This window comes from Natrix helvetica (assembly GCF_964273705.1).
Source record: "Natrix helvetica genome assembly, chromosome: Z".
In the NCBI taxonomy this organism is placed as follows: Eukaryota; Metazoa; Chordata; class Lepidosauria; order Squamata; family Natricidae; genus Natrix; species Natrix helvetica.
The window spans coordinates 137071418-137215596 of NC_138554.1; the positions used below are offsets into that span (position 1 = coordinate 137071418).

Sequence of the window (144179 nt, forward strand, 5' to 3'; positions counted from 1 at the left end):
TCTCTTGTTCTGTTACTCCGTAAGGCAGCCATGTTAACTCAAGTCTACCTTGTCTAGAAGAGATTTTGCCATTTTGCACACAAACTTTTGGCTCAGAAAACATATCTATCAGCAGTAAAGAACTGGAGGAGTGATAGGATCCAGAAAAGTTGTCTTTAAAAAGACATCAAGTCAGTGTCTTTCTAGAGATTGGAGCCACCTATGTGATCATGGGCCAAGAATAGGCAACCACTCAGCACATCCAGGGCCAACTGTAAATTTCCAGCATTGCAGTAACATCTGTAGCAAAGCACAGTGACATCAACATGCCTCTAAGCTCACCATGATGATTTAGGCAAATGTCCTAATTATGTACAGTACATGTGTCACAATGTCTGATGCAAGTATGCATTCTGCAAAATTTACATGATGACATCATCAACATGTGCATCAACTTGTGGTCAGATGTTGCCCTTCATTAGCTACACTGGCAGAGTGGTTCCCAGATTTTAAAGCAACAAGCAAAAGGCCACATCTTCAGATTGCAATAAAGCAAATGCCAGAAACTACAATAATATGTTACAACCTTAGCAACTGGTAGGTGGACTTTAATTCCCAGAATTCCCCAGCTAGCATGCTAAGTCTATGTTGGTGAATTCTTGGTGTTAAAATCCATGCATGGTGATTAGGAAATTCTGAGTGTTGAAGTCCACCTATCTTAAAGTTGCCAAGATTATGAAACTTTGTTCCAGAGAATTCTTTATCTGCTTTGCAGCTAGGGAGACCGCAAGCTGGCATTCACCATGTAGAATCCTTTGTGTACTTGGTATACAGATGACTTGCTCTCTGGAAACAAATACTGTGGGGATAAGACCTCACCTAAAACCCCTTGGGATGTGTGTTCTGTTAAGATACAGCCTGTTGTGCCTTAAAATGGCTTCTACTGTACAGTGCAGTGGAGTTGCCATGGTAACGGCTTCACGATACTCCACAAGGGGGCTCCCTCTGGTAAGGGGGAAAATCCAATATTAGAAATTACGTTTGTTCAGGACATTTCCCCCCTATTAATAAATATCCAGGCAACGCCGTGTTATTGGCTAGTCTAGGATAAATCAGGAGCCAGGCAAGCATTGTTCTACCCAAGCATATTTCAGATTCTTTCTAGGACCACTAAGAAACAACGGCTTCAAGAACTAGTTCTGTTTTCTTGGCAAACTTTGAAATTGTTTTAACTTCCCACCCAGTCAACAGCACTGACATCTTGCTTTCCACATTGCTAGACTACACTTTCCCATCCACTGATCTTTGCACTATACATTATTGGGAGCCACCGGTTGAAAATGTTTCTTTTGCCCACTTAAGAAAAGAGGCTGCCCTTCTCAGGGCTCCGGTTGAGCAACAGGATTTTAATAAGCTCCTTAAATAAATTCAAAAGTTCTCTCCCAAATGAAGCCCCCCCCCCATTAATCCTCTCTTTAAAAATTAGAGTAACTTAAAGTAAGAATCACAGCCCCGCGATATTTCTGTAATTCAACACATAGTTAATATTGTTGATCACCAAAAGCTAAGAAGAGTCAGACCTGATTTAGTATTTGGATGGAAGACCACTCAGCAATCCCAAGGGCATGAATTAAACCAGTGGTCACCAACCAGTGGTCCATGAGAACATTTTGGTGGTCTGCAGAAAAATTATTTACATTTTTTACAATGCACTAAATACTGTTTATCTTTTTTTTAAAAAAAAAATCATATTAGTGGTTCGCGGGATTTAAAATTATGAATTTAGTGGTCCCTGAGATCAAAAAGATTGGTGACCCCTGAACTAGATTGTAAATAAATAAATGTGTGTGTGTGTGTGTGTGTGTGTGTGTGTGTGTATTCCAGAAAAAGATATCTGCCATATACATCCATACAACTGCCAAGAAATTTTCATCTCAAGTGGAAGAAATCTTTACTTTCATATCCTCCCAACACGACTTGTTATAAACCAAGATTATGCGCGGGCTTCGATAGTGAAGGTTGCAAAACCTGAAGCAGGGAACCTTTTTTTGCCTTGTTTTTCTAAATATTCCCACAAATAAGACCAGAAAACACAAAAACAACCGAAGCAATGAGATTGACAACAATCCTCAACTACCCCCTCTGTTCCCCCACCGCTCCACACACAAGGAAACTGAGATTTCCTGTCTCCGTTTCAGGCAGCGATTATATCTGAACAATCCTTCATGCAACGCAGCAATAATCACACAGCACCTATTTTGGGTACTGCACGAAGTCAAACAAACACCGCAGCCCACTTGCAGGAACATTCGGTGACCGAGTGTCCCTTTGGTAGTTCCTGACCAACAATAACCATCACAACAACAATGATTTCCTTCACAGGTGATGGGTACCCAAGTCCCAGGGATCTCCGTCTTGAAAGAAGGAAAACAATCAAAACAAGATTAAAATCTGACTTTAAGGTTATTAACTTAAAGGTGAATCTGAGACATGAAAACCAGCCACCGCCCTGGTTGGCAGAGTCTTACCCAGCCTTTGCCCATTCAAAGTAGCTACTTTCCGGCTCTCTTCCACGAGCAGAATTTCTTGGGATTTGCTTAGTTTGGGCTGTTTCCTGAAGCACTGCATTGTGCTCCAAGGGAGACCTGGATCCCGGTGTACATCAGGAATTCCCTCGAGGGCTTCCCAAGGAAATCACCAAGCCACCAAGTCCTTTTTGTGGGAGCGCTGGACGGAAAGAGCGCAACTGGCAACCAAAACGAGAACACGACTGTAGAGGAGTGTCAGAGGAGGGAGGGAGGTGAAAAGGCTAGAGGCACTGGTTGGGCAATTGAGAGATGGCTGAAGTTCAAAAGCAATTAAAACTGAATTAGCTCCCACGTGACACAACAAGGAAAAAGAAGTCGCAGGGTGGATTTTAAGTCTTTGTGACCTAGCTGGGTTTTTTGTTTTTTTTTCCCCCAGGGTTCAGCCAGGATGTTGACATTGATTGACTATATTTATTCCCCTTCGTTCCTGCAGGATAAAAAGAAGGATATTTACGGGATACTTTTTCTTAATACTGGTAGTAGTCCCCTAGCAATATAGCTTCCTTCCTTCTGATTTTCTCATGACAACCTTAGCAGGAAGGGTAGGACTAAGAAAAGTGAAAGAACAGAATGGAAAATTAATGAGGCTATATAGACAACCATAAAATGCAACATATAATCACAAGGGAGGAGGGATTTAATGGCAGTTGAGAACAAAAACATTAATATGAGGGTTAATTGGATGGTAGATTTCATGATCAACGGGGGATACGGATCTGTAATTCTTGCAATGTTTCTCAACTTTGGTCACTTTAAGATGGGTGGACTCAGGGGTGGTATTCAGCAGATTCTGACCAGTTCTGGAAAACCGGTAGCGGAAATTGTGAGTAGTTCGGAGAACCGGCAAGTACCACCTCTGGCTGGCCCCAGAGTAGGGTGGGAATGCAGATTTTGCAATATCCTTCTCCCAGGAGTGGGGAAGGAATAGGGATTTTGCAATATCCTTCCCCTGACATGTCCACCAAGGCACGCCCACAGAAGTGGTAGTAAAAAAAATTGAATTTCACCACTGGGTGACTTCAATTCCCAGAATTCCTTAGGCGTGCAACAGTGGACCTTAACTTCCAGAATTCCCAAGCCAGCATAAGTGGACTTCAATTCTCAGAATTCTCTAGGCAGCATCAGTAGATTTTAAGTTCTGGAATTCCCCAGCCAATATGAGTTAACCTCAAGTCCAAGAATTCCCTAGCCAGCATAAGTGGACTTCAATTCCCAGAATTCCCTAGCCAGCATGGGTGGATTTTAACTTCTGGAATTCCTCAGCCAATATGAGTTAACCTCATGTCCAAGAATTCCCTAGCCAGTATCAGTGGACTTCAACTCCCAGAATTCCTCAGCCAGCATGGGTGGACTTTTTAGCAGGCTGGAGATTCAGAGCAGGACTTCTGAGCAGTCTGGGAATTCTGGAAGTTGAAGTCCACCCATTTTAAAATGGCCAAGAGAAACACTGCTCTATATATGTCAACTAATACACTCTCTATCCCTCCTCTGTACCCCTAAATCAGTGATTGCAAATTTGAGGGCCTGGGGAGGTAGCATGTTTAATATTGGGAAATGCTAAGGTCTGAATGGGAGGTTAGGCTGGCCCTACCCACTCAAATGAGGTCAGGATTTTCCCAACAATGGGATGGACGACAAATTTCATGTCTGCATTGTTAACTCTGCAAAGCCAAAAACAGAATTTATCCCATTCGTGTGTGTTGCCCACAGGCCACAATTACAAGAAGCCACTCTACCGATTTTCCATAGACACTGAAATCCAATAACAGGGGACGCAAATGCCATAAATCTGGATTAAAGAGCCACGTTCCTCTCTGCCTTTAGAAAAGTGTGTGCAAAACAGAGAACGAAATTATTTCTTTGGAGAAACGGACCTGACTTGTTACCTTAGTTTTAATTCATCTCAATAACATAATTCAGGTAGTCCTCGATTTACAACAGTTCATTTAGTGACCGTTTGAAATTTCAACAACACTGAAAAAGTGACTTGTGACCGTTCACACTTACAACCCAGGGGTGAAATCAGAGGTGTAATCAACTTACTTTCACTACCGGTTCGCAAATGTGAGCATGCCCACTCGCTTTGCTCACACGCACCACTTCCGTGCATGCGCAGGACCTTCCGCGCATGCAAAGAACATCAGAAAGAGAACATGATGACGTCCGGCTGAGCCTCCTGCCGCCACTGTTACCAGTTCGCCCAAACCAATAGAACTGGCTGAATTGCACCACTGTTACAACCATTGCAGCACCCCGTGGTTATATGATCAAAACTCAGGTGCTTGACAACTGTTTCATATTTATGACGGTTTCAGTGTCTGGGGTCATGTGAACAACTTTTACCATCTTCTGCAAAGTCAATGGGGAAGCCAGATTCACTTAACAACCATGTTACTAACTTAGCAATTGCAGTGATTAACTTAACAAATGTGGCAAGAAAAAAAAATCATTAAATGGGGCAAAACTCACTTAACAAATACCTCACTTAGCAACAGAAATATTGGGCTCAATTGTTGTCATAAGTGAAGGACTGCCTGTATAGAGATGGTGCGATTTTATTACCTACGGAATCAAAAAAAAAAAAAAAAGAATCTCATGGGTGCTCTTTCTTTAAAAAGTTGCAAAGGTTGAGAAACATTGCTGTAGACTTTAAATCTATTATTGCAAATTTCATATTCCAAATTTTGCAGAACAGACTTTTTCCTCCAACTGGAAGGTTGGTGGTTGTACATGAACTAAGGGTAATCCTCAACTCACACCCATTCATTTAGTCACCATGACTACAACAGCACTAAAAAAAAGTGGTTTATGACTGTTTTTCAGCTTTACGACCGGTGCCATGGCCACGTGATCAAAATTCAGACTCTGGGTAAGTGGCTCATATTTATGACGGTTGTAAATGCGGGCATTTCCCAGGTGATGGTTTTGGACAATGGTTCCAAAAAAGTTCAAAGATATCTGCACAGACTTGTCTTGCATTGTTTCCAAGAATCAGAATCGATAAGAAGAACCATTGTACCAACAACAATTAAACAATTAGGAGATTATCAGCATTGCCATGTTGCAAGCTTGTATATCTGCAACTCATTCCTAAAGCACTGAAAATCTTCTCCAAAGTTTCTTTCCACAATTGGAATATAGACTAACAGGCTAACAGAGGGATGCAGTGGCTCAGTGGCTAAGATGCTGAGCTTGTCGATCAGAAAGGTTGGCAGTTTGGCAGCTCCAATCCCTAGTGCCCCGTAATGGAGTGAGCTCCCGTGACTTGTCCCAGCTTCTGCCAACCTAGCAGTTCGAAAGCACGTAAAAAATGCAAGTAGAAAAAATAGGAGCCACCTTTGGTGGGAAGGTAACAGTGCTCCGTGCGCCTTCGGTGTTTAGTCATGGTGGTCACATGACCACGGAGACGTCTTCGGACAGCACTGGCTCTTCAGCTTTGAAACGGAGATGAGCACCGCCCCCTAGAGTCGGGAATGACTAGCACATATGTACGAGGGGAACCTTTATCTAACAGGCTAACATGGAGGGTACTTGGTGCTTTCTGAACCTCATTGGGGTTTTTTTTTTTTACAGACGTTTCATCACCAAATTAAGCAACCTCATCAGTGAGATGTTGCTAATTTGGTGATGAACCATTTGCAAGAAAGCAACCAAGCTTGGAGAGCACCAAGGAGCACCACAGTGGAGCCATGAGCTACAAATATTCTCTCCTATCAAGACTCTTACGTTCAAACATTCTTTCTATTCATGCCATTGTACCACTATAATTCATCTAAGCAATATTTATCCCTTAGGAATGCCACACCCCTCATTCCTCATTCCCATTTTTACAAGATTGTAAACATACAAAGATGTTTGCGATGGTCGGAGGCACTGTGTATATTTTGAAAAAAGGGGGTTGGGAGGAGAAATTGGCTGTTTACATTCTTTCAATATTCACAAGCTGAAAACATGACCACCCCCAGTGAGTCCATTCTGCACAAAGAGGACCCCCAACTTGAAGTCATAAACATCACACTGTCTGGCTGATTGGGGGATTCTGGGAATTGAAGTCCACCCATCTTTAACAGAATAACAGACTTGGAAAGGACTTTGGAGGTCTTCTAGTCCAACCCCCTGCCCAAGCAGAACATCCTATACAATTTTTAGGTTACCCAGTCCTTCTTAAAAACCTCCAGTGATAAATCAACTACAACTTCAAGAGGCCAATTGTTCCCTTGATTAATTGTTCTGTCAGGAAATCTCTCCTTAGTTCTAAATTGCTTCTGTCCTTGATTAGTTTCCATCTGTTGCTTCTTGTCCTGCCTTCAAGTGCTTTAGGGAATAACTTGACTCCCCCTTCTTTGGGGCATCGCTTCAAAGATATACTGCTATATTTGCAATATCTTAAAGTTGCAGAGGTTGAGAAACATTGCTGTAGACTTTAAACCTATTCCAAGTTTCATATTCCAAATTTTCCCCAACTGGAAGTTTGGTGGCTGCCCGTGAACTAGAGGTAATCCTCAACTTACAAACATCCATTTAGTGACAAGGTTACAACACCATCCTCAACTTACAACCTTTCATTTAGTGACAAGGTTACAACAGCATTTAGTGATCAAGGTTACAACAGCACTGAAAAATGACCATTTTTCACCCTTATTACTGTGGCAGCATTGCCATAGTCATGTGATCACCAAGTCAATGTAGAAGATTCACTTAACTTTTTTAACTTAACCTATGCAGTGATTCACAAGAAAGGTTGAAAAATGGGTCAAATCTCACTTAGCAACCGTCCTGCTTAACAACAGAAATGTTGGGCTTATGTGTAGTTGTAAGTCAAGGACTACCTGGACAGCTGCTCAAAAATTCTAGGAATTCTGATTCTCCAGAAGACAGGATTAACTCATGGTTTACCCGTGATGCAGTCTTCCTTGGGATACTGTATTGGTAGATGATGTGATAGATTTTTCCTTCTTTCAGCATTCTCTCACATGATAATCCATGTTGAATGATTGTCATATGATGCAATGACGCAATTTTTAAAAAATGCTACCTAGTTAGTATCCTGTCATCTTCATTCATGGCTAGTCTACATCCTTGAGGAACTTGTCTTCAGATGAGTAACTTCTGGAAAATCAGTGAAATGATTCATCCCGCATTTTAGACAGAATCTATGGCAGTGTTTATCAAACGTGGTAACTTTAAAACGGGAGGACTTCAATTCCCAGAGTGGGAATTGAAGTCCTCCAATTTTAAAGTTACCAAGCCTAAGAAAAACTGATCTAGGATGTCTAATAAATCATTTCCTCTCTTTTTAAAACGCCAGAGGTCACGATTTACACCAAGCCTAAAGTTGGGTGAATGCATCCATGTTGTGATTTTTGGATCACCATGCTGTATTTACCTAGCTTTAGCCACTATGTTTGCAAGTACTATACTTACCATACTAAGTTACTTAGTATGTGGAAAGAATAACAGAATTGAAGGGATCTTGGAGGTCTTCTAGTCCAACCCGCTTCTCAAGCAGGAAACTCTATATACCATGTCAGATAAATGGCAATATCTTTTGAAAACTTCCAGTGTTGGAGTATTCGTAACTTCTGAAAAAAAGCCGTTCCACTTATTCATTGTTGTCACTCTCAGGAAATTTCTCCTTGGGTCTCTCCTGGATTAGTTTCCATCCTTTGCTTCTTGTCCTGCTAATCTAGTGAAGAGAAGGACCAGAGGAGACATGATAGAAGTCTTCCAATATTTCAGAGGCTGCCACAGAGGGGAGGGGGTCAAGCTATTTTCCAAAGCACCCAAAGGCCAGACAAGGAATAATGGATGGAAACTGAACAAGGGGAGATTCAAACTGGAAATAAGGAGGAACTTTCTGACAGTGAGAACAATCAACCATGGAACAGAAGTTGCCTTCAGAAATTGTGGGAGCTTTGTCACTGGAGGCTTTCAAGAAGAGACTGGACTGCCATCTGTCAGAAATGGTGATGGGTTTCCTGCTTTGGCGGGGGGTTGGACTAGATGACCTACAAGAGCCCTTCCAACTCTGTTAAATCTGACTCTGCCTTCAGGTGGTTTGGAGACTAGTTAGACTTCTTCTTCTTTATGGCAGTCCCTCAATATTGGAAGACTGCGATCATGTCACCTTTCATTAAACTAGACCTGCCCAATTCCGGCAACCATTCTTCATATGTTTTAGCCTTCAGTCCCCTAATCATCTTTACTGCTGCTATCATGTCATTAAAATATGAAAGGATTAATTAAGGCTGTATATAAACTGTAAGAGGTGAGACCCATTCATTTCTGGTAGCAAAAAATTCCGGCTAACAAACTGAAATAAAGCTCTCTCTCTATATATATATACATACGTACGTACGTACGTATGTATTGTGTCACAACCCCTAGTATGCCCAAATATGGGAGGGAACACACTGCTTCCCTTTTCTGTCTTTTGGCTCACTCCAGGAGACCATCCAGGTAGAAAACCATATTTTTAATGTTGCCTTCGATACATTTGTGTTGTGTTTGTGCTGATAAATAAATAAAGGGAGACATACATACATACACACACACACACACACACACACACACACACACACATATTCCAAATGAAGTGTTTTGGTTGGATATGACACAATCAAATGCTGTATTCCATATTTATTTATCTATTTATTTTGCTTTTTAAAGAGGTACTTCTGAAGACATGGCGATTGGATTAATTTTTCAAAAATACAGGTAGCCCTCGACTTATGACCACAGTTGAGCCCAAAATGTATGTTGTTAAGTGAGACACTTCTTTTGCCCCATGTTATGTACTTTCTTGCCACAGTTATTAAGTGAATCACTACAGGTGTTAAGTTTAAAAAAAAAGTGGCAAGGAAAGTCGTACAATGAGACAAAACACACTTAACAACTTTCTAACTTAGCAAAGTAAATTCTGGACTCAACTGTGGTCGTACGTCGAGGACTACCTGTAGCAATCACATGACCCTGGGAAGCAGCATCTATCATAATCACATGCCATTTATCAAGCACTTTCACTTCTGATCACATGAGGGGGTTGGAATGATGCAACAGTCATAAATGCAAGGCTGGTCGGAAGTCTTTTTTCTAGTGCCATTGTAATCAAGCGGTCACTAAACGAATGCTTGTAGGACTATAGGTAGTCCATATCATACGATCACAATTGAGCCCAGAATTTATGTTGCTAAGCGAAACATTAGCTAAGAGTTTTACCCCTATTTATAACTTTGCTTGCCACCGTTGTTAAGTGAATCATTGCAGGTATTAAGTAAGTAACATGGTTATTAAGTGGATCAGGCTTCCCCATTGACTTTGCTCATCAGAAGGTCGCAAAAGGGGATCATATGACCCTGGAACGCGGCGACCGTCATAAATATGAGCCAGTTGCAAAGCGTTTGAATTTTAATTACATACTGTATCTATGGGGATGCTACAGTTGTAATAGTTGTAAATGTGAAAAACAGCCATGTCCCTTTTTTCAGTGCCGTTGTAACTTCAAGCGGTCATTAAATGAACTGTTATAAGTTGAAGACGATATGTAATCATTCACAGACTAAATGTTTTGCAAAGGTGGGGTTTGTTTTTCATTTTAGATCCCTACAAATCCTTCCCAGTGACATTGTTTGCATTTGAGATTTTTTTTAAAAAAAATTACTAGCTGATAACCCGGCATAGCCCAGGTATGTATTTATCCCAATCCTGTATTGGAGGAAACCCCCTTGTGTAGTACTCTCGAAGCCGTCACCATGGCAACTCCACTGTGCTGTACAGTAGAATCCATTTTAAGGCACAACAGGCTGTATCTTAACAGAACTTGAATCCAAAATGCACACTACCTCTGTCAAAAGTACTGTGACTTGATACTATAGATAGAATTCAGTCCTTTTCATTTCAGTGGCCCAGGTTTTCAGAGTCATGCTGGAAACATACACACACACACGGACACGGACACATATCCCGAGGGGTATTAGGGGTATGTATAGTATTTCTTTCCAGAGAGTACTCAACTGCTTTGAAATCCATCATATTTAGTACACAATGCATTAATGGTGGAAAAAATTTGTCCTGGTAGTCATTGTTTGTTGGTACTCAATGCACAAGCTAGAACTTGTTAGTGTTGGCTCCTTATGACTCACTACCTTATTCCTTACTGGAAAAAAATGTTTGATTAACTGCAGCTCCTGGAACTAATTAACAATGAGTACTAAGGTACAAAGGGATGTGGTGGCTCAGTGGCTAAGATGCTAAGCTTGTCGATCAGAAAAGTCGGCGGTTCGAATCCCTAGTGCCACGTAACAGAGTGAGCTCCCGTTACTTGTCCTAGCTTCTACCAACCTAGCAGTTCGAAAGCAGGTAAAAAATGCAAGTAGAAAAATAGGGACCACCTTTGGTGGGAAGGGAACAGCATTCTGTGCGCCTTCGGCATTTAGTCACGCTGGCCACATGACCACAGAGATGTCTTCGGACAGCGCTGGCTCTTTGGCTTTGAAACGGAGATGAGCACCTCCCCCTAGAGTCAGGAACGACTAGCACATACAGTATGTGCAAGGGCAAGCATTACCTTTACTAAGGTACCACTGCACAAACTTTAGAGAATGCAGATTACCTGATGCTATAACTTTCAAACACATTTATCTGGGCAATAATATATTATACTATTGGAAGGATAAACCTACTGGCATATCAATACAGCTACTCCTTGAGGTAAGACCACAATTGTGCCCAAAATTGCTGCTGCTAAGTGAAACATTTGTTAAGTGAGTTTTGCCCCATTTTCGGATCTTTCTTGATACATTTGTTAAGTGAATCACTGCAGTTGTTAAGTGAGCTAACATTTGTTAAGTGAATCTGTCTTCCCCATTGACTTTGCTTGTCAGAAGGTTGCCATAGGGAAATCACATCACTCGAGGACATTGCAAATGTCATAAATATGAACCAGTTGCCAAGCATCCAAATTTTGATCACATGACCACAGGGATATTGCAACGGTCATAAGTTTGAAAAAATGACCATAAGTCACATTTTTCATTGCCGTTCAACTTTGAATGGTCACTAAACGGACTGTTGTTGCAAGTCAAGGAGTACTGGTACAGGTAGTCCTCCACTTACAACCACATTTGTTAAATGAGACATTTGTTAAGTGAATTTTGCCCATTTCACAACCTCTTTTACCACAGTTGTTAAGTGAATCACTGCAATTGATAAGTTAGTAACACGGTTGTTAAGTGAATCTGGCTTCCCCATTGTTCTTGCTTATCAAAAGGTCGCAAAAGGAGACCACATGACCTTGGGAAAAATGCAACCATCATAAATACATGCCAGTTGCCAGGCATCTGAACAGTGATCACATGATCATGGAGATACCAAGGTTGTAAGTGTGAAAAACGGTTATAAGTCCCTTTTTTTCAGTGCCATTGTAACTTTGAACCAGAGGTGGTATTCTACTGATTTGGAACGGTTCTCCCAAAATGGTAGTGGAAATCGCAGGTGGCCTCGCCCACACACCCCGACTCTACGGTGTCCCATTTAGGCCCTTTTTTCACCAAAATGCATGCATGGAAGGCTGTGTGCAATGCGTGGAGGTCACACTTCTGCTGCAATTTGGCAGTTCAAATCTCACCAAGCTCAAGGTTGACTCAGCCTTCCGTCCTTCCGAGGTTCGGTAAAATGAGGACGCAGATGGTTGTAGGTAAGAGGCCGACTCTGTAAACCGCTTAGAGAGGGCTGGAAAGCACTTGGAAGTGCTTAATCCTTCCTTCCTTCTGTGGTGGCACAGTGGTTGGAACACAATATTGCAGGCTAATTCTGCCCGCTGCCAGCAGTTCGATCCTGACCGGCTCAGGTCACTCAGCCTTCCATTCTTCCAAGGTGGGTAAAATGAGGACCCAGATTGTTGGGGGCAATAGGCCAACTGTAAACCGCTTAGAGAGGGCTGTAAAAGCACTGTGAAGCATTATTTAAGTCTAAGCGCTACTGCTTTTGCTATTTCTGCCCCATTTGTTAAGTGAATCCCTGAAGTTGTTAAATTAGTCACAGTTAACAACACAGATGTTAAGTGAATCTATCTTCCCCATTCGTCTTTCAGAAGGTTGCAAATGGGGATCACATGACCCCGGGACACTGCAACCGTCATAAATGTGAGTCAGTTGTCAAGCGTCCGAATCAGCGGTGGTATTCTGCCGATTCACACAGATTCGGGCGAACCGGTAGCGGAGGTGCCAGGCTCCGCCCACCCACCCTGACGGCATCACAGACCTTCTTTGCGTGCCCAAATGTGGGCGTGCACTCTCCCACTACTGAACTGATAGCGAAGAGGATTTCATGTAAATCACATGACCACGGGGATGCTGTAACAGTCATAAGTGTGAAAAATGGTCCTAAGGCACTTTTTTCAGTGTTGTTGCAACTTCAAATGGTCACTAAGAGAACTGTTGTAAGTCAAGGACTAGTTGTAAGTTCCCCCCCCCCCCCACTATTATCCAGTACAAGCGCCAACTCAGAATCAGCGGGAAGGCTGGCAATTTTATTATTCTGCCTCTATTGGCTTCTGCTAATTTTATCTGCAGTTTCCCACCATTGGTCTTATCTTCTGCAGAGTCATTGTTGTGAAAGAAACACTTCCTCCAAGTTTAAAAAAATAAATAAAATCACAATCTCCCAGAGGCAGAATTGATTTACATGCTTTTAGTAAAACAAAGAAGCAGGCTCCACCTTGTGGAACTGCCAAAGGGATAATTGGCAATGCCTTTAGTAAACCATATACAGGTAGTCCTCACCTTACGACCACAGTTGGGCCCAAAATTTATGTTGCTAAGTGAGAATTGTCTTAAGCACTTAAGCGCTTCACAGCCCCCTCTCCCTTTTTTTAATAAAGTTTTTTATTTTTTCATTTTCATAACATATAATCACATGTATACTATTACATAGCCAACTTAGTATTGTATTATTAAATGTTTACATCAATTCATCTTACCCTCAACTCCCCAAAAACCAATTATTGGCTCTTCTGCTCTCCATACACCATATTTGTACCTTATCCATCACTTTCTTCTCCTTCTCTCCTTCACAGCCCTCTCTAAGTGATTTATAGAGTCAGCCTATTGTTCCCCAATAATCTGGGTCCTCATTTTACCGACCTTGGAAAGATGGGACCTTGGAAAGATGGGAGGCTGAGTCAACCTTGAGCCTGGTGAGATTCGAACTGCCAAATTGCAGTCAGCCAGCAGTCAGCAGAAAGTAGCCTGCAGTACTGCACTCTGACCACTGCGCCACCATGGCTCCTAAGTGAGTTTCGTCCCGTTTTACGACTTTTCTTGCCACCTTTGTTAAGTGAATCATTGCAGTTCTTGAATTAGCAACACAGTTGTTGAGTGAGTCTGGTTTTGTCACTGATTGTGCTTGTCAGAAGGTCTCCAAAGGGGATGACATGACCCCGGGACACTGCAACCATCATAAATATGAATCAGTTATCCAAATGTAAATCTGGTGGCCACGGGGATGCTGCAATGGTCGTAGGTGTGAAAAATGGTCATAAGTCACTTTATTCAGTGCCGTTGTAACTTTGAACGGTCACTAACTGAACTGTTGAAAGTTGAGGACTACCTGTGAAGATACTCTTGACTTGGGACCACAACAGAGTGCAGAATTTCCACCACGTATCGTGATGGTCATATATCAAGGTACCCTTTTATTGACTCTATTTTTTGAGAGAGGGAGGAATGAAAAGGGGGAAAAAACTCAGCACTGTTCCTTAAATTATTTTTATTCCATTGGGGGGGGAAAATAAGTTTGATCCAGTGGTGGGTTCCAGATCTCGTTGTAACCGGTACACTGCAACAAGGCCCGGCATCCACATGAGTGACCGCAATACATGCGCAGCGCACGCATGTGTTACTTACTGCCTGCAATGCTCCAGTTGCTCGGCGGAGTGTCACACAGGCGCCGTATGCTCCTTGCGCGTGAGCAAAAGCCCCAATCAGCTCAAATAATGGTAAGGAGAGCGGGCGGGCGGACCCTCCAGAGCACTTTACTGTAACGGTACCTGGTGCTCTCAGCACGCACCAGTACATCCGTACCGGAGCCTACCGGTCGTATCGCACCACTGGTTTGATCCTTAAATTTTGCCTGATAGTAGACTACGGAAAGAAACATCTTCTCTTTCTTTTTTTCAATAATGGATCAAAATAGGGAACGAGCAAGTATCAATACCGAGTCCGTCATTTTCTTACAGGTTTTCCTTTGGACCCTGAATCAAGGAGGGTGAATAAATGTCTTCATATTTCCGAAAAGTAATTAATTGTTTTTACATGTACGGCAAGAATTTCTTTCTGTAAAATAAAAATTTGCAACTAGATGCAAGGAGAGCTACAGAGTTAACAGTGAATGAACATGAGTTCTATACAAGTTGTTCTCAACTTATGATCACCATTAAGCCCAAAGTTTCTGTGGTTAAGTGAGACATTCGCTAAATGAATTTTATGAACCTTTCTTGCCAAGGTTCTTAAGCGAAGCACTGCAATTGTTGAGTTAGTAACATGGTCGTTAAGTGAATCTGGATACCCCACTGACTTTGGTTGTCTGAAGGTTGCAAAGGGGGGGGGGGTCACATGACCCCGGGAAACTACAACCACCGTAAATACGAGTCAATCTGAATTTTGGCCACATGACCACGGGGATGCTGCAATGGTTGTAAGTGTGAAAAACAGTCATAATTAAGTTTTTCCAGTGCTGCTGCAACTTCGAACAATCAGTAAATGAAGTGTAGTAAGTCGAGGACTACCTGTTCAGTATAACAACTGGGGGTAAAAAAGTTAAAATAAGGGAAAAAAATTGAGGTTATCCTTGATTTAGGACTACAATTGCTAAACAGAAATTGATAAATGTGCTGTGCCCCATTTTACAACCTTTTTTTGCCATGGTTGTTAAGTGAAACACTACAGTGGTAGTGAATTTTAAATACATGCCAGTTACCTGAATGGGGGGGGTACGGTTGGGAGGGCGCTGCAACTTTTATCAGTGCAACTGTAAGTATGAACAGTCACTAAACAAATCGTGTTAAATTGAGGACTATCTACATCAGTCAAACTCAAGGCTCCGTGGGGTGCTTAGATCTGGCCCGTGGGGCCACCATGGAAACCACGAAGGACCGGCCCACACTGCTTCTGCCACACGGACCTCCCAGACTCCGTTTTCACTGGCAGAATGCTGCAGGAGGCCGTCGCAGCCAGAAACGGAACTCGGGAGCCAGTGGGGGTTGCAATCAGTACGCCCTGGTACGGGTGCACCAGTACCTGCCGAGAGCACCAGGTGGCGCTCCAGTGCAGTGCTCCGGAGAGCCCGCCCACCCACGCTCCTTTCAGGGGCTTCCACGCACGGATCCTGCATGATGTTCCACTGAGCAGCTGGAGCATTGCAGTGGCGCTGCAGAGCATTGTGGTATGTATGCATGTATGCGCTGTGCGCGTTGATGTGGTGAACGCCTGGCCCCGTTGCACCGTACCGGTTACAACAGGATCCAGAACCCACCACTATCGGAAGCCCATTTTCGCTGTCAGAGTGCTTGGCCCCCCCGACATGAGTGATGTCAAGCTGGCCACCCCCACCCCAGCCCCCCCAAGATCAAACACAACCCCGATGTGGCCCTCAATGAAATTGAGTTTGACACCCCTGTTATACATCATAGCCATATGGTTGCGGCACCATCTTAACATTTTCAATGCATATTAAAAGGGTTGCAGCTTCAAATCTCTCCTTGCCAGCACGTAAGGGATCTCCCCCGGACCCTTCCCCAGATGCCCTCTCCAGGTATCAGTCTAGAGGTGGATGAACCATTCCTGGGCATGTCAAGAGGAGAGTTCGTCAATGGCTCCAGTAGTCACCTGAGAGGGAGTTGGCTGAAGCACAGCTGCAGCGGGACAGCCCTGAGGCTTCAGGTGGGGAATGCAGGCAGCTGTATCCGGTCAATGAGGAGGAAGAGGAATTGCCTTCTGCACCTGATCCGAGAACATGTAGGGCAGAGAAAAGGCAGGAGCAGAGGAGTGATCAGCCCGATCACTCGCGAGGAGGCAGCCTGGCCCCTCTTGATGGGCTGTGCCAGAAGATGGCTGTGAAGCACAGCAGACAGATGGAGATGATGGGAAAAATGCAGAGGTGAAATGCCACCGGTTCGGACCGGTTCGCCCAAACCGATAGTAAAAAAAATACAAAAGATTTTAAAAAAACTTTCGACGATCGCATGTCACACAGCTGATCTTCAGAACTTTAAAAAAAACTTTTTAAGCATGTTTGTACTACAGGTTCTCTGGAATTGTGTGGGCGATGGGGTCCGTTTTTGCTCCCAGCAGGCTTCCCTGAAGTCTGCTAGGCCAAAAATGGGGGGGGGGTTTGCAGAGAAAGAGAGAGAGAGAGAAAGAGAGAGAGAAAGAGAGAGAAGAAAGAGAAAGACAGAAAAAGAAAGAAAGGGAGGGAAAAAGGAGAGGAAGGAAGGACTATAAACCTGGCACTAGACACAGCTTCATAGGATAATCCAGGGCTGGAAGGATCTGGAGGTCATCTAGTCCAACCCTGCTCCAGCAGGACATTGTTAAAGTGAGTATCTATCTTTGGATCCCCCAGTTATATGAATACATAGTCACATGACTCCCCACCAAGCCACGCCCACAGAACTGGTAGTAAAAAAAATTAGATTTTACCACTGGAAAAATGTGTTCATTACCTTGCTGGTTGTTATGATCTCTGCCTTGCTTTGGATTTGACCCCGTGCCTTGACTTTGGATCGTGCCTTCCTTGTGAATTCCTGGACTTTCCTTGCCTCGTGAAACTTCTTGTGTTGTGGATTTAATTTCGCCTAGTGGATTTGTCCTGTTTGGGAAACTTTGTTCTGATCTAAGCTTTTCAAAAGCACGAAGCCGACTCCTCGTCCCGATAAAACCCCTTTTATTTAGTTTTAAATGATTCCTCTCCAGCAAAGTCCCAGCCAACAGTCTTTCAAGATATTTCACAACTACAGACCTTTATCAGGCTTGGAGAGCTGCCAGGCCGATATCTTCTAAACGTCAAGCTGTAGCAGCAATTACTTGGCAAGAAGTCAGGAACAGATCTTCCCCCTAATGAATGGATCCGATTGTCTCCTGCAAACTCCCCTCCCCTTTCGCTCCTCTTTATTTCCTATGGGAGGGGGCCATTCACCGTCCACCTGTGCCTTTACTCCCGAGTTGACCCTTGTTCCTTAGCTGTTCCCTTCTCCTGGCAGCTCTGTGCATGCACACACTGGGAACAGGCTCCAGCTGTTCTTCTGCCCCACTGATCTCCGACTCCAAAGACAGCTGATAACTGTCAAATGGCTCTGGCCTCCTCTCTGCCTCAGACCTAGAGCCCTCATCAGAGCCTTCCCCAGACTCCATGACTGGCCCATGTTCCTCCCCAACCTTCTCACTGTCTGAATCTGCTGCCAGATCCGCTGGCAGCTAACGGGCCACAACAAACTTTCAAGTGCCCTATGGACTCCTTGGCCATGCTCCGTGGACAGTATCACCCTGCTTTTGGCTGGACTTAATTGCGACAGTTCTGGGTTTTTGGTGAAGGGAACTATTGCTAGGGAATATTAATAAACCCACTAAACCACCATTATGTGTGAGTGACTGGGAGAGCAGAGCACTGACTATGGAGAGGAAAGTGGGTTTGGAAAAACCGATGTTGGAGCAAAAACGATCTCACTCCTGGGAGCAACAGAAGAGCCACCAATTTAAGATAGTAGATAGGTCAGCTTATTTATTTCGAGACACAGGGTAAACATAGGCAAAGTGGACTATGCCCCCTGCATGTTTCACTGCACAAAATTTCAGTGGAGTTACATCTAGGTCTGCTTATTCCTTTGCCCCTCCATAATAAAACTGGGGTGGGGGTCGGAGACAAAGGAGAAGCATGTTTCCAAGATTTTCTGTTGAAGTGCAGATCTTGCTGCATTCAGAAGCGCTATCTAGCTGATTTGGTCAAATTCCTAAAAACAGTTAATTTTTTTTGGAGGGGGGCGTTCTGCTAAAGAGTGATGTGTTTTATAAGTAGACAAGATTTGGTGGAATTGGATAGGTATACGAAATAGATTAATATACGAAATAGATTCAATCAGAATAGAGCTAAAAGGGACCCTGGAGGCCTTCTAGTCCAACCCTCCATTCAAGCAGAAGACCCTATACAATTTGAGACAAGTCATTGTTTATTCTCTTCTTTAAAACACCCACAACTTCTGAAGACAAGCTGTTTTACTAGTTAATTGGTTAATTGTTCTCACTGTTAGGAAGTTTCTCCTTAATTACAGGTTGCCTCTTTCTTTAATTACTTTCCACCCATTGCTTCTTGTTCTACCCTCAGGTGCCTTGGCGAATAGCTTGACTCCCTCTTCTTTGGGGCAGCCCCTCAAATATCAGAGCACTGCTATCCTATCACCCCTAGTCCTTCTTTTCATTAAACTAGACATGCCCAGTTCCTGCAACCGTTCTTCATATGTTTTAGTCTCCAGTCCCCTAATCCTCTTTGTTGTTCTTCTCTGCACTCTTTCTAGAGTCTCCACATCTTTTCTACATCGTGGCGACCAAAACTGGATGCAGGATTCCAAGTGTGGCCTTACTAAGGCCTTATAACCGTAATGGCAAACCTATGGCATATGTGCCAGGGATGGCACGCAGAGCCCTCTCTGTGGGCATGCGCAATGTCGGCAGCTGCCCTTCTGTGTTCCGTCACCTGCATGTGTACTGGCCAGCCACTTTCTTCCATGTTCCAGTGCACACATGCACGAAGACCGGTGCACATGATGGAACCCGGAAGTGCAGCTGGTCGCCACACGCATGCACACTGGCCAGCTGCTCTGTTCCGGGTTTCAGTCTCTGGCACACACACGTGCTAATGGCACTCCGTGCCAAAAAGGTTAGCCACCACTGCTTTATAAAATGACACTAATATTTCATGTGACTTTGATTCTATGCCTCTGTTTATACAACCAAGACTTGTATTAGCTTTTTTGGCTGCTGCCACATCTTGCTGGCTTATATTTAAGTAAACATCCATTAGGACTCCATAAGTAGGTAGGTAGGTGGGTAGGTGGGTAGGTGGGTAGATAGATAGATAGATAGATAGATAGATAGATAGATAGATAGATAGATAGATAGATAGATAGATAGGCAGGCAGGCAGGCAGGCAGGCAGGCAGGCAGGCAGGCAGGCAGGCAGGCAGGCAGGCAGGCAGGCAGGCAGGCAGACAGACAGACAGACAGACAGATAGATGTAGGTAGGTAGGTAGGTAGGTAGATAGGTAGATATAGATGAGAGAGAATAGAGATAGATAGATGAGATAGATAGATAGATAGATAGATAGATAGATAGATAATAGATAGATAGATAGATAGATAGATAGATAGATAGATAGATAGATAGATAGATGGATGGATGATAGGTAAATGATAAATGATAGTAGATAGACATAGATGATGGGTGGATAGATGGATGGATGGGTGAAGATAAATTGATGATAGATTGATAGAAAGAGATTGATAAATTGATAAACAAAAATGAGAGAGATATGAAGACAGTTTGATGATAAATTAATAGATAAATGATAGATGATGGATGGACAGCTGGATGGACAGACAGACAAATGATAGGTAGGTAGGCAGGCAGGCAGGCAGGCAGGCAGGCAGGCAGGCAGGCAGGCAGGCAGGCAGGCAGGCAGGCAGGCAGGCAGGCTTTAAAGATAGACAGATAGCACAGGGATACAAAAGTGTTACAGTCTGGCTTTTTAGCAGCTGCATAAAGGATATTTTTCCAAGCAGAAATCTTACAAGAGAACTCTTCAACAACACTCATTGAGATGCAAGGGGCATATCTAGGAATACAAGAATTGGAAAGTGCAAGTTACAGCTATTTTACTTTTCAAACCAAATTAAAGGATTACAGGGCCCCAAAAAGAGAGTCATGTGACGTAACTAACTTAGCAACTGCCGTGACCGACTTTAACAACTATGGCAGTGTTTCTCGACCATGGTAACTTCAAGATGGGTGGACTTCAATTCCCAGAATTCCTCAGTCAGCTCTATTGGGAGTTGAAGTCCACCCATCTTAAAACTGCCACAGTTGACAGTGAACTGTGGCATGGAGTGTCATAAAACAGGAGCAAAACCGCTTGACCACTGTTTTGCTTGGCAACAGAACTTTTGGGCTCAATTATGGTTACCTTGAAGGCAACTATAAATATATCCTGTGTCCCAAGATAATGTTGCAGGATCCAATCTGGGCTGGTCAGTGGAATGAGAGATTTTGTCTTCTGAGCTTTTGGACTCATGCTGGAGGGAACTTTGCTTTTGCAGAGTATGTGCTGTTCTCTGTGGTATTTATAGTGCCTGTTGTATGTGGCTTTGCAATTAACATCTAAAAAACCCACATATAACAGACACTATAAATATCACAAGGGGCACGGTGGCTCAATGGCTAGGATGCTGAGCTTGTCGATCAGAAAGGTTGGCAGTTCAGCGGTTCGAATCCCTAGTGCCACGTAACAGAGTGAGCTCCCGCTACTTGTCCCAGCTTCTGCCAACCTAGCAGTTCGAAAGCAGGTAAAAAATGCAAGTAGAAAAACAGGAACCACCTTTGGTGGGAAGGTCACAGCGTTCTGTGCGCCTTCGGTGTTTAATCATGCCAGCCACATGACCACGGAGACGTCTTCGGACAGTGCTGGCTCTTCAGCTTTGAAAGGGAGATGAGCACCGCCCCCTAGAGCCAGGAACGACTAACACGTATGTGCGAGGGGAACCTTTACCTTTTCCTATAAATGACACTTAAATAAATAAGTTTATTGAAGATGGGCTCCAGCACAAATCTAAAAACTCAGAAGACAAAACCTCTGGTCCCGCGGACCAACCCAGACTGGACTCTCCAATCAAGGGCTGCTGATACTGTATATCCTGTGGGAGGTTTGTACATATATTAACCACCAGGAGGCAGTACATGATAAGAGTCGTTCGTTTTGGAAATGGTCAGCATACTTATCTGACATACTGGTAGGGAATTCTGGGAACTGAAGTGCACACAAATGTCTCAAAGAAGAGAAAACCAAGCTGTTCTCCAAGGCACCTGAGGGCAGGACAAGAAGCAATGGGTGGAAACTAATCAAGGAGAGAAGCAACTTAGAACTGTGGAGAAATTTCCTGATAGTGAGAACAGCTGATCAGTGGAACGACTTGCCTCCAGAAGTTGTGAATGCTCCAACACTGGAAGTCTTTAAGAAGATGTTGGATATCCATTTGTCTGAAGTAGTATAGGGTTACCTGCCTGAAGAGGGGTTGGACTAGAAGACCTCCGAGGTCCCTTCTCCAAGGTCCCTTCTGTTATTCTGTTAACCTATTGAGATCAACAAATGGCAATACAAGTAGTCTTTGACTTATGTCATCATCTTCTTTTAACAGCTCCATAATCCCTTGCGGGGTGGAGTATGGGCAACTGAATGGAGCTCGCATAGTGTTTTAATGGCCAGATGCCTTTCTTGTCGCCAATGCAGAGTTTTGTTCAGCAGATATATTCTCAGTGTGCCCAGAGAGAGAAATCCTCTGCCTAGGATTGAACTCACAGATAGTGAAGCGAGAGCTCCACCTCTAGGCCATCGCACCACTCTAGTCTTTGACTTATGTGACCATTCTGAATTCTGATGGACCTACCTGGGAGAGCTACTTATGACCCCCTTTCCTTGTCGTAGTCACATGACTGCATTTCAGCCAATCAACAACCAGGCCACATTTACAATCGCCTGCAGTGCCCCATAGTCATGTGACCATGCTTCATTGCAGCTTTGCTAAAAATCAACATTTACTTTCAATTGGTTCAGTTAATGATTGCAGGGTTCACTTAAAGGCCACAGATTTAATGAACATAGTGATTCACTTAACGACTGCCATAAAAATGATTGTAAAATCTAGGCCGGTCACATGGCTGATCCGTTTTATGACTGTCAAGGGTTATGATCGTGATGGGCAGGCTCCATTACAGTCTTAACTAGAGGTTGGCGCGATGAAGGATGGAAGCTGCTTCCTTATTTCTTGGTGCTTTTTTCCCCCCTGCAGTGCACCTTCTGAACTTTTTCTTCCCTTCAAGTTTGCTTTATAAGTTTTACTGTGCTTATTAAAAAAAAGTCAATAAGATTATAAAAAAGGAGGCCTATCACTTAAATCCACTTCCTGTTAAGTCCCTTGCTGTACAAAGATTTCTCTGGCCCTGATCGCCCAACTCTGGCCAGTAACATTACAGGTAATCCTCGACTTATGACCACAATTGAGCCCAACATTTCTGTTTTAAGTGAGACATTGGTTAAGTGAGTTTTGCTCCATTTTATGGCCTAAGTTAGTAACTCAATTAAAATCCGAGGTGGCACAATGGCTAGAGTGCAGTACTGCAGGCTACTTCGGCTAACTGCTAGCTGCAGTTCAGCAAATCAAATCCCACCAGGCTCAAGGTTGACTCAGCCTTCCGTCCTTCCGAGGCGGGTCAAATGAGGACCCAGATTGTTGGGGGCAAGAGGCCGACTCTGTAAACTGCTTAGAGAGGGCTGGAAAGCACTGGGAAGCGGTATATAAGTCTAAGTGTTAGCCCTTCCTTTTTTCCTTCTGTGGTGGCACAGTGGTTAGAACGCAATATTGCAGGCTAATTCTGCCCACTGTCAGCAGTTCAGTCCTCAGGTCACTCAGCCTTCAATCCTTCCGAGGTAGGTAAAATGAGGACCTGGATTGTTGGGGGCAAAAAGCTGACTCTGTGAACCGCTTAGAGAGGACTGGAAAGCACTGGGAAGCGGTATATAAGTCTAAGTGGTATTGCTATTGCCCTTCCTTCCCTCCTTCCGGTTGACTCAGCCTTCCATCCTTCCGAGGTGGGTAAAATGAGGACCCAGATTATTGGGGGCAAAAAGCTGACTCTGTAAACTGCTTAGGGAGGGCTGTAAAGCACTATGAAGCGGTATATAAGTCTAAGTGGTATTGCTATTAACTGAATCTGGGTTCCTCGTTGACTTTGCTTATCTGAAGGTCGCGAAAGGAGGTCACATGACTTTGGGGCACTGGGATCTCCTTTTGCACGGCAATGGTCACTGCAATGGTCGTAAGTATAAACCAGCTGCCAAGCATCATCTGAATTTTGGTCACATGATCAGAGGCTACAAGGGTCGTAACTGTGAAAAATGGTAATGTTGCTTTTTTCAGTGTCATTGTAACTTTGAACGATTACTAAATGAACTGTTGCAAGTCGAGGAGTACCTGAACTAGAAAACTAGAGATCACAGATCTTTTGATCTGGAGAAACATCCATCTTTAACACCCAGTTGTGCTTTTCGTTTCAAACAAAGCTAGTCGACCAATTGGTCCCATCTCCTCTCAAAAGTGCTATGCAAAAGTGAAAATGTGGGGCTGAACTGTAGCTCTGCTTTGCAACACAATGAAACTTTTTAAAAGGTTAAGTAAAGATAACATAAAGATAAAAAGTGACTGGTAAAACAGGGAAGGAAGGCAGGAAGGACTTAGTGGGGAAGGGAAGAGAAGGAGAGAGAAAAAGAAAAAAGGATGGATGGATGGAAGGAAGGAAGGGGAAGAGAGAGGAAAAAAGAAATGAGACAGAGAGAGAAAGAGAAAGAAAAAGGAGAGAAAGAAAAAAGAGAGAGAAAGAGGGAAGAAAAGAATTAAAAGAAATAAATTAAAGGAGAGAAAGTAAGAGTGAAAAAAGAAAGAAAAGAAAGAGAGAGAGAAAAAAAGAGAAAAAGAAAAAGAGAGAAAGAGAGAAGAAAAAGAGAGAAAGAAGAGAGAAAGAGAAGAAAAAATTAAAAGAAAGAGAAAGAAAAGAGAGAGTGAAAGAAAGAAAGAAAAAGAAAGAGTGAAAGAGAAAAAAGAAAGAAAAAGAGAGAAAAAGAAAAAGAAAGAAAAGAGAGAAAGAAAAGAAAGAGAAAAGGAAAGGGAAAAAAAAGAAAAAGTGAGGGGAAGAGAAAAAGAGAGAGAAAGAAGAAAAGAAAAGAAAGGTTTTCGGGGATCTAGAAAAACACAGCATCGAAATAGATCCCTTCCCATCCCATCTCTTTATGCCCAAAGCCTCCTTCATATTTGCCGGTATAAGAAGCTACCATGCTGACGATGGATCTTGCAGTCACTTCTCTCCTTCCCCCACCCACATCGAGACAGACGCCAGAATCTATTCTAGAGTTTGCATCAGCTTTGCCCGAAGAAGCAGCCACCGGAGGCATAGCACCATCCCCCCACCCCGTCCCCAAACCATGGCGAACCCCCTCGCCCCCCACCCGCCCCCTCACTCACCGTTGTAGGCCGAAGAAGATGATGAGCCGCTGACTTCCATGATCGGGCGGCGCGCAAGAAAAACCACAAAACCACAACGGCGTCCTAAAGGTGGAAGAAGCGTTGAGCTGTTCAGCTTTTCCCCGACTGCTACTGCTGCTAGTTGCTCTTTTCCTCACTCCCTGAAGAGGAAGGCTGTAACAGAACGGCTGCCTTGTCCGGCAACTCCGGAGTCATTTGCAGCTTTCTCTAAGCAGCGCCCCAGATCGAGAGAGAGAGAGAGAGAGAGAGAGAGAGAGAGGGAGGGAGAGAAAGCTTTGGATAGACAAGCAGCTGGGCGTGTTTTTTCGTCCTTGCGCCCTTGTGTATCTCCGTGTTGTGGTTCAGCCAAGCCCTCTCAAGCTGGCTTCGCAACCTCATCTCGAAAGAAGCCAGAGGGAGAAGCGGGGTGGGGGGGGTGGGGTTGGAAATCGCGGTCCCCACCCTGCTCTTTTGTAACTGCCCTAAACTCTTCACAAGTTGGCAAAAAGTATTTAAAGATTGCAGGGCGGGCCGCGGACAGGCGCGTGTCGAAGCGCAGCATTCCGCAGGAAAAACAAGATTGCAAGCGCAGCTCGCTTCTCCGCATCGGAGAGAAAACTTAAGATTTGGCCATCTAAGCCTTCTTTGGAAGCTCGTCTTTGCTTCCTCGTCCCCTGATTCCTTGGGCTGAAGGGATACGGTTAACATCATCATGCTTTTATAGTAGAGATTTCTATTCGGCGAACTTAATTCCGTACAGTCTATGGGTGAAATCTATGTCTTGACAATTGTAATTCCCTATGAATTTATTGATATTTGTTTCAGTGTTTAATTAACTTGGCAACTATGTGTGGGCCAACTCCCAGAATTCCCCAACCAGCACAAGGAATTCTGGGAGTCGAAGTCCACACTTCTTAAAGCTGCCAAGTTGAGAAACTTTTCTTTTTTGTTTCTTTTCTTTCTTTCTTTCTTTCTTCCTCTCTCTTTCCTTCTCTCTTCCCCCTCTCTTTCTTTTTCTCTTCCTTTCTTCCTTTTTCTTTCTTTTTTCTCCTTCCTTCTTTCATTCTTTCCTTCCTGAGTTATTTGTGGTATTTCTTTCAAATGTTTCTAATAAATAAATTCATTTTTTAAAAAAATGCCACTTTCTGAAGAAATGTCACTGGTTTTCCTTGCGGGAGAAAAGGGCTGCTGGTTCATTTGAACAAATGCATCTTGTTTGATTGAGTATATTTATGTGAGTCCGCTTAATAAGTTTACTTAGCTATGGGTTAGTTAACCCATATGTTCTTTTGACGTATCTACTCTCAGATTTTGACTCTGATCAACTTCTAGAGCTTTTAGAGAAGAATTGAGGTTAAAGTTTTTAAAATTTGAAATATGTCCTATTTGGGGGGGGGAATCATCATCCCCCCCCCTTTTGCTTTAAAACTTGGCTGGTGAAGCTGGCTTTTTCTGTCTCGCCCCAATTGAATTTCCAGCATGCCGTTGATAAAAATAGATGCCCACGGCCAGAAAACCAAACAAAATAGCCATCCTAATCAGAAAGAGACATGAAACTTTAAATGCATGCTCTAATTTGAGTTACGGCCCTTCAAAAGCTGGATAATTTTTATATAGGGCACAAAACCCATTTGTGGTCTTCAGCTTTGTAATTTTGAAACATAGAATTTAGACAGGCCTCCCAAGGTTAGAAAGTTAGAACACGGTGTGACTTTTTAGCTACTTCTCTTCTGCCAACTCTACGGAAAATGAGAACAGTCTAAAAAAAAAAAATCAAATTCTAGTGAGCAGCAAAGATAATTGGATTAATTACTGGCAAGTTCAAAATGTATTTTACTGTAACATATTTTACTGTTTATTGTAGTTTACTGGATTAGCTACAACTGACTGGATTTTTTTAGAAGATACTAGCTGATAACCCAATGTTGCCTGGGTATTTTTATATTATATATATTTGGATTTATATTTGGATTTATATTCAACTATTTATAGACATCAAAGCGTTTGTCTGACAGGGAAGCATTGAGAAGGGCCTTTCTTCCCCCTACTCCCACGCCCATCATCCCTGCCCTCCCCCTTCCCTCCTCCCATGTGCTCCCCTTTCCTGCCCTGTCTACGGTCCTGGCACTTTGCCCCAAATCCATTCGGTGCTTCCCCATTGCTGGAAAGCAAACCTAATGGCTGGCTTCTCAGAGGAAGCTGCAAAGAAACTGACATCACAAATAATTACCACTCTAGGACGCTGCACTCATTCTCCTGAACAGCCCAGGCATTCCAGAGTTATGCTGGAACACACACACAGACACACACGCCAGGGATATCTCCCCACCCCCGTATTTGTTTCTAGAGGGTAAGTCATCTGTGTACCAAGTTCAGTTGAAATTGCTTGCGCTCCAGAGTTATGCACGCACACATACATACATACATACGTACGTACATACGTACGTACATACATACATACCTGTGTGTGTTTGTGTGTGTGTATACGAAGAAGATAGAAGGAGATAGATAGAAGGAGATAGAAGGAGATAGATAGATGATAGATAGATGAAGAGGAGGAGGAGGAGGAAGAAGATGATGATGATTCAAGCAAACAATGGAACGATCAAATGGAATCGCAAAGAATCCCATATACCAGGAGTGTCAAACTCTCGTCCATGGGGCTGTCTTGGAAACAGCAAAGTGCCCCTGCGCGCAGCCACCTGGGCTCCATTTTCAATGGCAGAGGGCTAGGAAAACAAAACAAAACAAAAGGAGAAACATTTGAGCATGAAAGAAGGGACAGGAAAGGAGAAAGGGAAAGAGGAAAGACAAAGAAAAAGAAGGGAAGATGGGAAGAGCACAGAAGAAAAACGAAGGAAAGAGGGGAAGGAAGAAGAAAGGAGAATGAAAAGGGAAGGAAAAAGAAAAGGAAGGGAAGGAAGGAGATTATAATGAGAGTGAGGGAGGGTCTGAGGAAAGTCCTGCCTAAGCACTTGGCCGCTACTGGTACCCCCAACACAAGTGATGTGGAGCTGGCCACGCCCACCCCAGCCACAGTCACCTTGGCTCTCCGAGGTCAAACACAACTCTGATGTGGCCCTCAGTGAAATAGAGTTTGACACCCCGCCATACACAAAGCCAACCACTTCCTTCTAATATTGTTAGTGCAAAACTAAAGATCCATATATAATTCTAGTACAGCTAGTCCTCAATTTACAACAGTTCATTTAGTGACCGTTCAAATTTTTCATACCTATGACCGTTGCGCGCATCTCCATGACCACATGAATTACATTGAGATACTTGACAACCGGTTCATATTTATGACCGCTTCAGAGTCTTTGAAATGGGTATATTTGGCTTGGCTATGGTATCCTTGAGAAACAGAAAGGTTTTTAATTTTAATTTTTATTATTATTTTAAATTAAGGTTTTCCTCCTAGCTGCTCAACCTATATACTTAAGGAACCAATGTACCAAAAAACCACCTATATCCAAAGAGGCAAAAATATAAATTAAAAAATACAAAACATTTTTTTTAATCAATAACCCAAGACATTTCCAGATTATTTCCCATTTTAGTAATCCATAAAAAGAAAGTGGAGAATAATAATTATAAGTGGGTTAAGGATTAGGGAAGAAATTGGGGGAAGACTTACTTTGAATATGCACCAGTCCCAGTACCTGGAATATCCAAGTGGAAAATATAAATTCACAGAGATGAAAAGAGACATGGAGACATTTGGCAACTGGCAAGTATATATGACGGTTGCGTGTCCAGGGGTCATATGATCCCCTTTTGAGACCTTCTGCCAAATGAAATCAATGGGAACAGAGGATTTCACTTAACAACCGTGTTACTAGCTTAACATCTGCAGTGATTCCCTTAACATCTGTGCCAAGAAAGGCCCTAAAATGGGGCAAAGCTCACTTAACAAATGTCTCACTTAACAACAGAAACTTTAGGCTCAATTGTGGTCATAAGTTGAGGACTACCTGTACCTATTGGGGGAGGTGAAAATATATAATTGCTGCAAATGTGTTGCTGTTATATGCTCATGTAATTAAGCGCAGCTTTCAGAGACAAATATGTTATTATTTTCTTCATGAAATAAAGAAGCACGGGTAATGTTCGATCCTTGCAATCATAAGTGGAGAAGATATTTGCATGAAGTTGTCAATATCTGGTCAACAAAGCAGGAATGATTTTACTTTGTGGCTGAAATTCAGCCAATTGTGAGTTATTTTACAAGCTGTGATTCAGTAAATAACAGTTTAGTAGCATGATGGGACAACTCTGATTTTTTGTATAGCTGTGAGCTTTGGTTATTTCTATATTGTAATTTGCATAAAATGTGAAATCCACACATACACACACACACACAAACCAATTCTTTGCAGGGAGGAAAATAAATCTTGTTTCTAACTTTTGCTTCCTTGCTTCCTTTTCTCCAGTCTCTGTCTGTCTGTCTGTCTGTCTGTCTGTCTGTCTCTTTCTTCCAATCTCCCTCCCACTTTTCTCACTTTCACTGTTTTTTTTTCTTTCTTTCTTTCTTTCTTTCTTTCTTTCTTTCTCTCTCTCTCTCTCTCTTTTTCTCTTTCATTCTTTCCTTTTCTCTTTCCTTTCCTTCTTTCTTTCTTTCCTTCTCTCTTTCTCACTGTCCTTTCCCCCTCTCTCTCTTTCCTTCTCTCTTTCCTTCTCTTTCTTTCCTTCTCTCTTTCTTTCTCCCTCTTTCTTCCTCCCTCCCTCCCACTTTTCTCCCTCTCCCTCTCACTGTTTCTGTTTCTCTCCTTCCTTCCTTCCTTCCTTCCTTCCTTCCTTCCTTCCTTCCTTCCTTCCTTCCTTCCTTCCTTTCTCTCTCTTTTTCCTTTTCTTTCTCTCTTTCCTTCTCTGTCTCTCTGTCTTTCTCTGTCTCTCTGTCTCTTTCCTTCCTTCTCTCTCTCTTTCTCTCTCTCTCTCTCTGAAATGCTGCAAGTCCTGTTCTTAATGGGTGTCTAAAGTGCACCCAACTGGGGACATCTTCTGGGCCATCCTGATATCTCACATTCTTTTGACATGAACAAGAAAGTATTTAGTCAACTTCATGCACTGCCTTCAGAGCAAGAATGTGTCTGCACAGGCTTATGCACAGGTATGAAACTGAGCCCATGTTCTCCTCCCTGAATACTTCTCAAAGGCAAAGAGACTAATAACAATTAGGCTCATTTTTTTCTGCAGCCAAAAAAATCATCTGATGTTTAAATTAGCAGCAGGCCCAAATAAACAAAAAAAAGGAAGATCTTAAGGATCTTGACCTTTCCCAATAGAGACTGAATTCAGGACAAGGCGAATAAAATCATCCAGTGAGTGAGAACATAATTGCAAAGGGCAGGTGACATCATGGATACTATCCCTATAAGCACCAAAAAATTATTTAGTACAGGTAGTCGACTTATAACCATTCATTTAATGACCACTCAAAGTTACAACAGCACTGAAAAAAACCAGCTTATGACCATTTTTCAAACTTATGACCCTGGCAGCATCCCCTCGGTCATGTATCAAAATTCAGATACTTGGCAACTGATTTGTATTTATGACAGTCGCAGGTCATTTTTTTACAAACTTGACAAGTGACGTTAAGGGGGAGGTCAGATTTCCTTAATCTGATCAGTGATTTTTGTTCATTACACTATAAAAAAGATGTGGAGACTCTAGAAAGAGTGCAGAGAAGAGCAACAAAGATGATTAGGGGACTGGAGGCTAAAACATATGAAGAACGGTTGCAGGAACTGGGTATGTCTAGTTTAATAGAAAGAAGGACTAGGGGAGACATGATAGCAGTCTTCCAATATCACAGGGGCTGTCCCAAAGAAGAGGGAGTCAAGCTATTCTCCAAAGTTTAATAAATGTGGCAAGTAAAGTCATAAAACGGAGCAAAATGCACCTAACAAATTTCCCATTTAGCAACATACATTTTGGACTCAATTGCAGCCATAGGTGGAGGACTACCTGTGTGTCCTCATTGGTGACCACCAACTGTCACTTCGAGAATACAATGGCATCTTGGTACTTAACTGCTTTGAAACTCATCAGATTTCGTACTCAATGCATTTTGATGTGAAAATTTTGTCCCAGTTCTTACTCATTGTGTGTTTGTACTGTTGGCAGAAATGTCCATCTGGGTTCCAAGTGGGAATAAGACACTGGAAACATGGTGGCTGTTTGGAAAGATGGTTTAATGGTGGACAGGACCACATGGTTTGAGGTCCTGGGCGAAAGAAAAAAAGGCACATGGGTGGGAGAGAGAGAGATAGATTTATACCCTCTCTTGGACCCTGCCTTGGAGCTTCCTGTTCCTGTGTAAGAAATGTACTCTGATTGGTTGTCAGACTCCCATGGGGTCATGCAGGGGTAACTTTGTAGTGTCTTGAGTCCCAAGCTTGGTTGAATCTTGCTGGGTGATGTAATCTCCCCAGATGCCATGTGGTGAATTCTGTTGCTAGATGGGTTGCTATCGGTTCACACCGGTAGTGGAAACTGAGACTTGTTCGCCGAACTGGTAGGGATGGCAGGCTGGCCATGCTCCCGAACTGGTTCACCAGTGGCCCATGCCATTACCAGCATGTTTTACGCCCTTTTTAAATGTTCTGCACATGCACAGAATAATTTACAGGCAACTGTATACATGTGTGCAGCAAACCGGCAATAACACCCCAGTAATCCAACCCTGTGCTAGATGAATAGCGGGGCTAATCCTACCTTTGTTGGATCTTGAGTGATGGCATTTGCCTATGAATAGGCGTAGCTATCTCTTTACCTCTTAATTGCGGACATCTGCTGTGGGCTATTGAGGAGGGTGGGGGCTATTAAGAGTGAGTCTGCTTCCTGCCTTTAAAAGAAACATGTTTCTCCAATTCCAGGGAAATGTAATATTCTGCCTTTTTAATATTTCCTAGAATATTTCATTGTTCTAGGAGAGGGGTGGATTCTAACATCCTTCCAAACTCAATGCACAAGCTAGAACCTGTCAGTGTCGGCTGCCTTGTGACTCCCTACATTATTCCTTAAAGCAGTGGTTCTCAACCTGTGGGTCGGGACCCCTTTGGGGGTCGAATGACCCTTTCACAGGGGTCGCCTAAGACCATCGGAAAACAGAGACACCAATTTTATGGTTGGGGGTTACCACAACATGAGTATCAGTAGCTTTGAAAAGGAAAATTTTAGTTATTTTAAACGTACTTCTCTGAAGTAACAAACAGAGTGTCTTTTTGTGTATGGGGTTGGGCGCCGAGGGGTGAGTGGGGTTGGGGGGGGAGTGCGTTAACGAAGCTGGTGTGTAGGACCAGCAACTTGCTGACAATTTTTTTAATGCTTTGCTATTGGGCAAAAAGGTTGGCAATGTTTGCTTTGAGGCTTCTGACCGGATTTCTACAGCGTTATGAATGGCCAAGACACCCTAGAACAGTGGTTCTCAACCAGTGGGTCAGGACCCCTTTTGGGGTCAAACGACCCTTTCACAGGGGTCGCCTAAGACCATTGGAAAACACATATTTTCCAAAAAAATAAGGAAAACATAAAATAATCTTATGGTTGGGGGTCACCACAACATGAGGAACTGTATTAAAGGGTTCGCGGCATTGGGAACCACTGCCTTAAAGGAAAGTATTCAGCATTTTTGGTACTCATCCACCTCTTGAACCAATTAATGATGAAGCTGGAGGCACCATTGCATTAATAGAGGGATAGAATCAAGACCACGTGAAGGGTTAATACCACTTTATAAGGCCTTGGTAAGGCCACACTTGGAAAACGGCATCCAGTTTTGGTTGCACAATGTAAAAAAGCTGTGGAGACTCTAGAAAGAGTGCAGAGAAGAGCAACAAAGAGGATTAGGGGACTGAAGGATAAAATATACAAAGAACAGTTGCTGGAATTGGGTATGACTAGTTTAAGGAAAAGAAGAACTTGTGGTGACATGAATGCAGGATGGGTTGGAAAGAATTAGAGGTAGTTCTCTATATACCATAAAGGAGTCTGAGATAGTTAAGAGAACTGAGAACTTAATCAAATGGAGCTGCAAGGGATCTTGGAGGTCTTCTAGTCCAACCCCTTGCTCATGCAGGAATCCTGCTTTATGGTGCTTTAGAAAATAAGTTGACACCCCTCTTCTTTGTGGCAGCCTGTCAAATGCTGGAATGCTGCTATCGTGTCTCCTTTTTAATAAAAAGAAGGATGGGAGTGATATGATAGCAATGTTCCAATATCTTGGGAGCTGCCACAAAGAAGAAAGGGGCTCAAGCTATTGTCCAAAGCACCTGAGGGTGCTTTGAAGAAGCAAGAGATGGAAACTAATCCAGGAGGGAAGCAACTTAGAACTAAGGAGAAACTTCCTGACAGAACAATTAATCAGTGGAACAGCTTGCCTCCAGAGGTTGTTAATGCCCCAACACTGGAGGTTTTGAAGAACAGATTGGACAACCATTTGTTTGAAGTGGTATAGGGTTTCCTGCTTAAGCAGGGGGTTGGACTAGAAGACCTCCAAGGTCCCTTCCAAGTCTGTTATTCTATTCTATAAATGTTATTTCAGGAGCAGCTCCCATAAAACTCGGTTTGTGGCCAATGAGGTGGATGAATAATTTTATGTATACTATATAGTTACTAACCAAGTTGAAGAATTATGATAAGTCTAGGGACACTGATTTGGGTAGTCCTTGACTTACAACTTTCAGTGACCATTCAAAGTTACAATGGCCCTAAAAAAGTGATTTATGATCATTTTCCACACTTAGGACCAAGATCACATGATTTACATTAGGATTCTTGATAATTGGTTCATATTTATGACAGTTGCAGTGTCCGGGGGTTATTTGATCCTCTTTTGTGACTTTCTGACAAGCAAAATCAATAGGCATGTCAGACTCATTTAACAACCATGTTACTAGTTTAAGAACTGCAGTGATTCACTTAACAAATGCAGAAAGGAATTCCAGTAAAGAAATTTTAAATGTATTGTAGTAAGTTTGGACATTTATGCCTTTGCATCCATGTATCTTTAATTAACTTCCGTTAAAAACAAATGGAATAGATGGTTATTGAAACAGACATGGAATGTAGGCTGATTTTAATGGATATGATTAGCATTAACTATCCTTTAAAAAGCTGTTGTGCTTCTTAATCTAAAATTAATCCCTTAAATTGACAAATATGAGCAAATGATAATTTAACTGCATCTAATTATAATGAAATGTTATCTGTGTGTTTTTATTTTACCCATAAGAGATAGGGGGCGAACGTATGGGTTCACGGATTGCAGTCAAGTAAAAATGCAATTTGTTTGATTTTGCCTATGTGGTGCGTGAATCAAGTCCTTACATATTTTAAGGTTTATGGCTTTGTATTATTTATGAATCAAGCCTCTCTGGATTGATGGTGAAGCCATGATGGTGGAAACCAGTCATGGTTTGGCTCGACAAAAGCCCAGAAGGGGCATACTCTAGATCAGATACAACTCATTAGGATACAACAGCTTGTATAGTTTCATCCATTTTGATAACGAAATCTCTATCCTTCCTCCCTACCTCCTTCTTTTGTAGATATCATAGATATATAGGTCACATATCATAGATAACATATATCTATGATATATGAGCTATCACTTTGTTGTTTGCATGTCCATTGAGAGCATATGAACTGGAGACAAATTCCTTGAGTGTCCAATCACCGCCCCGAGTCCTGCCAAGGAAAGGGTGCGGTCTAGAAATAAAAGATTATTATTATTATTATTATTATTATTATTATTATTATTATTATTATTATTATTATTATTATTATTATTATTATCATCATCATACCAAAAGAATCCTATCCTATCCTATTCTATCCCTATCCCATTCCATTCCTACTCCTATCCTATCCCTATTCCTTTCCTGTCCTATCCCCATTCTATTCCTTTCCTATTCCTATTCCTACTCCTATTCCATATCCTATTCCTACTCCTATCCTATCCCTATTCTATTCCTATTCCTATTCCTTTCCTTTCCTTTCCTTTCCTATTCTATCGTATTCCTATTCCTATCCTATCCCTATTCCTATCCACCCACCCATCCGCAAAATAAAACCATTTATGCGCCTATATTTCCCACAAGGCCTAGCGCGCTGGCTATGATTTCTGGGAACGGTAGACAAAGGACAAGATCAACCGGGCTAGATTGGAAAAGTTCGGAGCTCGGAGGCGGCGACTTCCGGAAGCGAGCGGAAGTCGCTGTTGCTAAGGGCCCGGTTTTCGCTTCTCAGAAAGCAGGCTCTTAGCAACCGGGGAAAGGCCGCTGCGCGAAGATGCTGCCGGCCGAGGAAAGGGGCGCGCTGCGCTCCAGGGATTCTCCAAGCCCCGAGCCTTCCATGTACAGGCACAGGCCCGCCTCAGAGCTGACTCAGGTGAAGGAAGAGCCGCTCCCGCTTCTGCCGCCGCGCCCTCCGGCTTTAGTAACTTTGCAATGCAGACGCTTCTCATTCCCAGGGCGTTTCCCCCCACCACCACCTTCGGCGCCTGGTCTGGAGTGGCAAAACGATTCCTATCTGAGCATGGGCAGAGTGCCACCTGCAATGTCTCTTTCCTGTGTCCAGATGCCCCCATAGACCTCGAGATGGTATTTTGGGCATCTCGAGGTCTATGGGGGCACAGGATTCCTGGGCATGTGCAGAGTGCTTATTCAGTTTACCTGCAGCACAAGGGGGAAATGGGCAGTGGAAGAACTTTCTTAATCCGTTTTATTGATAATTTGATTGTATTTTAACACATTTCTATCATGGTCCGTTTATCTGGGCGATGGAGAGAAATGTGTGTTTTTTTTTTTAAAAAAAACCAATTTATTATTTTTTAAAAGGTGAGAAAGTATTTAAGAAACATCGATTTTATCAACAGGTTCTTTCGTCGAAGATTTAAAGAAACCCCTTTATTCAGAAAATGTTGTAAATGCTTTTATTTCACAGGGAGAAGAACCACAATGAAGAATGATTTAATAACAAATCATTTTAATCATTATGATTATTAAATCATTTATTTAAATTTAATAATAATAATAATAATAACAATAATAATAATAATTGCAAAACACCCTAAGCCAGTGATTCCCAACCTTTTTTGGCCATGCCCCATCTAAGCATCTTTAAAATCCTGATTTCCCCCCCCCCCATATAATTCTTAACTCAAAAAGTGAACTCTACTCATGCAGAGGAAGCCTAAAAGGCCATTAACTTGGTTTAAACAAAGCTCAAATCCCCCCACCCTTAAAAATCAAATTGCTTGGGTCCCACGTTGGGAACCACTGCTAAGCCTAACCCCTAACCCTGTAACAATACCTTAAACAGTATCTGTCTATCCCAAGGACACATGAACAACAAAAAATGCCAAATTCAATCTGAACATCTAACTGATTGTATGACCAACCATAATAATTTTTTTTTTCCTGGAAAAACTCCCTTATCTTTTAACAGTATGTTTCCAGAGCTGCCTGCAAGCTTACGAAAATACAACCATCCACCAAAAGTTGGCCCAAGTGCAGGAGAATGAAGCTTGGTGATCAGGATTTCCTGTATGTGTGTCAGTGTTTGTGTTTAAAAATGAAGCACAACATTAGGAATGATCAGATGAGATTGCTTACGTTGCTGCAGGAAGAGGAAGGCTTGGTATTTGTCCCATTTTAAAAAAATTTCCAGTACTTAACCCACTGGGGAAAATTGTTGAGATAAGTAAATATTAGCTGAGATGAAGGATTGAATCAAAATATTGGAACCTGCATTGAGAACGATTAACTTCTTTTGATTTAGTGCTGGTGTTCTTACTCAAAATGGAATCTACACAGCAGGCACAATGTTTCTTAAAGTACTATGGAAGTATCTTGTAGATTTACTGTCAATTCAGTTGACCTTTGGCCATAGAGAAGTCCTCAACTTAAAACTGGTTGCTTAGCAACCATTAAAAATTATACTGGGCCTAGTTAAGGCTAGTTAGGGTATAGGGTTTCCTGCCTGAGGAGGGGGTTGGACTAGTAGACCTCCAAGGTCCTTACAGCTCTGTTCTGATTGATTGTAATTTAAAGTTTCTTGACCCTAACCCTACACAATCTACATGAATATAGAAGATCCCAAATATTGAAATCATTGTAACTTTATCATTTTACATATGAATATCTTGCACTTGGCTTGAGGCCAGTATGATGTTGTACATTTGTTGTTGTTGTTTTGTAACAATGTAATAATTGTAGGATCCAATCTGGCTTGGTCAACAGAAGCAGAGTTTTAGTGCTCTGATATTTTGGACTTGTGCTGGAGCTCATCCTCAGGGAACTTGTCTCTCACCATGTTTCACATTCACTACTCACTCACCATTTATTTGTTTTTATTTATTTATTTGTCAACATGCACAAGGTAACAGATATTAGTATAGACATGGACATTTTCTCATGAGATTGGTACAGATACATGGATATAAATAAGTATTACATGGCCACGAACACATAGAATGAACCAATGGGGGTAGGGATGGTAGGCACGCTGGTGCTTTTATGCATGCCCCCTTATGGACCTCTTAGGAAACGTATGAGGTTCATGGTGGACAGTTTAAGGTTAAAAATATGGAAGTTTGAGGAACTAACAAAGTTTCAGATTCTGGTGAGAGAGAAGTCCGAAAGCTCAGAGGATTAGACCTCTGATCCCAGCAAATGACCCAGATTAGGCCCTACAACATAATCCTGGGACGTGTTGATTCACCTTCATTTTTTTTAAAAAATATAATTTTTTAAACCCAAAATTATACAAACCTTACATATGCAACTGAATACAAAAAAAAAAAAAAGAAAGACAAAAGAAAAAAAGGGAAAGAAACAGATATTACAGTGCACCCCCTTATATTTCTCAGATATACAATATATTCCAATTGTGCCCTTATGCCTTCCAAAACAACATATATACTTAAATAGGTTTGTTCCCTTTGCCTTCCACCAACACTGCTCTTATAAAATGCTCCCATGTTTCATTATAGTTATTTACTTTAATCATCCCTTCTTTAAGTTTCATTTTTGTTGTTAATTTATCATTTGTTGCTAAACTCCAAATTACATTATACCACTCATTTCTTTGAATATCCCAATTCCGTCCCCAATATTTAGCCATCACTAATCTAGCTGCCATTATCAAATTTACAATCAATTCCTTTTTTGTTTCATTTATATCCCATTTTTCCACCAGCAACAATATTGTAATCCTCGGTGATATCTCTAGATTTACATTGAACAGGGCTCTAATTTCTCTAAATACCATGTCCCATATTTTTTGTGCGCTATCACAATCCCACCACATATGTTTATATGTTCCAACCTTTTTCTTGCACCTCCAACAAATATTTGTATATTTACCATCTATTTGATTTAATTTACATGGTGTTAGGTACCACCTCCATATCACCTTATATCCATTTTCCTTAACTCTAACTGACATATTCTTATATATTCTTTTATTCCAAATATTTTTCCAATCATTATCATTTATTTCTTCCAAATCTGATTCCCAAATTAATTTTAAACCTTTTGCCTGCTCTTCTAATTCAGTTAATATTCTATATATTTTCCCTATTCTTCCTTTCCCTATATATTCTTCATTCATCTCACATTCTTTTATAATCATTTCATATTTTGTTAACTGTCTAGCTTTCTCCTTGAATCTTTCCTCCACTTTTATCCATTTCTCTAATTGTATTAAATTCAACCAATTTAATTTAATATCTGCTAAAACATTTTTAGTTGTGTTATATTCTTTATCTTGTTCTTCCAGTCTTCCCATTCATATATCTGATTTTCTTTTAGTTTACTAATCGATTCTTTCAATTCAATCTTAGGGAATTTCTCAATTTCCACCACCAGTATTAAAGGAGAGATTCCTGGCATTAGCCGGTATCTCCATTTATTCCATAATTCCAACCATTTTTTAAAAAAGGGATTTTGTATCCTCTTAATAATTTTTTAAATATTCTTTTTAAATCAATATATTTCGATAGGATCACCTATTTTCCTTAACTCTTTCAACTTTATATCCCTCCATATTAAATCTCTAGTTACTGCTATAATATCTGGGACCACCTTTAATTGATTAGCTATCCAATAATTTCTAATATTTGGAAGACCTGGCCCACCTTTTTTTAATGGTTCATACCATAATGCTTTACTTGCTCTCTTACCTCCATTACAATACACCTCCAGCATTCATTCATAACGTAATGATTAGTTGTTCTTTTTAAGACTGCCTTGGTTGCTTAATGACTGCGACAAAAAAGGTTGTAAAAAGGTTGGTCATGCGAACAATTTTATAGCCGTCATGACATGCAACTGTCGTAAGATTCCCTTACGGCCACTAATTGTATCATCAGAATGAATAAAAGCAACTATGTGTAGTTTGGACTGGATTTTTAAAAAGCCTTATTAATTTAAAAAGCAATTTATTTTCTGTCACTGTAATCTGTAATTAGTTAGACATAATAGCAAGAAATTCAGTTGCTAAACTTAGTCCTCGATTTACAACAGTTCATTCAGTGACTGTTCAAAGTTACAGTAGCATTGAAAAAAGTGACTTATGACTGTTTTTCACACTTAACAACCGTTAAAGCATTCCCATGGTCACATGATCAAAATTAAAATGCTTGGCAACTGATTCATAATTATGATAGTTCTGGAGTCACCTTTTGTGATCTTCTAAGAAGCAAAGACATGAAAAGCTAGATTCACTTAACAATCTTGTTACTAATTAAACAACTGCAGTGATTCACTTAACAACTGTGGCAAGAAAGGTCCTAAAATGGGACAAAATTCATTTAATAAATGCTTCACTTAGCAACAGAAATTTTGGGTTCAACTGCGGTTGTAAGTTGAAAACTATCAGTATGTCACTTTAATTAATTAGAATGCATACTGAAGATTTTTAACGCTAACATGTATGCATTGTAACTTTCAATATGAAGGTGGCTTTATGCCAGTTTTCAAGAAGTCATGTTTTTAAAATATTTTTATTAAACATTTTTATCTTTAAAAACAGAAACACAACATACAAAAAGAAAGAAAAAACAAGACAAAGACAAACAACAATATAAAATAGTTACACAGCCTTCTGTATTGGGATTCATGTTTAGCCTTTGTAATTCTCCATTCTCCATTGCCTTCCTATCGATTGCAACTTTTCAAGAAGTTATTTAACTCTATTTATTGACATGAAATCTGCTGTCACTCTTATTGTAGGATCACCAAATCAAATATTTCTACCTCTGTTTTTAATTATTTCTCCTCCTATCCCCCACTCAGGACATTTCCCATGTGCTAACCAAAGTCTTTAAGAGCTTATATACTTCAGAAGTGATAGCAACAGACATGGTGGATAATATGATCAAATCCCGTGGAGGAAAAAATCCCCATCACGAATACTTTGTGGAAGAATTGCGAAAGGTAAACTTTCAATTTAGCTCTGCTCAGGAAAACATAAGAATTAGGCGATTTAAGTTTGCAGAATGTTCTGCTTAATCACCATTCAGAACTGAATCATTTTGGAACAGTAGGAGATAGATGGAGAAGCAAATTGACAGACATATTTTAGTTTACTTTATCGTCATTGCACCTCATACAATGAAATTTAATGCCATCTTCCTTCACATTCTATATGATTGAATTGAAAGCCTGATATTGCATTAGTATTGCACTATACTGTAGAGTTCAATATAGTTACTGTCCTGGGATAGACGCTGTTTTTCAGCCTGTTTGTCCTTGTTTTTATTGTCCTGTACCGGCTGCCAGATGGTAATAGTTCAAAAAAAAAAGGTGCCTAGGATGAGATGGATCTTTAAGGATGTTTTGCACTTTCTTAAGTCAGCGGGAGCTATAAAGCTCCTCCAGAGAGGGGAGAGGGCAACCCATGATCCTCTGGGCAATGACGTTAACATTGTGGAGTGCTGTCCTATCTGCCAATATATCCAAAGAGAGATAAACACACACAAGCATAACATTAATAAACATAAACATATGTTTATTAATTATGTTACAAAATTAAAATAAATGTAAAGGAATAAATTAGGGTCAGATCATCCTCTTCGCGACCTGTTTTCCTGGTTAACTTCTGGGAGAAGACTTTGTGATATCTGAAGCAGAACATCTAGATTATGGGTGTCAAACTTGTGGCGTCATGTTGCTGTAACGTGATGTTTTGTGACATTTGTCCCCTTCGCGGAGCTGGGGTGGTGTGGCCTGTGCATGACATGCCCTGCCAGCAGGCTGCCAGTTTGACAACCCTTTATTTATTTATTTTATTTATTTCTTAGATTTTTAGAGCGCCCCTCTCCCAAAAAGGGACTCGGGGCGGTGTACAGTCAATACAATAAAACCAGTCATAAAATTAAATACATTTAAGCTACATTTAAGATACATTTGGAGGGGAGATAGGCTGTACTAAGAAATAAATAATTCTAATCCTAAAAACATCACAATTAAAACCCCAAACCCTAAAATAAAATAAATCCCTGGGAGGTAAAACTAAGAAAGTGCCAGGCCAGCTGATTGAAACAGGTGAGTCTTTAACTTTTGCCGGAAGGAACGGAGGTCGGTGGTAGTTCGAATGTCTGGGGGGAGGTCATTCCAGAGGGTTGGGCCCATCACAGAGAAGGATCTACTCCTAGGTGTCGCCCGCTGGCATTGCCTAGCAGACGGCACCAGGAGGAGCCCCTCCCTGTGTGAGCGGATAGGTCGCAGGGACGTATGTGGAAGGATGCGATCCTGCAGATAACTAGGTCCTCTGCCATGGAGCGCTTTAAAGATGGTGATCAATACCTTGAAACGCACCCGAAAGGCCACAGGTAGCCAGTGCAGCTCGCGCAGGAGAGGTGTTACGTGGGAGTAACGTGTACTTCCCATAATAACCCGCGCGGCTGCGTTCTGAACTAGCTGCAGTCTCCGGATGCGTCCCAAGGGAAGCCCCATGTAGAGGGCATTGCAGTAGTCCAGGCGAGACGTCACCAGCGCATGAGTGACCGTGCGCAGGGCACTCCGGTCCAGTAGGGGGCGCAATTGGCGCACCAGGCGAACCTGGTGGAACGCCCCCCTTGCCACGGCTGCCACATGGTCCTCCATTGACAGCCGGGCATCAAGGAGGACGCCCAAATTGCGCGCCCGCTCCACAGGGGACAGTTGTTCGCCCCCTATGGCCAGCGATGGGGTCAGCTGGCTGAACCGAGGTGCCGGTAACCACAGCCACTCGGTCTTGGAGGGGTTGAGTTTGAGTCTGTTGTCCCCCATCCAGACCCCGACGGCTTCCAAACACCGGGACATCACTTCGACAGCCTCGTTGGGGTGGTTTGGGGTTGAAATATACAGCTGAGTATCATCAGCGTAGAGATGGTACTCAACCCCAAAACCACGGATGATCTCACCCAGCGGCTTCACATATGCGTTGAACAGGAGAGGCGAGAGGACCGACCCCTGCGGCACCCCACAAGTGAGTGGCCTCAGGGACGACCTCTGCCCCCCTGTCAACACACATTGCTTCCGGTCGGAGAGGTAGGAGCCGAACCACCGCAAAACGGTGCCTCCGACTCCCATCCCCTCCAACCGGCGCAATAGGATACCATGGTCGATGGTATCAAAAGCCGCCGAGAGGTCTAATAGGACCAGGATAGAGGAGCAACCCCTATCTCTGGCCCTCCAGAGATCATCAACCAACGCGACCAAGGCTGTCTCAGTGCTGTGCCCGGGTCGGAAGCCGGACTGGCGTGGGTCTAGATAGTCGGATTCGTCTAGGTGTCGTGGGAACTGCTGCGCCACCACATTCTCAACAACCTTCGCCAAGAAGGGGAGGTTGGAGACTGGACGATAGTTAGCTGATCACAGTTTTGTTCTATGTAATATCAATCTGGTGAATTCTTAAGTTTCCTCTTTCCGCTATGTATTCAAAATGGATAGCAATTAATATATATATACATATATATGTAAGTGTGTATGTATGTCCCAGCATAACTCTGGAGTGCCTTGATCAATTTCAACTGAGCTTGGTACACAGATGATTTACCCTCTGGAAACAAATACTGAGCGGGGGGGGGGGGGGAGAGACCTCTGGTGTGTGTGTGTATGTATGTGTGTCTATCTGTCTGCCTATGTGTGTTCCAGCATAACTCTGGAGGGCCTGGGCCGTTCAGGAGAGCAAGTGCGGTGTCCTAGAGCGGTAATTGTTTGTGATGTCATGGGAGGGGGAAGGGAGCGCCTGGGCCATTAAGGAGAGCGAGTGCTGCGTCCTAGAGTTGTTTGTGATGTTAGTTCTGTGGTGGGTTCCAACACAGACTACTGCCAATTTGCTCAGGGGTGTGCCATGCACATGCTTGCTGTGTACTGTGAGCGCTTGATGCGTGCTGTGCATGCATGCGCAGTACAACTAAAATTGCTCTGCGCATGCGCGGAAGCAAAAAACAAGGAGAACCAGTTTGGGGGTGTGACAGACCTGGATTGCTGCCGGGTCCAGCAACCCAGGCTGCCAAGCTACTACCGGTTCAGCTGAACTGGTCCAAACCAGTAGGAACCCACCACTGCATCAGTTCCTTCGCAGCTTCCACTGGAAAGCCAGCCATGACGATCGCCCTCCAGTGGACCAATGGGGAAGCGCCTGATAGATTGGGGGCAAAGTGCCAGGATCGTAGACAGGGCGGGAAAGAGGAGCGAATGGGAGGGGGAAGGGGCATGGATGCAAAAGATTTCTACTTCGATGTCAAATAAATTGAATCTATATTTAAATGTTAACCATGACAATAATAGCTCCGTGAAGAGTATAATCACCGACAAAGGGAGGCACAAATGTTGGAAAAGCACATCATCCAAGCAAGGGCCCGGGCCACCGCAGAAGAGGAAAGGCTCTTGAGCTTGTATCAGCTAGAAGTTCCGGAAGCCTACCGCCGAGCTGCGATGCCATCAGGTGAAGGAACAAGCATTTCCGATGTTCCCTTTTACAGGTCATCCTCGACCTTTGATCACAATTTCATCCAACAACATTTCTGTGGCTAAGCGAGACAGTTGTTAAGTGGGTTTTACCCCATTTTACAACCTTTCTTGCCACAGTTGAATCGCTGCAGTTGTTAAATTAGTCACATGGTTGTTAAGTGAATCTGACTTCCCAATTGACTTCTCAGAAGGTCACAAAATGGGATCATGACTCCAGGGACACTGTAGCCGTCATAAATACATGCCAGTTGCCAAACATTAGAATTTTGATCATGTAACTGCAAGGAATGCTGCAAAGATTGTAAGTGTGAAAAATGTTCACTTTTTTTAGTGCTATTGTAACTTTAAATAGTCACTAAACAAACGGTTGTAAGTTGAGGATTACTTCTATTCTGATATAACCCATACCAAAGAAAAATGTCCTTTGGTTTGCTAGAAATTGGTAAGGATTTGATTTGACTTTTTTGGTATGGGAAGGATTGATGGCAAGGCATTTCTTCTTGTGCCGAATCCGTCATCGAATGTTGGCGATCATCTAAGCAGGCCTATTTTTATCAACAGCTGCACGAAAAAGTGCTGCTGAATTTTATCCAAATCAAACATTTAGATTTTGAAGCCATGATGTTCTTCTTCTGCCTGGACCTCACTTGCCTTGATTTCCCTTGTCTTACCCAGGTGGCTTATCACCTCCTTATTTCTGATTTTGTCAACCCAGCCGTCTTTAAATCCACATTTCAAGTGCACACAAATCCTATTTGGTTGGTTTACTGAAAAATTAGAAAAATTAAAATCACGATGAAGAGACAAAAGGAAAGTCTTTTTATTTCTATGCTTCCATTTTTCAGCCCAGGATAATTCCTGTGAAAAATAACTGCCTCCAAAGCTATTCTTTTTTTTTTGGGGGGGGGGGGGTGCCCATTGATTATGAGTACTCCTTGACTTATAACTGTTTGTTTAGCGACCGTTGAAAGTTAGAACGATACTAAAGAACATGACGACTGTTGCAGCATCCCCAGGGTCAGATGATCGAAATTTGGGCTCTTGGCAACCAGCATTTGTTTACAATTTTTGCAGCATCTCTGGGTCATGTGATCATCCTTTGCGACCGTCCCAGCTGGCTTGTGACAAAATCAATGGCAGTACTCATATTCGCTTAGCGACCACACAATTCGTTTAACAACTACAGTGATTCATGGCAAAAAATAGATTGAAAAATAGGGCACAATTTTTATGTAACATCTGTCTTATTCAGGAACAGAAATTCTGGTCCCAATTGTGCTTGTAAGTCAAAGATCAGCTGTCCTGGCCTCAGTTTCCCTTCCAAAATGTTCTATTCCCCTGTATAAGAAATAATGGGAACTGTTTATTTTTAAAAACCTATCTCTCTTAAATGTGCATTTGCCTAGTGAAGTCTACATTCAGATGGTGTGTGGATGGCGCCCTTCTTAAAAAACACCATTTAATCTGTCCTGAAGATTACATCACAGATCCGGTACTCGTAACCCACGCTCCTAAAGGTAACTAGAAAGACGAATGTGATTTTCCCCAGGATGCAATGTATAGTCATACCTGAAAGTATATGAGTGTTCTGACCTAGGTTTCCCCAAAAAGCATGAAGCAGAGCCCTTGTCCCGATAAAACCCCTTTTATTAATTGAATGTGGACTCCTCTCGTTCACATTCAGCAAAGGCCTGGCTAAACAGCCTTTCAAAGGTGAATTTATGACCACAGACCTTATCTGCCATGTAAATATTTTCCAAATGCAGTATTGTGCAAAGAAAGACTGGGCACAGAGTCACTGAGATTCACGGACAGATCTTCACACTCCTGAAATGAATGAATGAATGAATGAATTATTTCCTGCAAAAGCCCACTCCCCTTTCGCTCTTCTTTTATTTCCTATGGGAGGGGCCATTCACCGTCCATCTGTGACTTTACTCCCAAGTTGACCCTGATTTCTGAGCTGTTATTTTCTTCTGGCAGCTCTCCTCATGCACACACTGGAAACAGACTCCAGCTGTTTCTCTGCTTCACTGCTGCCTAGCTCTGAAGGCAGCTGAGAACTGCCTGATGGCCTTGAACCCCTCTCTGTCTCCGATGCAGAGCCCTCATCCGAGCCTTCCCCAGCCTCCAGGATTGCCCATGTTCCTCTCCAACCTCCTCACTTTCTGAGTCTGCTGCCAGCTCTGCTGGTGGGCCACAACGAGATTATTATTTTTAAAAAAATATTTGTACGAATGATGACCGTTCTGTTTCTAGGTTTCTGAACTTAACTTTTCTTTAAATGCAGATGTCTCAGAACCGGGCTATTTGAAAGAAACTGATTGTAAACACCACGTTCCTCCTGACTCAGAAGCTCTCCAATTAAAGGAAAATTCACGCATCAAAAAGCTATGGGCAAGTCTTCCAGATGTGTCTTTGTCCAGTTTAACTCTGGAGTCTTCAGATGCTAATATTTCAGACGGATCTGTGGCATTGCTCTATAAGGTACAGTGTGGTTTTATTTTACTATCGCTTTTACATTGTTTTCTGATCTGTCCCCACAGGTCAGCCTTGTGTCATGATGTGATCAGGTTAATCTTTCTCAGATTTGAGATGTCTATTGAGGTCCCAAAGGTGCTTTCTCAAGAGGCAAGCGGACTTTCTGGTTGTTGTTGTTTTTTTTTTAAAGAAGTTTCGCTTCTCATCCAAAAAACTTCTTCAGTTCTGACAGGGTCACTCAGTTCTAAAATCTAAAATGCAGTATTGATAAATTCAACATATATGCCTGCGAGATGTGCATTTAGAATAAAATTGAATGGAAGGTGAGATGGCAGCTTACTCAGCCTAATTTCCTATTTGTAAATTTTCTATTTGTATGAAAGCATTGTGTTTATAAATCTTTGCCTATCCTGTGGGTTGGGTGGGTTTAAAATAGAACAACTATTTATAGTCTGATGCGTAACAAAATCTTTACATTTCCTTCAGGAATGAATGGCTTTTCTAGACTCAAAAAAAAGCCTTTTTATGTGTGAAGAGTCCAATTTTTCTGATATTAAAATCCACTTGTTTTTACTCTAATCAATATGAATTGATTTATGTTTGTTCACTGACAGTCTCAACGACATGTTCCACTGGATTCCTGGCTCTCACCCTCAGGCAAATATAGGCAGGATCATAACTTTCATCAGACTGCCTGTTTCCTGTTTTTTTTTTTTTAAATGCTAGATGTAGAATTTGTAGGGACATTTCCCCCACAAAACAGAGGCCATATTGTCCTCTGAGTTGACAAATACTGCTTAGGTGTCTTGGGAATAACTAAAAGGAAATATAAGTGCCTGTTTCAAATGCAGAAAAGTGGGGCTGGACAAGCTCTCTGTTGGGAGGTTTTAAATAAGATTCTTTCCCTAAGCTAAATTCAGTGGCTATTTTAGTTCTAAGATTTTGAAAATCTTAAAGCTTGTGGGATCAGTTTTTAGGGATAGAGGGTGAATCTTATATAAAAGTCTATGTGAAAGCATGCTTCTCGTTTCATCTCTGATAGAAGAAAGTTAAAGCCTTGGGCAAACCCCTCTGGATGGATGAAATGTCCAGAGCTGACCGGCATAAAGACCGCCTGTATCTTCAGAGACTGAAAGAGCGCCACAATTTCCTGAAAAATCCTCGCTTTTTCCCACCTAATTCACTCCATGGAGGCAAGTCTTTGATTCTGCCTCAAAAGAAGGTGGAGCAGATGATAGGAGGAAGAAGAAAGTTTGTGACGGAAAGGTAGCTCTTTATAAAATACTTACCCAACTGGCCTTCCTAGCTGCAGCAGTGATATTTAACATTTATGTGCTTCTCCCTCTCCCAAACATTCCTAGACATTTTATATCTGAATGCAAAAATCTTTACTTTGCTCAGGGAATACAGCCTGCCTATTGCAAAAAAAGGGAAGAGGAAATTTGACACAAAGTTGTTGCTTTTGATAGCAAGGTAGGCACACCCTGCCTTCAAAGACCAACTGATATAAACTTGTAAAGCACAACTGAGGGAGCATTGCCAGTTGGCACATCTTCTGCTTTGAGAAAATGAATCGATCCAAGATGCGGAACGTGGGGGCGTCACCTAGCTTTTCAGGGCTCATTCAAAAAAAGATCCCCCCAAAAGGTCAGAATCACAATATTCTTTAGCCAGGATGCCACAGAAATATTGGGGTCACTGCCTTCTGTTTCAGGAGGGCCCAAGGTAGTTTAGGTAAGCAAAAAGTGGCCAGTCTAGAGAAAAAAAGGACCAGAGGAGATGTGATAGCAGTGTTCCAATATCTCAGGGGCTGCCCCAAAGAAGAGGGGGCTCAGCCTATTCTCCAAATTACCTGAGGCTATAGAACAAGAAGCAATGGGTGGAAACTAATCAAGGAGAGAAGCAACTTAGAACTAAGGAGCAATTTCCTGAGAATTAAGAAGTTGTGAATGCTCCAACACTGGAAGTTTTTAAGAAGATGTTGGACAACCATTTGTCTGAAGTGGTTTCCTGCCTAGTCAGGGTTGGACTAGAAGACCTTCAAGGTCCCTTCCAACTCTGTTATTCTGTTATGTTCTGTTATGCCTTCACCAAAAGATAATCTCTTTCATTTTGGCTAAAACAAAAGTCCATGGCCACCTTTGGAGCAGCATGATGCACAGAGTTGGGAAGAAACTGAATGGACCTAAGGCTGAAATATATGTTTGAGAGTGCAGTGTTTCTGAACCTCAACAATTTCACGATGTCCTGCTGGGGAAATCCTAGGAGTTGGAGCCCCACACATCTTAAAAGTTGTTAAGCTTGAGAAACACTGTGAGAGATTTCAATACAATGAAGTTCACTTTACAAGTGGTCCCCACAATTGAGCCCCAAATTTCTGTTTGCAAGCAAACAGTTCTTAAGTGAACCTTGCCACATTTTACGACCTTGCCACAACTGTTGAATCATTGCAGCTGTTAATAATTTAACAGTTATTATTTTTTTCTTTTTCTTTTTTTTAATATGGTTTTTTTATATTCTTGTAATCTGCTTTGAATCACCACATGTAAGTAAGCAGCAATATAATTTTTCTAAATAAGTAAATAAATAAGTAAGTAAGTAAGTAAATAAATAAGGAAGTTCACAAAAGGGGGATCACAAGACCCTGGGACCCTGCAACCTTCATAAATATGAACCAGTTGCCAAGTGTCTGATCTATAGCAATCCTGATAATTCTCTTGACTGTCTTTTTTTTCTTCATTTCAGAGATTCCCAGTCAGTACCAATCTTCCTATCAAACCCTCCTGCAGTGGTGTTTACGGAATATGAAGTTGGCCAGGTTTATGAGGTAAGAGCGAGTCAGGAGAATTTCTGACATCTGCATGGCCTCTTAATTTGCTTTTCTTCAGCTGCATCATTCTTTCATTTCTTAATAAAGGGGTACTTTTAATTTAATACAGGGAGTCCTCGACTTACAACTGGTCACTTAGCGATCAGTTCAAGTCTTGGTAGACCCTGAAAGGTGCTTAAGATTCCAAAGTTCAGACAGCCACCCCACCCCCACCCCGGCCTGGTCATCTGATGGCATTTATGGTCATTTGCTGCACCCTATGGTCATATGATTGTGTTTTTACTGGGACTGTCCATTTATTTCTGGTTTCCAGCAAAAGCCCCATAATGAACAATGACTGTGTCAGTGTTCCAAATATCATCCAGAATTAAATCAGAGTCCAAGGCAGAGTTTTCCTCAAAGTTCCAATTTATTAGGAGAGACATGTTGGAACATCTGTGGGAACCCGAATCTGAAAGCTTCCCGAGGGTTCCCACCCAGTTGAAAGTTCACGAACTTGCCCCCGCACCCACAAGTCCATCACATGGTTCAATCTTCCACTGCCACGCTGGCAGTTCCACCCATCCAGTTCCGGTCAGGCTCAGAGGTGTAGAGAACAAAAGATGACCTTGGGCTTCTGGAAAGGAATTTTTTATTTTGACAACACATTCTACTCCTTACTATTCCTCCTCCCAATTCCCTACTAATGAAACAGCATAGTAAAATGAGAGAGAATGTGGCAGGCCAAAGATCCAGAAAGGAATATGACTGCAGGCCTGACAGACTGTGACTCTTGTTTAAAGACAGGCACAAGAAAAGTTGTAAAATCGGGTTTGTCACATTATGTCTATGACAATTTATAACTGCAGTTCTCAGGCTCAATTACGGCCTTAAGTCAAGGACTACCTATAAATCAAACTCTTCTCTCCTAAATATGTCACTGGAGGTTTTTGAGAAGAGACTGGATTGTCACTTGTCTGAAATGGTATAGGTCAGTGATGGCAAACCTTTTCAGCATCGAGTGCCAAAAAGGGAGTGTGTGAACAGCCAGCTGGTGTTTTGGTTACTGGTGCATATGAGCGTACGATGATCAGCTGGCCGGCGCACATGGGCACAATGGAAACCAGAAGATCAGCTCTTCCAGTTTCCGGCACTGCCGCACACGCAAAGGACAGGTGATCATCGCACATGCATGCGCGCCAGAAACCCAGGAGAGGAACGGGCGACGCTACGCATGCCAACTGACATGGCTCTGCGTGCCACAGATTCACCATCACGGGACTAGAAAACCTCCAAGATCCCTTCCAGCTCTATTCTGATTCTGATTCTAATATCACAGTCAACCTTTTCACAATCAAGGGCCCTTTCTAAATGCTTTATCAATTTGAAGGCAATGAAAAATGTGTGCAGTAATAACAGTGGCAAAAATGCTCTGACCATTTTGAGCAGGATAATATTTGTGGGACTTTTAAGGATAAAAACGGGCTGTGTTTGGCTTGCAGACCCTCGACATAACCATTCCCACTTACTTTTTCCTTCCCTTCATCCCCCAATTCTTAAAAACCAACCGTTTTTTGATGCTGAATATTGTCGTTATGCTTTGGTGATACTCCTTAGATTACAAACTGACTGGAGGAGCCTCACTTGCTCTGACCTTTCTCTCTTTGTAGATGACGGTCGAGTTACAGAACATGACCTCCACATCCCAAAGCATCAGAATTATTCCTCCAGCTACAGCTGCCTTCTCAGTGGTGATGGGTGAGTTGTTGCCAGATGCTATGATGTCAGTTTCTAATCAGATGGGTTTTGGCAAAAATTGGTTTCCATAGATTGCTTCCAAAGAATGGAAATGGCCTCAAAAGAATGCTACAGCAGGTGGCAGCACCTGACTACTCTTGAAAAATAGCTAAGCAGAGTCAGATCTGATGAATATATTCTATTTATTTATTTGTATTATTATTGTTACAAATAACTCAAAGCAATGAACATAGCCAACATATATTCCTCTTACTTTCCCAAGGCAATAACCCTGTGAATTGGGATGAGGAGAGAGGGAGAACGAGAGGAGAGAGACTGGCCTAAGATCACTGATTAGGCTTTCATGCCTAAGGCTGGACTAGAACTCCTACTCTTCCACTTTTTAGTCTGGTGTCTTAACCAACTAGACCAAAATGGTTGGGAAAATATTCAAGGAATCTTAGGTTGACCTCACACCTGGGGGTGCGAGACAATATTCCAGAGGGTGCGAAAACTTGGTTTTAGAAGTTTCAAAATTATAGTGTATATGTATAATTATATGCATATAATTTGTCAGAGTTTGTTGCAGCAATCACATCCAGAAAGCACACCAGGTAACTGATTCAGCAGAATTCAATAACTTCTCTTTATATATAATATAAACATGAAGCAAATATACAATATCTAAAGCAGGTTTTTCCAACATGGTAGAGAGTACAAGCAAACACAGGCAGAGGAGAGAACAGTTTCAATTTTAGTTCAGAGCAGCAGACCAGTTTAGAGCTCAGCACAGACTCAGAGCTTTAGTACAGAACAGTTGAGCTAAGCCACCCCCAGGCTCATTGCTGTCTCCTTGTTGCTCACACAGCAAATACTGTTTCAGCTTCCAAACAATCCCCATTGGCTGACCTAGTTGCTATGCCTATTCATTGGCTGACCTTGTTACCATGTCTTTCAGGTCATGAACTCTCATACACTGACATAATTATTTATTTTTTAAAGGGGTGCGAGAATAGATCGGAAGCGTTCTTAGGATGCAGGGTATAGAAATGGTTGGGAACCCTTGGAATAGAATATAGATAGCCTTTGAGTTACAGCCGTAAAGAAGCTTGCACATTATGAGCATAAATTGTGATCATCATGTAGGGTTGGTCATGTGACTGGTTTCTTCTTTTGGGGGGCTGTGTAATCACTTCTCCCAGTTGCTCGTTAACAGCTCACTTCCTCCAAGGCCAATTCTAAAATCCTTTACCCCATGGGAGAGAACGTGTGCCTTACACATCTACCAGGTTCACATATGCTCTTAAGCCATTTTTAAGCATGGCTTATTAAATAAACCATAATTGGCTGGTTTCAATCATCCAGCTAAATCAAATCAGATAAGATTATTTTATCCTAATATGATTGCAAAATCTACAGGGCACTATATTAATGGTGACAGACCATTGTTACTCAATCTCGGGGCTGGCGCTCTAAGAGAGTATCTTTCAAGAACCACGGAGCCACCGGAAGTCAGATCATTAGTATTTCTTATACAGTAATTAACATGCTCTGATGATAACTTCTTTTTAACTTTTGGGATGTGTGTTTTTTAATGTTGTCCGCCACCCTGAGTCCTTTGGGAGAAGGGCGGCATATAAGTCCAATAAAAACAAAAACAAAACAAACAAATAAGATGTTCTACTCTCCCTCCCCACCTGAAAATAACTCTGTTCCAACTGCCAATTGCCTTATATTAACACACTGATGCTAAGGAGTTAAACATTGTACTCCCCCTCCCCACCTGAAAATAACTCTGTTCCAACTGCCAGTTGCCTCATATTAATACACTCTGATGCTAAGGAGTTCTACTTCCCCTCCCCACCTGAAAAGAACTCTGTTTCAATTGCCAGTTGCCTCACATTCCGTTACCTCAGTTCAAAGTGGCAGACATTCCTCTCCTTCACTCAGAAGCGGTCTGGGGCTCCTTACAATACTAAACTTCAGTACTAAACCTCATCAAAATGTCTACACCTTCCACCTTTGGAAGTGCTTCCGGACTCAATGCGGCGGGAGCGATATTCCCTTATGTGTTTCAATCATCGACCACCACTGAGCCAGCGGGTTGAGTGAACCGGATTTCTCCTGCATTGCCCAATTACATAGTTTCATCGTGAAGCAGGGGTATCCAGCTAGTTTTCTAATAAAAGTCCTTCCTTTCCAGGGAAGTTTCCAGGTGAAGGTGGACTGGTTGCTCCTGGGATGAGCTGTTTCTACATCGTCCAGTTTATTCCTGAATATCTTGCAGATTATGATGATTATCTACTGGTGGAATCACAGGCAGCCTATCCGCTCCTGGTCCCTCTGCAAGGCAGAAGGCCACCTCCTGTCTTAACACGTGAGCTGATTCAGTGACAATCACCCAAGGGAGAGTTTCTCTTTTAGCGCTTTGCTTTTCAACTTATTAAAGGTTTCATTAGCAAAATGCCTCCTCACCCTAATAATGGAAGGTCAGTGCAGGTAGTCCTCAACTATCAATTGAGCCCAACGCTTCCATTGCCAAACGAGGCAGTTGTTCAGTGAGCTTTGCACCATTTTACAGCCATTCTTCCCACCATTGTTAAGTGAGTCGCTACACTTGCTAAGTTAGTAACACAGTTGTTAAGTGAATCTGGCTTCCCCATTGACTTTGCTTGTCACAAAAGCTCACAAAAGGGGATCACATGGCCCCGGGACACTGCCACCGTCATAAATACAAGTCAGTTGCCAGGTGTCATGATCTTACGACCATGGGGATGCTGCAAACATCGTAAGTGTGGGAAAAGGTCATAAGTCACTTTTTTTCAGTGCCGTCGTACCTTTGAATGGTCACTGTGGTTGTAGGTCAAGGACTACCTGTAGTGATGTCATGAAAACATTCAATGCATGATATTAGGCCAAAGGTCCAGCATCTGTGACCAGCCATCTTTAGATACCTGTGCCTGCTTTATCTTTAAGCATGGCAGTGTTCTGACCGAGGCTTCCCAAGAACACGAAACAAACTCCTTGTCCCGACAAAAACCCCTTTATTAATTGACTGTGAATTCTGCTCATTCACATCCAGCAAAGTCTTTCAAGGGAGGATTTACAGTCACAGGCCTTATCTGGCTTGGAGAGCTGCCAGGCCGAGATCTGCAAAACAAGGAGTCTCGGAGAGTCACGAAGCGAACTAATTGTCTCCTGCAAACTTCCCTCCCCTTTCGCTCCTCTTTTATTTCCTCTGGGAAGGGCCATTTACCATCCACCTGTGGTCTTACTCCCAAGTCAACCCCTGTTCTTTAGCTGTTCTTTTCGTCTGGCAACTCTGTGCATGCGCACACTGGGAACAGGCTCCAGCTGTTCTTCTGCCCCACTGAAGTCTGACTCTGAAGGCAGCTGATAACTGTCAGACGGCTCTGGCCCCCTCTCTGCTTCCCACATAGAGCCCTCCTCAGAGCCTTCCCCAGACTTCAGGACTGGCCCATCCTCCCCAACATCCTCTCTGTCCGAATCTGCTGCCAGCTCCACTGGCTGCTGGTGGGCCATAACAGGCAGCTTCAGCCTAGTCTCACAGCTAGAGACTTGAGAATAGCCATAAAGGAGAATATTTGTAGCTCAGTGTTGACTGATCCTTGGTGCTCTAGTTCAGGGAAATGAAACTTCTGCAAGAAAACAGGTAAGCTCAGAGAGCACCAAGGACCCCTCACTTGAGAACAGAAACTTGCATGGCCCTGTCTCCCCCAGGTCATTTCCTTCTTACCCTTCCTAGTCTCCTGTGTACTGTGGAAGCTGTTCTTCCAGATTTATTCACCATTTTTTTTGCTTTAAATAATCAAAATGTGATTCTCACCCCTGTTTGCATTTGCTACTTTTTCACCTGTCCTTCTTTCAGTGCCACACATCCTGGACTGTGGAGCCTGCTTAGTGGGCGGAGTAAAATTTGTAGAGTTTGAGTGCAAAAACGAAGGGCTCAGTGTTGGAAAGTTTTGTATTATGCCCAAGGAAATGTGGCCACCACCTAACTTTCGGGTAAGCGTTACAGAACCCAATGCTCTTTCCTTACCGCATCAGTCCTATTGAACAAGAACCAAAAGGGGAAGATTGGCATTCTAAGGGACCAGAAGGGATGTGGCTATGGATAATCCTTGACTTTTAAGAAACCTCTTTTTGAATATCCACCACTTCTTCCGCTTTGTCCACTGCAATAGCCAGATGAATTCATCCCTTGGTTGGTGGATTCCCCTGATTCATTAGCTTCCTGTTCCAGTTAAAAAAAAACCACTTGGAGTTTTGGATCCTGGAGGATAAATGGTGAAAGTGCAGAACTTTTGCCAATTTCACTTGGTTAAAAAAAGTGCCCAAGGCGGGACTGCTCCATCTTTTCTCTCCGCTTCTCTGTGATCTTGAGTGTTCACCATGTGCAGAGAAGAGCAATAAAGATAGAGTAGAGTAGTGTTGAATAGAATAGAATAGGAATAGAAATATGAATAGAATAGAATTGAATAATTGAATAGAAGAATAGAATAGAAGAATAGAATAGAAGAATAGAATAGAACAGAACAGAACAGAACAACAGAACAGAACAAGCGACACCCAGGAGTAGGGCCTTCTCTGTGATGGGCCCGACCCTCTGGAATGACCTCCCCCCCGATATTAGAATAACCACCGATCTCCGCTCCTTCCGCAAGAAGCTTAAGACCCACCTATTCAACTTAGCTGGCCTGGCCTAACCGTAGTTTTAATCCTTCTAGCCTGTATTTTAAATTTTTAGGGGTAGGTTTTTAGGTTGTTTTTAATTTTTATCATACTGTACAGCCTAGTATTTAATTTGATTTTATGGGTATCTAAGAGTATTTAATTTTGTATACTGTTTTTTATTGTGTTGTCTGTACACCGCCCCGAGTCCCTCCGGGGAGAGGGGGCGGTCTATAAATTTAATAAATATAATATAATATATAACAGAACAGAACAGAACAGAACAGAATAGCAGTGTTGATGATGTTACTGATGGCTAAATTGTAGGATGAACATTTGAGGAAGCTAGGTATGTCTAGCCTATCAAAGAGAAGGATTTGGGATGGGGCATGATAGCATTCTTCCAATATTTGAGGGGCTGTCCTAGAAAAGAAGGGCCCAATCTGTTCTCCAAAGCACCAGAGGGCAGGACAAGAAGCAATGGGTGGAACCTTGTTAAAGAGAGATCCAACCCACCACTAAGGAGAAATTACAGTTAGAAAATAATTCCTGATTTAACAACTGAGTTATTTCTTGTTGTTATTGAGGGGCTGCCACAAAGAAGATGGGGGTCAGCTTATTTTCCAAAGCACCTGAGGGCAGAACAAGAAGCAATGGGTGGAAACTAATCAAGGAGAGAAGCAACTTAGAACTAAGGAGAGATTTCCTGACAGAACAATTAATCAGTGGAACAGAAGTTGCCTCCAGAAGTTGTGAAAGCTCCATCACTGGAGGTTTTTAAGAAGAGATCGGACAGCCATTTGACAGGGATATTATAAGGTCTCCTGCTTTGAGCAGGGGGTAGGTGGGTTGGATTAGAAGACTTCCCAGGTCTCTTCCAGCTCTATGATCTTCTATGTTCTTATTTTGAAAAATGAGAGCTGTGAAAAGCAAGAAATAGGGGCTAAAAGGGAGGTGATATTGTGTGTCAATGCATAGGAGCAAATTGGTGAGTAGGGGTTTGCCTAAAATAAAATAAGTTGCACCCCTATCTCAGACCGAAAAGCCTTTTTTTTTTAGGAATAGCAGAAACAGCCACAGTGATCCAGTGGTTAGAGTGCAGTACTGCAGGCTACTTCTGCTGACTGCTGGTTGCCTGCAATTTGGCCGTTCAAATCCCACCAGGCTCAAGGTTGACTCAGCCTTCCATCCCTCCGAGGTGGGTCAAATGAGGACCCAGATTGTTGGGGGCAAGAGACCGACTCTGTAAACTGCTTAGAGAGGGCTGGAAAGCACTGGGAAGCGGTATATAAGTCTAAGTGCTATTGCTAACAGACAAGTGGAAGCTGCCTGGGTTGTATAGTAGGAAGAATTCATCCCTTTGGAAAATAGAGTCTCTCTCTCTCCTGGAGCAATGCGAATCAGCTCTTAATTGGATTCATTTTTTTTCTCTTGATTTGAAGTCTGTCGCCACTATGGGTTATGTGGAGCAATATCCATTTGCGATTTGTCCGGCTGTCTTCGAACTTGCTCCTGGTCAGTCTATCCCAATTGAGGTCAGTTCCTGGCAATATTGCTCATGCTTCCAGTCTACTTGCAAACTTAATACTGCCATTTTCATTTTATCTTCATTTCGGTTATTCTAAAGCAGGATGTAGCTGATGCCCCCTTTATTTGACTAGATAATTTATATTAGGGTCAGGTAAATAGATCAACATAAATTTTGGGCTCAATTATGGTCGTAAGTTGAGAACTACCTGTGGTAAAGACAGTTGCAGCAAAATATATTTATTTAAAAATAATGTTTATAGAATAAGATGTGGGAGCTACAGATCAGTAACAGAAATTCTCAGAGAATTGCCAAAGTACATCCTGGAAGAAATTCATGATGATATTTGCCACTTTTAGTTTCTTAACCTCTTTAAAAAAAAATTCTTACAATTGCTGGTGTTTTGATGATGCAGAAATGTTCATTTTCAGGTAGTGTTCATGCCCGTTTCTGCTGAAATCCTATCAGTGACGTACATCACCGTTTGTGACAACTGCCATGTCAACGAGATTACCGTGACAGGTTTGCCACTCACATCTCTTTGGTTTTTTTCCCGTTACATCTAAAACGCCTGAGGTTTGGGCTAGAGGTTGGGCTTCACTAATAGTAATAGCAATAGCATTTAGATGTATATACCACTTCACAATGCTTTACACCCCTCTATAAGCGATTGGACCCAATCTGGGTCCCAATCTGGGTTCTCATTTTACCCACCTTGGAAAGATGGAATGCTGAGTCAACCTTGAGCCGGTTAGGATCAAAGTGTTGGCAGTTGGTAGAGTTAGCCTGCAATACTGCATTCTAACCACTGCATCACCACAGTTCAAATTAACTGCTAGTATCATGTATGCAGTTGGAGACCTCCAGATGCAAATTAACAAAACTATAAGCCAAGCTGAATAGATTCTTAAGAGATTTCATTCTTTAACCGTAGCATTAGAGAGCCAGGATAATGTTACAATAATATTACAATACAATAGCAGAGTTGGAAGGGACCTTGGAGGTCTTCTAGTCCAACCCCCTGCCTAGGCAGGAAACCCTATACTGTTTCAGACAAATGGCTATCCAATATCCTCTTAAAGACTTCCAGTGTTGGGCATTCACAACTTCTGGAGGCACTAAAACCAGAATTCCTTTGCTAAGCAATTATTAAGATACTTGTGCTTGATTTTATAACCTTTTTTGCCATATAGCAAATCCATTGCAGTTGTTAAGTGAATTTGGGTCAATTATCAGGCGATGAGGAGTTCAAGTCTTGCCTTAGGCATGAAAGTCAGCTGGGTGACTTTAGTCCCACTCTCTCAGCCCATTCCACCTCACAAGGTGGTTGTTGGGGGAAAACAGGAGGAGGAAGGAGAATTAGGTATGTTTGCCACCATTATATATAGTGTTGTATTTGTACTGATAAATAAATAAAGGGAGACTAGCATAGATCTATTTCGAGCTAATTAGCTCTCATCAGCTAGCCATTCGTTGTAACACAAATATATATATATATATATATATACACACACACACACACACACACACATATACATACATACATACATACATACATACATACATACATACATACATACATATATAATACAGCCCAGGTTCGAATCCCAGTAAGGGTATGGCTAGCTGATGAGAGCTAAATAGCTCGAAATAGATCTATACTAGTCTCCCTTTATTTATTTATCAGCACAAATATAACACAAAGATAGCAAAGGCAACATTAAAAATAAAAATATGGTTTTCTGCCTGGATGGTCTTCTGTAATGAGCCGAAGGAAAGCTCCCTAATGGTAATTGCAGCCTGAAACTGTGACCAGTGACTTGGGGATGGTGATGAGATCCCCCTGATGAAATGTTTTTAAGCAGAAATGAGCCCACCCTCTGCGGGAATAATTGAATCAGAAGTCCTGCAGCAAGGAACTCCCCCACTGATGGTTGGACATGATGGCTTCTTGTGGTCCCTTTCAACTCCCAAGATATTATGATAAATTATGATAAATTGCATGGTGAGCTAATCATCTAATCCCTATATCTTTGTTGCAAGATTTTTTTTAAAAAGACTCTTGTATTCCGTTCATTCCCAGGACTCGGAGAGCTGATAGCGTTGGAATTTTTGTCCGTTTCTGGTGGAGAGAGCACTCCCCTGCCTGGCGAACTTATAGACATTACCTCGCAGCACCTTGTACGCTTTAAGCCACTGAACCCACATTCTAAGTCAGAGAAAACACTGATTCTGAGAAATATAACGTATGTATGATGCTCATATTGTAGTGCAGGAATTGGAAGATTTGGGCATGTCTGCAGGATGTGGTGGGGAACAGACACAGTTGCACTTTTCCCCCTAATTGAAATGAGTGAGATTTAAATCATGACTCATCATCATCATCATCATCTTCTTCTTCTTCATTTAATGACCCCATAATGCCTTGCAGGGTGGAATCAGGGGGAACTAATTGGAGTTTACTGGCTGGATGCTCTTCTTGTTGCCAATGTGGAGTTATATTCAGCAGATATACTCTCATTGTGCCCAGAGAGAAAAATATCTGCCTCTACCTAGGATCGAACTCAGAGCCTCCTGATTGTGAGGTGAGAGTTCCACCTCTAGGCCACCACACCACTCAGATTTAAATCATGAGTATCTTCCAATAAATCACACTGATCCACACTGTTTGGTGTAGTGGATAAAGCATTAAGCTAGAGACTATGAATTCTAGTTCTACCTTAGGCATGAAAGCCCACTGGGTGACTTTGGGCCAATCACTAGGAGACAGTGAATTTGAGTTTGCACTTCAGGTATGAAAATTGGCTGGGTGACTTTGGATCAATCACCAGGAGACTCTGAGTTCTAATCCCAGTTTAGATATGAGAGCTGACTGGGTGACTTTGGGACAGTCATTCTCTTATCAATTAATTCACTTTGTAGATATGTTGTTGTGTAGAAATAAGAGGAGGAAAGAGCATTAGGTATATTTGCTACCTCGAGTTCTTTATAACAATAAAAAAGATAGGATTAAAATAATCTAAACAAAATGTTCTGAGTCACTATGAAGACCTTAGTTCATAATTCCCCGTCAAAAGTGGAGCTTGAAATATTTGCCCATCTTGTCCCAAAGGTGCTTTTCCAAAAGGTATTTGTTTTTCTTTGAAGACATTTATCTTCTCATCCAAGAAGCTTCTTCAGCTCTGACTCCGGGCCAGGAGTGTCAAACTCCATTTCATTGAGGGCCGCATCAGGGTTGTATTTGACCTTGGGGGACCGGGATGGGCGTGCCCAGCTCAAGGTCACTCGTGTTGGGGGCCCCTGTGGCGGCCTGCGAAAACGGCCTCCCAAGCTCCGTTTCAGCTGCAATGGCCTCCTGCAACCCTCTGCCAGCAAAAACAGAGCTGGGAAGGGACGCACAAAGACATCCCCAAGCTCCGTTTTGCTGGCAGAGGCACCGCAGACCATCGCTCTGGTGGCCCCGCGAGCCAGATCTAAGCACCCTGTGTGCCATATCCGGCCCTTGAGCCTTGTGTTTGACATCTCTGCTCTATGAGGTTTATAACAGTAAAACAGTAAAAACAGAAATGAAAAGAAGTGTAAACATAATGGTAGCAAAATTGTGAAATAATAAACATTGAAATAAACAAGGAAAAACAAGATTAAAAGATGGGCAGGTGGAAGCAGGGAATGCCAAGAAGGGGGAGGTGGCTTTTGCTATCAATCTGATGGCCGCCTCCAGTGTGGGGCTCCCCCATTGGGTCCCCAGACCAACTGGTAGAGCCAGGTCTTGTGGAAGGATAGAAGGGTGCGGGGCAGATATCAAGGGTAAAATAGCAGCAGGATTTGCTTTCCAGTTACTCAAACTCTTTTTCTTGAAGGCTTAAATAGGTGAAGGGGTTTAATTATCTGGATTTAGACATCCCTATATGACAAATGCATGGATGGAGTTCGTTCACTCCAATGTATGACTGGATCTGGTTTTCACTCCATTTAATCTCTTGAGAATTAATTGATTGGATATATTGGTTTCTTTTTTATATTGTCATAAGAGAGCCACTTTTCCACTGACCTAGGTCATAGTGTTGTGTGAACAGGGCCAATGCCCTTGGATATCCCAGGCCAAATTTCTCCATTGCAGTTGATCAGTTTTGCTTTTCAAAGAAGAGAGGAGAAAGGTCCACGTAACCAAAGAACACAGAAAGCACAAAGAAACCCAGATTGTGGCATATCAGGGTGAGGTTAAGTACAGAGTCTGTGGCTTGATTTCCATAGAAAACAGAAAACTTCCTGTCTGTTCTCTGCTAAACCAAGTATGGCCCAGCCGATTACGTTTGATGATGTCCAGATTTCCATGGGACAAGCAGATAGGGGAACAAAAGAGTCCATGGGAACCATCCCATAATGATTTAACTGATGGCTCTATCTGGACATGCAGTGACTGCTTTTAAGACTCTAGTCTCGTACGTTGATTGATTAGGGCATGTTGAAAAGGCATTTGCTGGCAGTTGTCACTGATTTCTTGATTTATGTTAATGATGAATTGCATTGCAACCCACTGCAGTTGCAAGGCTCTAGGTGGTTGCCAGGAATAAAGTCAATGAAAAACAAAAATAAAATATGCACACAGTTACATAATTGGACAATGCTATGAAGAAAAATTAGAAGCCAATGTTTTTGTATTTGTGGGAGAGTCACTTCTTTTGATTAAATTACCCTGAAGGATATACAAGCCATGTGCATGAGGGAGAATACAGGTAGTCCTTGACTTACAACCACAATTGACTTACAACCACAATTTCTTTTTTTCCCCATTTTAAAAAAATTTTTGAATAAAAAAACAAACAAAACCATCCTCCATTACAAATTGTAGAAAGTGTGTCAGTTGGTTACAAAGAGTTTTCGTGCATCTCTTTCACAGTCATCATCTCTATACAATACAATACAATAGCAGAGTTGGAAGGGACCTTGGAGGTCTTCTAGTCCAACCCTCTGCCTAGGCAGGAAACCCTATACCGTTTCAGACAAATGGCTATCCAACATCTTCTTAAAGACTTTCAGTGTTGGGGCAGTCACAACTTCTGGAGGCAAATTCTGTTCCACTGATTAATTGTTCTGTCAGGAAGTTTCTCCTCAGTTCTAAGTTGCTTCTCTCCTTGATTAGTTTCCACCCATTGCTTCTTGTCCTGCCCTCAGGTGCCTTGGAGAATAGCTGGACTCCCTCTTCTTTGTGGCAACCCCTGAGATATTGGAACACTGCTATCATGTCTCCCCTAGTCCTTCTTTTCATTAAACTAGACATACCCAGTTCCTGTAAACCGTGTTTTAGCCTCCAGTCCCCTAATCCTCTTTGTTGCTCTTCTCTGCACTCTTTCTAGAGTCTCCACATTTTTTCTACATCGTGGTAACCAAAACTGAATGCAGTATTCCAAGTGTGGCCTTACCAAGGCATTGTAAAGTGGTATTAACACTTCACGTGATCTTGATTCTATCCCTCTGTTGATGCAGCCTAGGACTGTGTTGGCTTTTTTGGCAGCTGCTGCACACTGCTGGCTCCTATTTAAATGGTTGTCCACTAGGACTCCAAGATCCCTTTCACAGTTATTACAATTGTACCACCTATACCAGTGATGGTGAACCTATGGCACGCGTGCCACAGGTGGCACACGGAGCCATTTGTCAGGGCACGTGAGGCGCTGCCCTGTCAGCTGGCCAGCGTGCATGTGCGCGCTGGCCAGCTGAGTTCACCCTTTTTTAAAGCCATTTTTCACTCTCCCCAGGCTCCAGAGCCTTTATAGGAGCCTGGGGAGGGCGAAAAGAGCCTCCCCCGCCCCCCTGGAGGCACTCTGGAGGCTTCATGAGCTTCCCTGAAGCCTCCCGAGCGCAAAAAAACGGCCCTACGGGCAAACTGGAAGTTTGGGAACTGACTTCCTGTTTGCTTGGAGGTTTGTTTTGACTGCTCCAGAGGCTTCAGGGAAGCGTCCTGAAGGTCCCTCAAGCCTTTGGAGCGCTCAAAACAACCCTCCGAGGAAACCGAAAGTCATTTCCGGTTTGATTGGAGGGTAGTTTTGACTGCTTCGGAGGCTTCAGGGAAGCGTCCTGAAGGTTCCTGAAGCCTCCAGAGGGCTTCCGAGGGGGGGGGGCTGTTTTCACCCTCCCCAGGCTCCTATAAAGCCTTGGCGCCTGGGGGGGGCAAAAAAAGCATGCAAAAAATGGGGGGAGCGCTTGTAGTGCGTGCATGCACACTCGGGGGGTCACACATTGAATTATGGGTGTGGCACACCTGCACACAACCCCTCTGCGCTCCCCCCACTTATGGCACGCGAGCCAAAAAAGGTTCGCCATCGCTGACCTATACTGTACCTGTGCATTTCGTTTTTGTTGCCGAAATGTAGAACCGTACTCTTTTCACCATTGAATTTCATTTTATTAGATAGTGCCCAATGTTCAAGTTTGTCAAGATCCTTCTGTATCTTAAGCCTATCTTCTGGAGTGTTGGCTATTCCTGCCAGCTTGGTGTCATCTGTAAACTTGATGAGTTCCCCATTTATTCCCTCATCCAAATCATTGATGAAGATGTTGAAGAGTACTGGGCCCAAAACAGAGCCTTGGGGTACTCCACTGGGGTACGCCTCTGATTCATATCAAATTATCTATTTTACATCACATATACTTATATATATCATCCTTCATATGACTGCAGTTGTTTTAACGTCCCTTTTTAACAAACATTCCAAAATTTAAAACAAAACCACATAGTGACATTCCCTTATCTATTTTCAATATCATCTAACCACATTATACCTTTATAACACATTCAAAATAAAAAATTAATTTTAAACCTCTTTTTTTAATCATTGCTTACAATTTATATCCAATTTCCCTTTTTCCTGTCAATACAAATTATTACATTGTTATCATTATCAGTAATTTATTTAACAATAGTTTGACTAAGTTTAACTTACTTTTTCCCCTTTTTTCACCATTTAAAATTTTTACCAAGTTTTCTCTTATCAAACCAATACATATATATGCATTGTTATCCTTTATCTAACTTTATCCATTAACACTGCATTTTTAACATAATCCTCTAATTTTAACCAAAAAATTAAACCTCTTTTCTTAAACATTGTATACAATTTATATCCAATTTTCCCTTTTATCATGTCAATACAAATTATTACATTATTATCATTATCAGTCATTTATCTAGCGATAGTTTGACTATGTTTAACTTACTTTTTCCCCTTTTTTCCCTTGCCCAGGCAGAATTTTTTGGAAGAAAAATAGAATAGATAGAATAATTCTTTATTTGTGTCCAAGTGTGATGGGACACACAAGGAATATGTCTTTGGTGCATATGCTTTCAGTGTAAATAAAAAGACAAGATACATTCATCAAGAATCACAAGTATCACAACACTTAGTGATATTCATAGGTTACTAATAAGCAAAACAAACAAAAACCCCAATATAAATCGTAAAGATATAAGCAACATGGTTATAGTTATAAGTGGGAAGAGATAGGTACTAGAAAAGAGATAGGTACTAGGAAGGATGAGAAGAATAATAGTAATATAGTAAATAATTTGACAGTGTTGTGGGCAGGGCCAAATAAGATGCCAGGTGGTATTTAAATTGTAGGACAATCAGGGAGAGGAGGCGGTTTATAAATCGAATAAATGAATGAAAAAATGAATGAATGAATGATTAGTTAATAACTATCCTCTAAAGCAGTGTTTCTCAGCCGGTGTAAGATGTGTAGACTTCACATTCCAGAATTCTGCAGCCAGCAGACCAAGGCATTTCCTGGCCTTACTGCTTGCAGTCTGGAACCTGAGGCCTTCTATAACCAGAACACGAGCATGTTGTTGTCACTGCTCCTCTCTTTCCAATGTGGGTGAATCATAGCTTGGTGATGGAGCTAGCAGATTTTTGAGCCATAGCTCAGTAGCAAAGCTTGAGGAAGGCTGCTGAATCAATACTTGACAAAGCCAGCCAAAAGGGATAGGTAACAGGTGAGAACCAAGCCTTATATCTCACCTGCTTTGCTGTGAGACATTTGCATCAAATTACCTGTATGTGATTAACTTGGAGACCTGGAATGCAACTTGCTGGATTCCTTTGGAAGAGCACTATCCTGGTCCCACAGCCCCATAGTTACAAGATAGCTAAATGGCTTTTAACTTGGTCCAAAGTAGCTTACTTATAGGTAGAAGTTCCTTGCCTGGGGATTTTGTACATCTCTTTTATTCAGAGAGGTTTATAGTTTTAAATGAAGCAGTTGCAGATCCTCTTTCCTCTTTACAACTGTGGTGCTGAATCCAAGATGGTTGGGAAATTCAGTCTCACTGGGACTAGTTGTCCCCCACCCCACCCCGCCCATTTATCCTGCATGGATGCATCAGTGACTACCAAGTCTACAAAGAAAACAGCCAAGCTCAGAGAGCGCCAAGGATCTCTCGTTTCATCCCTGAGCTACAAATATTCTCCTTTATCGATATTTGACTTAAAAAGAGTTTTCTTCCATTTCCTACCTTGCAAGGAAAAGGACAGCTGCCAAAGCATTTCTTTCTTATTGTCTTTATACAGCCACGTAGAACTTCCTTTCTTCTGGCAGATAGTGAAGCCCAACCTGCAGTCACCAACACTGGAAGGGAAAATGGACATTGCAGATATAAAGTACAACCTGGATATGGAGACTGCTTTCTCCGTCGTTCCGAATTCTGGGACTCTGCAGCCCCATTCCGATCATCCATTCACCCTCTGTTTCTCTCCACAGCAGGTATGGTTCCCTACCAGGCTTTTTAAAAAGACCCGGCCTGCATTGTCTTTTTTGCAATAAAATATATATTTCGCAAAATTATGTAATTCAAAATGAACTTTTCATGCTAGCTCAGTGATGGCAAACCTTTTCGGCACCGAGTGCCAAAAAGGGAGCACTTCACACATGCGCACTCGTCTGAGCCGCGACCAGGAAGAGGAGCTGGGCATGTGGGTGCTGGAAAATGAACTTCCAGTTTCCGGCATGCACATGAGCACCAGCCAATAAGTCTTACGGTTACTGCTGCGCATACACATGCGTCTGCGCCGATCAGCTGGCCGGCATGTATGTGCATGCCAGAAAGCAGAAGACCAGCTGATCATCGTGTGCATGTGCAAGCCAGAAACCCAGAAGAGAAACAGGCACCGCTGTGCGTGCCAGGCAACATGGCTCCCTGGGCCACTTTGGGCATGTGTGCCATATGTTTGTCATCACAGTACTAGCTGATAATCCGGAGTTGCCTGGGTATTTATTTATCTTAATCCGGTATTAGACAGGAAAAGCTCTGATTTCGGCAACAATTAAATTAGTTGCAAATGTTTTCCCTGTGCCCTCAGAAGCGTCAAGGAAAGCGATACTAGCTTGCTGTTTTGCTAGCCGATCCATGATCATTTGATATGCTTTTTTATGATCTTGATTTAGAAGTGGCTTCTTGTCCGCGATATGTACACTAAGCTGTTTAACATTGTAACTCTTTTCTTGTATGTTATCTGCGTGAAGTACATTGTGTCGTTCTCGTATTGGTGCAGGCAGGCCGAGTGGCAGTAATGTTTTATTGATTGTAGCCATACATTTGTCCTCAAAATAATCAAAGCCTTGTTGAAAATGTCCGGACCACACATAATTTCTAATATTGGGTTTTCCCCCGTACCAGAGGGATCCCCCTTGCGGGGTACTGTGAAGCCGTTATCATGGCAACTCCACTGCGCTGTACAGTAGAAGCCATTTTAAGGCAGTACAGTAGAAGCCATTTGGAGGCACAACAGGCTGTATCTTAACAGAACACACATCCTGAGGGGTGTTAGAGGTGTCTTAGCCCCACAGTATTTTTCTCCAGAGAGTAAATCATCTGTGTACCAGGTTTGACTGAAATTGCTCGAGGTGTTCCAGACTTATACTGGAACATATATACACAAAGCCATTTTTATATATGTAGATAAATAGAAGATAGAGATGAACCCACCCGTCATTCGGTTCCAAATAGTTTCCACGTCCTCTTTCCTTATGCTTGCTTTTTATTCATTCTGTTGGAAAGTTTAATTTGTTAATGCGTTGATAGCTTTCGCAGGAGGCACTCTGGCAAGAGTCAGGTCCTTCCGATAACACATCCAATTAAACCTGGCAGGGCTATTCATTTTCAAAGCTTCACACTCTCCAGACCCAGCACTGTATTGGCCTATTTTGAAGAAGCGGGTGGGGAAAGGGAAGTAGCTGCAGAATCTAGAGTTCCAGTCTCCTTTGTAGTCAGAATGGACCGCAGGGGTGGACAAAGGGAGCAGATTAAACAAGGGTAGAGCAGAAACAATTGGAGCCACAAGGTTTTTGGGGCAGAGCATGTCCGCCAATATTGTGAGGCAGAATAATTAAAGGAGATACACTTCCATTTCCACAGCTGCCGAGACGGCCTTAGTTGTGGGAAGTCGATAGACACGTGGACAAGTGCTCAGAATTGAGGGGTGCTGTGTGGATTTACCCCCAGTCTTAAATCCCAACTTCAGAGATAAACTGCTTCAATCGGGATAAACATTTACTGCTCCGCTCTGTGATGAGTAACCTTAAAGTAAGCAATATGTATATTTTTGAAAGCTCTTTGTACATAAACTAACCACTATTTTTTCCTCTGTTATAGCTAAAGGAATATCACAGTGTGCTTCAAATAGTGCTGGAGGATATCCCAGCGTCACATTGGTAAGTTTCCATGATGCCCTTCCGATTTGGATAGCTTCCTATTTTGTTATTCTTGGCCAATTAGACTACAGGTAGCCCTCAATTTATGGCTGCAGCTGAGGCTGGAATTATGGTTGCAACTCATGCTGGTTGTCCCAAAGGTGCTTTTTTTCAAGAGGCGACTGGACTTTCTGGTTTTTTCTCTGAAGACGTTTTGCTTCTCATCCAAGAAGCTTCTTCAGCTCTGACTGGATGGTGGGGAATGGAAGGATTTGAAGAGGAATCTAAGTCCTTCCATTCCCCCCATCAAGTTAGATGGTGGTTTCTGGCACACACAGCTGGTCTTCGTGGACACTGTTTTCCGGGCTGTTTTCAGGCCTTTGGGGGGCTGTTTTCCAGACCGTTTCCAGGCTGGTTTTTTTGGCATGAAAAACAGCAGGAAAATGCCCAGAAAAACAGCCTGAAGATGGCCCAGAAAATGACTCAAAAAATGGACTGTAAACGACCTGAAAAATGGTCCCAAACAGCCAAAAAACAGGCACTCATGCACCAGCCAGCTGGCCTTCGGGTTTCCAGCGCTGTAGCGCATACGCATGAACGCACATGCACATGCGTTCCAGTTTGGGCCCTTGGTGCTGAAAAGGTTCACCATCACTAAGCTAGCCCCTAGTTGGGATTCCTGAAAGGAAGAACAAGAATATGTCTTACAGTTTAGTACTGTCATGTTTGCTTGAGGGACAGTTCTAAAATGGTTAGTGAGGTTTGCTCCTAATTGGGAAGGCAATACTTAAGAAACCGAACAATTTTTCTTGGGCAGCAGAAGAGAGGATGGGGTCGATCTGGTGTAGTGCTTATAATGTGGCCTGGAAACCAGGAGACAGTGACTTCTAGTTGCATCTTAGGCATGAAATCTTTGGGCCTACCCCTGGGAGATGGTGAGTTCTAGTCCCATCCTAGGCCCAAAAGCCGGCTGGATGTCTTTGGGCCAAGAACTGGGAGACGGTGAGTTCTAGTCCCGCCTTCGAAAAGAGCTGGGTGGCTGAGCCAGTCCCTCTCTCTCTCACCCCAACCCACCTCACAGGGTGGTGGTTGTGAGGAAAACAGGAGGAGGAAGGCGTGTTTCATATGTTTGCCGCCTTGAGTCATTTGGAAAGTAATAAAAGTGGGGTAAAAAAATCAAAGGAACAAATGTGTTTGTCCTCAGCTTTTGAACTGGTTGTATAAAAAGTGATTTTTATTTTTGAAAAATTAAAAACCACTTTTTGATGCAACTATAATCTTGGATGGCTGAGGATCTTCCTAGACCAGCAATGGCTATGGCACGCGTGCCACAGGTGACACACGGAGCCATTTGTCAAGACACGCGAGGCGCTGCCCTGTCAGCTGGCCAGCACACACGAGTTCACCATTTTTAAAAGCCATTTTTTCGCCCTCTCCAGGCTCCAGAGGCTTTATAGGAGCCTGGGGAGGGCGAAAAGAGCCTCCCCCCCCCCCGTAGGCCCTCCGGAAGCTTCCCTGAAGCCTTCTGAATGCTTAAAACGACCCTCCGAGCAAACCAGAAATGACTTCCAGTTTGCTCGGAGGGTCATTTTAAGCGTTCAGAAGGCTTCAGGAAGCCTCCGGACGGTCCCTGAAGCCTTCGGGGCGCTCAAAACGACGCTGGGTGGGGGTTCGCGCATTGCATTATGGGTGCAGCACGCCTGCACACGACCCCCCTGCGCTCCCCTCACTTGTGACACGCGAGCCAAAAAAGGTTCGCCATCGCTGTCCTAGACCTTTGAATTGGTTCTCTATGGTTACAATGGAAAAAGTGAGCAGCACAATTCCCTGTGGTAAATCGTTATTTGGAAGGACCCCCTTTTATACATCTGCTATAATACATTTACATATGTTGCTTTGTTTATTTTTGTTTGGGTACATAAACATAGCTTTGTGTTTCTATGAAAGTTTTCTTATTTTCCTCCTCCTTTCCATTTTGGTACATTATAGCGATATACCCCTTCCCCCCTGAAAAAGATAATATTTGGGGTGTATCACTTGAAAATTTGCTAGTATATCGGTGAAGCAACTGTGCAAGCATAGTTTCTCTTAAAGGAAAAATTGCACTGGTGATGTTCCTTTCAGGATACTTTTCCAAGAGCCAATTTGAGCCTATTTTTTATGCAGTATTCAGAATTCAGAGTACTACGAAAATGGAGAACGGAGAAAGGAAGATGTGATTGTCTTAGAAATCGACACCAAAGGCTCCACTGAACCATTCCAGGTCTTGTTAGAACCTTCTGCTATAATCATTCCAGGAGAAAACTACATTGGTGTGAATATTAGGAGAACATTTAAGGTAAATTTTTCTTCTGCATCCACGTGGAGTTTAAGGATTGACTGTGCAACTTCGTCTGTAAAAGAATGCTACCTCTGAATAATAAGGACAGCCAGTCCTCAACTTACGATCACAATGGAGCCCCAAATTTCTGTTGTTAAGTGGGACACTTGTTGAGTGGACTTTGTGCCCCACTGTGGTACCTTTCTGCCACGTTTGTTTGTTAATTTAGTGGTTGTTAAGTGAATCTGGCTTCCCCATTGACTTTGCTTGGAAGAAGGTCTCAAAAAGTTATCACATGACCCTGGGACACCGCAACTGTCATAAGTATGAGTCATTTGCCAAGTGTGTGAATTTTTATCACATGCCGCAAAAGCCACAATGGCTTTTTGTGAAAAACGGTATTAAGTCGCTTTTCTCAATGCCATTTAAGCCTTTTGTAAGAGGACTACCTGTATATTATTCTGAAAAAGACTATTTCAAAACGATTTATGCTTGACAGATAATTTGATGATTGCCCAGGTTTGCTTTTATTCTCCCCTTCTATACAGCTAGTCCTCGACTTACGATCAAAATTGAGCCCAAGATTTCTGTTATTAAGTGAGACATTTGTTAAGTGAGTTTTGCCCCCATTTCATGATCTTTCTTGTCCTAGTTGTTAGGTGAATCACTGCAGTTGATAAGTTAGTAACTCGGTTGTTAAATGAATCAGGCTTCCCCATTGATTTCGCTTGTTGGAAGGTCAGAAAAGGGGATCCCGTGACACAGCAGCCGTCATAAATATGAGCCAGTTGCCAAGCGTCTGAATTTTGATCACATAATCATGGGGATGCTGCAAAGGTCGTAACTGTGAAAAATGGTCATAAGTCACTTTTTTCAGTGCCGTTGTAACTTTGGACGGTCAGTAAATGAACTGTGGTAACTCGAAGACTGACTGTACTTCTCATTTACCTTACAATCCTGCATCAATCTAAATCTTAAATTCATGTTATCAGATTAAGTCCTGGAGATCTAACCTTAGTTAGACACAAAGATGCCTTGGTTGCAAGATCGATGTAGGCCATGCCCAGGCTGAGCAGGAGGGCTGCCATGCCCCTGCCGGAGCCTGAACCTGCAGAGGAAGATGTGCTGGCCCTGGAGTCCACGGAGATCGAGGGGGCGGCTTTGTTGGCTTCAGAGGAAAATGGGGAAGAGCAGGCCAAGTCAGGCTGGGGCAGTGATGGCAAATCTTTTTCTTATGGTGTGCCCAAATATACTATCGTGCGCGCACACGTGCCCACTCAATCTCTTCGCCCACCTGTACAAGCGCACGTGACCCCCTCCCCAGGCTATAGAGGCTTTCCTGAAGCCTGGAGAGGGTGAAAACGGCCTCCCCTGGTCCTCCGGAAGGGTGAAAAACCAGGTGGCCGCCATATACGTGCGCACCGGAGCTGACAGCTGGTGTGCCACCAAATATGGCTTCATGTGCCACCCGTGGCACAGGTGCCATAGGTTCGCCATCACGGGGCTAGGGCCTTTCAGGATTGGGACAGCTTGTAAGTAGGGAGGAAAGGGGGGCAGGATGACCAAGAGAGGCTAAGCAGTGAGCATGGGAGACAGAGCTCAGGCAAGGACCACCTGCTCCTAATCCGCGAGCACGGAGAGTGGAGAGAAAGCGAAAACAGCACAGACTGACCCGACTACTTGGGAAGAGAGCACCCCACCTCTCTTCACAAGGCACACTTGGGGATTGAGACTTAAGGAAACACTGTGGGGAGGGGCATTTGTCGGGAACAAACACTGAATTCATGGAGTATTGAGTGCCGACTTTTGAACTCTCCTAGATTCCTTGCATTCTTTCTGGATTTCTGGATTACTTGCCTTGCTCCTTCACTTTCTGGACTCCTGGATTTCTTCCTTTGCAGATGTGTTGTGCTGGACTACTTACAGCCAGACGCTGCTGGAGGTGTGTGTGTGTGTGTGTGTGTGTTGTGTGTGATCACTTTGCTCTGGGACTTGCCAGAAATGTGGGAGCTGAGGGGGGGCTTGAACTGCCAGCTGTCTTTGTTACCCCTGTGCCGTGCACCTGTTCATCACAAGGGCAGGGCCAAATGTTATCATCAGCCTGGAGCCCCTACCACTCTGAAAAAAGATCTAAGTCCTTCCCCTCCCTTGAAGTCCATTGACTCTTATCTGATGCCAATTTGCCTTTACCATTAGTAAATCAGATTCTTGTTTTCTTGTGCCTTGCAGTTGGTTATATCACATCCAAGAAACGGTTTGTTACTGTCCTCTATAAGTTATTTGCTGATGTTTACTTCTTCCTCATTCGCATCCTTCTGATCCCTCCTTGAATTAATAGCATTTCTCTTTCTGGTCACTGTCATCTCTATAAGCGTACTTTGGGATAATGCAGGTAGTCCTCAACTTAGAACAGCTTGTTTAGTGACAGATCAAAGTTATAACAGCGCTGAAAGAAGTGACCGTTTTTCATAGTTACGAAAGTTGCATGATCAAAATATCAGATGCTTAGCAACTGACTAATATTTATGACAGTTGCAGGTATCCCGGGGTCATGTGATCAACCTTCTAACAAGCAAAGTCAATGGAGAAGCCAAATTCACTTAACAACCGTGTTATTAACTTAACAACAGCAGAGGTTCACTTAACAATTGTGGCAAGAAAGGTCGTAAAATGGGGCAAAACTCACTTAACAAACGTCTCACTTAACAACATAAATTTTGAGCTCAATTGTGGTCGTAAGTCGAGGACTACCTACAGTATACTCCAGATCTAATGTAGTGGAGCGTAGACCACAACAGCTTATGTTAAATGTTTATTTGTTGTTGTTGCAGCAAATTGGACATGGCTGCCTTGTGGGAAACTATGTTTTACATACAGATAGTTCCTGACTTAAAACCGTCGATTTAATGACAGTTCGAAGTAATTTATTCTTGCCTCTTGAACTTACAACCAACGTAATATCCTCATGGTTAAATGATCAAAATTGGGTGCTTCGCAACTGCTATATATTTGTGAAGGTTGCAGCATCCTGGGGTTGTGTGATCACCATTTGCAACCTGGCTTTCAAAAAGCAGACTCAAAGGGGGAAGCTGGATTCGCTTAATGACTGCATGATTTACTTAACAGCAGTGATTCATTTAACAACCACGGCAAGCAAGGTGATAAAATTGGGCACAATTCACTTAACAACTGCCTTGCCTTAGCCATGGAAACTCTGGTCATAATAGTGACCTTAACTCAAATGTGATCTGCGTTTTAATTAAATGAAAATGAATACTTTTATCCTGTATGAGGGGATTAACTGCTCCTTCATTTCTGGAATTGTAGATGCTTAATAGCAGCCACTCTGCCATCACATTTAGATGGGGGAAAATCTTTGACTGCGACATAGTGGAAGTTGAACCTTCTACCGGAAAATTAGGTAAAATATCTTTTTATTGTTGGCTATAATAAAGAGAATATTAAAATAAGGAAACTTGGTAAGACCACAATTGGAATACTGAATCCAGTTTTGGTCGCCCTGATATAAAAAAGATGTGGGAACCCTAGAAAAAGTTCAGAGAAAAGCCACAAAGATCATTAGGGACTTGGAGATTAAACCATATGATGATTAAGGGAACTGGGAATGTCTAATGATAGCAATCTTCCAATATTTGAGGAGCTGTTTCAGAGAAGAGAAGGTCAATCTGTTCTCTAAAGAACCTGCAGAAGAAGAAACAATGGATGGAAACTAATCAAGGAGAGAAGCAACCTAGAACTAAGGAGAAATTTCCGGACAGCGAGAACAATTTTTCGGAGTATAAGACTCACCGGAGTATAAGACGCACCAAGGTTTTGAAGAGGCAAATTAAAAAAAAAGTTTTTGCACTCTGCAAACCTCCCAAAAATGACCCGTTTTTCACAAAAACGGGCCCGTTTTTTTTTCCCCCCAAAAAAGGGCATGAATAGCCCTTAGGAGGCTTGTAGAGTGTTCCGGAGGGTGGGGGGTGGGGGACAAAAACAAGCAAAAAATGACCTTTTTTTTCAAAAAAGAAAAAACATTAGGAAGCTTATAGAGTGCTCCTTAGGGGTTGGGGGGGGGGGAATTGAGCACAAAAGGGCCCATTTTGTCCTCATTTCTGCCCTCCCCAGCCATCAGGAGCTCTCTGAAAGCCTCCTAAAAGCTATGCAGGGCCATTTTGGTGAAGTGGGTGGGGTTTCAGGAGGCAAAAAATGCTGTATTCAGTGTATAAGACCCACCCAGATTTTCACCCTCTTTTTTGAAGGAAAAAGGTGCGTCTTATACTCCAAAAATATACGGTAATCAGTGGAACAGAATTTGCCTCCAGAAGTTGTGAAGTTGCATCACTGCAAGTTTTCAAGAAGAGATTGGACAACCATTTGTCTCAAATGATTGGGTTTCCTGCTGGTTTTAGTTTGGGAAAAAATGTTGGCTTTTTAAAAAAAAACTGTATCATCCCCCCTCCCTCCTCCTCCTCCCCCGATCAGTGTAAGAGGCTTGTCTTTTCTAGGTGCAGGTGCAAGTCATGTGTTTGAGTTTGTGATCACAGGAGGGAAGCCAGGCCGTTCCTGTCACAAGCTAGAGTGTGAAATCACTCTCTCACAGGATCCTGTCTTTTTGTACATCGAGGCCGACTTTAAGGTAGGAAGTTTCGCCTCTTTCAGGTGAATTTTCGTGACATCCTCTCTGTGTTTATCTCGACTGGCAATTCTGAGAGCTGTCATCATGCTTTATCGGGCCAGGAGGAATGGATTATGCTAGCATTTATGAAGATACCAGATTTAAATATATGAAATGTCTTATTATTTTGCTAATATTGAGCAGAGAGTAGCTATTCCCACTGTAACGGGAAAAAATGAGGAACAGAATGGAGAGAGGCTGTCATTCCTGCATCCTTCAATCTTGTTAACATCTGGCTCTTTCAGAAGGCTTCAGAGATTGAATATTTCTGGTCCTGATGGATGTTTGGTTTCATGTTAGTGGATAGTGTTTAGGAACAGATTGTCCTGGAGAAAATCTATTCGCTGTATCTGTTTACAAGAGTGGATAAACATATAACTAAGGCAGAATACTAACAAATAGCCCGAACTTACAAAGATGATCTCAGGAAAACTAAGGCTCAGAATGAAGTAAGACTTGCAACAAATATCAAAAACAATACAAAAGTTTCTTTCAACACATAAATAACAAGAAAAAAGTCAAGGAAACAGTCAGTCCACTAAAGAGAGAAGATGGCAAGGAAAGTAACGTGCAATAGAGAGAAAGCAGAGCTGCTTAACTCATTCTTTGTATCCGTCTTCACGCAAAAAGAAACCAGCCCAACTTACAAAAAAACTATTTTACACTTGTAAAAGACAGAGTAGAAATAAAAAAAATTAAAATAAGCAAAGAAATGATAAGAGAACACCTGTCTGACTTTGACAAATATAAATCACTGAGACCTCATGGGTTACATCCCAAAGTTCTGAAGGAGCTGGCAGATGTCATCTCAGAACCATTGTACCCAGGAGTGGGTTTCACATTTTGTTATTACCGGTTCATTACATGCGCACCTGCTCGCTTTGAGCCCCTTCCATGCATGCACCCAGTCTCAAAAACTTGCCTAAATAGGATGGTGCATTTCTGCTACCAGTTCGGATAAACCAGTTCAAACTGGCTGAATGCCACCTCTGATTGTACCATATCTTTCAAAGATCCCGAGGAACCGGGGAACTACCTGAGTACTGGAAAAAGTCAACAACTTGATAGAACATAATTTGTTTTAAGATATTTGCACTGGAATTTCATTTTTAAAGTTTGTGTTTAATTTTATCTTTATTTGCTCTTTACGTACATAGCTTAGAAACTTTTAGATCAGTGGGTCTCAACCTTCCTAATGCTGTGACCTTTTAATACAGTTCCTCATGTTGTGGTGACCCCCAACTATAAAATTATTTTATGTTTTCCGTATTTTTTTGAAAATATGTGTTTTCCAATGGTCTTAGGCGACCCCTGTGAAAGGGTCATTCGAGCCCAAAGGGGTCCCGACCCACAGGTTGAGAACCACTGTTTTAGATCAAAACAGAATTCAGAAGCCCTGTGCCCATTCACAATTATTGCAGAGAAGATTGCACTTTCTTAAGCCTGAACCTGGTCTGCTTCTCTGGCCAGCCTCCAAGTCCTATGGCATGCCAAGAAATGGAGGCCAAGGTAAAACTCTGGGGCAGAGTTGTCCTCAAGATTTGTTCCCCAAAATTAAAGATGACAGTGACTCACATTAAAAAATGGGCAGAGCTTTGATCCTGGCCACCATCTTGATTTTTTTTTTACCCTACCCTACAGACAGCTCTGAAAATGATTGTATCCTTCAGAGAAAGAAAGAAATGTCAAAAATAATAATAAAAGAAGTTTCTTTCAACATGTAATTGACCTAATTTTTCCTAGGGGCCTCTTCTTTCCATTGACGTGACATCCATCGATATGGGTCTGATTAAACTGGGAGAAAGCGTGACCTGTTCTTTGGAAATAGAAAACTTAAGTCAGCTGCCAGGAAAATGGAAAATTCAGGAAAGACCTACCTGCATAACAGAAAGAGGCATGGAGGTAATGTTGTTCCATGAGGCTTTTCATCTCATTTCCTTAAGTCTGACATCTGTTTCACTGACTAATCGGATGTCAGATCACAGCCAAGAGATCCCACCTTAACTTTGCCTTCTTCATTTCGTTATCCTGTGGCTGAACATGGGTTTAAATTGGAAAGCTCTCTAATGCAGAATACTAGTCGAGCTATCCTCAACCTGATACAGGTAGTCCTCAAGGTACAACAGTTCATTTAGTGACCATTCAAAGTTATAATAACTGGAAAAAAGTGACATACGACTGTTTTTCACATTTATGACCTTTGCAATATCCCCATCTGATCCAAGTCAGATGATCGCTGTGTCCCTGGAGTCATGTGATAATCTTTTATGATTTTCTGAGAACCAAAGTTAGATTTACTTAACAACCCTGTTACCAACTTAACAAATTGCAGTGATTCACTTAACAACTGTGGCAAGAAAGGATATAAAATGGGACAAAACTCACTTAACAAATGTCTCACTTAGCAATAGAAATTTTGGACTCAGTTGTGGCATAAGTCGAGGACTACCTGTACTCTAGATTGTTTGAACAATATGTCCCTTCATTTCCCACCCAGCCTCGAGGGTTCTGGATTATATGAACACTCAATTTTCTTTCTTTCTGCAGGATTCTGCATTCAAAATTCAACCTTCTAGAGGGGAATTGTGTCCTCTTGGCAAATGCCGTGTCTCGGTGTTGTTTACATCATATACATGTCATCATCTCCAAACTGCATTAGAGTTGGATGTAGAAAACGGAATTGGAAGGTAAAGATGGGAAAAGGAAGAGAAGTCATTGCAATTACTGGGAATCAAATTTTCCCAGCAAATACAGTTGATCAAAATCTTTGAGCCACTCTAGAGAAAGTAAGGTAGACGTTAGCTGTCACATTGAAAGGGCATTAATAAAATAAGCATCCCACTTATTAAATACTAATTGATAACCCGTCGTTGCCCAGGTATTTATTCATAAGGAGAAAACATAATGTCTAATTATTACCTGGCTGGGCCACGAGGGAGGTCTCCCCCTCGTGAAAATGTGCCCGCCGGGCTACCATGCATTTCATCAGCCGCGGGCCCAGGGTAGGGGTGGTGGGGTAGCGGTTATTGTAAAGGAGGGTCTTGAGCCAAGAGAGTCCACTGTGCTACAGATAACCGGTTGTGAGTCCCTATGTGTGAAGTGGGGCCCAGGGAGACAGTTGGGCTTGCTGATTGTATACCTGGCTCCTCGCTATGCATCAGCGGCCCTGCCAGAGCTCCTCGAGGTGATCTCCGAGATGGCAGTTGAGACCCCCAGGCTGTTAGTCATGGGGGACTTTAACTTGCCATCGGTAGGGGAAACTTCTGAGGTAGCTCGGGAGTACATGGCTTCCATGACAGCCATGGACCTGACCCAGGTAATTCGGGGCCCCACACACGAGGGAGGTCACACACTGGACCTTATTTTTGTATCTGGCCAGTGGAGGAGTGATCTGGGAGTAGGGGATTTAGTTGTCACGCCCCTGTCATGGTCAGATCACTCACTTCTCCGCCTCCCCGCGACTTTCCAACCACTGCTCCCCATCGCGGGGAGGCGGAACCGGAATGCTCTAGATGGTTCCGCCCCAGGTGCTTGATGGAACCTGATAGGTTCCAGACGGAGCTTGGGCCATTCCCTGTAGCCCTGACCCACACCCGGACGGAGGACCTAGTGGCCGCATGGAACAGTGCGGCCGCCGGTGCCTTGGACCGGGTTGCGCCTTTGCGGCCTCTCTTGCAGCATTGAATCACCCAGGCCCCTTGGTTTACCGAGGAGCTGGGGATGATGAAGCGTCGCAAGAGACGCCTAGAGAGCAGATGGAGATCGTCACGCTCCGAATCTGACCGAGCACAGGTAAGAGCCTATTTACGGACTTACCTTGTGGCATTAAGAGTGGCCAAACGACAATATTGTGCCACTCTTATTGCGTCCGCAGATAACCGCCCTGCCGCCCTGTTTAGGGTGACCCGCTCCCTCCTTTCTCAGAGGCCGCGGGAAGCACCCTTGCAGGATAGAGCAGAGGAGTTTGGGGAATATCTGCAGGACAAAATCGCTCAGATTCGCAGCGAATGGGTCTCCGCTAGCGGTCTAGAAGAGACGTCGGAGGCAGGTCTTGAGGCTCCATTCTGGGAGGAGTTTGACTCTGTTACTTCCGACGATATGGACGGGTTACGTGGACGACTGCGAGTCACCACATGTTTACTGGACCCGTGTCCCTCCTGGCTTGTACTGGCATCCTGGGAGGTCACACGAGGTTGGCTCCAGGAATTAGTGAACGCTTCACTGAGGGAGGGGTCCTTACCAGCCGTCTTGAAAGAGGCGGTGGTGAGGCCCCTACTCAAAAAGCCTTCCCTGGACCCAGCTAATTTAGTTAATTACCGTCCTGTCTCCAACCTTCCATTTTTGGCGAAGGTTGTAGAGAGAGTGGTGGCGCAACAGTTCCCACGGCACCTGGAGGAAATTGATTATCTGGATCCGCGCCAGTCCGGCTTCCGGCCCAGTCACAGCATGGAGACGGCATTGGTCGCGTTGGTGGATGATCTCTGGAGGGCCAGAGATGGGGGCTGTTCATCCATCCTGGTCCTGTTAGATCTCTCGGCGGCTTTTGATACCATCGACCATGGTATCCTATTGCGTCGCCTGGAGGGGTTGGGGGTGAGGGGCACCGTTTTGCAGTGGTTCTCCTCCTACCTCTCTGGTCGAACGCAATGTGTGTTGACAGGGGGGCAGAGGTCGAGCCCGAGGCCGCTCACTTGTGGGGTATTTTTAGGGGTTGTTTTTAAATACTGCTTTTAATGCTTTACTTGAAGGTACAGTTTTATATAGCCTCCTCCATTTATGTATTTATGTATTTATGTATTTATGTATTTATTTATATGCATTCCATTTGTGTTTTAGCCTGACTGTACACCGCCCCGAGTCCCTTTTGGGAGAGGGGGCGGTCTAGAATTACGAAATAAAGTAAAGTAAAGTAAAGGGGTCGGTCCTCTTGCCTCTCCTGTTCAACACACACATGAAGCCACTGGGCGAGATCATCCGTGGGTTCGGGGTAGATTACCATCTGTACGCTGACGATACGCAGCTGTACATCTCTACCCCGGACCACCCCAACGATGCCGTCGAAGTGATGTCCCGATGTTTGGAAGCCATTCGGATCTGGATGGGAAGTAACAGACTCAAACTCAACCCATCCAAGACGGAGTGGCTGTGGCTACCGGCACCCCGGTTCAACCAGTTACGTCCATCACTGGCCATTGGGGGCGAACAGCTGGCCCCCGTGGATCGGGTACGCAATTTGGGTGTCCTCCTGGACGCCCGGCTGTCAATGGATGACCATGTGACAGCCGTGGCAAGGGGGGCATTCCACCAGGTTCGCCTGGTGCGCCAATTGCGTCCCCTATTGGACCGGAACGCCCTATGTACAGTCACTCATGCGCTTGTGACGTCTCGACTAGACTACTGTAATGGTCTCTACATGGGGCTCCCCTTGAGATGCACCCGAAGGCTGCAGTTGGTTCAGAATGCGGCCGCGCGGACAATTGTGGGAGCTACTAGATGCTCCCACATAACACCTTTGCTGCGCAGGCTGCACTGGCTACCTGTGGCTTTTCGGGTGCGTTTCAAGGTGTTGGTCATCATCTTTAAAGCGCTCCATGGCACAGGACCTAGTTATTTGCGGGATCGTATCCTGCCCCATACATCCCTTCGGCCGATTCGCTCTCACAGAGAGGGACTCCTCCGGGTGCCGTCCACTAGGCAATGCCAGCGGGCGACGCCCAGGAGTAGGGCCTTCTCTGTGATGGGCCCGACCCTTTGGAATGACCTTCCCCCGGATATCAGGACTATTACCGACCTCCGCTCCTTCCGTAAGAAACTAAAGACCCACCTGTTCAATCTAGCCAGCCTGGCCTAATTCCTAATTCCCAATTTTAGTTCCTCAAGCCTGCATTTTTAAAAATTTTCTAGGGGTATACTTTTAGTTGTTTTTTAATTTAATTTTTACTTTTTACTTTTTGTACAGTTGTATGAGGTTTAATTCGTTTTTAAGGGTATGGGATATTCGTCTTTTGTATTCGTTTTAATGACACACCTGTACACCGCCCCGAGTCCCTTCGGGGAGAGGGGGCGGTCTAGAAATATTGAAAATAAATAAATAAATAAATAATGTTGGATTTTCCCCCTTACCAAAGGGAGCTCGCTTGTGGAGTACTGTGAAACTGTTACCATGGCAACTCCACTGCACTGTACAGTAGAAGCCATTTTAAGGCACAACAGGCTGAATCTTAACAGAACACACTGTTGTTAGGGGTGTCTTACCCACCCCCCACAGTATTTGTGTCCAGTGCATAAGTCTTTTGTGTACCAAGTTTGGTTGAAATTGCTGGAGGCATTCCAGAGTTATGCTGGAACACACACACACATAGCCATTTATATATAAATACTGTATTCTTTATGATTGTATCGGATATAGGAATTGTGGTTATACATGTATTTTATTTATTTTAAGTTATTTATCTACGTTATTATTACTAACTTATTAATATACAATAGAAAACAGTAAAAGAGCGGGAAATTCCAGAAAACAGAAACAAAGTTATTTATTTTATTCCCAGCTTGCTTGCTAGAATTTTAATTTAGGGCATTTTGTTAAACATTCATTGCTGAGCTGCTATGATGTTACAAAATGTTTAGGAATATTGTCTCCACTGAACGAAATAAATGGTCCGCAGCAAAAGCCGGCCAATCAGTTCACTTGACCTAGAAAGTCTCCTGCACCGGCCTTTTGGGCAACAGGAAACCCATGAATAATCCAACTGTGTTGCCTTAAAGGATAAGATTGGCAATGAAATAATGAATGAATGAATGAATGAATGAAAGAAATGAAATGAAATAATGAATGAATGAATGAATGATGAAAGAATGAATGAAATGAAATGATTGATTGAATGAATGACAAAGCTGAAGAGACAAGAAACGGAAAAAAGAATTGAAAAAGAAAGCAGGCAATATGCTAAATTGTTAAGCAGGATTTTGGAGAAATGTAGATAAAAGACGGAGGGGAAAGGGCAGCGAAAGCAACAAAAGAATGAAAGGAGGGTTTTATATATACAAGTAGTTCTCGACTTAATTGAGCCCAAAATTTATGTTGTAAAGTGAGAATTTGTTAAGTGAGTTTTGCCCCCATTTAACGATATTTCTTGACATGATTGTTAAGTGAATCACTGCAGCTGATAAGTTAGTAACCCGGTTGTTAAGTGAATCTGCTTCCCCATTGAATTTGCTTATCTGAAGGTTACAAAAAGTTACCACATGATCCTGGGGCTCTGCAATGGTCATAAGTATGAGCCAGTTGCCAAGCACCTGAATTTTGATCATATGAACATGGGGATGGCTGTGAAAAACTGTCCTACGTCACTATTTTCAGTGCCATTGTAACTTTGAATGGTCACTAAATAAACTGTTGTAAATCGAGAACTATCTGTATATTCAGCCTGGGTGGAATGTAACCCTTCCCGAAAGCCTTTGGTTTGTCCTGGATGAGAGTGTCTCAACCTTGGCCACTTTATTTATTTTATTTATTTATTTGTTTTGTCAAGCGTGTATAAGATAATAGAGATTTCTTAGGGTTTTTTTACAGGGGTTTTAAAATCAAATTTTAAGGGGAGCAGGGCGGTTGATTCGGATGGCTCAGACAGGCTTGGAGGGGGGGGGAGTCTGCTAGGGCACAGGCCAGAGCTAACTAATGGGTGCGGGTCGAGAGTGCTGGGGCGGGTTGGGATTCCGGGGGAGACATTAAGCCATTCCATTGGGGGGGGGGGTTACCATCACTATTGTTTGTGGGAGAGGCAGATATGGTGGGGGCCGAGGGCCAAATTATGTTCGGGGGACGCGGGTTCGCTGTTTAAGAGCGATCGGCGTTCCGACTCTCATCGCCCTTCTCGCACCCCTGGGTGCTCGGGATTGCAGGACCCTGGTCTCTGGCTGGTGTCGCTTAATGCCAGGTCAGCGGTGCATAAGGCCCCCCTCATTTACGACCTTATAGAAGAGGGTAGAGCGGACCTGGCGTGCATTATGGAGACCTGGTTGGGCCATGAGGGGAGTGTTCCCCTTAGTGAATTATGCCCATCAGGCTTCTGGGCGTTTCACCAGCTGAGAGCCCAGGGCAGGGGCGGGGGTGGTGGTGGCGGTAGTTATTAGGGAAAGTCTCGGACCTCAGGAGATCACTGTGCCTCAGATAGGCGGGTGTGAGTCCCTTTTTGTGAAATGGGGCCTTGGAGTTCAGGTGGGCCTTTTTGTTACATACCTGTCTCCCTGCTACGTTTCATCGGCCCTGCCGGAGCTGCTGGATGTGTTAGCTGGATTGACAGTTGATTTCCCCAGGCTTATGATCCTGGGGGATTTCAATCTGCCTTCCATTGGCGAGACATCCGAGTCAGCTCGGGAGTTCATGGCTTCCATGACAGCTATGGACCTAACTCAGTTAATTCAAGACCCCACCCATAATAGGGGACACACTCTCAACCTGATTTTTGTCTCTGGGCAGTGGATGAATGATCTAGATTTAGGGGATATTTCTATTCAACCCTTGTCATGGTCTGATCATTTCCTCATCAGGCTTGACTTCTATACTGCTACCCCTTGCCGCAGGGAGGCGGAACTAACTAGATGGTTCCGCCCCAGGCGGCTGATGGACCCTGAAAGGTTCCTGATGGAACTTGGAACTTTTCCTGAATCCCTTGCTCACAACTCGACCGAAACCCTAGTGGAAGCCTGGGATAGGCCGGTCATTGGGGCCTTGGATCGCGTTGTGCCTTTGCGGCCTCTGACCCGGTGTCGATCCCGGGTGGCTCCCTGGTTTTCCGAGGAGCTCCGGGAGATGAAACGCCGGAAAAGACACCTAGAGAGTGGCTGGAGGGCCAGCCGGTCCGAATCTGATTCATATTAAATCCTACTTAATGGCGATAAAAGCGGCAAAACGTCAACATTTTCCCGCTCTTATCGTGTCCACAGATAACTGCCCAGCTGCCCTGTTTAGGGTGACCCGTTCCTTACTTAACCAAGGAACTGGGGAAGACCCCTTGCAGGGTAGGGCTGAAGAATTTGTTCAGTATCTGGAGGATAAAATCGCTCAGATCCGGACAGGCTTGGACTCTGACTGGGTACATTCGGGCGAGTCGACGGGGATGAATCTTGTGGAGACAATTTGGGATGAGATTGACCCTGTGACCCCGAGGGCATGGACAGGATTATGAGGAGACTCAGTGCTGCCACTTGTGTGCTGGACCCCTGTCCCTCTTGGTTAGTTTTGGCTTCCTGGAAGGGGACACGAGGCTGGCTCCAGGCGATTACCAACGCTTCATTGAGAGAGGGGTTCTTTCCCTCTGCCTTGAAGGAGGCGGTGGTGAGGCCCCTCCTTAAGAAGCCTTCCCTGGACCCAGCTTCTTTAGCCAACTATCGACCAGTCTCCAACCTTCGCTTTGTAGCAAAGGTTGTCGAGATTGTGGTAGCACGTCAGCTTCCCCAGTACCTGGATGAAGCTGTGTACCTGGATCGGTTTCAGTTGGGTTTCAGGCCCGGGTACAGCACGGAGACGGCATTGGTCACGTTGGTTGATGATCTCTGGCGGGCCCAGGACAGGGGCTGCTCCTCTGTCCTGGTCCTATTAGGCCTCTTGGCGGCTTTCGATACCATCGACCATGGTATCCTACTGCGATGACTCGGGGGGTTGGAAGTGGAGGACACTGTTTTACAGTGGTTCTCCTCCTACCTGTCGTATCGGTCGCAGTTCGTGTTAACTGGAGGGCAGGGATCGACCCCGAGGCGTGTCACTTGTGGGGTGCCCCAGGGGTCGGTTCTCGCACCCCTCCTGTTCAACATATACATGAAACCGCTGGGCGAGATCATCCATGGTTTTGGGGTACGGTATCATCAATATGCTGATGATACCCAACTTTTCATCTCTACCCCAAACCACCCAAACGATGCCCTCGACGTGATATCCCGATGCCTGAAGGCTGTGCGAATCTGGATGGAGAGGAACAGGCTCAAGCTCAATCCCTCCAAGACTGAGTGGCTGTGGTTTCCGTCATCCCGATTTGTGCATCTTGTTCCATCTTGGATGATAGGGGGAGAAATTTTAGCCCCCTCAGAGAAGGCTCGCAATCTGGGAGTCCTCCTGGACACGCGGCTTAGTTTAGAACACCTGATGGCCGTGACCAGGGGGGCCTTTTACCAGGTTCGCCTGGTACGTCAGTTGCGCCCCTTCCTGGATCGGGATGCTCTATGCACAGTCACTCATGCCCTCATCCTTTCTCGCCTGGACTACTGCAACGCTCTCTATATGGGGCTGCCCTTGAAGAGCACCCAGAGGCTTCAGCTGGTCCAGAATGCGGCCGCGCGGGTTATCATGGGGGTACCTAGGTGCTCCCACGTTACACTCCTTTTAGGCGGCCTGCACTGGTTGCTGGTTGTTTTCCGGGTGCGATTCAAGGTATTAATTAAACAAACAAACAATATAACTATATACAAGATTATGAATACATGAAACGGATATGAATAAATGGGTTTGTTAGGACAGGGATGGTAGGCACGCTGGTGCGCTTATGCATGCCCCTTACAGATCTCTTAGGAATGGGGTGAGGTCAGCAGTAGACAGTCTGAGGTTAAAGTTTTGGGGGTTTGGGGAAACCACAGAGTCAGATAGAGCCTTCCAGGCGTTGACCACTGCGAGCAGAGGAGCAGAGGACTCTTCTCGTGAAATATCTCTGGACTCGCTCAATTGTATTAATAGCCGAAATGCAGTGTGGGTTCTAGACAGATAAGCTGCATTTGAGAATTGATTTAGCAAATGTTTTTTATGCTCTGGTTAGTAGTACAGTGTTACCAGAGAAGAAGCTACGCAGGATTAGGTTGACAACTCTTAGTGCCTTTTTGGCAATGTTGTTACAGTGGGCTCTGACACTTAGATCATTAGAGAGGAGTACTCCAAGGTCCTTAACAGGGTAGGGGTCATCTGCGAGGTCGTACTTCAAGATGTGAGAACTCCGACTCTCAGAATTCCCCAGACAGCCATGCCGAAGTTCACACATCTTCAAGTTGGCTTATCGGCAGAGGCTTATAAACCAGCATTGATGGCGATTGAGCGCCTCACTCTCTTTCCAGCCACATCCCTGTATCTGTGGAGGTGCAGGTGCCCCAGGTGTGCCTGCTGCCGAGTCACTTACACTTCGAACTTTCCATTGGGATCCCTGCCGAGGCAACAGCCCACCTCTTCAACCAGACGTTGCTCTCCACACCCTTTAAATGGGGAGAGGTAAGCGGGTGGGTCGTGGCGTTGACAGCCAATCCAAAGAATCCCATCCTTGTCCTCCTGTTAGTAAATGATCTGTCACCCTGATTGCCTTGACAGCTGCTTGGAAGCCAGGTGTCTTCGTGTGTGCTGAGCATCTCTCCAGAAAGTGGAGTTTTGGGCCCAAATGAGAAGAAGGAGCTCCGTGTGGTGATGACGTATAATAGGAAGGTTAGTTTGCTTGGAAATCCTTGCCTCTCAATCACGCAGAGGTTCATCATGGTAGCTCTTTCAATCTTGGCCAGCCAACCCACTTCTCCTTCACGCTGGTTTGATGTGCTGTCTGTAGACCTCTTTTTGTACTTTTTTAAAAATAAATTTTATTAATTTTCTATTCATTACATTTCTTAGTGCTTAACAAACATCGTGTTGTCTTGGTATTTGATTTGCTTAACAATACAGATTCCATTACTGCTCTCCACTCCTTTTTCCCAACCATTGGTAGAATAAGTTGCATGTTGGATAATATTCTGCATCTTCTTTCTGTTAGATTCTCAGTGTAAGTCTATCCATTTCTGCACAATCTAATATCTTCTTAATTATCTCTTCACCTTGTGGTGTTTCTTCCTTTTTCTAATATTGTGCAAAGATAGTCCTCACTGCTGTTAAGACTTCCAATATTAAATATATTCTTTTTGTATTTTATTGTTCCGTTTATAGGTAGTCCTCAACTTGAGCCCAGCATTTATGTTGCCAAGTGAGAAATCTGTTAATTTTGCCCCATTTTACGATTTTCCTTTCCCCATTTATTAAGCAATCACTACAGTTAAGTTAGTAACACGGTTGTTAATTGAATCTGGTTTCCCCATTGACTTTGCTTGTAAGAAGGTCTCAAAAGAGATCACAGGGGCACTGCAATGGTCATAAGTATGAACCAGTTGCCAAGCATCATGTGACCAAGGGGATCCTGCAACAGTCATAAGTGTGAAAAATGGTCGCAAGTCTTTTTTCAGTGCTATTGTAACTTTGAACGGTCACTAAATAAACTGTCATAAGTCGAGGACTACCTACAACAAAAATTACCATATTTTTGAGAGTATAAGACACACCTTTTTCCTTCAAAAAGAGGGTGAAAATCTGGGTGCATCTTATACACTGAATACAACATTTTTTTGCCTTCAGAAACCCCACCCCCTTTGTAAAAATGGTCGTGCATAGCCTTTAGGAGGCTTCCAGAGTGCTCTTGGGGGCTGTGGGGGGGCGGGCAAAAATGAGCACCCAGCTCCCAGAAGCACTTTACAAGCCTCCTAAAGTCTATGCATGCCCCCCCTTTTTTTTACACAAAATGGCCCCGCTTTTGTGAAAAACATGCCGTTTTTGGGAGGTCTGCAGAGTGCAAAAACTTGTTTTAAATTTGCCTCTTCAAAATCCTGGTGCGTCTTATACTCTGAAAAATACGGTTGCGAATTTTTACGAACCAGTATGCAATGGGATGGAGATGAGGTCTTTTTAATCCACTAACCACTCCACTATAGAATGCCCCCATCAGGACTCTTGGACAATAGGCAGAACCAGGTTTTGAGACCCTCCCAGAAGGCCAAGAGATTGGGGACAAATGCTACCTTGAAGGCAGTGGTGGGAACCTACTGGTTTAACAACCAGTTCGGTGATTGCGCACTCGCTTTACTCACATGCCTGATGCGCAGTTTAGAGAACAATTATCTTCCACATTACTGCTGGGGAGGAAAACAGCTGAGTAGCGGCAATATGCTCTCCCGTGCAATTCAACTGAGAAGATAAAGGTCAGTAAAGCACGGGGGGGGGGGGGCACTTGATCGTCAAAGCTACCGGTTCTCTGAACCGGTCTGAACTGATAGAATCCCACCCCTGCTTGAAGGGCATGATGTTCCAGAAGGTGAACGTTAGAGCAGAGAGAAGGCTATTGTGAATTCACCAGGCAGAGTTTTTTTGACAGCGTCTGCAGCTTGCCGCTTTTGCTGTCGCGAGTGGGGCAGACCCATCCCTTTGGGATGAGACAGTTCCTCAGCTCAGCCCAGTTCCTGATGCCTCTTGGGTTCCGTGTGGTCTTCTTAGAAAGTCAAAACCTTACAGTCCAAGGCCTTATTTGGAAGGGTGCATCTCTTCCCCAGGAAAAGGAAACAGTGAGTGGAAATGAGAAGCAGTAAACTTGGGAAGATGAAGGAGGAGGTTGCCAAGAAGTGCCAAATATTACCAGCCTGCCTTCTGAGAAATGGGAGGTGTTTTTTTTTTTAAGCTGTCACAATGTATTTTCAAATGTAGAGAGATCAGTAGCTTGTGGGGCTTGTGGTTTGCGCAAAAACTGGGTGTGATTTTGTGACATGCACTTCATATTCTTCATGAGGCAGGGCAAGGGTCTCTAGTTAAGATGTTGAGCTAATTCAGCAGGCTCATCCTGTTCTCTCAATAGTGCTGTATTGAATGTTGTTTCTGCTGAAACCAAGTTCTGTTCTTCTTCTTCTTAGGATAAGCCAGAGGACCTTATCTTGTGCTGTAGCATTGAAGATATGTCAGAACCACTATTTCTGTCTATTTCTGGTGAAATAAAAGGGCTGCGTGTCACTTACTTGATTCCCGCTGACAGGTAAAGAAAGTAGATATAGGTATAAGCGAGTAATGTAATTTATACGAATGATTCAGTTCCTTTCTGCTTTAATTCCAATTCATTCATTCATTCATTCAAAATCACACATGAAATGTCAGTACCACTTTATAAATTGATAGTAAGATCACACATGGAATACTACTTCCAGTTTTGGTCACCACATTACAAAAACGTTGTTGAGACTTTGGAAAAAGTGCAGAGAAGAGCAACTAAGATGATTAGGGGGCTGCAGACTAAAAGTTGCAGGAATTGGGAATGGCCATTCTAGAGAAAAGAAGGAGGAGTAGTGACATGATAGCAGTTTTTCAGTATTTGAGGGGCTGCCACAAAGAGGAGGGGGTCAGTTTGTTTTCCAAAGCACCAGAAGGCAGGACAAAGAACAATGGATAGAAATTAATCAAGGAGAGAACTGACCTGGAATTAAGGAGAAACTTCTTAACAGTGAGGAAAATTAACCAGTGGAATGTGCTTGCTTTCAGAAGTGGTAGAATTCAAGGTAAGTACTGTATTTTTCAGCGTATAAGACACACTTCCCTCCCCACAAAAGAGGGTGAAAATTTGGGTGCGTCTTATACGCCGAATGCAGTCCCGCCCACCCAGCAGCCCCCAACCTTTGGCCTCTGCCTCCCAGCAATTTACTTCCTTGCAGCAAACAGCAAACAGTCTGTTTCAGCTTCAGCGCAGCCTGATTAACACAAGTAGCTGATTGTCGGTTGGATCTGCCTCCCGACCACCAGTTGTTTCATGCTGCAGGGATTGCCATTGCCTATTGCTGCCTGCGTGCCCCATTTTCGGCCTGCACATCCTGTTTTCAGCCTCTGCATGCCCCATTTTCTGCACATTCTGATCCCCGCTGCCCGGAATGGATGGAAAATGGGGCACGTGGAGGCCAAAAATGGGGTGCATGGAGGCAGCAACAGGCTATGGCAATCCCTGCGGCCTGAAACAGCTGATGATTGGCAGGCCCGACAACCAACTGCTTGTGCTAATCAGGCTGTGTTGAAGCTGAAACTGAAACAGGCTATTTGCTGTTTGCTGCAAGGAGGCAAATTGCAGGGAGGCAGAGGCAGATCCTCCCCCTTTTTTTCCTCCCCAAAAGCTAGGTGCCTCTTATACTTCAGAGCGTCTTATACTCTGAAAAATACGGTACTTAATAAACAAAGCAGTCCCTACGGATTTTACTCAGCTAGTCATTGCCAACTGTAGGGGGCAGTGCTTATCACCATTTCAAGGCCATCGAGACAGTGCTGTCCAGAGATATTTCTGAAGTTCATGTGGCCAGCAAGACATTATGGAGAGCTGTTACCTTCCCACCAAACGGGTACCCATTTATTTACTAACACTCGCATGCTTTTGAACTGTTACGTTGGCAGTTGCTGGGGCAAGGACGGGAACTCACTCTATCGCATGGCACTTGGGTCTTAAACCTGCATCTTAACCACTGAGCCACCATGCTGCCCAACTATGGTACTTTCCTATATTCTAGTGTTCCCCTGAAAATAAGACAGGGTCTTATTTATTTATTTTTGGCCCTTGAAATAAGGCGCTTGGCCTTATTTTCGGGGAGGTCTTATTGTTTTTGAGGTGCAGGAGGTGGCGAGCGTGGTCACCTCATGGCTGCTGCTGTGTTGCAATATTTTCAGGGAGGGCTTATTTTTGGGGGAGGGGCTTATTTTAGCGCATGCGCTCAAAAGCCTGGTTGGGCTTATTATCCGGGGAGGTCATATTTTCAGGGAAACAGGGGTACTATAATACAGGAGTCTCCAAGACTGTTTGCTTTCCCTTGGGAATAGATAGATGGAGCTTGGCATTGGTCAATCTTGGATCTTTTGCAGTGGTGCAATGATCCCAGGATAATTCCCTGCTTGAGCTCTCCTCTGCAACAAATGGATGATTTTTGCCAGAAGAAGGAAGCAATTGCTAGTTTTCCACAAAAAGTCATAAATCATGGCCACATGACCACAGGACATTGCAAATGGTCATAAATGCAGCCTGGTTGCCAAGCTACCCAAAATATGATCAAGTCACCAGGGGTGTTACTAATCATCGGAACTTCTGATCTGTGTTTTAAGTAGCCTGGGGATGTCCATTGTAACTTTGAACAGTCCCTAAGCGACCAGTCGTAAGTCGAGGACTACCTGTAAAGAAGTCTTTCATTGCCCTTTAGGCCTGGTATCTTAGTCGTCCCTTTCTGGGCACTCGTCTCTAAAAGGAAAGGTGGCTTGCTTAGCCTCTGTTCTTGTTCTGCAGTGATGAGGAACAAAACGTAACGGATTCAGAAGACCTAAAACTCAACTTTGGCTCTGAGGTGGCCTTGCAGAGCGTGATAAAGCGTCAGCTGATCATTACCAATCATTCGGAGTCAATTGCTCCCTTCACCATAGAAGTCGATTATTTCAGCAGCCCTCCGCAGCCTTCTGAGGATCGAGATGGGTACGCCTTTTTTCCTTCCGTTTAACCTTGAGTGGGAGGGCCAAAACTCAGCTAACTCTTGCTTAGTAGACTTCTCACAGGCCCAAATATTTTCATGCCTGCGTAGTTACAAATATTCAATTCCTCAATAATTCTAAACACTTTCTAGGCTGGGTATCCAGAGATAGGAATGGGACAATTTATCATAACAAACTTGCCGCGGGGACAACTCGCCGCAAGACAATTTAACTATTCAACTTAACTATTTAAAATAAATAAAATTTTTAATTGTTGTCATTCACATTTCATTCTGTCCCTCCCTTTGTAACTTTTCGCTGGTGATTCTATTCCACCATTTCTTTGATACTAGTTTAACTCTAGTCCTGTGGCGAATTGTCTCATGGTGAGTTGGTCAGAGGTGGTATTCAGCAGGTTCTGACCAGTCTGGAGAAATGGTAGCGGAAATTTTGAGTAATTCGGAGAACTGATAAATAGCACCTCTGACTGCCCCCCCCCCCCCGCCATCTATTCTCTTCTTCTCGAGTCCCAGCTGATGGGGGGGAATGAGGATTTTGCAGTATCCTTCCCCTGCCACACCCACCAAGCCATGCTATGCCCACCAAGCCACGTCCACAGAACCGGTAGTAAAAAAAATTGAATCCCACCACTGGAGTTGGCTGTGAACAATTGGCTGTAGCCAATTGTCATAGACCCTCCAGAGATGGGCTTTGAAAAAGTTGATTGTCCTTTCTCTCTAATGTCCCATTCAGCTAATCCCACCAATGTTTCTGCTGCAAGGTCCATTTTCTTCCTTTTTAATAATTTTTCCCAACTGCTGGCTCAGTGGAATATTACCAGATGGGACACAGGATATGTGAAGAAAGGTGTATTACTCTGTTTTTGATTTAGAATAACTTTATTGTCACTGAATGTACATTAATTGGCATACATTAAAATGAAATTACTGTACTTTGCACACAGCTCTCAAAGTGTCTCCATCTCTAATATAAACATAAACATGACGATAGATAGATAGATAGATAGATAGATAGATAGATAGATAGATAGATAGATAGATAGATAGATAGACAGACAGACAGACAGACAGACAGACAGACAGACAGACAAATAGCACAGTCTATTTTGGATGCGTACATGTGCGTGACGAGATAAATGAATGTTGCCGAGTTTTCCCAACTGATGGAGGGAACAAAGCTGTTACAGAATCTGGTAGTCCTGCTAGAAATACTTTGAAACCCCCTCCCAGAGGGGAGCAACAGAAACAGAGACCGTGAAGAGCTTGCAGCTCTAAGCACATAATGCTTAGTAAGCAGAATCCTGAATGACAGGAAGCGAGCTTCCTATTATCTTCTCTGCTGCTCTCACCACTCTCTGTATGGACTTTCTATCTAAGATTCTGCTGCTCCCAAACCAAACAGTAATCTATTGACAGTTCTCACATCAATAGAAACTATAGGCTGTCTGTCTGTCTGTCTGTCTGTCTGTCTGTCTGTCTGTCTGTCTGTCTGTCTCATATCTGTCCGTCTGTCCTTCTGTCCATCCATTGTCTATCTGTCTGTATTTCTTTCTATCTATCATCTTCTATTGAACCTATGCTTACAAAACCCATCTTAAGGAAAATGGCTTCCTGCTGTGCTTGGTGATGATGGGGATTGTAGGGCCTCCCAGAACCACTTCCTTGCATCCCTTAGCTAACAGATCAGTATTGCCAGGAGAAGAAAGCAGCTGTTGTCACATCTGCAGTGTTCTTAAGTACATTTTTGAAGCATGCATCATGCCTGCAGATAAGCAAGGCACCTTTACAAGTTCTCAGAGACTCGATTTCCTCTATCCAGGGACATGATGGTGGAGAAAACCAGACGGGTAACCAGACAATTTGCAAAGAGGAAGCAGTCAGGTAAGAAAAAAAAAATCCCATGTGTTTTTGTAGACAGGAAGTTTGTGAGGCTGAAAACTTATTTTGATGGCAAAATTCAACTGGACAAGAGGTTCCAGCCAGTCCCTTTCAGACAGCAGGAAGTCCGGCAGCTGCACTGTCACAGAAAGGGCATGCTGTTTGTGTTTTCCCCCCTTTTCAGCCTTCCGAGCGGCCATGCTGTCCCACGGAAAAGGAGCAGCTTTCCATGTGCATCCGTCGGAGGGGACCCTGAAGGCTTTCCAGGAACTTACCATAGAAATCACAGCCTACAACAATATGTGGGGACATTATAAGGATGTCCTCATCTGTAAGGTAGGCAGCCTGTCTGATCCAGTGGAGGGAATGTTGACCTGGCATCAGAGCAGTTGGTGGCAAACCCACAACATGTGCTTCAAAGGTGGCACGCCACAATTTTGAGTGAACACGCTACCGTTCACCTGTTAAGAACTATTCCATTGTATTATTAACATTAATAGTATGTTAAAATATATTGTACTCCCATGATGGATTCAATATTGTTAATAATTGGTGTTATTAGTAATCCCACACATTTGGGACATATGAAGCTATGGTGGAATAATGATTCTCATAATTGTTTCAGAACAATACCGAGGAAGGGATAGCAAATATAGGGCACAAAGAAATGTTATTTATGTTTCAATGAATAAATGGGGAAGTGTAAAAGAAATATGAAATGAGATAAATATTGTCGAAATTATAGATAAATTATGTATGTCTATTACTGAGAAATAAAAAAACTATATGCAAAAAAAAGGACTATTCCTCCAAAGCACACCCTTTTTAGAGGTCCAGATCAGTCTGGTATAATAAAGGAGAATATTTTCAAATTTCAAATTTAGGATAGAGCTGGAAGAGACCTTGGAGGTCTTCTAGTCCAACCCCCTGCTCAAGCAGAAAGCCCTATACCATTTCAGACAAATGGCTGTCCAATCTTTTCTTAAATGCCTCTGGTGATGAAGCACCCCCAACTTCTGGTGGCAAGTTGTTCCACTGGTGAATTGTTCTCACTGTCAGGAAGTTTCTCCTTAATTCCAGGTTGCTTCTCTCCTTGGCGAGTTTCCATCTGTTGTTCCTTGTCTGGCCTCCTGATGCTTTGGATTGACCCCACTCCTCTCTGTGGCAGCCCCTCAAATATTGGAAATACTACTATCATGCCACCCCTAGTTCTTCTTTTTCTTCTTCTTTAAAAAACCCAAAGAAATAAGTCCTTCTTTTCTCTAGACTTAACATACCCAGTTCCTGCAACCGTTCTTCATATGTTTTAGCCTCCAGCCCCCTAATCATCCTGGTTGCTCTTCTCTGCACTTTTCCCAAAGTCTCAACGTCTTTTTCGTAATGTGGTGACCAAAACTGGATGCAGTATTCCAGGTGTGGCCTTACTAAGGTTCTGTAATGTGGTACTTTGCAGTGCTGCTTTAAAACTACCTTAAAACAAATTTGTAGCTCAAGGTTGAAATGAGTTGGGTATCAAAATTACTCTTTTTTGTGTAGGTGGGAGAATTAGAGCCGAAGCTGATCCCCATAGAGATGTCTGTGAAAGGTTGCCCCATCTTCCTTCAGTTGACTGGACCAGATCATCCCATGGCAACACTGACTATCAGGTAGATGCCCAAAACTTTTAGCAAGGCTACCGGGAACTCCCAGTTGCAAGGCAGTGGGGATTTCAGAGAGCTGTAGCTAGACCAGCATGAACGTGTATTTTTCCCTTTGGGACACAATCCTGTCCTCGCCGCAGCTCTCCTGGGCCACGGAGCCCCCTTTTCTTCCTCTTTCGTGTTGAAGGACTGAACGACAGGATTCGTTCAGCGACAGGAACGGATCTCCCCAACAGGAACGGATCTCCCCAAAGGCTGAGGCCTACATCTTTTGCAAGAGATGGGGATGAAACTGTTTGATTTTGAGTCTCCCGGATCTCCTGCCTGAAAGGCGAGTGCTTGTTTTCATCCAGCTCTGTCTGTGTTTCAGTTCCCCCATTTGGTCTAGTGGTCCTAGGCCAGTGTTGGCTAACCTTTTTCTCCTTGCGTGCCAAAATCGTGTGTGCGACAGCTCCCCCGCGCATGCGCATGACCCCACCCGAGCTCCGTTTTGGACTTAGCAGGCCTCCCTGAAGCCTTCTGAAACAAAAAAATGGGACACAGGGGGCACCGCACCCCCCTCGCATGTGCATGCAATCCCCCCTGCTTCCCACACTTGTGCGCATGTATCTCACATGCACGGCAGAGACTCGAAAACCAGCTGGCCGGTAGGAGGCATACGTGCATACGTGGTGGAGCTGGGCTGGGCAACGGCTCGCATGCCTGCAGAGAGGGCCCCATGTGCCACCTATGGCACGCAAGCCACAGGTTAGCCATCACAATCCTAGCCAGTCTAGAAAGCAGGAGACTGGGAATTCTAGTCCCGCCTTGGGCATTGGGTGACTTTGTCCAGTCACCTTAGGCATGACAGCTGGCAGGATGACTTAGGATAACTCACCGGGAGATGGTGAATTCTAGTCCCGCCTTAGTCCTGAAAGTCAGCTGGGTGACTTTGGGCCAATCACACTCTCAGCCCAAGCTACTGACACGGTTGTTGTGGGAAAAATGAGAGGAAGAAGGTGTGCTGGATATGTTTGAGTTATTTGTAAAGATAATAAAGGCAAGATACAAATAAATAAATAAAAATTGTTGCTCTGGTTCAAATAGTTTTGCATTCCTCCAGAAGGTTCCTGTAAGCCTCTGGCTGGGTTGATTAGCAAGAGGGACCCCGGGAAATATATGTTCCTCATCCCATTTTTCTACAACATTGTTCTTACTAGCTAAATAATTAGTATTCCCTTAATAACCATTGCTACTTCAGGTAGTCCTCAACTTGCAGTCATAATTTTAGTGACCTTTTCAACATCGCAGTGGTGCTGAAAAAAGTGGTTTGTGATGGGGTCCTCACATTAATGACCATTGCAACATCCCTGTTGTCACGTTTGCCAGGTCACACGTTTCAGTCATGTTGGGTCTTGCCTAAAATGCGAAGTATCTCACATAATGACCGTGGCAGAAACAGTTGTAAAATCAGGTGCAGGAGTATGTGATGCCTCACCAATGAAAATCTTGCTTAACAATGAACTTTCTGGTCTCAATTGTGTCCCTAAGTCGAGGACAACCTGTTTAATATTGGTGTTAGAAATCCCTCCTGTCTCTGTAAGAGCAGTGGGAATCGTGTATTTGTCAAAAATGATGGCCATGAGAGAGAAAAATAATCCCTCCAGGTCTCTGAATGGTGAAACAAGCCCTGTAATGTTGAAATGTCTTTTTGTTTTGTTGATGGAATACATTTGCTTCCTCTCCCCCTCCCCTTTCCTAGAAAACACCAAATATACAGACACAGATTGTAGATAATATCTTATTTCCTTCCAAGGTTTGGAGCCCATATCTCTGGAGGAGACACAGTCTCACGGTACATCCGTCTCAATAACCCCACTCCCTTCGGTAAGTGCTTGTACTGACCAGTGTCGTTTTCCCCGAGAACAGACAAGCTCCCTCCGCCACCGGAAAATGAAGGGTCAAGATCTTTCCAAGTTTGGAAACCACCTAAGAATATGTCTCTCCTTGACTCCTCCTTGCCCCCAAATATCTGTGGATTCTGCTGTGGCACGCCAGAGGCCAGTGGAGCTGGTGGTAGACTCAGTGAGGAGGTTGGGGAGAAACATGGGCCAATCCTGGAGAAGGCTCTGACGAGTGCTCTGCATCAGAAGCAGAGATGGGGCCAGAGCCGCCCGACAATTATCAGCTACCTTTGGAGTTGGAGAACAGTGGGGCAGAAGAACAGCTGGAGCCTGTTCCCAATGTGCGCGTGCACACAGCTGCCAGGAGAAGGGAACAGCTAAGGAACAAGGGTCAATGGGAGTAAAGGCAAAGGTGGACGCTGAATGGCCCCTCCCAGAGGAAATAAAAGATGAGCGAAAGGAGAGGGGAGTTTGCAGGAGACAATTAGTTCCTTTCATGAATGTGAAGATTTGTTTGTAACTTCTAGGGACTCCTTACCAAAGTATTTTTCTGGTACAGCGTTGCTTTTGGAAGCTATTGGCCTGGCAGCTCTCCAAGCCTGATAAGATCTGTGTTTGTAAATTCATCCTTGAAAGACTGTTTGCCAGGACTATGCTAGATGTGAATGAGTGGAATTCACATTAGCCTAATAAAAAGGGGTTTTGTAGGGACAAGAAGTCTGCTTTGTGAAGCCTAGGTCAGAACAGATTCTGAGATTTTAGCTCAACGGACTGGGGGATTCTGGGAGCTGAAGTCCACACTTCAGCTTTAAAAGTTGCCACGTTTGAGAAACCCTGTTTTAGTGCATGATCTCCTGAGGTTGCAGCCAACCCCACACTTAGCTGCAAATCTTTAGCCACCCTGATTTTGATTTCACCTTTTTCCCTGCTTCTTCAATTCAGACATTCGAATGGATTGGGAAAGTTACAACCAAGATAAAGATGATGACAAACTGATTGATCTCCTGGTGTTTTATGGTGCACAGTTTCCAATCAAAGATGCCGATGGCAATGAGATCAATGTCCTTTGGGAATCAGACACCTCCTCTAAAAATATATCTTTCACCTCTGACTCTACCTGGTCGCGAATAAGGGAGAACCAGGTTAGTATGTGGACTGTTTAAAAAGTATCATTCTCTTCCCTTGTAAAGGATTTCTCCAAAATAAGGTTTTCTTAGAAAACATGGCATTTCTACACTACTACTATAGTCAGCAAGACATTTACAATTCTCTGTGATTCTACTTATGGTATAGTAAGGGTAAGTAGAAAAATAATGTGGCCTTTTAGCCCAGGCGCACAAAGGGTGGATTTCTGCTATTTTTAGCAGCTGGGACAAATAAACCAACATTTCTCCTGGTAATTTTGCAGGACACTTTGAATGTATAGATTTATCTTGTCTGAAAACAGAAGCTTTGGGACCACTGTGGGATTGCCTTTATTTAAATAAAGACACTAGACTGAGACTCTAGAAAGAGGGCAGAGAAGAGCAACAAAGATGATTAGGGGACTGGAGGCATATGAGGAACGGTTGCAGGAACTGGGTATGTCTAGTTTAATGAAAAGAAGGACTAGGGGAGACAGGATAGCAGTCTTCCAATATCTCAGGGGTTGCCACAAAGAAGGGTGAGGGGGTTTTCTATCTATTCTCCAAAGCACCTGAGGGCAGGACAAGAAGTAATGGGTGGAAACTAATCAATGCTCCAACACTGGAGGTTTTTAAGAAGAGATTGGACAATCATTTGTCTGAAATGGTGTAGGGTTTCCTGCCTGAGCAGGGGGTTGGATTAGAGGACCTCCAAGGTCCCTTCCAGCTCTGTTATTCTGTTCTGTTCTGTAATATATTCTATGTTGTGTTGTATTGCGTTGTGTTCTATTCCATTCCAGTCTAGTCTAATCCTTATTGTATTTCTATTTCTCTTTCTTATTCTAATCTAGTCCAGTCCAGTGCAGTCCATTATCCTATCCTATTTTAATCTATTCATCAGCTGACTTCCCTTCCAAGTGGGGGCAGTACTTTCTATGCCATGTTTCCTTCATTCTCAGTTGACATTGCTTTCAGAGTTGCCATCATCCATAAGCAGCCGGTGAGGAATAAAACACCTGGAGGGCTTCTCCTCTTGCTGTATCAACTTCTTTCCTGTCAAATCATGTGTGACTCTCAGAAGGGCCATTTGCACTCCTCAAACCCTCTGGTACAGTGTTTCCCATCCGTGACAAATTTAAGATGGGTGCGTGTCAACTCCCAGAATTCCCCAGTCAGCATGTTGGCTAGGGGATTCTGGGAATTGACGTCCGCCCATCTTAAAGTTGTCAAAGCGGAAGATCACCGCTCCACTCTTTCACTATAGCAGAAGGTTTTAATCCTTACTAGGCAAAATGTCCGTGCCATTGCAGCAATGAAAAAGATTAACACGACTTGATTTTTGTCCCTTAAAGGACAATAGATGGACATTACTTGTTCCATTTTGGCCAATGGAGTGTGGGGAATCACTTTGCAGCTGTATCAATAGACAGAGGATTTAGGGCGAGCAAGTGTAATAAGGTTGGTCCCTACACATGATCTATTAAGAAAAGTATTCTGAAGCTGTTTTATGGCAGCTTCTAGGTAAGAATAGAAGGTTGAAGGACTGTGGTTTCCCTACTTGACGTGCAATAAAAGCTAAAAAGCTGTTTTCATGTTTACGGCTGAGCTTTGTTTCCTTCTGTCCCCACTGTAATTGCGATATTCAAAATGCAAAATTCGATCCACTTAAGTTACGTCCGTACTGCTTCCAGCAGAGATTCCAAGCAATTGTGCTGAACCGCCTCTTTAGAATATATAGTGGATGCTCATATTTAATGTATATAACAAAATTTTGCCCCCGTCTCTATGGAACCACGTACCAGTCTTGGCAGGATTTTTTTTTTAACGTCTTCCCCACTTTCACTGTAGAATCTGGAGACACTATTTGAAGATGATGAAGGAAGTTTTGACTCCATCTGGGAACCACTGATGCTCAAGCCAATAATCTCCGTGGTCCTTCGACCTCATGACGGTGTTCCCTCGGATTACCCTTTCTGCATCACCCCCAAACAGATCGTAAGTTGCAGCCCCCTTAGCCCAGGCTGGCACGGAATGGGAGCTGTGGAGAACTTGCCACGGCCAACTTGCCACGGGACAATTCATCACACACAACTTGTTGTGATGAGACGATGGGATGGGAAAATTCTACAATTAATCTAATGATTTAAGTAATTAAAAATGCATTTTAATTTTTGTCACCACATTTCATTCTGCCCCTCCTATGGCATCCTTTTTTTAAATAATTCTATTCCATCATTTCTTTGATATTAGTGTAACTCTTGTCCCTCAGCAAGTTGTCTGAGGATTGATTGGCTGTCGGAGGTGTCCTAGACCCCTCTAGATAGGAAATGGCCTGGAGCAGTGGTGGGTTTCCATTTTTTTAAACTACCGGTTCGCTTGTGCGCGTGCACTCGCACATGATGTTTTTGCACATGTGCAGAAGCGTCCGGGCTTCTGGGCAGAGCCTACCACCACTACTACCGGTTTGCCTGATCCGGGCCGAATCGAGAGCAACCCACCTCTGATATGGAAGGAGGTGGGAGACTGAGAATGTCAACAGCCACCTTTCTGTTTTTGCTGTCTCCAGAGAGTTCCAGGGAGTGGTGTGACATTCAGTTTCCTGCCAGTTCCTCAGATTTCATTTTAAAAAAAATCAGAAGTCTGGTAGCACATTTTCCAACTAACTATTGTTTTTTAAAAAATTCAGAAGAGTTTGCATATTGTAGGACCTTTCGGAATTTTGGCCACCCAACCAACCATCTGTCCAACTTGGGTAGGGTAGTACTTTCTCCGTCATGGCAGTTTTAAGATGGGTGGACTTCAAGTCCTAGAATTCCCAGTCAAAGGGAAAGTTAGGTTGACTGGGGAATTCTGGGAGATGCACTGGAATCAGGGGTCCCTAAACTTGGCAGCTTTAAGGCTTGTGGACTTCAAGTCTTAAAGTTGAAGTCCACAAATCTTAAAAGTTGCCAAGTTTGAAGACCTCTCTGCACTAGATGGTCAAAAACAATGAAAGTTTTCTGTATCTCTGTTATCTTCTGATGCTTGTCCAAAATCTGCAGGCCAGGGCAGCATAGGAAATTTTGGGAGTTGAAGTCCGCTCATCTTAAAATTTTGCCAAGGCGGAGAACGCTGACTTTAATGGTTGGCTGTATCCCTTCAATCCTGCTGCTATCCCTTTCTTTTGCTGCATTCTTTGAATAAGATCCGACTGTTGTTTCCAGGTTATCCCTGCAGGTGGCACTGCTGCCATTCACATCTCCTTTACTCCTCTGATGCTTCCAGAAATCATCCATAAGTTCGAATGTGAAGGTTTTGCACTTGGCTTCATGAGTCTGGACAGCGAGGTATATAAAGCAAGGGTCGTTTGCATTTTTCGGGGAGTTCTTTTTTTCTTCTTCTTTCCCTTTTGCTCTCCAGAAAACCAGGCTTTTCTGCAGGAGTTATTTTGTGGGTGTGATGTACAAGATATCTGTATCCCCCCTTGGATGAGTTTCCCTCTCTGTCCCCCCAGCCAAATACATTCACCAGGGCTTCTCAACCATTTACGAAGCATTTTCAGAGAAAGGGGAGAGTTTTTAATCCATTTTTTTTCAACCCAGTCACATGTGCCTCTATCAGGATCCAATCTAGAAGCTGGGGGAGACACTTCTCGCCGTCTGCACATCATTTTGTCAATCAACTGGTAACAGACATGGGTTTTACTCCAGTGCTTCAAAGGGGGATGATGCTGAAGAGTTAGCCAAGTTGGCAGCTGTGTTGGCCAATCCCCTGGCATTTTGATACGGTCCTTAAAATCCTCCCATTTATTGATGGGATTCGCCCCAAATTTAGGTTTTATAAATTGCTTGCTAACTAAACTCCACCACTCAGCCTTCAAGTTACAATGGTTCATTTAGTGACAGTTCAAAGTTACAATGGAACTGAAAATGTGACATGACGATTTTTCACAATTAGGGCCATTGCAACATCCCCATGATCACATGAACAAAATTCAGACACCTGGCAACTGACTCAAAGTTATGACGGTTGCAGTGTCCCAGGGTCATGCGATCCCTTTTTACGACCTTCTGACAAGCAAAGCCAATGGGGAAGCCAGATTCACTTAACAACTGTTTTACTAACTTCACAACTGCAGCGATTCACTTAATAATGGTGGCAAGGAAGGTCATAAAACAGGACAAAATTAACTGTCTCGCTTAGCAATGGAACTTTTCGGTTCAATTGGGGTAATAAGTCAAGGAGAACAGTAGAACAATAATATTTATATGTTAAAGTTATTGGAGTAAATTGAATGAATTGAGAATAAAATGTTTGCCCTTCCCAATCTAGTTTCATCCCTTTTGACTTTCCCCTCCCTCAGATTATCCGGGAAGATCCTGGGAAAGTAACTCGTGAAGATGGACACTCGCTTGCCCCTCTGAGGATCGATTTGCAAGCATTCGTCAAACCTGCCTTGTAAGCCAATACTGGATGTGAAAGGGGCATATTATGAAATATGACTATATGACACCGTATTTTTCGGAGTATAAGACGCACCAAGGTTTTAAAGAGGCAAATTTTTTAAAAAAGTTTTTTTTCGCTCTGTGGACCTCCCAAAAATGAATAGCCTTTAGGAGGCTTCTGGAGTGGTCCTGGGGGCGTCAAAAGAGGGGCATGGATAGCCTTTAAGGAGGCTTATAGAGTGCTCCTTGGGGGGAGGCAAAACTGAGCAAAAAATGGCCTCTTTCTCTCTAATTTCTCCCCTCCCCAGCCCCCAGGAGCACTCTGAAAGCCACCTACAGGCTTTGCACTGCCATTTTGGTGAGGGGGGCAGGGTTTCAGGAGGCAAAAAAATGCTGTATTCGGTGTATAAGACACACCCAGATTTTCAGCCTCTTTTCTGAGGGAAAAAGGGTGCCTCTTATACTCAGAAAAATACGGTATTTATTTTATTTATCTATTAGATTTTTATCCTGCCTTTGTTACTTTATAAGTACAGGTAGTCCTCGACTTACAACAGTTTATTCAGTGACTCTTCAAAGTTACAACTGCACTAAAAAAAGTGACTTATAACCATTTTTCACACTTACAGACCGTTGCAGCATCCCCATGGTCACGTGATCAAAATTCAGACATTTGGCAACTGACCCGTATTTATGACGGTGGCAGTGTCCCGGGGTCACGTGATCTCCTTTTGCGACCTTTTAACAAGCAAAGTTAATGGGGAAGCCAGATTCACTTAACAACTGCGCTACTAATGTGAGAACTGCAATGACTCACTTAACAAAGGTGGCAAGAGAGGTTGTAAAATGGGGTGAACCTCACTTAGCAACATTCATTTTGGGCTTAATTACAAGGACTACTTGTAACTCAAAATGGCAAATATACATAATTGTCAGGCCTGTCCCACCTTGGATCTTCAGGAAAGAAAGACCCTCGACTCCGTGGGTAGTGAAAAGGGGTTACTGCATAGCAAAGCCAGATCAGAATATTTCCATGTAAACTCAGTTGTTTTCGCTTCTCCAGGGCCCTTTCCCATTAACCGGTCATCTGGTTAATGTCCAATGGTATTCAAACTAGTTCAGGGGTGTCCAAACTTGGGAACCTTTAAGACTTGTGGACTTCAACTCCCAGAATTCCCCAGCCAGCCATGCTGGCTGGGGAATTCTGGGAGTTGAAGTCCACAAGTCTTACAGTTCCCAAGTTTGGACACCCCTGAACTAGGTGTTTTCATAACAGTCCCAAAGTTAGGCACCTCTTTGGTGGGCATTCACATTGTCATACCAGGGGTGGTATTTACTTAACTTTCCCTACCAGTTTGCAAATGTGAGTGTGCGGACCCACCCACGACGAACCCATCCGAATCAGCTGAATATCACCTCTGGTTCTTCTGCTTGTGTCCTTGGATCTGCCAGGCTCTGTTCTGGGCTGGCACCTTCGGTTCCTCTCATCCTGTCACCCTCCCTCCCTATATTCCCTTACTCCTCCTCCCTGCTTTTATGGCAGGAAGCCATCGGAGCAAACCAAGCTGAAGTAATGTGATGGCAGACCTGACCCAAAATTCTCCTATCTCCTCCTGTTTCCTTCAGAACAACAACCCTGTGAGGTGTGTTGGTTGACTTTGGTCCTGGCCCAAAGCCACCCTGCCAACACTAGGGCGAGGATTCACAGTCACCTGATGATTGGCCCAGAATCACCCAGCTGTCTAAAGCACAACTAGAACCCATGTCTTCTGGTTTCTAGACTAGTACCTTAACCGTTGGGCAGCTGATTTCTGGGTCTCTGTCATGCATGTGTGGAGGGCGGAGCGCATACAGGAGACACATGCGCATGTGTGGGAGGCAGGGGGGGGTCACGTGCACATGCGATGGGCAGGAGGGAAATGCAGGGGTGCGCATGCGTGGGGACTGAGGGAGCACAGGGGGATTGTGTGCACATGCGTTGGGGGGCAGAGCGCACTTTCAGCACATGACGACAAAAATGTTAGCCATCCCTGGCTTAGATGTTCCTTGTCATTCTTTCCATCTCTGCCATTCTTTTGGTGTCCTACGGGGCCCCCTAAGATTACTTGTCCTTTCGAAAGTACTTCAGGTAGAGCTGGAGAAGTTGCCATTCCAGCACTTTTGGTCCCTAAAAGTATCTTCTGTTCCTAGAACATGGTTGCCCATTTCTAGGAGATACACCACAAGGACGGGACAGTTGCTCCCTTCCTATCCCTGGAGGACAGGAGCCTTCAGCCTTGGAAACTTTAAGGCTTGCAGATTTCAACACCCAGAATTCCTCAGCCAGCCATGAATTGTCATGTTTGGGATTGTTAAAGTTGCCAAGTTTAGATACCCCTGACCTAGAGCACTTGTCATCCAGGACAGGGGTCACCAACCTTTCGGACCTCAGGGACCACTAAATTCATGATTCTAAATTCCGCGGACTACTAATATGATCTGCCTAATGACTGCCTAGGTGGGAGTGGCCAGGTGGTCATATGAGTGGGTAGGTGTGGCCAACTTGATGTCACTTAATGTGGAGGGATGCTTCAATGGCCTCTACTTGCCCCTCTCCTCCCCTCTCAGCCACTCCTCGCCTGAGCCCGCCCGGGTTCCTTAGGGCCCCAACAGAAAGCAGTTGTTGGAGCTAAGCAGCCACCATGAGAAAGAGTTGGCAAAACAGCTCAGTTCAAATTGGATTTGACCAAGAAGGAGGCTCAGTAGAAGCACCTCACTGAGGACTAGGAGCATAGGCTTTCCAAGCAGAGGGGAGACCTGCGGGAGTGCAAGGCCAGGTTCCAGCGCCTGGAGGCTCAGCGGGCTGAGATGCTCAGCCAGTTCCAGGCCATGATGCAGTCCCACCGGAACAAGGCCCTCCGGCTCTTCACCACCAGCGATGCTTCTTCCCTCCAGCCTCTGCCCAGCCTCCGACCACACAGAAAGGCCCCGAAGGGGGAGACTCTCTGCAGCAACACAAGCGTTCATTGCACTTATCCAGCTCAGGGGCCGTAGTTTGAGGACCCCTGATTTAGTGCAATATAAAAAAAATGCAAATAATTTCTCTGAGGACCACCAGAATTTTCTCATGGACCACCAGTTGGTGACCGCTGATCCAGAGATTGGTGTATGATTTCCATGTTTTTTTTCACCTTTTTCATAGTTTTCTGGAATTTGGAATGCTTAACTTTTCCTACTGGAATGTTCTTCAATGCTTAACTTTTCCTACTCTATTTTTTCTCCTTTTCCAGTAAGTCACAATATTCTGCTTTCTTCCTGCAGGTTGACAGTTGAAACGGATTATGAGAGAGGGTTGGTGTTCCATGCAGCGGCTAGCAGCTTAGTCCCAAAACCTCTGGTCATGCATGTAAGTCATGGTTTTCTGCTTCTGAAATTGCCAAAATGCTTGCAAATTGCAGAAGAGGAAATATATAACCTTCATAACATATTTGTTTTTTGGGGGGAAAAAAAGTCATTTTGGAGCAAGCACACCGAACTCGGTCCAAGAATAATTAGAAGGGAGATAGAGAGAACTTTGTAAGTGAACAGGAAGCTACTATTTCACGTGGAACAACTCTGATTCGTTCCTAAAATCAGTTAATTGTTCACAACACATTAGCCATAAAATAATAACTGAAAATGTAAGCGATGTTGGGAAAACATCCCAAACTGTTGAGCTTACCTTCAGCAGCAGTAGCCAGAAAAGGTTTCTGAACAGATAGTTCTTGACTTACAACCGTTCGTTTAGTGCCTCTACAGAGTTGGCAAGGAATGTTGTAAAATGGGGCAAAACTCACTTAATAACTGTCTTGGACCCCAGCCTGGTTATCCCCCAAATGTTTCCAATGATGATGCCATCTCAAATACAAATTACTTCAGAAATTCCTATAACTTTTACAGTAAAATACATTTTTTTACATTTTTTTATGCTTGTTTGATACTGCAGAAGGCTTTCTACCATAGGAGCTGTCTGCCTGTATCCAAGTAAGAGTTAGTCCTTGACTTATGACTGCAATTGAGCCCAACATTTCTGTTGCTAAGCAAGACACTTGTTAAATGAGTTCCCCCCCCCTTCACGAATTTTCCTGCCACAGTTGTTAAGTGAATCACCCAATTGTTAAATTAGTAACATGGGTTGTTAAGTGAATCAGGCTTCCTCGTTGACTTTGCTTGTCAGAAGGTTGTAAAAGGGGATCACGTGACCCTGGGAGAATGCAACCGTCATAAATATGAGCCGTCAGAATTTTGATGATGTAACAATGGGGATGCTGGAACAGTCATGTGAAAAATGTCTCGTTACTTTTTTCAATGCTGTTGTAATTTCTAAACAATTATTAAACAAATGGTTGTAAATTGAGGATTACCTACAGTTGCCAAATTGCAGTAGCAATAGTAATAGCACTTAGACTTATACATTGCTTCACAGTTCTTTATAGCCCTCTCCAAACAGTTTACAGAGTAAGCCTCTTGCCCCCAACAATCTGGGTCCTCTTTTTACCCAGGATGTATAGGATGGAAGGAGCGTGGTGAGATTCGAACTGCCAAATTGCAGTCAGCCAGCAGTCAGCAGAAGTAGCCTGCAGCACTGCACTCTAACCACTGCATCACCATGGCTGTTTCTGCTATTCCTCAAAAAAATTGGCTTTTCAGACTGAGACAGGGATGCAATTTATTTTATTTTAAGCAAACCCCTACTCACCAATTTGCTCCTATGCATTGACACACTATATCCCCTCCCTTTTGGCCCCTAATTCCTGCTTTTCACAGCCCCCAATAATTTGGGTCCTCATTTTACCCATCTCGGATGGCTGGCTGGCTGGGTCAACCTTGAACAGGTGAGAATCGAACTGCTGAACTGCTGGCAGTCGGCAACCAGCAGAAGTAGCCTGCAATGCTGCATTCTAACCACTGTGCCAACTCGGCTCTTCATTTGGGGTATTGGAAGTCCTACAAGGGGGCCAGGTGAAGGAAGGGCGTCTGTCTTAGAAATCCCACGTCTGAAACGCAGTGAGGTGAACAGATTCTGTTTTGTTTTTTTCTCCTTCAGGTGCTGACCTATTCAGCCACCACTCTGAATGTGAAACTCACCAATAACACAGAGACCCCTCTGGCCTTCAATCTTATTTTGTCAACTCCCTTCTCCATATCTGGCGTGGACCCTGAACACAGCCTGAAAACATCTCAGAGTGAAAGAGATGAAGGAGGAGCACACCTGCTGCTCTACACCTTAGAAAATATGCTGGTACGGTTGTGTTCAAGGAACATTGGGCAATTCAGGATCACAGCAGGTTAGATCAAGGTGGACGTAAATATGAGCTGTGTGCGGCGGCAGCAAAAAAAGCTAGCATAATGCTTGGTTGTCTAAATAGAGGCATAGAAACAAAATCAGTATTAGTACTGCTCACTGGCTAAGAAGGTCAGCAGTTCAGCGGTTGGAATCCCTAGTGCCACATAGTGGAGTGAGCTCCTGTTACTTTGTCCAGCTTCTGCCAACCTAGCAGTTTGAAAGCAGGTAAAAAATGCAAGTAGAAAAATAGGAAACACCTTTGGTGGGAAGGTAACAGCGTTCTTTGCGCCTTGGGCATTGAGTCATGCCAGCCACATGACCACGGAGACATCTTCAGACAGCGCTGGCTCTTCGGCTTTGAAACGGAGCTGAGCACCACCCCCTAGAGTCAGGAACGGCTATCTCATATGTGCAGGGGAACCTTTACCTTTATAAAGTAAGGCCACACCTGGAATACTGCATCCAGTTTTAGTCACCATATTATAAAAAAGATGTTGAGACTTCGGAAAAAGTACAGTGAAGAACAACTAGAATGATTGAAGACCTGGAGACTAAAACATACAAAGAACGGTTGCAAGCTTTGGATACGACTGGTCTAGAGAAAAGAAGGACTAGGGGTGACATAATACCAGTGTTCCAGTATTTGAGGGGCTTCCACAAAGAAGAGGGAGTCAACTTATTTTCCAAAGCAACAGAACGCAAGAGAAGATGCAGCTAATCTAGGAGAGAAGCAACCTAGAACTAAGTAGAAACTTCCTGACAGAACAATTAACCAGTGGAACTACTTGCTTCGAGAAGTTGTGGATGCTCCATCACTGGAGGCTTGCAAGAAGAGATTGAAAAGCCATTCAAGTGGAGTGGTACAAGGTTTCCTGTGTGAGTAGGGGGTTGACTAGAAGACCTCCAAGGTCCCTTCCAACTCTTTTATGATTGATTTAAATAAATAAATAAAAAAAATGAGTTTTAATTAAGAAGGAATTGATCTCCGAGAGAGAGTTTTGCAGTGCTCCTCAAACGGCTGATGTGACTAGAGAAATCCTCTTGTTGCTATGGTCTGTTTTTCTCCCCCAGTGGCCTCCTTGTAGCTTGGATGAAAACTTTAAATCATCTCATTGTTTTCATAGACCAATCAAGGAGTTGGACAGGAGGTCTTCTAGTCAAAGGATTTACCCTGGGAAACATGCTTGTGCATACGTACATAGTCCGTGTGCATGGTACGGTTGTTGAAATTGGCCCAGTCAGCAATGCAGGCAGCCCTCAGTTTACAACAGTTCATTTAGCGACTCTTCAAATTTACAACAGCACAGAAAAAGTGACTTGTGACTGTTTTTCACACTTACGAGCATTGCGGCATCCCCATGGTCACGTGATCAAAATTCAGACTCTTGGCAACTGGTTCATATTTATGACCCACGGTCATATGATTCCCTTCTGTGACTTTCTGACACGCAAAGACGATGAGGAAGCCAGATTCACTTAACAACCATGTTACTAGCTTAATAGCTGCAGTGATTCACTTAACCACTGGGGCAAGAAAGATCGTAAAACGGAGCAAAATTCACTGAACGAATGTCTCGTTTAGCAATAAACATTTTGGCCTCGATTGTGATTGTGAGTTGAGGACTACCTATATAATCCAGTTGCCTGTTTTTTTTTAACTCTTAGCCACCCTGCCAAGTTACCTCCGTGCTTTGCCCTTTATATCCGGTTCTTCATAGGTGAAAGTGTCATTTCTCACAACCCTTGAGTTACTCACCTACCAGCATCTCCCAGAGGACCATCTGCCGTCAGGACTTCAAGTGATCCAGGAGGACAGCGGGGAGAAAATCATGGAGTTTAAACAAGATCTTATCATCGAGTACAGCAACAAAGCTACGCAGGTAAGCGGAAGCGGGGGAAAATAGCATCTGTCATTTTTATTTGTCCAAGTTCATGCAGATGACAAATCCAACAGAAGGACGTACAGTGCTCCCTTGGGGTGAATCCCATAAGTATTTTACTTTCTTGCACATCTTCAGCGCCAGGATGGCCCAGTGGGTAGAATAAGGTATTGCAGGCTGACTCTGTCCACTGCCAGCAAGTTCAATCTTGACCGGCTCAAGGTTGACTCAACCTTCCAACCTTCTGAGGTCAGTAAAATGAGGACCCAGATTGTTGGGGGAGAAAAGACTGCCTCTGTAGACCAAAGCATTGTGAAGTTGTATATAAGTCTAAGTACTATTGCTATTGCTACCATCCATGGAAATTTTGGAAGGCTTGAATGGGGACATAATCTCTATCAGAATGGACTATTAAACCATTTTTAGCTGTAGCTCCTCCACAGCCTTTCATAAATCTATTTTTCTTAGTATATGCAGAATGGAGCCTTTGCTCAGCCCTGAGCAGCTGAATCTGAACTTTCTACCTTCTTTAAAAAAAAAAAAATCAAAATGTCATCAGTTTCGTTATGTTTCTTGCATCTATCCAGAAAACTGTTGGCATTGAAGGCAATAAATGTACAATATTAAATAGTTGATATAGAATATTGCTTACTGAAATACGAAAGAAGAGGATATCTATTCTAGAGGCCATTGTACATAGTTCGACTGGGTTTTGCCAAGTATTTGGATTGGATGGATTTTACAAGAAATGTATTTCTGGAAAATACTTCCTGCATCTTACTTTGGTTTCAAATATTGCTGCCATTCATCTAGTTTGCTTGAAGCAGAGACTAATAACTCTTCCAACCATCATGTTTTATTAAAATTAAAACGGAATGCACAGGTACAGTATAGGTGATACCTTACTCAGTAGTAGTAACTGTGAAAGGGATCTTGGAGTCCTAGTGGACAACCATTTAAATATGAGCCAGCCGTGTGCAGCAGCTGCCAAAAGAGCCAACACAGTTCTAGGCTGCATCAACAGAGGGATAGAATCAAGATCACGTGAAGTATTAATACCACTTTATAATGCCTTGGTAAGGCCACACTTGGAATACTGCATTCAGTTTTGGTCGCCACGATGTAAAAAAGATGTGGAGACTCTAGAAAGAGTGCAGAGAAGAGCAACAAAGAGGATGAGGGGACTGGAGACTAAAACATATGAAGAACGGTTGCAGGAACTGGGGATGTCTAGTTGAATGAAAAGAAGAACTAGGGGAGACATGATAGCATTGTTCCAATATCTCAGGGGTTGCCACAAAGAAGAGGGAGTCAAACTATTCTCCAAAGCACCTGAGGGTAGAACAAGAAGCAATGGGTGGAAACTAATCAAGGAGAGAAGCAACTTAGAACTGAGGAGAAACTTCCTGACAGTGAGAACAATTAATCAGTGGAACAGCTTGCCTCCAGAAGTTGTGAATGCCCCAACACTGGAAGTCTTTAAGAAGATGTTGGATAGCTATTTGTCTGAAACGGTATAGGGTTTCCTGCCTAGGCAGGGGTTGGACTAGAAGACCTCCAAGGTCCCTTCCAACTCTACTATTGTATTGTAAAATGCTTAAGCTTTGTGAAGTGCAAGTCCATTTATCAGATGCATGAAATGGTTTTGGAAACAAAACCAGCCACTGGAGTGTGTAACAATTATTGCACATAATGCATATGTGCGAATGAAGCAAAATATCCATTTGTTGGTTGGTTGTTTAAATACAATATAAAATCCACCTTATTCCAAACAATTCTGGTTGCCTTATACTTTAAAAAGGTAGGAAGAATTTAAGAAATGAAAAACAAATTTTAGAACAGTGTTTCTCAACCTTGGCAACCTTCAGATATGTGGTCTTCAACTTCCAGAAAGCTGGCTATAGAATTCTGGGAATTGAAGTTCTTGTCCTATGGAGCTTAGCTACCATCTTGCCCCAAGGCCTGGAAGGACAGCCATGTTTTCAGGGACTTTCTTCATTTAATTTGTAGCGTGGTGTGATGATGTCACGATATACGTGACTACCATGCCATTATGGTTTCTTCGAGGTGCCTTTGCCCACAAAGCTCACACCCAGATCCCGCCTTAGATACTTAATAGAATATTTCTTTTTCCATCCAACAAAGGACAGCTGGGGAAGGCCTTAGCCTTCTCAGAATATTTTTCACGGTCCCCTCAAAATCTTTGGCATTTGATCTCGTTGCAGGTGCTCCCCCTGACTGCATACCTGACCATCCCAGTACTTGAGCTTTCTTGTGAAACAATTGATTTTAAAACCTGCCTGGTTAACCAAACGAGATCTGAAGGGGCACTTCTGGTGAACCGCAGTGGATGCAGAAGCTACTGGGCAGTTTTATTGCGTAAGACAAATGGTTGAACTGGCTTTCCTTTTCTCCTGATGCAGAGTTCCTTATAGGGAGAACCTTCTCTTAAATTCCACTTTTTTTCTTTTCTTTCTCCAACGTTGGTGGAGACAGCGGTCATGCATGGGTTAACTCAGTCAGTAACCAATAGAACTGAGTCTACCAAAGTGATGTCATCACCTCAGAGGAGCATGCTCCTGTTTTTTTTAGACTCAGTTCGATCCGAACTGGCTGTGCTAATTGCTCTCTCCTCAACTTTCGTAGATATTATAATTACCTTTCATTGGTTTTTTTTTCTAAATTTCACCTAAATTACATCCAAATTGGGAAGAATTAGTGGATAGCTCCTCAGAGATAATTCTCTCAATTAGCCACGGGCTTCTTGAAGAGACTCACCAGGGCTTCCTCAAGGCTTCTGCCTCCTGAGCTTACTGGCGATTTCAGAGGCTCTCCGGCAAGCAGCACCTCCTAGCAACGGCCATTGCAGGCTCCGCTCAGCTATGCCGCCTCTGCTGGCCTCCGGGCCTTTTCCTCTGGCTGCAAAGCCCTCAGCCGCCTCCAAAGCCACCAGCAGCCGCCAAAAGCCGCCAACAACTGCCAAAAAGCCGCCACCCGCCGCCACCAGGAAGTGCCGCCGCCCCTCAGCACTCCCACCTCCACCATATCTCCGCTGCTGCTCTCTTCAGCCTCCTCAGCCTCTCCGCAGGGCCTTCGATGCCCTCCCTCGTTCTGTGGCCTCAGCTACCTCGTGGCACCCAGCCCATAGGCTCTGTAGCCTCAGTGGCCATTTTGTTTTGGTGTGAAGATCTCCGGTGGCCATTTTGGGTACTTCAAGGAGTCCTGAGTACAGACCATGGCCTCATCTCCTGCCCCTGAGCCACAAGTGCCTCCACCCACCAACGAGACCCCTTCTTCTGGGACCCGCAAATGCAGGCCTGTCCCAGAAGCCTCCCTTACTGAGCCCTCTCCCAAGGTCCCCAGGGAGTCCCATAGGGGTGCAGCCAAGCCACAGGCAAAGGACAGGGCCACCCAGGTTCCTCCCAGCAAGGACAAGGACAAGACTAACCACACTGAATCCCATCTATTTCAGGCCCAGAGGCCTTCTCAGCCTAGTCCTCCTCCTGACTTATCCTCTGATTCGGAGGATGACCTCTCCCCTTCTACATCCGTCATTCAGCCTGAGGATGCCAGGGGCTCAGGTGATCTCGCCTGCAGAGGGGATGAATCTGAGGGCGGCAGGAGCATCACTCTGGATGAGGAGCCCCTCTACCAGGAGGAAATTTCCCCTCATCCCTGCTGTCGCCGCTCGTATTCACCTGGCATGGCAGATATGATATCTGAGGCCATTGAACGTGGTGTAGCAGCAGCCCTTAAACATAGGTCTTCTAACCTCTCTACTCCACGCAGGTCTGCTTCTTCTTCTTCTGGTTCCAGACGCAGGGATGGTGATCTCTTGGCTTCTTCATTGCATGAGCTCCCTGGCATGTCCAGTCACCCTTCAGTTTTTGGAGAAGAGGAACGTCCGGCAAGAGATTCAGATCTCTTGGAAGACGAGGGTCTCCCCCCTGACCCACCTGCATTTGTCGGTTTGTTCAAACCTGCTGTCTTTCAGTCTCTTTAATGCCAAGAGGATCGCTGGCATCCCTTCCCCTAAAGCACCTCAAGGAACGGAAGCAGACAAGGCAGACACTACTGACCATCTTCATCCAGCCTAAGGTAGAGAAGGAGGTGATTCCATCTCCCAGACTCTTCATAGAAACAATGGGCATCACCAGGTACCGTTCCCCTCACCAATACCTTGGACAAGCGCCTGTATAACATGGGACCAAGGCTCTAGAGCAGTGATGGCGAACCTATGGCACGCATGCCACAGGTGGAACACGGAGCCATTTGTCAGGGCACGCGAGGCGCTGCCCTGTCAGCTGGCCAGTGCACATGCGCGCGCTGGCCAGCTGAGTTCACCGTTTTTAAAAGCCATTTTTTCACCCTCCCCAGGGTCCAGAGGCTTTAGAGGAGCTTGGGGAGGGGGAAAAGAGCCTCCCCCGCCCCCCCCCGGAGGCCCTCTGGAGGCTTCAGGGACCATAGAGGCTTCCTTGAAGCCTTTGGAACGCTCAAAACGACCCTCCGAGCAAACTGGAAGTCACTTCTGGTTTGCTCGGAGGGTCGTTTTGAGCACTCTGAAGGCTTCAGGGAAGCCTCTGGATGGTCCCTGAAGCCTCCGGAGGGCCTCCGGGGGGGCGGGGGGGGGGCTCTTTTCACCCTTCCCAGGCTTCTATAAAGCCTCTAGAGCCTGGGGGAGGGTGAAAAAAACATGTAAAAATGGGGGGTCGCGCCTGTTGTGCGCGCATGCACACTGGGGGGGTCGCGCATTGCATTATGGGTGTGACACGCCCGCACAAGACCCCCCTGCGCTCCCCCCACTTGTGGCACGCAAGCCAAAAAAGGTTCGCCATCGCTGTTCTAGAGGTACCTTCTATTGACTTACCTATAATTGGCCTTTCTTCTCCTAACGCAGCCTCAGCAGCTCCTGAGGAGGCTCTTTGCCCCGAAGACAAGAGAATAGAACAATCTCTGGTCAAGAGTCACCAGGCCTCGGCTTGGGCTGTTAGGGCGGGTACCTCTGCTTCATTCTTTAGTCGTTCTGCTCTCTTATGGCTAAGGCAACTCCAGGCGAGGATCCTGGCCAGGGATTCTAGGGCTCGCAGGGATATTGACAAAAGAAAGGCGGCCCTAGAATACACTGCAGATGCCTCCTTGGACGTGGCCTGTTTTGCATCCAAGGCCATAGCATCCTCCATCTCCACCTGTCGCCTGCTTTGGCTAAAGCAGTGCCAGACGGAAGCCCATGCCAAGTGGAGGCTAGCCTCCTCTCCCTATTCTTCCTCCCTTCTCTTTGGCCCCCCATTAGATCCTGTATTGGTAGAGTCCAAGGATAAGCAAAAGGTCTTGCAGCCGCCCACTAAGAAACAAGAGGGCTGCAGTCAATCCATTTATCGCAGGCAGCCCTTTCGGGGTCAGGACGGGGGTTCCTCCAGCTCCCATCCACAACGTCAGGCTCCCCCCAGACAGGGCCCTTCCTTTTCCAACAGGTCAGGCAGAAACAGCCAGAGATTCCAGCCCAGAAAGTCATTCAGGGACAATAACATCAGCTCCTACAAGAGGCAGAAGTGACTGCCTGGAGGATCTCCCCATAGGCAGACATCTGTCGATCTTCGCGGATCATTGGAACGACATCACCAACGACACGTGGGTCAGGTCCACAATCAGATTCGGCCTTCTCTTGGGCTTGCACTCCAGCCCTCCGAACCACTTTGTCCCGTATCCCATATCCAGGGATCCTCAAAAGAGGCCCCAATAGGGCAGACCATCCATCATCTGCTCCTCATTCAGGCCATTCAACCTGTGCCTCCAGGCCAGGAGGGGTGGGGGTTCTACACTCGTCTCTTTATCGTGCTTAAGTCTTCGGGGGGCTGGAGAGCAATCCTCGATCTAAAATTCCTCATTCTAACCAAAGTCATTTATTTTCACACTCGACCACCCTTCAAGCCTCTCAGGTTGGCCTCCTTGCATCACCTCACATTGAAAGCAACCTTTCTGGTGGCCATCACATCTGCACAGCGGGTCTCAGAATTGGCGGCCCTTTCCATCCGTACCGACTTGTGTACCTTTCAGTCAGACCGCATGGTCCTTCGACTTGATCCCACCTTTGTCCCAAAGGTCAATTCGGCCTTTCATCGGTCTCTAGATCTCACTCTACCGAACTTTTGCCCTAAACCCTCTCACAGTCTCGAACGCAAATGGCACAGGTTAGACGTAAGACGTGCTCTTAAGATCTAAATTGCCAAGACAGCCATCTTCAGGCGCACCAAAGCGCTCTTTGTATCTTTCCATCCCACAAACATGGGTCTCCATCTGTGGTTGGGCGCTGGATCCGGTCAACCATAACTAGAGCTTACCTGGCGCATCACCTCACGCCTCCATCCAACATCACGGCGCATTCCACACGCAGCGCGGCTACATCAGCCGCATGGACAAGGCAGGCCTCAGTGGAAGAGATCTGCAAGGTGGCCACCTGCGCGACCCCCAATTCCTTTATCAGCCATTATAAGGCGGACAGATACGCGTCGGCGGATGCGGCATTCGGACGGCAGGTTCTTCAACAGGTTCTTCCCTCTTCGAGCTCCTAGCCCAGTCTCATTCCCACCCGGGGACACACCCAGCTTTGGTACATCCCATGCATGACCACTGTCTCCAGCAACATTGGAGAATGGGGCGTTGGTTCTTACCTGATACACCCCTTCTCTGGGCAGGTGGAGACAGCGGTCATCCCCACCCTTTGGTTCCTGGCCTAGTTTGCGGAGGGAGTTCTGGGAGCTAGGCTGGCGTATTGGAGGATTGAAAGCAGTCGACTAACGCACAGCGGTCTACTTATCTCCTTTGTCACAAAAGCGGGAGGACACTCCTCTGAGGTGATGACATCACTTTGGTAGACTCAGTTCTATTGGTTACTGACTGAGTTAACCCATGCATGACCGCTGTCTCCACTTGCCTTGAGAAGGGGCGTATCAGGTAAGAACCAATGCCCCATTTTTTGCAAATTCTGAAATAAGAGCTGGTCTAGAATCAGAATTGAAGACATTACCTGCATTTTGATTGAGTGAATTTTTAGGAGTTTGTGTTATTTTTAGGCACATGATACAGATAGATGATGATAGATTAGATAGATGGATGGATGGATGGATGGATGGATGGATGGATGGATGGATAGATGATAGATAGATAGATAGATAGATAGATAGATAGATAGATAGATGATAGATAGATGATAGACAGACAGACAGACAGACAGACAGACAGACAGACAGACAGACAATATATATATTTGAGCTAGTTTGGAGATGTGGTGAAGGTGCTGGTCTCGATGCCAGGAGGTGGTGAATTCTAGTGCTACTTTAGGTGTGAAGCCAGCTGGGTGACTTTGGGCTAATCATTAGGAGACTGGGAGTTCTAGTCCTGCCTTAGGCACAAAAGTGATTTGGATAACCTTGGGCTCTCTTGCATATCAGTCCTTTATATGTATCCACCTCACAGGGATGTTGTGGGGAAAATAGGAGAAACGAGAAAGAGTATTAGATATGTTTGCTTCCCTAAGTTACTTATAAATTAATAAAGGCAGGATAAAAACCCCCACAAATGAATAAATATTCTTGGCAGCAGCCAAGGATTAGTCAAGGATGATAGATTATCTTTCTTTTAAGAATATCTGTTGAGACTTTAACCAGCACTTCCTAATTTCATTTTAAAGCTGAAGATGAGCGACATAAGGATCCCGAAGTGTTTTCCATCTCTCCAAGCAGTGGCATCCTTGAGGCCCGCAAAGGTAGCACCGGTACCAAAATCCAACTGGTGGTCCATTTCACCCCAAGGTAGGTCAGGAGAAGCCCCTCGTGGTTCTTCTGCATGCCCCAAGCTCCAGGCAAGAGCTGCCTGATCTGGGCTGATAGGGATGATGACTGTGTTATCCTTGTTAATTGCCCATGAGGGAACACAATTGGACCGCACAAGGGGAATTGGGCGGCGAAAATTATTTTGCCACAGCATGGGCTTACTCCACCTCGAGAAAATAAGGTGGGAAGGACGCTCCCCCCCTTTTTTTTTTTTTTAAAATTCCCCAAGATTCAAACTGGCATCGCTTGGGGAATTTTCATGGAGGGGTAGAAAATGCTTTTGCTTTCCAAAGCCACACCGCTCCCATTCCCATTTAAAAACTCTTGGGCAGGGTGCGCGAAATTATGCATTTCAGTCTTACCACTTCTGAAATAGGATAGGGCAGTGATGGTGGATCTTTTCAGCACCAAGTGCCCAAACTGGAATGGATGTGGTAGCACCAGAAACCTGAAGAACAACTGGCTGGCTCATGCATGCCTGGATTTTGGCAGTTTTTGATGCCATTTTTGGGCTGCTTTTCAGTGCCCCTCAAACGGCTGATGTGACTAGAGAAATCCTCTTGTTGCTATGATCTGTTTTTCTCTCCCAGTGGCCTCCTTGTAGCTTGGATGAAAACTTTAAATCATCTCATTGTTTTCATAGACCAATCAAGGAGTTGGACAGGAGGTCTTCTAGTCAAAGGATTTACCCTGGGAAACATGCTTGTGCATAAGTACATAGTCCGTGTGCATGGTACGGTTGTTAAAATTGGCCCAGTCAGCAATGCAGGCAGCCCTCAACTTACAACAGTTCATTTAGTGACTCTTCAAATTTACAACGGCACAGAAAAAGTGACTTGTGACTGTTTTTCACACTTATGAGCATTGCGGCATCCCCATGGTCACGTGATCAAAATTCAGACTCTTGGCAACTGGTTCATATTTATGACGGCTGCAGTGTCCTTGGGTCACGTGATTCCATTTTGCAGCCTTCTGACAAGCGAAGTCAATGGGGAAGCCAGATTCGCTTAACGACTGTGTTATGAAAGACCGTGAAATGAGGTAAAAGTCACTCACCAAATGTCTTACTTAGCAACAGAAACGTTGGGCTCAGGCACGATGCCTACTGAAGGACTAGCCCTTAACTTGGCTTGGACTAAGAGTGGACAAAAGGGCAGCAGGCCAACGGAAGCAGAATGGGGCAACTTGCCTTAGCCCATTCGCTGTGGCCAGCTCACCACGGGATAACTTGTTGCAAGACAATTCAAAAATTCAATTTAATTACTTAAAATATAATTTTAAAAAATACATATTTTAAGGCTTGTCATTCACATTTTATTTTGGCATCCTTTATTGATTCTATTGATACAATACAATACAATACAATAGTAGAGTTGGAAGAGACCTTGGAGGTCTTCTAGTCCAACCCCCTGCCTAAGCAGGAAACCCTATACCGTTTCAGACAAATGGATATCCAACATCTTCTTAAAGGCTTCCAGTGTTGGAGCATTTAAAACTTCTGGAGGCAAACTGTTCCACTGATTAATTGTTCTAACGCTCAGGAAATTTCTCCTCAGTTCTAAGTTGCTTCTCTCCTTGATTAGTTTCCACCCATTGCTTCTTGTCCTACCCTCAGGTGCCTTGGAGAATAGTTTGACTCCCTCTTCTTTGTGGCATTCTTTTGATTCTATACTATTCTTTTGATTCTATCAATAAGTCCCCCGTTGACTCTGCTTGTCAGAAGTTCACAAAAGGGGGGATCGTGTGACACCCCCACCCCCCAACTGTCATAAATATGAGTCAGTTGGCAAGCCTCTGATTTTTTATCATGGGACCGCCGGGGTTCGGCGACAGTCGTGAAATGTGAACACCAGTCATAAGTCACTTTTTTCTGATGCCATTGTAACTTTGAGTGGACACTAAACGAAGAATTGTAAGTCAAGGACTGCCAGTACTCCAAATACAATGCAATGCTCTGCAATTCATTTCGAATGCAATTCTCGCTTGATCCGGAGGCCTGTTTATTTAACTTGGTTTAGAAACTAAGACGCTGAGCTTGTTGATCAGAAAGGTCGGCAGTTGGGTGGTTTGAATCCCTAGCGCCGTGTAACAGAGTGAGCTCCTGTTACTTGTCCCAGCTTCTGTCAACCTAGTAGTTCAAAAGCACATAAAAATGCAAGTAGAAAAATAGGAACCACCTTTGGTGGGAAGGGAACAGCGTTCTGTGCGCCTTTGGCGTTGAATCATGCTGGCCACATGACTACGGAGACATCTTCAGACAGCGCTGGCTCTTCGGATTTGAAACAGAGATGAGCACCGCCCCTTAGAGTCTGGAACATATCTTCTGTTCAACAATTTATTCGCTATCAGTGTAACTCATGTCCTCCAGCGAGTTGTCCCATGGGGAGTTTCCAGTCACAGGCAGGAGAGGCCCCTTCAATGGTGTTTCTGTCAAAGGGAGGACTCGCTTCTTAGCCATTCTCTCATTTCAGAGACAATGTGGACTATGAAACCACAGTGACCGTGGTTGGCATGTTGGGGGAGAAGCCGTGCCTGCTTCTTGTCCAAGGAAAGGGCTCCTACGATGAGAAGTATGAAGACCTGCTCATGGGCACCTGAAGAAGCAGCCACGGGGGACTTCCGGCAAGCAGCTTAACAGTAGTTGGGTTTTTTTTAAAAATACTAGAGAAAAATAAAATATTTATATATCCCTGACTTGGGTGCAAGCTTGACTTCTCAAATAAGGATCTTGCTTCTGCATAGATCAGGGCTGTCCAAACTTGGAAACTTTTAAGACTTCTGGACTTCAACTCCCATAATTCCACAGCCAGCTCCCAAGTTTGGACACCCCTTGCATAGAATAATAGAGTTGGAAGGGACCTCCAGCCCCCTGTCCAAGCAAGAGACCCTGTACCCGGGATGGCGAACCTGTAGCACACGTGTCACAGGTGGCATGCAGAGCCATTTGTCAGGGCACGCGAGACGTTGCCCTGTCAGTTGGCCAGGGTGCATGCGCGCGCTGGCCAGCTGAGTTTAGCCTTTTTAAAAGCCATTTTTCACCCTCCCCAGGCTTCAGAGGCTTTATAGGAGCCTGGGGAGGGCGAAAAAAGCCTCCCTTGCCCCCCCCCCCCCCCAGACGCCCTCCGGAGGCTTCAGGGAAAAAAGAGCGCAAAAAAATGGCCCTATAGGCAAACCAGAAGTTCGAGAACGGACTTTCAGTTTGCTCGTAGGGTTGGTTTAAGCTCTCTGGAGGCTTCAGGGACTTTCAGGAGGCTTCCCTGAAGCCTCTGGAGGGTTTAAACTGACCCTACGAGCAAAGCGGAAGTGACTTCTGGTTTAGTCGTAGGGCCGTTTTTTGTCCTTCAGAGGCTTTAGGGAAGTCTGAAGGTCCCTAAAGCCTCCGGAGGGCCTCTGGGGAGAGGGGGGGAGAGGCTGTTTTCACCCTCCCCAGGCTCCTATAAAGCCTCTGGAGCCTGGGGAGGGCGAAAAAAGCATGCAGAAAATGGGGTGGGAGCACCTCTCATGCGCGCATGCACACTGGGTGTGTGTGTCGCATGTTGTATTATGGCTGCGGCACACCTGCGCACAACCCCCCTGCACTCCCCCCATTTATGGCACACGAGCCAAAAAAGGTTCGCCATCGCTGCCCTATACGCTTTCAGACAGATGGTTGTCCAGTCTCTTGTTAAAAACTTCCAGTGCTTGAGCATTCACAACTTCTGGAGGCAAGTTGTTCCACTGGTTAATTGTTCTCCCTGTCTGGAAATCTTTCCTTAGTTTTTGGTTGCTTCTCTCCTTGGTTAATTTCTAAGCATTGTTTCTTATCTGGCCTTCAGGTGCTTTGGAGAACAGATTGATCCCCCTTATCTTTTTTAGGAGTCCCTCAAATATTGGAAGACTGCTATCGTGTTGATCCTAGTCCTTCTTTTCTTTAGACTGGACATATCTAGTTCCTGTCTGCGTATGTTTTGGCCTCGAGGGTGGCCAAAGTATTTTCACCAGTCAGTCTTTGCCACAGGGCAGCTCTAATGATAACCTGCCTATCCTGGAGGCCTTTGAAATACTCCACAAAATAACTACATTCACACAATATGCTGTTGAACTGACCCTTTAACTGTGGTTTACAGATAGTCAATGAGAATAGAGCTGGAGGGGACCTTGGAGATCTTCTAGTCCAACCTGCTGCTCAAGCAGGAGACCCTGTACTATTTCAGACAGGCGGCTTTCGAGTCTGTTCTTAAAAATCTCCACAACTTCTGAATGCAAGATGCTCCACTGGTTAGTTGTCCTCACTTTAGGAAGTTTCTACTTAGTTGTAGGTTGCTTCTTTCCTTGAATTAAGAAGAAACCTCCTAACAGTCTTCAAATTATGTCTGTAATGGAGCCTGGTCACTACAGTTGTAAGTCGTAACAGTCATTAAATAGGCCAATCATACAACCAATCCAAGTTGATTTTTTTTTTTGTGTGTGTGGTGGACCTTAAATGAAACCGTAGCTTGCTGTAGCACAATTTTGCTGAAAACCGTGAGTGCTGGTTTTCAGCAAAACCATCGTAAAATGCAGTCACATTATTATTATTATTATTATTATTATTATTATTATTATTATTATTATTATTATTATTATTATTATTATTATTATTATTATTATTATTATTATTATTATTATTCATGCTTCTAGACCGCCCCCTCTCCCAAAAGGGACTCGGGGCGGTGATAACCACATGATGCTGTGCAACCAGTCTTAAGGACTATCTGAGTAAATCACAAGTTCTGCTTTAGCTTAACAAATTCGGTAATCAACCCGGATGAATTATGGATGAATTTCATACAATACATGAACAGCTTGGCTTGTTTTTGGAGTTAACCTGTTTTTTTGAAATAGCCTTTTAAGTAAATTAAGAATAGCGAAGTAATAGAGGTGAAAGGGATCCTGGAGATCTTCTAGTCCAACCCCCTGCTCAAGCAGGAAACCCATGCCCTTTCAGACAAATGTTGCCCAATCTTTTGTTTAAAAACTTCCAGTGATGAAGCAACCACAACCTCTGAAGCCAAGCTGTTCCATTAATTGTTCTCCTTGTCAGGAAATTTCTCCTCAAATTCCAGGTTGGTTATGCACTTCATGTTTCCATCCATTGTTTCTTGTCCTGCCTTCAGGTGCTTTGGAGAATAGGTTTGCTTCCTCTTTTTTGTCACAGCTTCTTAGATATTAAAAGGCTGCTCTCATGTCTCCCCTAGTCCTTCTTTTCGTTAAACTAGACATACCCAATTGCTGCAACTGTTTTAGCCTCCAGTCCCCTAATGCTCTTTTTGCTCTTCTCTGCACTTTCTAAAGCAGACATGTCAAACACAGAGAGCTGGATACAGCCCACACCCACCCCAGCCCTGCAAGGGCAAAAACAATCCCAATATGTGTCATGATACGGCCCACAATGCGATCAGGTTTGATACCCCTGTTCTAGAGAGTCAACATATGTTGTGGCAACCAAAACTGCAATATTACAAGTTTGACTTTATTAAAGCTTTGTAAAGCAGTATTAACACTTTGTGTGATCTTGACTCTATCCCTGTTAATTGTATTGGCTTTTTTGGTGGCTGCTGTGCATGGCTGGCTAATATTTAGGTGGTTGTCCAGTTGGACTCCAAGATCCCTCTCACAGTTACTACTACTGAGCCAGGTATCACCTATTCTATATCTGCATTTGGTTTTTCTTGCATAAATGTAGAACCTCACTTTTCTCCACACTGAATTTCATTTTGTTAGATAGGGCCCTGGGTTCATGTCTGTTGAGATCCTTCTGTATCTTGAGCCTGTCTTCTGGGGTGTTGGCTGTTCCTGCCAGCTTGTTGTCATTTGCAAATTTGATGAGTTTCCCATCTATACCTCATCTAAATAATTGATAAAAGATATTGAAGAGAGTACTGGGCCTACAACAGAGCCTTGGGATACCCAATTGCCTACTTCCCTCCATTTAGATGCAGTTCCATTAGGACCTACACGCTGAGTGTGGTTGGTCAGCCAGTTACGAATCCATCGTATGGTGATGCTGTCCAACCCACATTTTTTTAATCTTATCAAGTAGTAGGTTGTGGTCAACTTTATCAAATGCCTTACTGAAGTCCAAGTAAATTTTAACCACAGATTTTGCCTATCCACTAATTTTGTCACTTGCAACAAGGTTTGTCTGGCATGATCTGTTTTTGATAAACCCATGTTCCTATGTGCATTCAAAACACTAATGTAGTTTTTCAGAGGAAAAAAATGTTAGATCGCGAACTATACAAGGTGTCCTTACATGATTTGGGTGCTTTCACACATATGTAGCAAGACAGACAAAAAACCATTAAGTACAAGTAGTCCTCAGCTTATAACCATTTAATGACTGAAGTTACACAGGCAATGAAAAAAAGTGACTAATGACTGTTTTTCACATGGCCATTGCAACATTCAGAAATTTGTTTTGTTTGTTTGTTTTGTTTGTTTTTATTGGATTTATATGCCGCCCTTCTCCCAAAGGACTCAGGGCGGCGTACAACATTAAAAAACACACATCCCAAAAGTTAAAAAGAAATTAAATACATATCCAAAAAAAACCACAACCGAATTTATAAGACAATACATTTAAAAATGAGATAAAAATTAATAGGCCAGGCCGGCTTGCTGGAAAAGCCAACTTTTTAGGGCGTGTCGGAAGGACCGGAGGTCGGGGATTTGCAAAGCTCCGGGGGCAGCTCATTCCAGAGGGAAGGCACTCACACAGAGAAGGCTCTCCCCCTGGGGTCGCCAGCCAACACAGCCTGGCCGACGGCACCCTGAGGCGGCCAACTCTGTGGGATCGTACTGGACGGTGGGAGGCTACTGGTGGAAGTAGGTGATCTCACAGGTACCCTGGGCCTAAGCCATGGAGCGCTTTAAAGGTCATAATTAACACCTTGAATCGCACCCGGAAAAAAACCGACAACCAGTGCAGGCCGCCTAAAAGGGGTGTAACATGGGAGTACCTAGGTACCCCCATGACAACCCACGCGGCCACATTCTGGACCAGCTGAAGCCTCCGGGTGCTCTTCAAGGGCAACCCCATGTAGAGAGCGTTGCAGTAGTCCAGGCGAGAAAGGACAAGGGCATGAGTGACTGTGCACAGAGCATCCCGATCCAAGAAGGGGCGCAACTGACGTACCAGGCGAACCTGGTAAAAGGCCCCCCTGGTCACGGCCGTCAGGTGATCTTCGAAACTAAGCTGTGTGTCCAGGAGGACTTCCAGATTGTGGGCCTTCTCTGAGGGGGCTAAAATTTCTCCCCCTATCATCAAAGATGGAACAAGATGCACAAATCGGGATGACGGGAACCACAGCCACTCAGTCTTGGAAGGATTGAGCTTGAGCCTGTTCCTCCTCATCCAGATCCGCACAACCTCCAGACATTGGGACATCACGTCGAGGGCATCGTTTGGGTGGTTTGGGGTAGAGATGAAAAGTTGGGTACCATCAGCATATTGATGATACCGTACCCCAAAACCACGGATGATCTCGCCCAGTGGTTTCATGTATGTTGAACAGGAGGGGTGCGAGAACCGACCCCGGGGGCACCCCACAAGTGACGCACCTGGGGGTCGATCTCTGCCCTCCAGTCAACACAAACTGCAACCGATCCGACAGGTAGGAGGAGAACCACCGTAAAACGGTGCCCCCCACTCCCAACACCCCGAGTCATTGCAGTAGGATACCATGGTCGATGGTATCGAAAGCCGCTGAGAGGTCTAATAGGACCAGGACAGAGGAGCAGCCCCTGTCCTGGGCCCGCCAGAGATCATCGACCAACGCGACCAATGCCGTCTCTCTGCTGTACCCGGGTCTGAAACCCGACTGAAACGGATCCAGGTAGACAGCTTCATCCAGGTACTGGGGAAGCTGACGTGCTACCACACTCTCGACAACCTTTGCTACAAAGCAAAGGTTGGAGACCGGATGATAGTTGGCTAAAGAAGCTGGGTCCAGAGAAGGCTTCTTAAGGAGGGGCCTCACCACCGCCTCCTTCAAGGTGGTGGGAAAGAACCCCTCTCTCAATGAAGCGTTGGTAATCGCCTGGAGCCAGCCTTGTGTCACCTCCCGGGAAGCCGAAACTAACCAAGAGGGACATGGGTCCAGCACACAAGTGGCAGCACTGAGTCTCCCCATAATCCTGTCCATGCCTTCGGGGGTCACAGGGTCAAACCCATCCCAGATTGTCTCCTCAAGATTCATCCCCGTCGACTCACTCGAATCTACCCAGTCAGAGTCCAAGCCTGTCCGGATCTGAGCGATTTTATCCTGCAGATACTGAACAAATTCTTCAGCCCTACCCTGCAAGGGGTCTTCCCCAGTTCCTTGGTTAAGTAAGGAGCGGGTCACCCTAAAAAGGGCGGCTGGGCGGTTATCTGCGGACGCGATGAGCAGAAAAATATTGCCGTTTTGCCGCTTTTATCGCCACTAAGTAGGATTTAATATGAATTCTTACTAGCGTTCGATCAGATTCGGACCGGCTGGCCCTCCAGCCACTCTCTAGGCGTCTTTTCCAGCGTTTCATCTCCCGGAGCTCCTCGGTAAACCAGGGAGCCACCCGGGATCGACACCGGGTCAGAGGCCGCAAAGGCACAACACGATCCAAGGCCCCAGTGGCCACCCTATCCCAGGCTTCCACTAGGGCTTCGGTCGAGTTGTGAGCAAGGGATTCAGGAAAAAGTCCCAAGCTCCATCAGGAACCTTTCAGGGTCCATCAGGCGCCTGGGGCGGAACCATCTAGTCGGTTCCGCCTCTCTGCGGCGAGGGGTAGCAGTATGGAAGTCAAGCCTGATGAGGAAATGATCAGACCATGACAAGGGTTGAATAGAAATATCCCCTAAATCTAGATCATTCATCCACTGCCGAGAGACAAAAATCAGGTCGAGCGTGTGTCCCCTATTATGGGTGGGGTCTTGAATTAACTGAGTTAGGTCCATAGCTGTCATGGAAGCCATGAACTCCCGAGCTGTCTCGGATGTCTCGCCAATGGAAGGCAGATTGAAATCCCCCAGGAGCACGAGCCTGGGGAAATCAACCGCTAATCCAGCTAACACATTCAGCAGCTCCGGCAGGGCCAATGAAACGTAGCAGGGAGACAGGTACGTAACAAAAAGGTCCACCTGAGCTCCAAGGCCCCATTTCACAAAGAGGGGCTCACACCCACCTATCTGAGGCACAGTGACCTCCTGAGGTCTGAGACTTTCCCTAATAACCACTGCCCCCCCCCGCCCTGGGCTCTCGGCTGGTGAAACGCCCGGAAGCCTGGTGGGCATAGTTCGCTAAGGGGCACACACCCCTCATGGCCCAACCAGGTCTCCGTAATGCACGCCAGGTCCGCACTACCCTCTTGTATGAGGTCGTAAATGAGGGGAGCCTTATGTACCATGGATCTGGTGTTAAGCGACACCAGCCGGAGACCAGGGTCCTGTAATCCCGAGGACCCGGGGGCGCGAGAAGGGCGATGAGGGTCGGAACGCGCGATCGCTCTTAAACAGCAAACCCGTGTCCTCCGAACATCATTTGGCCCTCAGCCCCCACCATATCTGCCTCTCCCACAAACAGTAGAGATGGTGAACCCCCCAATGGAATGGCTTAATGTCTCCCCAGGAATCCCAACCCTTCCTAGCCCTCCCAACCCGCGCCCATTAGTTAGTGCTGGCCTGTGCCCTGGCAGACTCCTCCCCAAGCCTCTCTGAGCCATCCGAATCAACCCCCCCTCTCCCCCCTTAAAATTTGGTTTAAAAGCCCATGTAAAAAACCCTTAATAAGTCTCTTCTTCGCATGCCACCTCTCGGGATCCCAAGATCCGTCATTAAGGAAGCGCCTTGATAGGTCAGAAGGCCACCCCCAGGAAAGGGGGAGTTCCCGGGGGGAGTAAAGTTCTGTCGCAGTATAACATAGAGGAGAGTGTGGCATCAACCAAACGGGATGACATCATGGGGAGATGGAACGAGGAGATGACATGTTCACAAGGGGGGGGGGGCAGCCGGCAGTGTTCAGGGGATAGCAGGAAGCTATGTCCATCATAAAAATAGTCGGTGTTGGGGACAATATGTAAGGGTAACGGACAGCTGTCCAAAATCGCAGCAGATGCTAGCTTGCGAGGTGGTGAAGCGGCCAGTGATGGCGGCAGCGAGGACAGCGGTGGCATCGGCAGTTGCTTCAACTCCGACTCCAACAGCTAAGCTCCGCCCACGCCAGCCGCACTCATATCCATCGCCAGGGCCGCACTCCATTGACCCAGTCCATAATATCACAGGAGGGGGTACGGTGGCCCAGGCAACGGCGGTAATACCGGGGGGGCACAACGAAGGATCCCCCCCACCCCAACTGCACCCACGCCAGCTCCCGAAGCCATCTTCCACTGGCGTTAGTATCCATGCCAGCTGCCTGAGCCCCTCCCCGCTGATCTAATTTATCATGTTCATAAGCAAGGAGGAGGGGGGGGGAGCAACCGGGATAACACCACGGCATGGGGAGCGGCAGCTGTAGAGACCCCAGACCGGGCGTCCCGCCGCCACCGCCGACCATACCCACGCCGGCTGCAGAGACCCCAGGCGTCCCGCCCCAGCTGCTGATCACACCCACGCCGGCAGCCACTGACGCTCTCCATTCTCCTTTCACCGCTAACCGCCCCATTTCACTCATGATAGTCCGGCTATAAGGCAGGACATCGCAGCTCAAGGGTACCCCCGAGGTCCCAGGAAGTTCTCATAACTGGACCTGGAACCAACGATGGAATAGGGTACCCCTGTAAGCCCCAAGGAGGACAATCATCTCCCCGAAGCTCTCCTCAAACGCGACAGGACACCATCTTGGGCATGCGTGGTTGAGAAACTCTGAGAAATTTGTCAATGATTTATATTTATGACAGCTGCAGTGTCCCGGGATCATGTGATCTCCTTTTGCAAACTTCTGACAAGTCAATGGGGAAGCCAGGTTCACTTAACAACCATGTTCTTAACTGCAGTGATTCACTTAACAGCTGTGGCAAGAAAGTTGGTAAAATGGGGAAAAACTTAACTAATCTCTCGCTTAGCAACATAAACTTTGGGCTCAATTGTGGTCGTAAATCGAGGACTACCTTTGACATCTAACTTGGTGCCAACCATCGTTCTAAAAATTGGCTTTCCAGGAATTAAATGACTCAGAACCATTCACAGGCTTTATTAATGTAATTTATTCCATTAACATAAATTTAATTAGTTGATTAAGACATCTTTTAAGAATTGATTTAACTCTTTAGAACACCAACAAAGCAATCATAAGCATATTTCTTGCTACATCCAGCCGCTGAATCGTGTGATTCCTTAACCTGCTTATTTTGTCTCTTTTCCTTTTAAGGATCTAAAAATAAATTTTCTTCCTGTTCATGGTAACAGTAATATGTTCTTAAAAAAAAAGGATACCTGGTCCCAGTTCATCTTCAAAAATAATGTGTGATAAACTAAAATTACCTTTAAGGAGACAAGAAGGAAAAAAAAATCAAACCAGCAATGGCTCTTTTATGAGTTCTTAAAAAATTGGAAATGGAGCCCAGCAGCAATAAATGCTGTGCTATGATTTTTTTAAATTGTCCTCAAATGGACTAGCAGCCCCATTTTCTAGCTGATTCTAATAATCATAATTCTCCCCTCCACCCAAAAGCAGTACCTTGGCTACTTTAGGGAACTTACTCGTTGGAGTAAGGATTCTTCAGGGGGGGGGGGAGAGAAAACAAACACTTTGTTCCAATTGCACATTACTCCCAGCACTGCAGATAAGGCAATCTATTTTCAGACTGCTGATCAGTCAAGTTCCTCAGGTACCCCCATCTCCCTCCACCAACCCCAACCCACCTCCATCGGACAGGTAGATCCCGGACACACCCTCACGATTAGTTTATACAAAAGGACCTATTTTTAATAGGTTTTCTTAAAGACCAGAAGCCAAAGATCCAAGCTTACAAATTCATCTCCGTGGCACTGGGTTTCAAAAGCTCCGCCCACCAAGGAGAGTCCGCATCTTAACAGTCATAAAGCCAGGTTGCACATCAGGACGTATCGCAGGTTAATTCCCAGGCCTTGAGGGCAGGTTGCGCAAAGAGCTTGAAGTTCTGCTCAGTTCCCCGGATATTCAAATACCGCAGCTGCTCCCATCCCGGTCCCAATGCACATCGAAACCACACCGTAGCCCCTGGAACAAGAAGGCGCATCAGGGCTAAGCGGGTCTTGGGGACCAGCAATTTGAAAGACACAAAGGCATTTGGGGAAAGACCTTCTGACGGAGAATTACTGGCGAAAGAAGAGACCCAGTTTGGCCTAGTTGTGAAGGTGCAAGTCTATAAACCAGGAGACAGGGAGTTCTAGTCCCGCCTTAGCCATAAAAGCCGGCAGGGCGACTGTCACTGTCTCTCAGCCCAACCCACCTCACCGGGTTGTTATTGTGGAGAAAATAGGAGGAGGAAAGAGTACGCAATATGTTTGCTTGCCTCAAGTTATTTATAAATAAAGGGTGGGACATAAATAAAACAAGCACAAATAAAAACCTTAGTCTCAAGAGGAGTAAGATTTAAAGCGGGGCGTCTTCTCACTCTTTCGCTTACACAATTAAAAAAACTTGCAGGAGATCCAGTTTTACACGTCCGACCTCCCGAGCAGGTGGAGAAATTCCTTGGTGGTGGGCGTCCTTTAAAAGCCAACCAGTGCAAGCCAAGTACTGGCAGTTCCCGCCTTCCACGCTCACCTCTTTCCCCTGCGCTTCAGCTCGTTGAGCAAAGTGACAACTTGCCGGGCCCCGGTGCAGCCTAGAGGATGCCCCAAAGCAATGGCACCGCCCAGAGGGTTCACCTTCTCCATGGGGATGCCAAGTTTCTCCACACAGTAGACAGCCTGGAGAAAGAAGACAACGGAAACCATTTCACTCAGTTGGGACAAACAGCTGGAATAAGTGACCTCGCGGTTAACTCATCCCGTTCTTTTTCTTTTGTTTTATAACAACTGTATACATGCATCAGTCCTACGGGCAGCTGTTCAGTTACAACAGTTCGTTTAGTGACTGCCGGAAGTTACAATCTCACTGAAAAAAGTGACTTACAAACATTTTTCACGCCTATGACCATTGCAGCATCCCCACCGTCACGTGGTTTACATTCAGATGCTTGACAACTGACTCAGTTACGACCGCTGCAGTGTCCCGGAATCCCGTGACCCCCTTTTGCGACCCCCTGACAAGCCAAGTCCATGGAGAAGCCAGATTCACTTAATAACCGGGTTACTAACTTAATAAGTGCAGTGATTCACTTAACGGTGGAAAGGTAGGTCGTGGAATGGGGCAGAACTCGCTTAACAAATGTCCCACTTAACAATGGAAATTTTGGGCTCAATTTTGGTTGTAAGTCAAGAACTACCTACACTGAATTTCCCATTTGTTGAAAGCGTTTGAAATAAGCGTGGCTCTATCTGGCAGGCTGCAATGTAAGCAAGGGAGATTGGGGGGGGGGGGGGAGGAACCCAGACTCCCTGGTGTTGAGATGCAGAAGGGAAAAAAGAGAATGGGATTGAAGAGCAGCTGGAGGCATCTTTAGGTTCATAGGTGGCATAGATAGTCCTCGGCTTACAACCATGTGACGGTGGGAATCCAGAATTTCATTGCATGTCACAACACTTATTAAGTCAAGTTACCCATGTTCCCAACCCGAGTTTATGGCATATTTTGAGTTGTTAAGCAAAGTTGTTAAACGAACACTGCAGATGAAATGAACCCATTGCTGCAATGGGTGTCCTTTTTTTGTGTGCAGAAAAAGTAAGTAAAGAGTGGGTTTACAGCAAAACAAATGGCCATAAACGCAGTCATGTGATTATGGGAGGCTGCAAATGGCTGCAAGTGTGTAATGGTGGTTGAGCATGCGAAGTGTGGTCACGTGACCACAGGGGAGGGTAATAACACAAAGCCATTGGAACTTCGAATCCAGTTTCTTACTATCTCTGGGAGCGGGCGGTCTGTCATAACTTTGAACAGTTGCTCAGCAATCCAGTCATAAGTCGAAGACTACCTGTAACACTATTTTGGGTAGAAAGAGGGACATATGCAGCTAGTCCTTGACTTACTAGTGCAACTGAGCCCAGCATTTATGTTGCTGAGTGAAACGTTTTAAGACTTCTTGCCACAGTTGTTAAGCGAATCATTGCAGTCGTTAAGTTAGTAACTCGGTTGTTAAAGTGATTCTGGCTTCCCCACTGCCTTTGCTTGTCAGAAGGTCGCAAAAGGAGATCATGCGACTCCAGGACCTTGCAACTGTCACAAATGTGAATCAGTTGCCAAGCAACCCCATGGCCATGGGGATGCTGCAATGGTTGTAAGTTTGAAAAACTGTCACTGTAGCTTTGAACAGTCACTAAATGAAATAAGGGCTACCTGTGTTTTGGAACTTCAGAGGCCACCCCCCCCCCTCCAAAATGTGGGCAGGATAAACTTGGCTTGGTGAAGTGTGGTCTTCACAGAGGTGGTGAATGACCCCAGAGCCTCCTTCCCAAATGCCGCCTGCCTGCCCCGGGGGATCAAAGAGAGCAGAGAGTCCAAGGCAGCTGAAATCTCTTGCTAACCCTCACAATTTCCTTCACGGTGTCTTCATTCTAACCTCCCCTCCAAAAACCTTACCTGACTCGCAAAGGCCTCATTGATTTCAAACACATCGATATCCTTCACCGTCAAACCTGCAGGTTAGAGATGGGCACAATTTAGCAGCGTAAAACCTACCCCTCCCAGGGGTTGTGGTATTATTATTATTATTATTATTATTATTATTATTATTATTATTATAGGTGACACACCATGGAGATTCGGTGCCCTTCTGCCCCAAAGATGCCCCGGATCAGTCCTAATAATCATTCCAGGAAGACCTCCCACCCCCTGAAGGCCACCATGAGCAAAGAGTGCAACAGGTTGTGGGAAACAATCTCCTCCCGAAGGGGAATGGAGTCAGGAGCCCTTCCACCCAAAGGAGGGATACTGAATTAGCTGCATGGACTTCTGCCCGTCCCTCTTCGTCTCAGATGATGCTCCTCACCAGCTTTTCTCAGTGCCTCTGGGATGGCATAGGCTGGCCCTATGCCCATAACATCTGGAGGGACTCCAACCACAGCGTACGATTTCAGCACCCCAAGGACAGGGAGCCCCAGCTGCGCAGCTGCGGAGCGTCTGGCCAGGAGCACTGCAGCAGCGCCGTCACTGACTTGGCTGGAGTTACCTGAGGGAAGCCATTTCATGGAGACCTAAGTTATGAGATGCAGGCGAACTGACAAGAACAGCACAGCTGAGCTCATTACATCACCGTCACCCAGAAACCAGCGATAGAAAAGGTTTCTACAATGAAAATCACTCTCACGTATAAAGAGGATTGCCACAAAAAAAAATCAAAAAAAAAATAATCTAATGCAGTCTAAAAACAGTTTACATGAACTCTGCAAATTGTCTAATGTGGAAATAACTTTCCCCTTTTCTCACACTAACAAGGGAATTTTGTAACAACTATGGGAGATGTATGAAGGGGCTTTGTGTATGCTTGGGGGAGGGGGGGCTGAGTTCTAGGTGGCCAACATGGCATAAAATGAGACTTCACTTTATTTTATCCTCACCACCGCTCCACTCTGTGCGATAATCTGGGCTGAGAGATGCCAAGACATGGCCTGAAGTCACTATGCGAACTCTGCCGCTATATAGAAACCTGAACTCAGATCCCCTAATCTCCATCTGTTATTCCTATTAGTTGAAAGCAAGCTGGCACATATTTTACTGACTTTTACATTTATGTTTATCTTTGAGAGGGACTGGCCCAAAGTCCCCCACTGAGTTTCATGCCTGAAGCAGTACTAGAATTCACTGTCTCCCAATGATTGTGCCTAAGTCACCCCGATGCTTTCATGCCTAAAGTGGCACTAGAGCTCACCATCTCCTGGTTTCTTAACCAAACTGGCTCTATGGCACAAAGTCAACCCCCTCCACTTTGTCTGTGGCTTACCAGCTGTGGTAGTCCCATTCTCCTGGAAGGCTGGCTTCAGCCTGGCCAATCCCTCCAGCGAGGTGCTGGGCCTGATCCCTTCATCCTTCAGCACTGTGATTATTTTCCCATTGCCCTGGTCATCGGTGACAGTGGTCTCCACGGGGACAATCTCATTTTTAAACCAGCCCAACTTCTGAGCTCGAGTTGCTCTGGAAACACACCACACCCAAATAATTATCATTATGGTATATGTTTGAAAGCTCAAAAAGACTTAGTATATATATAAGAAAGGAGCCCAGGTGTATTTTAAAACTTTCACAAGAAACATCTTCAAGAAGTTAGAGAGAAAAGAGTCATATGGGAGAATTGTTTTTATTATTCCTGGAAATAATCAAAACTATTCCCTTGAAAAAAAATGGCTTTTAAGCAGCACCAACCTTGATCAAACTGTCATTTATCTTGCACAATACAAGCAGTCCTCAACTTATGACAGGGTCCTCAACAACTATTCAAAGTTATGACAGACCTCCCCAGGGCTAATTATGATTCAGTTTCAAAGCTCTGATGCCCTAAAGTCACAGGACTTCCACAACAGTGAGTACTTGGCGACTCGCTCACATTTTCGGCTGTCTGTAGCATCCTGCGGTCAAGGGACCATGTTTTACATCGTTGCTGAACATAGACACTTACTTTATATATATTGTAACACAAATACATACATACATACTTACATACATACATACATACATACATATGTATTTGTGTTACAACTAGATCTATTCTAGTCTCCCTTTATTTATTTATCAGTACAATTACAACACACACACACACACACACACACATATATATGTGTGTGTGTGTGTGTGTGTGTTGTAATTGTACTGATAAATAAAGGGAGACTAGAATAGATCTAGTTGTAACACAAATACATATGTATGTATGTAAGTATGTATGTATGTATGTATTTGTGTTACAACCCCTGGTATGACTAAATATGGGAGGAAGGTCACTACTCCCTCTTTCTGTCCTTCGGCTTATCACAGAAGACCATCCAGGCAGAAAACCATATTTTTATTTTTACTGTTGCCTTTTTATATTTGTGTTGTAATTGTACTGATAAATAAATAAAGGGAGACTAGAATAGATCTATTTCGAGCTAATTAGCTCTCATCAGCTAGCCATACCCTTACTGGGATTCTAATTATTTATCAGTACAATTACAACATACATACATACATACATACATACATATATATATATATATATATTGTATATATAATGTATATATATGTGTGTGTGTGTGTGTGTATATATATATAATAGCCATCATGATTTACAACTGTAATGGACATGCTCCTTTATTGTCATAAGTGGAGGATTACTTATGTCTTATAATAGCAATGAAGAGGATTCCTACAGCTCTAATGCTTAGCAGAATAATAAAGGAGGCGACCTTAGTCCGAGACGGTTCATAACATGAAAACACAGATTCCCTATTTATGTAAACACAAATGAGACTGTATTCTCAAGTTAATAGTGATACAATGCCAATTTTTTAAAAAACCCATGTTTGTGTCTGATAAAAGCTTGACGTATGTGTGTGTGTGTGTGTGTTTAAAAGCAGGTGAGTAATCTACGAAAAGGGTCTCCAAACTTGACAACTTTAAGACGTGAAGACTTCAGATCTTAGAATTCTTTATCCAGCCATGCTAGTTGAGAAATTCTGGAAGTTGAAGTCCACAAGTCCTAAAGTTGCCAAGTTTGGGAGACTCCTGATCTAGGAGAATAAGAACCGCCCCTTCCTAGACTTGCTACCTTGCAGTCCAGTGCTTGTAGTTTTTTGGGGGTCTTGAGAATCAGAAGTAAAAATGGCTCAGCTTTCCCACCAAAGGTCCTTTTTGCTTTCAAATGACCTTGGTCCCAGTCTCTGATAAGCAACTGAGCGTTTCAGCAAATCCTGTAGCCTTAACCGAGGTTACTTGCCCCAGATATATTGTGATTGTGCACAATCCTTCTCCAGCATGCATAGAGGCAACAGGGCTGGGTTCTCAACAACTAGGAGTTAATATCTGAACAGAACTCTGGCTGCACTTCCATCGGCTCCCTCTGGATCACAGCAGACAACACTGGGGAAAGGACACCCGAGGGCCTTAAGACCCTTGCCTTTATCAGGCCAACTAAGCTGTGCAAAATCGTTAGCCGGCCTGGAGGATAATGGGAACTGCAATCCAAAATGGCTAATGATACATAAATAGAGGGAACCATATAAATCTGTGTGTTCATAGTCTTAAGCAAGGGTCTTCAAACTGGCTGGGGAATTCTGTGAGTTGAAATCCACAAGTCTTGAGGTGGCCAGGTTTGGAAACCTTAACCTGGTCTAAGCAAAATAGTTCAACAAGGACATGTTATTTTATGCATTTGGAATAGACTATGCTAATTTGGAAATGCTCATTAGTTGGCATCGGCTTTCCCAGTCTTGCCCCAGATATATAAAGGACTAGGATAGTCATGTGACTGCATTTCATGATAACTTTGCTGAAAACTGGAACTTACTTGTTTTTGGCAAAAACCACAATCCTAGCAAATCATAAGGTTTGCTTAACAATTCCAGCGCCCCCCCCCCCCCAAAAAAAAACCCACGTAAAAGAACAAAATAGATGCTCTATGTAGCTCTATAGAGTAAATGAATGGCAGTCAAACAGTGGCCAGAACTTTTTTAAAACCTTAGGACTGGTCCATCTTTATGATTCTGGTGTTTGCTCTGAAAAATGAGAACCGCAAGCAACATAAATGTGGGGGAAAGCACACAAAACAGCAAAAAGCCATCCCTTTCCGCTTACTTTTGTTGAGAAGCAAGGGCGAAAGCATCTTGCTTTTCTCGGGAGATACCAAATCTTTCTGCCACATTCTCAGAGGTTATTCTGAAAAACAATATTAAAAGCATGTGGATCAGTTCATGGGTTCTAAAGCATCTTTATCTCTTTATTAAGAAGAAAAAGAAAGAAAGGACAAATGGAACAAGTTAGAATGTTCTAACTCACAAGTCGCCATAAATTAATTCAGTGGCAGCAATTGTCACATCTTCCCAAAAACAACTTTACAGTAGCTAAGTAAGTTGGTGAAAATCAAGGCCTGGAGTAAAAAGAGACACTACTAAGCTCATCTTCTAATTATCAAAGCATCTTGTCCTGTTTTTTTTTTTTTTCAAATATGCAAAATTGGGTGCATTTGTTCCACTCCACAATGGCTGCAACTTTTGCTTTTATGATGCAGGATGTTTTATAACAATGCTGGGTGTGACAGGATGATATTCCAACATTCACAAACCGGGAGGTATTACATCCACCCACTTATTACTCACTTTCCCAGAATCTTAACAAGGAATGACTGGTATTGTGCGTTTAATCTAGCAGTGGCTAGATTTAGTGGTGTTGCCGAATCAACAACATTGGTTTGTGTTTGTGTAGCACAAAACCAGTCGACATTGTGTCCCAGGACAACATGGGAGCCCAGACTGTACCAAGCTTTTAATGTCAGGAACAGAGAAACTAAAGCCGAAGCCTCTTACCCCATTGGGATCAGGCAGTCCCTCGCTTTGCTGAAGTCCATGATGCGAGAGCTGACATCCCCGGGGTTGGTAGTGCTGCGGAGAGACATGCTCTCCACTCTGGGGGGGGGGGGGGGCAAGAAAAGGAGGCTGTGAATATTTCTCATTTAAAAGTAGTCCTCGACTTAAAACCACTCGTTCAATGACCGTTCAAAGTTCCAACAGGGGCTTACAACCATTTTTAACACTTGCAACCACTGCAGCATCCCCAAGGCCATGTGATCAAAATTCGGGTGCTTGGCAACCAGTTCAGACTTATGATGCTTGCACAGTCCTGAGGGGCGGGTGTGTGTGTGTTGTCACCTGATTTTCCTTTTGTGACCTTCTAACTGGCAAAGTCAATGAAGAAGCCAGATTTATTTGACAGTTGTGTTCCTAACTTAGCAACTGCAGGGATTCACTTAATAGCAAGAAAGGTCGCAAAATTGGGGCTCACTTTTAACAGCTGTCTCGCTTAGCAACATAAATTTTGCGCTCTAGTGTTAGGGTGTCAAATTTTTCAACTTTTGATTTCCAAACATAAGCAACATTAGGGGCTGCTCAAAAGTTATGACATGCCTTGAGGATTGCGAAGATATTTTGGTTACTTTAATATAATTTAGATGTGTCTGATAAGTATAAATATTCCAACTTTTTAAACTTTTTTTTTTGTTTCATTTGCCATTGAGGATTATTTGTGTGCAAATCATGCATGGATTCCTCAAAAACCCGAATGAATAAGTAAGCATTTTAATAGAACTAAATACATGAAGTTACTATACAACAAAAATGTAAATCAATGTGAACCATGGACTGCTGGAAAATATTTAATTAACACTCCAAAACTTCCGTACCCAGATGAAAGTCCATTTGGACTTGTCTATCTTGGCAAACTCATAGAAAAGTTCATTGTCAGCACTATTTCAAGAAATTTGCAGATTCCACATTTGCCTCCCTCCCCCTACCAGATCCAGATCCAGGAGGGCTCCATGCTTCAGGCATTCCCTACTTCTCACTTCAAAATGACCCAGTGAATTGTATTTCCTCAAGAGAGACCTATCCTAGCACTTGAAAGAAGAGCCAACTGTTCAATGACCTTCTGAACGCTGTAACAATAGGGGCCAGATCAACTGGATCTCAGGGGAAGGATACTCCAAAGGGCAGGGGGGAAGGACCACCTCCTAGACCTCACTGGACAAGAACATTTAAGGGGAGAACCCTGGGGTAGATCCATTCCGTTGGACCAGATATTATCAAGCAGGTTGTAGGAGTATAGCATTCAAAGTCAATAGGGATACAGCAGTGATGTTTTGGAATTTTAAAAGTGGAGCCGTGGTGGGGCACAGGATATTTGTGAGTTTTCTTGAAATGGCCCCTCTTATTAAAGTTTAATATATTATTAAAGAAGCAATTGCAAATCCCAAAAGTGCTTTTCTCAAGAAACAAAAACAACCACTTCATAAATGCATGGCACAACATAGTATACCAAACCCATTGTGACTAGATTCAGCAGTCCTTCTGCATTTGAAAGACAAAATCCACTCTTTTGAAGATAGCAATGTCCACATTTTGGACAGAGAGGACAGCTGGTTTGATAGTGGGGTCAAAGAGATCATCTATGTCAAAAGTGAGCAGCCCTCTTTCAACAGAGGGGGAGGGATATAACATCATCCCCCCTCCAATCAACAACAACAGTCACTTCAGCAGTTCCAAGAAGGCTCCGCACCTATTTGCACCACTCACTGTGTCCCTGAGGACACAGACAAAGCTCCAAGTACTTCAACGACCCTCTAAAAGGATGCAAATGTCCAGCTGCCATTATACAGTCAGAGCTAAAAAAGTTTCTTGGATGAGAAGCAAAACATATTTTTAAAAAAACAACACCAAATAAAAGTCCAGTTGCCTCTTGAAAAAACACCTTTGAGACAACCATGACCTGCAACCATGTCAACCATGTCAACCATGACTTGCAAATGTTCCTATTGCTCAGCTTTCACAGAGAGACCAGTCTTAGACACTACAGAGATGAATGGAAACCCTATGACTTAACGGCTGTTTGCCAAAATGTTCTTCTCAAAATGTTCTTTACTAGGTGCCTCCTAGATTAAGGCACAGCTGAAGCCACAAGTTCACGAGAACTGCCGTGCAAGAGAACAACTGGGGATTTGTCATCTTCTGTGTGTCCATCCTGAGTAATGTTGAGTTTTAAATATTGATGCATGTCAAGAAGCAGGATGTCACCAACTGAGCTCCAGTGGAGAAAACTGATTGTTTTTTGAGGTTGGATCGTTTTTGATAATGTGTGAAACAAACCATCCAGAACATCTCAGCCACAAGCTTACACACCTCTAGATTCTGGCCTATGATAAACACTTTGTAGCAGCAATCATGAAGAGCTAGCACACGTTTGTGGAGGGGAGAAGATTAAGTCTTTGTGCTTTTTGGGGGTCAGCGTTACTCCACATCAGATATCATACAACTGCAGGAATGGGGCAACGCGAACTTAGCGTTGCACAACGTCAGGGAGCTCAGTTCAGCCTTCACAGAGTATTCAACTTTGTTCTTGGATTATTCCAGGAGTTAATTTGCCAACCAAGCTTATGCGGGCAATTGCACAATTTAAACCAGGCTATGGAGGTGTAAGGTGACGTGTGCAGGCCTGTTCCAGTATTTGTTTAGCTACAGCATGGATGGGTCCTGATACAGCATGTGAATATTGAAGGAGGCCTGGGGCTCATTTTCACAAGGCCTGTGAAGCAATTGCTTCGTTTGGAGGGATCAGGAGGCCACATCAAACAACACAGCCATTTGATTAGCCCAACCTAGTTTCCAAGTGGATTGCTTAAATGATAACTTGCCAAGGTGCTGACTGAAGATTTTGAACCAAAGCAGATACCAAACTTCGCACCGTAATCTTATGTCCAGCATTACGTCCTGTGGAACAAGCCTAAAACTTGGCATTCACCTACAGGAATTCACCTGCACTCATCCACAGCTACGCGACTGTAGCGGAAAGGACACCAAAGGGAAGCAGCTTTATTTCACTCGCATAACTCCTGGTTTAAGGGCCAAATACTCCCAGTGGGGAGGTTAAAATCAAGGCATCATGCTAGTTTCTTAGAAGCTGTTTTCTCTTCCGCCTTGCCAAGAAACAAATGGCTCTCAGCAGAAGAGCAGAGAAAGGGGTAGTCTGCAAGAGAGGATAAAATCTTTTTTTCTCTCCGAGAAGTTCTTCACCCAACTTCAATGAGAAAACTGGACACTCTCATAGCTGCACAGAGAATACCACAGCTGAGGAAAGTCTATGGAGATTCTCAGTCATTCCAGTCACGGTTGTCCCAAAGGAGCTTCTTCAAGAGGCAACTGGACTTTCTTTGTTTTTTCTTGAAGACCTTTCACTTCTCAACCCAGAAGCTTCTTCAGCTCCGAAGCAATGAGAAGCGAAATGTTTTCAAGGAAAAACAACGAAAGTCCAGTTGCCTCTTGAAAAAGCACCTTTGGCACAGCTGAGCATTTAAGCTGGCCTGTGTTTGATATTTGCATGTGAAAATACAGAGAAAGGCTTTTGACAGTGACCTGATGCCGCAGACATTTCAGCCTTTGGTAATTTCTGACAATACCTGCTCTTGATTTCCAGAAATCTATTGCGCTTGTTGCTTATCCCATTTTATACAGGTAGTCCTCACTTAATCGTTAACTATATGTGGACGTAGCAGTAGTGGGGAATCTGTGCTATGAAGTAGCAGCTGCACAGAATTTCCCCCTAGTAGCCTGGTGAATTGGTAAAGAAGTTATCTTTTTTATCCCAAAGTATCAATTAACAGAAAAAGCAGGGGACTTAATTCTAAAAATGGTTTTGATGAATGCAAAGAGTTTGTATTTTACAATGCTTTCATTCATTTTAGTTAAGCACGCAGCACAAAATGGATACCTACAAGGTGATTAAAATATTACCTTCATCACCTCAGCTGCTTTTTTAAAAAAAATATGTAAGGCTGTTACACAAACAAAACAAACTGGATGAAAAAACCACTGGAGGTTATTATAAATCAAATTAAAATTATTTCCAAGACAAATTAGGAAAGGAGATTTCCTTGAGGCTGGTATTGTGCAACAAAGTGCAATATTGCTCTCTCACACTCCTGCAAAACGCTGGTCTCCAGAAGTCCTACAAAATACAGATTTTCATAATCTGCTTAAAAATATTACACAATGGGGTAATCAACAAAAGGGCTGCTATTGGTAAGCAGCGAACAATTATGGGGGGGAAAAAAACTTACCCACAGGCCAAACCAATATCATAAGAACCATTTCTAATGCCACCTGTAAGTAAAGAATACAAATTTCATATCAGTCAGTAAACTCCACATATACCCTTCTTTGTAAGTGCTGCTGGGGGAGGGAGGATCAGCACATTCATTCACTTAGATGGTGTTGTTTCCCCAGGAAGGATTAAAAACAAGAGTATATTAACTTTATCCTAGAAAAAAATAATATTCCTAGAACTCTATAGAACAGGGGTCTCCAACCTTGGCAACTTTAAGACTTATGGACTTCCACTCCTGGGAGTGGAAGTCTGTAAGTCTTAAAGTTGCCAAGGTTGGAGACCCCTGTTCTATAGAATTTACTGGCACCAGGATTATTACTTCCTCTACAGAAAGTATTACCAGGCAATCTACAATGTTGCATTCTAGAAGTTAAAACCTCTACATGCTGTAGTATATCAGATGTTTGAAAACCCATGTGGTTCAATGACTGAAATTCTACGTTTACCCCATGCGTGGAATCTGACCGTCCCATGGGAGGGACCCAGCCTTCTTACCAGCAATATTAATCAGAGCTTGCAATCCAGATGAACACTGCCTGTTAACGCACATTATTGGGACAGTCTCTGGGATACCACTGAAATAAAAAAGACAAAATACTTCAGCCGTATAAAAGGGGGAATTGGAAAAGACCCTCAAGCCTCAGCGGACTAATTTTAAGGTTTTGTTATGCCTCGATGGTCTTGGTTTGTTACTTTAGGAAGATCCATTGAAAACTATACAACTAGGAACTGATTGTACAGCACTCGGCAATCCTCAACCAAGCTTAAGTAGAGAGGCCAGTTTGGTGTAGCAGTTAAGGTGCTGGCTGAAAAACCAGGAGACTGAATTTGAGACCAGCCTTAGGCATGGAAGTCAGCTGGATGACTTTGGGCCAATCAGCCTTGCTCAGGCCAACATACCTGATAGGGCTCTTGTTGAGGAGAAATAGGAGGAGGAAGGGATATTAGCTCTGTTTGCCATCTTGAATTTCTTATAAATAAAGGCAGGATAAAAAGCAATCAGTCAATATATGAATAACTTCTATAGAATCTCACCTCCATCTCCTACATTAGGGATGTCCAACCTTGGCAACTTTAAGGCTCATGGACTTCAACTCCGAGAATTCCTAGCATGGGGAATTCTGGGAGTTGACGTGCACAAGTCTTAAAGTTGCCAAGGTTGGATATCCCTGAGCTATACAATGAAAACAGCAAAGGAGAAACAGGAGTACAAGTGCCTAATATCAAATTGGACTAGTAGTCACATGACCTTTCTTTGCATCTGCCAGTATTAATCAAACCAGATTCTCTCTTTTGGCCTCTGCCTTGGTGTTTTGTGCCCATGATCTTGCTTCTAGGTGGTTCAGTGGCAAAGTTCACCTGATAAACTGCCCAACTCTCGCCATCATGCATCCAGCGCCAGGTTGAAGTACATTCCCTAAGTACAAAGAGATGAATTCACTTCGTTTATCAGGGTTTGGTTACCCTCCCAGATACACTGCAGAGGCCATTGCCTAAAAAGGTAGGAAAGGTAGGTGGGATGACTACAGCCCACTCCCCGCCTGGTAGTTTGGCCGTCCATCCTCAGGAGAAGAAAGGAAACCAGAGGCTGCAACCCAAAAGGCCCTCACCCACGCAGATATCGCCCAGTTGCTCAGGGCTTAGCTTCACATCGTTCAGGACGGCAGTCATGACCACAGCCAGGAGTTCGTCTGGTGTAGTTTCCTGGAAAGGGGGGGGGGGGGAGAGAGAGAGAGAGAAAGAGGGAGGAAGGAAAAGAAAAAAAGAGGAAGGAAAGGAGAGTGAGTGGAGGGAGGAAAGGAAGGGGGGGAAAAGAGGAAGGAAGGAGGGAAGGAAGGAAAAGAAAAAAGGAAGGAAGGAAAGGAGAGTGAGTGGAGGGAGGAAAGGAAGGAAAAGAAAAAGAGGAAGGAAGGGAGAGAGAGAAAGAAAAAAAAGAAAAAGAAAGAAAATTAATTAATTACCTGGGTAATTTGGCAGCCTCTTTCTGTTTCAGGTGTTGGCCTGGGGATGATGGGAACTGCAGTCCATAAGGCACTGAACGCGGGATCCTCCAGGGCAGCCTCCTCTTTACCCCCACCACCCCGCCCATCCAAACTCTTTTAAGTGAGATCATCAGGCCCATAATCCCCGGCATAATCCCCTGGACTACAACTCCCATGTCAAAGAGAAGGACCTCTCCCCCACCCCCACAACATATGTATGTATGTATACCCGCGCCCCCTGCAGAGGTGCTGGGTTACCGCTCCCAGGGAGGAGGCCGTGGGGCCGGGGACTATGGGGTTTGTAGTCCGGGGCCTCTAAAGAAGCCCAGTTTGGGGGTTTTCGCCCCGCCGTTCACCTTGAAGCCGCCCCGTTTGCTCCTGGCGATGGGGGTCCGTCGTCCGTGCACCACCACCACATCGTCCGGGCCGGAGAGCGAGGCCCGGCAAGGGGAAGGCGCCCAGAGCCGCGGCGGCTGGGAGCCGGTCAGATGTCCGAGGACCACTTTCATCCGCTTCATTTTCGCCACCTCAGAAAAACCTCTGCCACAACCGAAGCCAGAGGGCGCATGCGCAGCCGCGCGGGCCATGCTGGGAAAGCCCAGTGCCGTAGCCCCGCCTCCCGCCCCGCCATCTTTCCATAGGCTGAAAGGCAGGCTCCGTAGACTTTGAAAAATTGAAGAGTAGCCCCCCCCACTTCGCCCTCAATACCAGCTTAGAAAACAAAGGTTTTATTGTATCAAAGACGGTAGCAATTTCTCGTTTTTAAGGATCCTTCTTGCGATCTACACGCATGGAGCCCCCTAAGCCTTGTTTCAAAGGCCCAACGGAGTTTATCTTTCCCCCGAGGAAAGCCAAGCTACAGAAACATCCCTCTCCCTTTTCCTATCTCTACAGATTTACGGCCGCCGACGTGGAGTGCGCACTCGCCACAGGGGGGACTCGCTAGGCATCCTGGGACGTGTAGTTCTTCGTAGCTGCCGTGGCTTCCAAGCCTGTCCCGCACAGGGGATTCCAACAGTAGCATCGCAGACGATCGGTTTATATTCGTCTGAATGGCCCAAGCAGGAATTCCTGGGATGAACTTTGGCCAAATCTGGAACTGCGGGCTGGGGAAGTGAATTAACGAGCCAATCTGGGCAGTTTGGGTGCCATAGTTTGCAAAATAAATAAAACAATAAAAATAAAAACTGCTCT

The 144179-nt window shown here is 44.2% G+C and overlaps 3 protein-coding genes across 4 annotated transcripts in view; 1 reads left to right on the plus strand and 2 right to left on the minus strand.

The window, feature by feature from the left end:
- Nucleotides 1-25113, minus strand: part of PLCD1 (phospholipase C delta 1) — a 72759-nt gene extending 47646 nt beyond the window's left edge. The window contains exon 1 of one of the 2 annotated variants that reach the window (XM_081970203.1): nucleotides 2508-2665. In XM_081970203.1, the coding sequence (XP_081826329.1) occupies nucleotides 2508-2607 (100 nt within the window). In that variant the 5' untranslated portion in view covers nucleotides 2608-2665. Of the gene's footprint in view, nucleotides 1-2507; nucleotides 2666-24900 lie in introns of those variants that run through there. The other variant, XM_081970204.1, reaches the window with a different exon arrangement.
- Nucleotides 25114-35173: 10060 nt separating this feature from the next.
- DLEC1 (DLEC1 cilia and flagella associated protein) lies at nucleotides 35174-119779 on the plus strand. The gene is made up of 38 exons (XM_081970185.1): nucleotides 35174-35298; nucleotides 40209-40349; nucleotides 43692-43848; nucleotides 45281-45391; nucleotides 46165-46361; nucleotides 47398-47621; nucleotides 49101-49182; nucleotides 50835-50922; nucleotides 53105-53278; nucleotides 54791-54927; nucleotides 57036-57128; nucleotides 57553-57643; nucleotides 59205-59367; nucleotides 65692-65884; nucleotides 67773-67831; nucleotides 69977-70148; nucleotides 73458-73551; nucleotides 74642-74772; nucleotides 76555-76713; nucleotides 77359-77498; nucleotides 85912-86062; nucleotides 86159-86269; nucleotides 88543-88661; nucleotides 90933-91115; nucleotides 92951-93012; nucleotides 93194-93345; nucleotides 94546-94655; nucleotides 96445-96515; nucleotides 97475-97674; nucleotides 99505-99651; nucleotides 100860-100982; nucleotides 101999-102093; nucleotides 105381-105465; nucleotides 107146-107340; nucleotides 109104-109265; nucleotides 111491-111644; nucleotides 116953-117073; nucleotides 119566-119779. The coding sequence occupies exons 1-38, from the start codon at nucleotides 35200-35202 to the stop codon at nucleotides 119690-119692; spliced, it is 5073 nt and encodes a 1690-aa protein (XP_081826311.1). The 5' UTR covers nucleotides 35174-35199; the 3' UTR covers nucleotides 119693-119779.
- Nucleotides 119780-128261: 8482 nt separating this feature from the next.
- ACAA1 (acetyl-CoA acyltransferase 1) lies at nucleotides 128262-143557 on the minus strand. Its single transcript, XM_081970226.1, has 12 exons — nucleotides 143342-143557; nucleotides 142614-142707; nucleotides 142363-142420; nucleotides 141499-141578; nucleotides 140957-140999; nucleotides 136659-136757; nucleotides 135931-136011; nucleotides 133109-133299; nucleotides 132158-132337; nucleotides 131749-131804; nucleotides 129835-129980; nucleotides 128262-129285 (listed from the first exon to the last, which is right to left on the minus strand). The coding sequence occupies exons 1-12, from the start codon at nucleotides 143501-143503 to the stop codon at nucleotides 129210-129212; spliced, it is 1266 nt and encodes a 421-aa protein (XP_081826352.1). The 5' UTR covers nucleotides 143504-143557; the 3' UTR covers nucleotides 128262-129209.
- Nucleotides 143558-144179: the final 622 nt, after the last annotated feature.

Coding starts and splice junctions, on each gene's coding strand:
- DLEC1 (XM_081970185.1), top strand. CDS start 35,200: ATGCTGCCGGCCGAGGAAAGGGGCGCGCTGCGCTCCAGGGATTCTCCA. Junction 77,499..85,911: donor GTAGAAAACGGAATTGGAAG/GTAAAGATGGGA, acceptor CTCTCTTTCCAG/CCACATCCCTGTATCTGTGG. Junction 109,266..111,490: donor ACAGCAACAAAGCTACGCAG/GTAAGCGGAAGC, acceptor ATCTCGTTGCAG/GTGCTCCCCCTGACTGCATA.
- ACAA1 (XM_081970226.1), bottom strand. CDS start 143,503: ATGAAGCGGATGAAAGTGGTCCTCGGACATCTGACCGGCTCCCAGCCG. Junction 141,579..142,362: donor AGAGTTGGGCAGTTTATCAG/GTGAACTTTGCC, acceptor TTTTTATTTCAG/TGGTATCCCAGAGACTGTCC. Junction 136,012..136,658: donor GACTGCCTGATCCCAATGGG/GTAAGAGGCTTC, acceptor ATTGTTTTTCAG/AATAACCTCTGAGAATGTGG.